Raw genomic sequence first — 144,179 nt, 5'->3', positions numbered from 1 at the left:
GAAGATGGCTTGGATGAGATTTTCTGGCTGATGCGGAACTTGAGCAAAAAATAACAGAAGTGATGTTGGTGAGCAGAGGAAAGTATTTTTAAGGAGTTTGAAGCCACAGGGTTGTTTCCTTTGATTGAAGGTTTGCACCCAGAAATGATCAGTCTGTATACTGTCTCAGTATAGTTGTACTCTTGGATTGCTTGCTGACACTGCACTCTCACATTGCAAAGGCCATGTGTAAGGCTTTCTACAATCTCTGGGTGGCTAGGAGACTCCATCACATCCTGGCAGAAGAAGATCTGACCTCGGTTTTTCATGCCTTTGTCACCTCTTGGATGAACTACAGCAATATGATATACCTTAGCATGAAACCTTCAGCACTTAGGAAACTCCAACTAGTACAAAATACTGCAGTGCATTTCCTCAGTAATACAGGCTACCAGGAGCATATCACACCTGTCCTCTGCTCGCTACACTGGCTTCCCATAGAATTTTGAATCATGTTTAAGGTCTTGATCTTCAAACCACTCTATGGCCTGGGACAGACTACCTAAAAAGACTATTTAATTTTTTTTAAAGACTGTGGTTGACAGCTTCACTCCTCTGGCACAATGGAGCTTTCAATAAAAGGAGTAAAGCTCATCTGTGCAAGAGACAGGGCCTCTCTAAGGTGGTCTGAGACTGTGGAATGAACTCACCCAAGAACTAAGGACCATCACAAACCTCACCACTTTCCACTCCAAGTGCAAAGTACATTTCTTTGACCTTGCCTTGTCTAATATAAACACATAGCAACAGGTATATTTAAGAAGAACAACAACAACTTCCACACCAACCTACCAAAACAAGACACTTAATGTACTTTTCCCTCTTGGGAGAGAGAGAACAAATGTGACAGATGTGTAGCCTAATCTGCTACTGGAAGATGCTCAGATACTACAGTGATGAGTGTGGTATAACAACTTATATAGATTAGAAGAGGAGGTTACTGAGGGAGCCATATCCCATAGCTCAGTGATTAGAGTATTGTCCTGGGAAGTGGGAGACCCTTATTCAAATCCTTTCTCCCCTTCCTCCTGATGGGGGAATTGAACTTGGGGACTCCCACATACCAGATGAGTGTTCTAACCACTGGACTACAAATTATAAGATTACCCCACCATCACCTCCTCCCATTCCTGCCCCAACCCCCAGTTCTGTTCAGAGTGAGGCAGCTGCATAACATATTCTCACTTAGGCACTGACACTGCCTGAATCCAGGAGAGCAGTTCCCATTTGTGGATCACTAGCAAAGACAGGTGCCTATATCTGTAAGAGGGGTGAGGCTCTCAGCATCTTCCATTGGCTAGCTAATGTGGGATGCCATTAGCATGCTTGGCTTTTGTGGATCACATTCCAAAGAATCTCTCTCTCCCCATTCATTGCATAGGGAGCCTCAATGCCTAACTTAGGCTTTGTTGGCTGCACTGTTGTCCCTGTGATTTTTCTAAGGGCTTAAAAGTTAGGTGCTGAGTATTGCAATGCCCAAGTCTGTTGGTGGATCTGGGCCTAAATTTCTAAGTCATTCCTGAAAATGTGACAGGCACTTTTGAAAATTTTACCCAAATATGTATATTCAGACCTGCCCCCTCCATGCCCCTGCCCCTCCTCTTCCCTCCCGAGGGCCTGCCCCCAGCCAAGCCAGAAGCAAGAGTGGGCTGTGAGTGGCAGACCCTTCCTCTGCCCCCCCATTCCAGCACCCTTGTATACAGACATATTCAAAAAGTCACAATAGTGCAATTTTTTTGTACATTACATAATTTTGCAATTTCAGTTATTTGCAAGCTGTACATTGAGAAAATCTAAAACAGGGAATAACAGAGTTCAATTAAAAAAGAAAGTGGGCCCATGCTGCAAAATCCAGATTTGGAATTGAACTTCCTTTCTGTTCAGATCTGAAGCTGGATCTGTATTTCACCAAAGCTTAGGGGTAGGGTTAATTCAAAGGATTTGTTTTTTATTAAAAAACAAACACACTCTAAACACACACTTCTGAAAAGGTTCTGCTTTTAAACAGCCATTTTCTGATGTGCCACAAATGAAAACAAACAATTGAACAGCAAGCCAAACCCAATTCCTGGAATGACTGTAGATGGCACTGTCATCTCAGAAAACCTGTTTCATATTTTTGCCTTCTTGTCTTCGTGGAGTGCATCAAGATTCAGAAGTCAAGGCTGTTACCAGCTTTCATTTGAGGTTAATTTTCTTTCCATTTTTTTCCTCATCATCCTGTGGATTGGTCTGCAGATGTTACATTCGGGGGTGACCTTGATTGTCTGCTGTTATAACATACAATTCGTTAGAAAGTCAACAACAAAGAAAAAAATATTTTAAAACTGGTTAGGTCTATAAGCAGAGTTCTGAATACAGAGGTGGGGTGTGGGGTGTTATTCAACTTTAAATCTAGTGAATTGTTTAACAAATGAGCTAAAAGTGATTTCAGGTGTTACACCTATCCCGGAGTTTCTCTCACAGTTGTATGGTTTTTTTATTTCCCTAGTTTTTAAAAACATTTCTCTCCCCTGTTACTGAGTGAAAGAGCTATACAGAGGAAACTGACTAGATAGGAAACAATGAAATACGTTATACACCAAGTGCTGTCAAATATACAAAGTAAACAAAATTAAAATAAAGAATATAGAGAGAACTATTTCCTTCTAATATCTTGCAAATGTAACCTTTCCAGAAAGAATTATGATTGAGAGGAAAAAAAGTCTCAGACTTTCAAATCTTACCCCAATCTTAACATTTAGGAGTCGTTTATCTTTGAAAATTCTCAGCATTTCCCTTCATCCTTCTTTGCTTCCTTCCCTGCCCAAGATCTACATAGTGCTTCACCAGCAAAAGCTCTTACATTGTAAGACCAACATTTTCAAAATTAGATGTGTGGTGCCTAACGGGTCTGATTTTGGCTCCTGAATATGCAATTTTGATATTCTTTTACTTAGAAGCTAAAGCAGTGGTCCCCAACGCGGTGCCCGCGGGTGCCATGGTGCCCACTAGGGCATTTATGTGCCCCCGCCTACTGACAAGGACAACCAGCCACCAAAATGCCACCGAGAAGCAGCAACGCCAAGAAGCGCTGCTGAAATGCCGCTGCTTCTTGGCAGCATTTTGGCAGCGACGCTTCTCAATGACGCCGGTTCTTGGCAGCATTTTGGCGGCTGGTCATCCGGCGCCAGCCACACTCTTCTGGGAACATGAATATGCTATTGCAACAGAAAGGTTGGGGACCACTGAGCTAAGGTAATGATACAGTGAAATAGCTCACATTTGAATTGTGTATCCTTACATTAAACTCTAACCAAGGCCTGATTTTAGGCCACTTTATCTATAAAAGAATCCTGAGATGTTTTAAATGGTTTTGTTATCCTTTATTCTACACCCTGAGCTAAAGAGACCTTTCCAGCTCTATGAATGTTCCCTTGTCACCTTCAAGAGAACTATGTTGTTGTAAGGGAAGGAATAAACAGAATCTTTTTAATGTCCTCACACATTCCAGACCTATGGGTATGTCTATACAGCGATTAAACACGCATAGCTGGTCCGTGTCAGCTGACTTGGGCTCCCACTCAGGGAGCTATAAAATTGTGGTATAGACATCTGGGCTCAGGCTGGAGCCCAGGGTCTGGAACCCCACAATGAGGGAGGGTCCCAGAGCCCATGCTCCAGTCCAACGTCTACACTGCAGGTTTAAAGCCCTGCATCTTGAGCCCTATGATCCTGAGTCCGCTGACACAGGCATTTAGTCGTTGTGTATATATGCAATGTAAGCCCAGGGTTAATGGGACTCAAGTCAGCTGACCCTGGGTTAGAGAACCCAGGGCTTGAGCATCTATATTGATTGTTAATCTTATGTTAAGAATTTTCCAACTCAGGCTTGAATCCAGGGCTTGGGCCTCTAACACTGCAGCACACAGACCTGAGTCAAACCAACCATATACCAGGCTCCCTAGCACCCCGCTAAAAAGTGGTGGCAGAGGTTTCTGAGGCAATCAAGTACTGGTTTACTCCGAGGATGGTATGCATACAATATATTCATGCAGTAATTGCTGACTTGGAGAGAATGGGGTTTTCAGACTGTACCAGGACCATTGATGGGACTCATGTGCCTCTAGTTTGCCCTCTTCAAGGAGCACATGGGCACATAAACTGCAAAGGGCAATAATCCATTGTTAAACAGGCCCTTGTGAACCACACAGGTCAATATATAAATGTCAACATGGGCTGTACTGGGAAAATTCATGATGCCAGTGCTTTGTGCTGAGTGAGAGTCTACATTCCTGGACAGGCTGGAACACTATTCCTATCAAATGACATTATTCTGGGGACCCCATGTAGCCCCTTTGCCTTTGGTTTATGAAACCATACCCTGATTTAGGAGGCCCTGGAAAAGACTGCTTAATTACACTATCAGCAGGTGCAGAATGGTTGATGAATGTGCTATTGGCAGCAGGGCCGGCCCACAACATTTTGGCACTTGAGGCAGGGAGCTCAAATGATGCCCCCATTCCCCCTCGCTTGGGCCAAAACTTTGAAAGGTCTCAATTCTGCCTTCTTCCTGTTCTGCTTCTCTCATGGTACTGCTCTGCTACCTACCCCAATAAAGGAGAACTAACAACTTAAAATGCCTTGTTCAAAAAATTTAAGTAGCACTTAACTTTCAAATGCCTGAACAGCAAATGTAACTTTTCTTGTCTGCATAGTAAACACTGGCATTTTGATCTGTTTGAATAATCAAAGTGGTGCTTTCTCTGCCTTCGTGGTTGCAAAGATCTGAACGGCTTCCGGAAGGTCCAGAGTCTGGGCCAGCTCATGTTCTGTTGAGATGGTTGCAAGGCCGACCAGCCTCTCCAGTGTCATTGTGGAACGTAGATGTGTTTTTATTAACTTCAGCTTGGAGAAGCTGCTTTGTCCACTGGCAACTGTTACAGGAAGTGTTAGAAGTATGCACAGAGCAACAAAAGCATTTGGAAAGAGTGTGGTCTTCTTATTTGTGCACGTATATTCCAGAACAGCCATTGGAGTTGATCCTGCTGAAATGTATCTTGAAAGGGCTTTAAGTTCATCACCTAAATCACTCGCATCAATATTGCACATGTCATCATGTGTCAACACCGTCTCTAGTAAACTGCATTACTGGTGTAGGTCTTCTTCAGGTATAGTGTGGAGTTTTGGAATATCATACAATATCCCAAATATACTGCTGTGTTCTTTGAGCTGCTGGAAACGTTCTTCAACTGACTGTATTGCACAATCTAGTGCCTGGTTAAAGAATTCAACTTTGAATTGTTGTTTGGGGTCTTTTATGGGATTATCCAGTGCCTTGTAATCAAAATGTCGACTTCTTTGGTGATTCTTGTATTCTTGAATGGGTGGGAAAATAGCTTCAGTGTGAAGTTCCTCTGCCTACTTCTGTGCATTCTTCAGAACATTTTGAAATCCCTCATTTGACCAGTAAGACTGTAGGTCTGACTTTGCTTTGTTCAGTTGTTCCATTGCACCAGATATATCAAGGTCAACACCTTGGAGTCTCTTGCTTACAACATTTATTTCAAACAGTATGTCATGCCACAACACTAAGCCACACAGAAATTTGAAGTTATGTATGTTTCTTGTGATTCCATTTCCCTCTGCCACTGTTCTCCCACAAACAGTTCCTGTCATAGCATTATCCTCCATAATGACAACTATGGCATCATCTTGTGATCATCATCAATTTGGTGTTTGATAGACTTTATCACCTCCACCCGACTTTCCCATCGTGTGGCACTCAGTGGTTTCAGTGTCAGAGAGGATGTTCCCAGATGTTGCTTCAAAATTTGCCATCGATGAGTTGATGCAGAGAAAAATACATAGATGCTTTGAATTACATTAAAAAATTCAGCAGCCTCACTAGAAGCTGATGCTGCATTACTGACCACCAAGTTCAGTGAGAACTGCATGAGACAAAAAAAGCTCGAGAGTTTAACTCTCGGATCCGTGTCTGGACTCCTCTGTTCTTTCCTCTCATGTAGGCAGCATTATCGTAGCCCTGATCTCTCATGTCAGGTATTGCAATGCCTGTATCTTCCAGCTTTTTAAGAAGCACATTTGTCATATCAGCTCCTGTGGTATCATCAATGTCAATACATTCTAGAATAGGGGTAGGCAACCTATGGCACGCATGCCGAAGGCGGCATGCGAGCTGATTTTCAGTGGTGCTCATGCTGCCCGGGTCCTGGCTACCGGTGCGGGGGTCTCTGCATTTTAATTTAATTTTAAATGAAGCTTCTTAAACATTTTTAAAACCTTATTTACTTTACATATACCAATAGTTTAGTTATATATTATAGACTTATAGAAAGAGACCTTCTAAAAATGTTAAAATGTATTACTGGCACGCAAAACCTTAAATTAGAGTGAATAAGTGAAGACCTGGCACACCACTTCTGAAAGGTTGCCGACCCCTGTTCTAGAAAATGCTCTCTGACAGTCACCATTGCAGGGACATTTTCACTAGGTTCTCTTGTTGTTACAAAATGCACCATTAAAGTCATTTGTTCCGTAGGCTGATGTCAGGTGTGCAGTCCAGAATAACTGAGTAATATCTTGCTGACTTCAGATCTGCCACAATCTTCTATTTGACTTTTGTTGCCAGTAACTATATGATCTCATTTTGAATTGTTTTTCCAAGATAGTGGTGTGTGCACATTTCTTGGGTGGTGACTTTTCTTAGATGCTCCTTTGAGTACAGCATCAAACTCAGCCATCAGCTCCACAGTTTTAAGGACGTTTCCATTGTTCGGCACATACAGCTGATCTGAAGTGCCACGCAGTGCTAGGTTTTGGGCAGCAAGCATTCTCACAATAGTAATGAGCCTTTTCAGAACATTTTACCAGTAAAGAGACTCTGATGCAATCTTCTCTTGATGCTGATCATCTATGGTGGCCTTTAACCTTAATCTCATCTTAAGCTCTTTCCACCTATGGAATGCTCTCTGGTGATTTGCTGCCTTCTCATGGCATGCCAGATTTCTAGCCAGATTTTTCCAGTCCTTTGTTCCTGCAGAACCCAATGTGGCTGGAACATTAGACTGGAAGAGTCTGCAACAAAAACAGTAGGCAGGATTCTGGATTTTTGAGTACATAAGCCATGGCCTCTCCACAGGGCCATCCTTAACCGTATGCAAAGTATGCAGCTGCGTAGGGCACCAGGAAATTTGGGGCACCACATTTCCTGATCCCCTGCGCAGCTGCGTGCAGCTCCAGCCCCAGCTCTGGCTCTTCCCCAGGGCCCTGCCCCTGCTCTGCCCTGCCTCTTCCCTGCCCCAGCCCCACCCCCACTCCCCTGTGTACTCCAGAAGCTGTGGGGCCTGCACTTACTGGTAAGTAGAGTGACCCGGCTCCAGCCTGCTCTGCTCCCCTAGCTCCCAGCTGCACTGCTGGCGAGTCCTGGGGGGCGGTTCCCCCCTCCCTCCAAGCCTGGGAGCCAGGGGAGCAGAGCAGGCTGGGGCCGGGTCACTCCACTTCCTGCAGAAGTGGCCAGTCCCCCTTCCCTCCTGTCCCCCACAGAGGCCTGGGACTGCCCCCCCAGGTTCTCCCCACAGAGGCCTGGGGCAGTGCCCCCCACAGTTCCCCACAGAGGCCTGGGGCCCCACATAGCCCCCCCGGGTGCTGCATAAGGCACCAAAATAGCTAGGAATGGCCCTGCCTCTCCACTTTGTCACCATTGGGGATTTCACGCCAGTAATGTGTTGGATAGAAAGTTCTATTTTCATTGTCTTTGGGGAACATGAAGTGTTTCACTTGCTGTGGCCCATGCAGTGCAAGAAAGATCCTCAGGCTGCAGCTCAAGTGGGTCCACGGTCCTGGATCATCTAGACTTAAGGAACTAAACTCAGCAGCAGCTGTTTCTTGTGCCTCCACCACACTCTTCTCTGATCTACACTTTTCTTCAGGAATGTGCATGGTTACATCCATTTGAGATGGAGATAGGGATGCTGCAGTAGCTGCCAGGTCACCTGCACTCTGACTCACTGGAAGATCTGGCATCTCCTCACCTCTCACATCCTCACTGGGGCCCGAAGGCTCATCGTGAACATTTGTGTCTATGTATCTCAGGAGTTAGAAAAGCTTCCTTTGTTTTCTTTCTTTTTTTGAATGCTGCCCCAGAGGGGCTTTTCTTCTTTCACTCATGACTGCTGTTCTGTGCCAGATATAGTGGCTCTCAATTGAAGGGGACAAATAAGCAAGCCAGTAGCAGGGCCTGAATGAGGGAAGATATCAGCCTCTTAAGGGCCTGGCTCCTACTGCTTCAGTTGACTGCCTGTTCTCCTCAAGTGGGTTCAGGGAAGTAGCAGGAAATAGGAAGCTCCCTGAGAAGCTGGCTAGAGAGGTACATAAGAGGCTCCTCCTCCTCTCTCTCCCTGCAGCTCCTGCTCCTTTCTGTTATTCCCTCTCACCTTTTCTCCTGCCTGTCTGTTATGTCTCTTGTGCCCTCCTTCCTCCAGCACAGCACTCGACCATTTCTGTGTATCTACAGCAGAGAGAATACATATGCACCAGCAGCAGACACAATTTTCTACACTCTGGGTCCTAGTGGCACCGCCCGCCTCACCAGTCTGGCACCTGAGACGGCCGCCTCAGTTCGCCTCATGCTGAGGCCAGCTCTGATTGGCAGACTGGAATACTACTGGAGATGTCTATAGACCCATTTGGATGCCAGAGTCATTAGTGCTGTTTGCGTTACTGTGGCTTGCTGTGCTCTTCACAATCATTGTGAAGGCAGAGGTGAGCCATTTCCCCCTGAATGGACATATGACAGCAAGGAGCCACTGAATCAATACATTCAGCCAGAAAGTGCCCCTATCACAGCTGGAGCTGGATGCACCCAGGCAGCAGAACACAGGGAGGCTTTGTGCTTCTACTTTATGACTTGCATGCTCCCCCCCAAAAAAGGGTGATTGATACCTTTATCAGTGTGCTTGTTGGTTTCATTGATTATGGTGGTTTTCAGTGCCATGCAATGTTCTCATGAATGACATGATCACTTATCAATTGGTGGGTTGGGTTGATTCACATTATGGATCGATGTAGCTACCTGTGCTGAGGTACAGTGTTTGGATACTGATTTCTAATGGTACTGGATCATGTGTTCACCTTTATTATTTTAAATACACATTGTATGATGTGATGCAGTGATACCAATGAACTTGATAAAATAAAAAGCTTTATTTGTAAACATATATTAGAGAAGTACAAGATTAACCCATTGCCAGGCAGGCCACACCAGTAACAACAGAACCATAAATGAAAATAAAGCGCACTTTCACCTGTTCTCCTTTACACTTTGCCACACATTTGGTGCAGGTGGAGGGATGTGGAGGCATCCATAGGGAAGGGGTCAATCTGGAGGGCTGCATGGGGCAAAGTTGCCCTGCCCAGCCTCTCCTGGGGCCCAATTGCATGGGCTATCCAGCCATGGAGTTTTCAAAGCTATTTCTGGACTGAATTCCAGGGTACTGCACAGGCAGGGTGACCAGATGTCCCGATTTTATAGGGACAGTCCTGATATTTGGGGCTTTTTCTTATATAGGTGCCTATTACCCCACCACCCCCTGTCCCGATTTTTCACCCTTGCTATCTGGTCACCCTATGCACAGGGGACTCAGGCCATTGTGTGGGTGATGCAGCAGGAACTGGTACTCTGGCAGCCATTAGTGATATAAGCCACTCAAACAGTTCTTTCTGCTGAGCTCTATCCTCCTCCCTTAGCCACTATTCCTGTTCCAGGAACTGTGAATCAAATGCCTGATCTGGTGCTGAAACCCTGTCCTCAAGCTGTGCAGCCAGGCTTAGCCTTTCCTCTTGCCTCTCCCCAGGCCTTTCCTCTAGCTGTAAGTCCCTCTGCACTTGGTAATGGACCTGCTTGTTGACCCTATCCAGAACTTCAACCACAAGTTCATCATGGAAACGCTTCCTTTAAGAACAGTCCACAAAGGTACATTGGTCAAGGCTTCTGCTGCAGTGTGGGTGAGCTGTAGAAGTACTGCAGGCTGCAGAGGTCGAGGGACCTGGAATAGGACAAAACACAGAGGGTGGTTATTTCAAATAGTTTAGTGCTGGAGCACAGAAAAAAATCCTTGTGGAATTTTGAGGACATAAAATGTTACATTTCCATACTGAACTTCAGTATATTGTGAGAGGGATGCTTCAGACCACAGAAGCTCCTTGGATACCACCTGGTTAATTGCAGGGAAAGAGTTGCAGAGATGGTGGTAAATTAAAATTTCAAAACTCTTTTTTTTACTCTAAAAATTGCAGAACTACGTGGGATTGGAGCATGAGTGGCCATGATACAAAAGCTTTTTCTATCATTTCAGGCCTTCTAGATTTTGGAAGACATAACAGTTGCTCCATAAATCCAAACCACAGTTCTGAATCTTTGAATTAAAATTTCAGATTAACAAACTTAACTTCTAGAGATACTATTTAAGATATCCTGAGTCCAAATAAATCCCAAGAAATATTATACTAGACGTAGGAAAGAAATAGAACCTTTAAATAACCAAAGATTGGTTCTCCTAAAAACCATAACCGGACTAAATTCTAGGATTGCAACAAACTGCAACAAACTGATTCGGTGCTGATTTAAATATCATGTTTTCAAACTGTAACTGTCAGAATTATTGTTCATATCTTGTGTGAGCTCACTTCACTTGGCTTACCAAATTATGTGGCTCACTGTTTAAAACAGTGTTGAGCAACCTGCGACCTGCAGGCCGCACGCAGCCTGTCAGAGTAATCTGCTGGCGGGCTGCAAGACAGTGTTTATACTGACCGTCTGCAGGCACAGCCACTCGCAGCTCCCAGTGTCCACAGTTCGCCATTCTTGGCCAATGGGAGCTGCGGGAAGCAACGGCCAGTACGTCCCTGCAGCCCGCGCCACTTCCTGCAGCTCCCATTGTCTGGGAATGGTGACCCACGGCCACTGGGATCTGTGGGTAGCCGTGCCTGTGGACAGTCAATGTAACCACTGTCTTGCGGCCCGCCAGTGGATTACCCTAATAGTCTATGTGCGGCCCACAGGCCGCAGGTTACCCACCACTGTCTAAAAGAACTAACCTTAAAATCTTTGGTTTCAGTATATGACTAAATGTATGTCTACACTGCACAGTCCTTTTGGCAGCATGTAGAGTACATACACTGCACAACCCAACACAGGTAGAAATAGAGTGTAGCTAGTGAGGCACACCTTAGGCAAGCAGAGTAAAAACATGCCAGAACCTTATTGTATATACCCTATGTTGTCTTTCCTTGACCAATCAGTGCCTCCCCCACATCTATAATGCTATTTTTAGCTGAGGCAGCAAAAGGTTCCAGCAACTTGCTTCAGCGGAAAAAGGCTCCAGCAGTGAGAAGCTGTGCTGGAGCCTTTCACCATCACAGTGCAAGACCCCAGCAGGAGGGAAAGGCAGTGCTAGCAGAGAAAGGAGTAACTGCACACCACATTGTGGCTGCAACCTGCTTTTTCACTGTGCCCTGTAACTACACCTACTGTACACACTGGTGCAAGTAGCGTGCAGTGTAGATGTAGTCTTAAACTCATCTGGATTTATTGTGTTATCTTTGTGAAAATTCATTGTTTGATGCCTAACTTTGTAATCTTGTTTCAGCTCAGGCCTTGGCTACACTTGCGACTTACAGTGCAATAAAGCCGCCTACAGCGCTGTACCTCACTCCCCGTCCACACTTGCAAGGCACGTATAGCGCTGTATCTCTGCGGCCTCAGCACTGCTGGTACTCCACCTCCCCGAGAGGAATAAAGTTTATTGTGCCACCGCTGCTGTGCTGCGGTGCCAGTGTGGCCGCCCAATGCGCTCTGATTGGCTTCCAGAAGTACTTGGCAGTATCCCACAATGCCTGTTCTAGCCACTCTGGTCATCAGTTTGAACTCTACTGCCCTGGCCTCAGGTGACCAACCATCAGACCCGCCCTTTATATTCCCCAGGAATTTTAAAAATCCCCTTCCTGTTTGCTCAGCCAGGAGTGGAGTGCAATCAGTGAATCTTTCCAGGTGACCATGTCTCCATGCACCAAGCGATCCCCAGTATGGAGCAATGGCGAGTTGCTGGACCTCATCAGTGTTTGGGGGGAGGAAGCTGTCCAGTCCCAGCTGTGCTCCAGACATAGGAATTATGATACCTTCAGGCAGATATCAAGGGACATGATGGAAAGGGGCCATGACCGGGACACATTGCAGTGCAGGATTAAAGTGAAGGAGCTGCGGAATGCCTACCGCAAAGCCCGTGAGGCAAACTGCTGCTCTGGTGCTGCCCCTGTGACCTGCCGATTCTACAAAGAGCTGGATGCAATACTTGGGGGTGACCTCACCTTCACTCCGAGCACCACCATGGACATTTCAGAGCAGGGGGAGGAGGAGGAGGAAGAGGAAAGCGGGAGTCAGGGTGCTCGGGCAGGGGGAGACACCCTGGAATCCCTGGAAGCATGCAGCCAGGAGCTCTTATCGAGCCAGGAGGAAGGTAGCCAGTTGCAGCAGACGGTACTTGGTGGAGGACAAACAGAAGAGCAGGTTCCTGGTAAGCGGCTCTTTTTTGGGAAAGAATTTTTTCGGTGCGGGCTCTTTGGGAGAGGAGGGCTAGGGCTGCATGCATGCCTAGATGTGGAATAGCACATTGATGTGGTCTATCACATCACGGTAATCGGCCTCGGTGATCTCTTCGAAAGTCTCATCCAGAATGTTGGCAATGCGCTTGCGCAGGTTTCTTGGGAGAGCCACCGTGGTCCTTGTCCCAGTCAGGCTAATGTGTCTGCGCCACTGTGCCACGAGAGGTGTGGGGACCATTGCTGCACACAAGCAAGCTGCATATAGGCCAGGGCGGAAGCCGCCTTGCAGTAGAAGACCCTTCCTTGCTTCCCAGGTCACCCTCAGCAGCGAGATATCTTCCCGGACAAACTCCTGAGGAAAATGTTGGGACAGTGTTCAGAGCAGGTGTCCCCTGCATCTGTTGGCTCTCCCCAAGGCACAGAAACCCAGAGGACAGTACAGCCATGAAACAATCAGTCCCCATCGACCCTGTGCTTACTCACCATTTCTGGGGCTCCCACGGGTTATGTACGCTCGCTTTGGGACAGGAAAATTATGCTATTGTGTAGCAGCCCTTGTCCCAAAACTCTTTCCATTGTGCCCCCATGTCACCTCCAACCCACTTTCCCCAACATCCGGGTTCTTACTGCCACCAGCTGCCTCCAACACCTGTATCTTCATCACCCAGCCCTGAATACTACGACCCTTACCCTCTACACTCAACCGCCATAACCATGCAGTATAGCCATCCTGAAGTGCAGCACTCATTGCACAGCACTCCAGACAGGACATATGCAAATCTGTGATTGTACCGTTCGCCACCCCACCCCTTTGCCCTTTCTGATTCCCAAGCAGTTGTGTTTCATTTCAATCAATGGATTTTTTGGCTTTGAAAACATTCTTTATTATTGAATAAAGTAAAAGATACCTTAGCCCAGGAAAGAAACAGCCACTGAAAGTCAGCTTAGCAAATACAGATTCCTACTAACATTGGAACCACTGCACTTCACTCCCGTGCAGGGCATCAGACATTACTGCTGGTTTTCAGCCTCAAATTGCTCCCTCAAGGCATCCCTAATTCTTGCAGCCCTGTGCTGGGCCCCTCTAATAGCCCTGCTCTCTGGCTGTGCAAATTCAGTCTCCAGGTGTTGAACCTCAGAGGTCCATGCCTGAGTGAAGCTTTCACCCTTCCCTTTACAAATATTATGGAGGGTACAGCACATGGATATAACCGTGGGGATGCTGTGTTCGGCCAAGTCCAGCTTCCCATACAGAAATCTCCAGCAGCCCTTTAAATGGCCAAAAGCACACTCCACAGTTATTTGGCACTGGCTCAGCTTGTAGTTGAACCGTTCTTTGCTGTTGTCAAGGCTTCCTGTGTAGGGTTTCATGAGCCATGGCATTAATGAGTAAGCGGGGCTTCCAAGGATCACAAAGGGCATTTCGACTTCCCCTACAGTGATCTTCCACTCTGGGAAAAAAGTCCCGGCCTGCAGATTCCTGAACAGGGCAGTGTTCCAAAAGATTCGTGCATCATGCATCTTTCCAGGCCAGCCTGTGTTAATGTCAATGAAACGCCCACGGTGATCCACAAGGGCCTGGAGAACCATAGATAAATAGCCCTTCTGATTAACGTACTCAGATGCTAGGTGGGGTAGTGCCAGAATAGGAATATGCGTCCCATCTATTGCTCCTCCACAGTTAGGGAAACCCATTTGTGCAAAGCCAGCCACAATGTCATGCACGTTACCCAGAGTCATGGTTCTTCTCAGCAGGATACGATTAATGGCCTTGCAAACTTGCATTAACACGATTCCAACGGTCGATTTTCCCACTCCAAACTGGTTTGCGACTGATCGGTAGCTGTCTGGAGTTGCCAGCTTCCAGATTGCAGTAGCCACCCACTTCTCCACCGGCCGGGCAGCTCTCAATCTCGTGGCCTTGCGACGCAGGGTGGGAGCGAGCTCCTCACACACTCCATGAAAGTGGCTTTTCTCACCCAAAAGTTCTATAGCCACTGCTTGTCATCCCAGACTTGCATGACGATGTGATCCCACCACTCAGTGCTTGTTTCCCGAGCCCAAAAGTGGTGTTTCATGGTGCTGAGCATGTCCATGAATGCCACAAGTAATCTCGTGGCGTATGTGTTATACGAGTCGACATAATCGTTGGAGTCCTCACTGTCAGTTTGGATCTTAAGGAATAGCTCGACTGCCAAACGTGACGTGCTGGCAAAACTTGTCAGCATACTCCTCAGCAGTTCGGGCTCCATTTCCCGCAGACTGAAACGGAACACAGATTGCGCTGCACAGAAACCATTGAAAAATGGTGCAAAATGTGGATGGAAACACAGGGATTGCTGGGATGCGAAGTGATGCATCACAGGGTGTTGGGACAGGACCCAGAATGCCCCGCACACACGCCCACAACCCACAGCTCCAGAATGGGAAGAGGTGCTCTGTGGGATAGCTGTGGGATAGCTGCCCATAATGCACCGCTCCCAATGCCACTGCAAGTGCCGCAAATGTGGCCACGACAGTGCGCTGTCAGCTGTCCGTGTGGACAGACTGCAGCACTTTCCCTACTCAACTGTACGAAGGCAGGTTTAACTCACAGCGCTGTACAGCTGCAAGTGTAGCCATACCCTCAGTTCCTGAGAACTACCGTAGTTACTAAGAACTACCAGCTTCCTTATATCACTGTTCTGCTTTGCCCTGTATCTTACACATATACCCCCTGCTGCTGTGCTGTCTTTGACAGTGAGAAGTACCTGCTGGTGAGATAAGCATCCTCAGCTCTCTCTCCCTTGTAACATTATAGTCAGTGTGAGAGGCGAAAAGCTATCTTCTAATTTCAAAACCTCACCTCAATCTATATTGGTGTATGTTATGAACTTTAGAATACTTTTATACTGGCTTTAATTGCATTGCATGTTTCTAACTGCATAGTTACCTTTCTGTGTTAACACGTTACACTTCCCAAACCTATCCTCATTAACAGTCACTCCTTTTCTTTGTCTGTTTTAAATACCAAAAGCAGTGAACTTTGTTACATTTCTCTTTCTGTATTTGAACATTAGAACGTTTACCCATTGCTGTATGGCAGTGGTTCTCAACCTGTGGTCCACAGACCCCTGGGAGTCAGCAGACTATATTTAAGATTTCCAAAGGAGTCCACATTGACATTTGAAATTTTGTAGGCGTTCACAAATGAAAAAAAAGTTTGAAAACCATTGGTGTATGGTGACAGGTTTCAGAGTGGTAGCCATGTTAGTCTGTATCAGCGGAAAAAAAATGAGGACTCCTTGTGGCACCTACTGTTACTCATACCTTCTTGTCAACTGTTTGAAATGGGCAATCCTGATTATCACTACAAAAGTTTTTTTTCTCCTGATGATAATAGCCCACCTTAATTGATTAGTCTCGTTAGAGCCCAATTTTTTCATGTTCTTTCTCTCTATATATGTATCTTCCTACTGTATTTTCCACTGCATGCATCTGATGAAGTGGGTTTTAGCCCACAAAAGCTTATTCCAAAATAAATTTGTTAGTCTTGAAGATGCCACAAGTACTCTTTTTTTGGTGTATGGTATTACCTTTAATCATCTGAGAGCTGTCTCTTTAACTCACACACTAGTATCTCTCTGTCTGCCTATTAGCTCTCTAAGAACCACTCTCACAACCTGCTTGATTTAATTTCAACACCTTGATTAACCAAACTGCTTTTTGAACTTTCACAGTTATAAAATTGCCTGTTGACTCCACCTTCAGTCTGCATTGCTATTGTAAGAGTCGTAGTGTATGTGGTTATTGTATCTTTGCTTTCCATGTTATCACAACACCTCCCTTTGGCTAGGCACAGGGGCAGCTCTAGACATTTCGCCGCCCCAAGCAGGGTGGCATGCCGTGGGAGGCGCTCTGCCGGTTGCCGGTCCCGTGGCTCCGGTGGACCTCCTGCAGGCATGCCTGCGGAGGGTCTGCTGGTCCCACGGCTCCACTGAAGCCGCGCAGGACCAGCGGACCCTCCGCAGGCACGCCTGCGGGAGGTCCACTGGAGCCGCCTGCCGCCCTCCTGGCGACCAGCAAAGCGCCCCCCGCGGCGTGCCGCCCCAAGCATGCGCTTGGCGTGCTGGGGTCTGGAGCCGCCCCTGGCTAGGCATCTGTATCTAAACACTGCTTAACTGTGACCTGTAGTGATAGTATGACTGTGGATTTGCCTTAAGAATCATGCTTAGCCCTCAGAATCTATTTTCTTAAAACAGAAGTAAAAGTAATAGTAATGGTTTTGCTAGCTTTTAAGTATTTTTGTCAAAGGATTAGAAAGATGCTTTACAGTGGTAGACTCAAAGAGCTCAATCTATCTAGGTTAGCAAAAAGACGATTAAGAGGTGACATGGTCACAGTCTATAAATATCTACACAGGGAACAAATATTTAATAATGGGCTGTTCAATCTAGCAGAGAAAGGTGTAACAAGATCCAATGGTTTGAAGTTGAAGCTAAACAAATTCAGAGTGGATATAAAGGTGTAAATTTTTAATACTAACAGTGTTTAGCCATCAGAACAACTTACCAAGGGTTGTGGTGGATTTTCCATCACTGGAAATTTTAAAATCAAGATTGTATTTTTTTGTAAAAGATATGCTCTAGGAATTATTGTGGGGAATTTCTGTTACGTTGTTATACAGAGGGTCAGACTGATCACTTCTGGCCTTGGAATCTATGAATCTGTGCAGTTGCCACTACTTTCAATAATACTGTTCTATCTAGTTTCATTCCAAATCATTGTTTAGTTCAAAAGTTGATATCAAGTTGAATTATAGTTGTAATCTCGTGGTTTCATTAAATTTATACTCGGTTATATGATATTATTTCCATAAGTTTAGCTGTGAAATTTTGTTAATAAAAACTAATAATGGTTAGCTATTAGTTAATTTTTAATTATGGTGAACAACCTGTTAATGCAGTTAATATCCCAAATAATGAAATAAATACTTTTGTGGTTGATGCTCATAGCTTTCTGAATTTTATACTCAGTTTTATAATAGTTCATTCAATATAGTTAACCAACTTTGTTTTATTTATTTTAGAATTTCATGTCTAGTTAAGAGGTTGTTTTCAAATGTTGTTATATTGTATCATGCATTTTGCTCATCTTTCTAGATGGTGTATCTTATTTGCATAATGCTTGTTGATTTAATTGTTTATTGGTTTCATTTAAAACATGCATGTTTTCTTTATTGCAAAGTCAAGTTCAATTGTTTATTTTGGGGTATCCCTTAGGGTAGAATTCACAAAGGGACTTAGGCACCACAATGCTGAACCTCACGGTGCCTAATTTATATACATCTAGAAAGTCAGAAGAACACCACCATGACCCACAAAGCCTGAGTTAGGTGCCTAGGCTCCCTATGTAATGCATGGGGAGAGAGCAGCACTTTACACTGCAATCCAGAAAAGCTAGCCCGTTAGCCAAAGCTAGCCACTGGAAGATCCCAACAAGAGTGGTGTCTGCTACCACTTGCCCCACTCTTATCATGAAAACAGGCACCTGAGTCCAGGCTTCAGGGAGGTGTCTATCTTTGTGCTCCACAAATGGGAACCTGGCTCCTGGAGTCAGGTGGTTTAGGTGCCTAAGGTGTTTCTTGTGGGAAGGAGTCAGGCAGATTAGTGTTGCCAGGTGTCTGGTTTTCGACTGGAACAACCAGTCAGAAAAAGTTGGCTTTGGAACCAGGCCGTTAAAAGTCTGGTTGGTGGCACAGTGGAGCTAAGGCAGGCTCCCTGACTGTCATGGTGCCGCGTGACTCCCAGAAGCACTGGCATTTCCCCCCTTCGGCTCCTACGCATGGGGCATCCAGGGGGCTCTGTACGCTGCCCCTGCCCCAAATGCTGGCTCTGCAGTGTCCCATTGGCTGGGAACCATGACCAATGAGAGCTGCAGGGGTGGCACCTGCAGACAGGAAAGCACGCAGAGCCAGCTGGCCGCACCTCCACGTAGGAGCTGGAGGGGGGACATGCTGCTGCTTCTGGGAGTTGCCTGAGGTAAGTGCTGCTTGGAGCTTGCACCCCTGAACCCCTCCTGTGCCCCAACCCTCTGCCCCAGCCCTGATCCCCCTCCTGCCCTCCAAACCCCTTGGTCCCAACCTGGAGCACCCTCCTGCATCCCGAGCCCCTCATCCCTAGCCCCACCCCAGAGCCCACACCCCAGCCAGAGCCTGCACCCCCCTCAGCCCCAACCCTCTGCCCCAGACCTGGTCCCCCTCCCACCCTCTGAAACCCTTGTCCCAGCCTGCGGCACCCTTCTACAGCCTAAACCACTCATCCCCAGGCCCACCCCAGAGTCTGCACCCACAGCCAGAGCTCTCACAACTCCCCCCACCCCTATCCTCTGCCTGAGCCCAGAGCCCTCTCCCATACTCCACACCTCTTGGCTTCCCCAGCCCAGGGCCCCCTCCTGTACCCCAAACCGCTCATCCTTGGCCCCAACCTAGCCCACATCCCCACTGGAGGCCTCACCCCATCCTGCATGCCAACCCCCTGCCTTAGCCCGGCGATCCCTCCTGCACCCTGAACTCCTCATTTCTGGCCCCACCCCGGAGCCTGCACCCCCAGCCAGAGCCATCACCCTTTCCCACACCCCAACCCCCTGAACCAGCCTGGTGAAAATGAGCAAGTGAGGAAGGGTGGGGAGAACGAACGACAGGGGGAGTGGGGATGGAGTGAGCAGGGGCAGGGCCTTGGAGAAGGGGTGGGGCAGGGCCTCAGAGGATGGGCGGGGCAGGGGGCAGGGCAAGGGTGTTTGGTTTTGTGCAAGTAGAAAGTTGGCAATCCTAAGGAAGGTGCCTCCTTGCACATATGAAAGCAGGAGCTGTTGGTGCTGCCCACATTATAGCTTTTAGCTGAGTAGCTAGGGCTCTCAGCTGGGATATGGGAGACCTAGGCTCAATCCTCCACTCTTCCAGAGGGGGAGAAATGATTTGAACAGGGGGACTCCCACCTGAGGAAAGTGCTCTAATCACTCCGTTATGGGATATTTTGATGTGGGGCTTTGAAAATTATCTGGTGTGCAACCTCTTTCTACAGCAGCAGTGCCTAATGTAGCCTAAACTAACTTGGGATTTAGGCACCTAAATTCTTTTTTAAACTTTGTAATTTGAGTATGAAATCTGTGTTACTGTAAGTTTAGCTTATATAAAACACTGCTAAATAGGGTAATGTTCTTGCTGTGTATGAACAAATCCAACCCCACCTCTGAGGGGAAAGCCCTGATGAAGTGGAACTGATGCAATTCTGATGTGAAAGATAGGACAGGCAGTGGCTGAGAAGCAGCTGTCAGGAGGAGTCCTGGGTGAGGATGGCAGGATTCTCACAGCCCATATCCCATCCCTTCCTGTCACCTCTGTGAAAGGTGGCTATGAAAGGTTGCACACAGGGGTGGGGTTCTGCTCTGCACCCCACTGTGCCTGTGAAGCAGCACAAAAGGGGTAGAGGATGTGACAACTTCCCCTCCCCCACAGCTCCTTCCCCCTATGTAAACATTGGGCGGAAGTAGCCTCTGGAGAGCGGCTCTGCAGTTGTTACATGGGGTAGTAAGATTCTGCTTTCCCCTGCTCTTGCATGCCCATCTGCCCAGAACCTGACCTGGATACTCAAGATCTGAATATTAGCCAGGTAGTACTGCTTCATAATTACAGAACAAACAACTTGTAGTGTGTGTTCCTTACTAGGCTAAAAATACAGAAGAGAAACAGAACAAAGTTAATAGGGGGGAGGAGGAAAGAGGAAATGGCCTTTAAAATGTAAGTGCCAGACCCTCAGATGGAGCTACACCAATTTACACCAGCCGAGGAGGTAAATTCCAAATGTCTTCCCTCCCACAATAAGTTCTCCTCAATGCTCAGGCCAATATTACCACATCCTGCATGACACTTCCTGTTTGCATCCCTCCGCATTACCTTTAGATAGGCATCTGCTTTTTCTTTTCACATTGTTTGAAATGATCTTCACTGTGTTTGCCAGGCCTGGCCTGGAACAGTGCCAGCCCATTTAAAAAGCTTTATATAAATATTACTTACTGTACTTTCCTTTCTGAGACGAAGGCTGATTCTTGCTGAAAAACCTAATGGCTCCATACCTAAGGCTGCATTTAGATGTGTATTAAAGCAGGGCTGAAAATCCCTCTGTTTCATTCGTTAGTATTTGTATTTAGTTTTAAATGTAATACTGTAATTCTTCATGTCATCAAGAGCCAACAGAATTGTCCATAATAGTTTTAGACTAATATTTGCTAACTTAGCTGAATCTACAACACTGGACTGGAAATTTTATAAGAATTTTCTTATGCTGCTAGTACTTCTGGGTAAAGTTTTAAAAGTGTTTAAGGGCTTGTCTACACTTAGAAGTTTTGCCACTTTCACTATACTACTATAGTAAGTATAAATGGCTTTTTCCATTTATGAATATCCGATTACAGCCTCAGAACAGGTTAGAAGTATACTAAGTAGTTAAATCTGGAAGCCAACCCTCCCCCCACCAAATCCTTAAATATACACTGAACTTAAATTTCCCAGGGAACTACAATGAGAATTAAAGAATAGAGAGACATTATTTCTTCTTCTCTCTCTTTCAAGTGGTAGGTCAGTTTCCACACACCTTTTCTACCCACTACACACACTCTCAAGACCATATGACCCCCTTTTGTTTGTAAAGTCACATTAGGATGTAATTGTGGTCCCCAAAATGCTTTTTAATAGCAGAGTGCAAAATACACTGTAGTGTTTTCTACTTGGGGATCTGACATTTTGTTGTTGTTGGGTTGTCTTTAAAAAGAGATCCTATATTTATAGCAAGTAAAAACATGATCGAAACAAAGGTACTCGGCCCCCAAAACACTACCATAACCAAACAACATTCCCACTCCTGATTGCTACATTCTCATATGCAGAGTTGGAAAGGAGCACTTTATTACTCTCTTCTGCAGTTCTAAATTACTCACTCATTCCTTCCTTGAAGGAACATATATGGTGCAACAGGTTTGGCATTATATTTTTGGAAAGTCATATCCATTTTTGTAAAAGAATGCACAAGAAGAGAGTATAGGGTGACCAGACAGCAAGTGTGAAAAATCAGGACAGGGGGTGGGGGGGTAATAGGAGCCCATATTTTAAAAAGTCCCAAATATCAGGGCTGTCCCTATAAAATTGGGACATCTGGTCACCCTAAGAGAGTAATTCACATGAATTGGTTTTTACCTCTTTCAATCTTAAGAACAGCGCAGCAGCACAGATGTTTTTTAGTCTTACATCCAAACCAGCAGAAAAGAGGGTAACTTGCTAACTGTCTTTCTAATACATGACATACTTCTGACAGTCGATAGAGGCTGCTGCTGCTCTGTTCCTCCAGCCCTAGGAGGACACTATCTGTGGTGTTTAGATTTTGCTTGAAATTATTAGAACTGGGAGCACTGGCTGTTGGGAGTCTGAAAGGACAGGAAACAGGAAGGAGGGGGGAGGAGTTGAGGAGGCAGAGGGAGAGTTTCAGAGGGTGCAGCAGCAGCTTGGTAAAGAGGTATCCACTTTAAAAATAAAGTCCTGTTGAAGTTTGTTAGTACCTTGCCTGGTTGATACAACACTATCATACCCTCATCTCTTTCAAGATATTTTTTTCTTCATCATAAGACCTAGTCTATAGAAAGCAGTTCCTCTACCAACCATAGGACTCAGAGCCCATAAACTTTTCTCCTTTTTTCAGTGCTGAATGGAGAACAAACTCTTCCTTTCACTCCCTGTGCATTATGACCTACCACGGAATCCTATATCCCTCTGCAGTATCTTCTCAAGTGCTCCAAGTACTGGCTTTTATAATCACATATTCTTTTCCCAGCTCGGTCCCACTGGCCACAGTTCGCTGCTCCAGGCCAATGGGGGCTCTGGAAGTGGCAGCCAGTACATCCCTCAGCCTGCGCTGCTTCCAGCATCTCCCATTGGCCTGGAGCAGCGAACCGCAGCCAGCGAGAGCCGTGATCGGCCGGACCTGTGGATGGGGCAGGTAAACAAACTGGCCCAGCCCGCCAGGGGCTTTCCCTGCCCAAGCGGCATCCCAAGTTTGGGAAATACTCCTTTACTGCATTCAGACTCTCAGCTGTACCATAGCTGAGGGTATGGTTATTTGAGCACATTGCTCACAAAGCTTTTATAGGGATTCAGCTTCACTAGTGATGGGACAAGCACATCTAATTCCATTCATTTAAGCACCTAAAAGACTGGATGTTTATCTAAAATTAAGCAGCCTTGTGCAGGAGTGGACCTTATATTCATTTTTATACATTTTTGCTGCATGGCAGCAGTCTAGATTTTCACTCATTTTGTCCATTTTTTTTAATGAACATTTGTTTTCCTGACATGTAAATGTTTCTAATCCCTAGGTGTTACCTGCTTTTAAATATGTCTTGATGAACTCCTCCCGTAGCAACACAATCTGCTGGAGGAAGTGGAGAAAGTACTTGAAGTTTCTAGCAAAGTAAAAGGGGAACAGAAAACAGAGAGTCTGTGTGTCTAGGCAAGGTCAGTACCAAGGAAATTGGACAATGGCAGTGACTAGTGGAGACCAAACTCACTTCAAAATATTTTGATGCTGGAGAGCTGTGTAAAAGTACATTAGAGAGGTTTTGCAAATGTTACAACCACCATATGCCCTATTGTCTTGTGTATTTGTGAACTCACCTTGCCTATGACGCTGAACTCAGTTACATATAGAAACTGAGCCGGGGTTCCCAATGCCATATGGAACTCATCCTGCAAATTGTACACGTACACAGTCACTCTTATATTACACAGCCAACTGTCCTTTTCAAGCCTATGTAGCAGCTGGTCTTTAGTTGAGGAGCATGTCTCTGCAATGTGTACCCTGGCCATTCCATATACACCTGGCCAGAAATAATAAGTGACCTCCGTTTCACCACATCTGTTCCAAGTAAATGGATGATGAGCTGCCTGGCAAGGCATATGCTGTGTGCAGTCAACTGCATGTGCTGCCTAAGGGTCTTCTTCAACAGTCATTAGCTCTATTCTTTTGGTTTTGGCTATGAGACAACACGAACACACCCCTGGCTGCATGAATGTTTTGTAAAGGCTACTTTCCCCCCCTTTTTACAGCTTTCCAATCCCGGGACTGTCCAAGAGGTGATTCAGCCCATCATGCAACTTGGTGAAGCCCTAGGGCTGTTCTGCACTGCATCCAGCTCCAAGGGGCCATTCGTTTCAGCAGATGGGGAATAACAGAGCACAGTCATGCTCCAGCTATGCCTCAATATGCCATCAACACCAAAGAGTGGGGGAGCCCCTTATGCGAAGTTTGTGGCTTGTGTGTCTGATGCAGAGCTTGTTGGCTAATAGAAGCACATGTGATAGTATTGCCAACTCTCAGGGTTAATGTGATTTTTGGCTCATGATGCAGGTAGTCTCACACTAAATTATGTCTCATCACCTGATTTCAAGGAAGCAAAGTTAGAGTAAGTTTTATTCAAATGCAATGTCTTCTAGTCTAGTGGAAGATGCAGTAAACTGTAAGCCCTGGGACCATGAGTTCAAAGCCTAGCACCTTCTACCAACTGCTCTTAATTATGTGTCCTTCACAACCCTTATTATTGCTACTATGTGGAACTGTTATTGGGGATTGGAGAGGGACTCACCACTGGTGCACTCCCTTGAGCCAGGGTTCTTTCACTCTGACAACTCCTATTTTTTGGCATTCTGGCTCTATAGTGGTCTAAAGCTTGCATGACTCAGCCCTTCAGGCTAGGCAACTTTCAAGCTCAGTCCCCTTGAAGGGTAACAGAAGTCCAACCAAAACTTTTAAACAAGAGATTCTTCTATGCTGCTTGGACTACTCTTCAAACCCTCTTCTAGGATATCTTTAAGGTCTTCCCTGCTGTTACAGAGCATTGTCCCAAGCTACATTCACTAGAGTCCCACTCAAAGTCCCCCCAACCTCACCTCATTAGCATTCCCTGATCTTCACCCCACCTCCCAGTCCCTCCCTACAGAGTTCTCCCCTGCTCTTTTAGCTGAGCATTGCTTCCCAAGTCTTTCTTCCTAGAGACCCTTTTCCTTAGCCAATTAACAACTACCCTTATCCTCCCTGCTTCCTACACACCTTGTCTCCCCAGGAGCCTAAACTACTTCTTGCAGCTCCCCACTCTGAGTCCTCTCAGCCCTTTTAATAAAGCTCAGGGATCCTCTGGCTAACACCTGATCCCATTAGTTCCATCCTCTCAGGCTGGGAGGCAGCTAATCATGGCACAGATGTGACTGGAAAGCATTTGCATTAGATTATAAACGCTTCTGGGGAAGGACTATCTCTTACTATGTGTTTGTACAGTGAATAACGGGGGCCGTGATCTCAGTGGGATCCTCCAGCAAGAACTTCTACTGTGGGGGGCCGAAGTCAACTTTCTATACATTTGTGAGAGCTGGCAAGACTAATGATCTCTCATACAGGGCATAGGCAGGGGAGTTAAAAAATGAAGAATGACCAGAACCATGATTTTAAATTTAAAAATGTCACAATTTTGGGGTGAATCAAGATTGTTGAATCTGACTCCTGATTTTTGAACTTTGGGGGTTAATGATATTGTGCATATCTTAAAAAATCAACATTGTGAGTTCACTGGGCTTTGTTTATGTGGGTTCACATTATTTGTTAGTATTTAGATGGCCACCTGTTTATTTGTGAAATTTTTTATGAATTCTGAATGTTTCACAAACTTTAGTACAGATGCCAGAAGATTAATACTGAAAGTGTATTTATCTATTATTTGCCACTCTTCGTTCTCTTGCTGTAAAGAGTTTTCAGCTGTGCCCACAATATGGGGCCTATTCTGGCACTATTCTCCTAGAGTAGATGTAGTGTACTCCAATGGAAGATTGTAGAGAGAAGCACTCTCCCCCACCGCATAACTATGTCTACACTGGGATTTTGTCATCATAACGATGTTGGTCACAGGTGTGGTTTTTCACACCCCTGACAGACATACTATGTTGATGTAAGTTTTAAGTTTAGACCAAGCCTCTGTCATCCTATAGTACTTTTATGAATAAAAGCACTAAGTTAGATTTGCTATTATATGTAGCATCATATTATTCATGAGTATTCCGGCATCCACTGGGTGTTCATGAACATATTCCCAAATTTAAAAATTTTCATCAATTTTAGCATGCATCATTTTTTCAAAAAAATCATACAGGAAGTGAACTATTTATTATTCACTACTCATTTTATACTTTAAAAGTCAGTTGTACAATTGAAGAATAGAACCAATATTATATGACCTAGATGACTAATCACACCACAATAATGAATAATAAATAGCAAACAGAAGTTTAGAGAAAAGACAGAAAATTGTTCCTCTTAATCAATCAGTGAATCCTTGTGAATACATTCCAATAAATTAGGATAGGTTTGGGAATAATTTTTAGAGGGTGAAAAAGGGTTAATTTAGATCTAGTAATTCAGACATCTCTAAATATTTATCCTGAAGGCTTTGGCATGATAGGACTGAAAATGGGATTTTCAGACGTGCCATTCCTATTCAAATCAGCCTGATAGCAACAAATGAGGAAACGTGAGCACAAAAGCAAGAGGATAAAACTTCTCATGTGAGGAAGCCAGTGAGATTCACTAGGGCCTCAGTTCAGCAAAGCATTGTGCTTTAACTTCACTGGGGCTTAAGCACTTGCTTACATGCTCTGCTGAGCAAAGATGGATTTAAGCATGTGCTTAAATTCTTTCCTGAACTGGGGCCTCAGGATAAAAGCCAAGAGACACTGAAGCCAAGAGTCCTCTGTGTATTTTTAAAAATAGCCTAGGCATTTTTTTCTACTAAATAGAAAATTATATAGGGAATAAATGGAAATAAATTCAAAAGAAAAGTTACAGCACTCTCTGGGAGGAAAGGGGATTTTGTTGTTGCTGTTTCTTGAGACACTAACAACCCTCATCCCCCTTCTCTACTTGCCTTTTAAATCTTTGTGATGGCGTCATTGCTTGTGTTTTTTTTTTTAAGAGGCTAATTCAAGATCTGTGAGCTGGATTTCTTTGTATAAGGGAGAGTGCCCTTCTGGACTTCTGTTCTAACTATAAATATATACCATATACTGTAATTATGGGGAAGCTTCCTTCCTGGCAAGGGCATCGGTAGTTAAAAGGGGAGCTTTCAGGCTTGAATCTTCCAGCTGAACTGAAGTGTACTTAAGCATGCAGAACATTCTAGCTGAAAAGATTTTTAAGGGAAGGCAGAGAATGTAACTGGACTGTGCCCAAATCTCTAGCAAACAAACAATCAGATGTGGCCATTACATGAGATATTTGTTTGTTTTCTTTCTTATTTACATCAGAAGGTGATTCAGACTGTCATCAATGAATACCCCCATTTTCAGTATGTGCCCTTGAGTTTGAGCACCTTCTTTTAGTGGCTTTCAGTAGATGTTCTCATTTACTTTCAACACATTTTTTAAAAAAAAAATATCGTTTTTGATTTTCAAACAGAAAGGAATGCCAGATAAAGAGACTCATTCTCCACTGCCTTGCATCTGGTGTGACCACCTCCACCTATGCAAAGGAAGTGTAGAGTGTATGTAAACACTACTAAATCACAATTCTCCATAGTCTTGACACCCACTCTGTGCTCACTTTTCAAGGTACAAGGCAGTGGAGAATCAGGCTTGCTGTATTTAGCATCACACTAATGGTCAGATGCTAACCCCATGGAATAGTTGCAGAGTCTGAGAAATGACATGTTTCTGATAATACTACATAGCTGGCTTCTGGCTGGGGTGCCAATTTGATTGCACTTTTCCCTCTGGGGAGGAAGTTTACATCCTACTAACTGTTTATAGCATGACAGATTAGAAATGCCAGACACTGGAAATTGGACCAAATGTGCCATTCATGGAGTTACAAATGGGAATCATTTAAAGCTCAGAACACAGCTTGCTTTCCTCACCCCCTTCCCTCTAAAGGTCAAGCTATTTGTAGAAACATTAAGCCAGATGCAGAAGGGTTGCAAGACCATTAAAAAAAGTCTACACTGTGATGTGATTTTATATCCCACCCTAATAGGCAATGTCAGTCATAATTATCAGTATACATGCATTCCTAGCTGGGATGCAAGCTTCACATGATATGGGGCTAAATTGTGTAGAGTACTGCTCTTGTGATTCTGTGGTTTCAATTAACAGCTTCAAGGATGAAAACCCACAGTGAGATGATGGCTGAGGTCAAAGAGGTTATCCTTTTATAGCAGCTGGCATCCTAAGGGAGAAAATAAAAATGAGGGACATCTGAATGACCTGACCCAGGACATTGCTTCCACGAATATCAGGTCAGCAGTGCTGAAATCTGCCATAGGGACTCAGAAGAAAAAGTGTGGTCAGACCAATATATCTCCAGTTCATGACCTTAATCTTTGCTTCACACTTCCTAGTCCTGTATGGGTACACTAAGTTAGACCCAGCAGTAGCCTGACTCTGTTGTGTTCATGAAGTGTGTGAGCATGCGTTATTGCTGGGCTGGCTAACCTTCCTTTCTGTTAACAGATGCTCATTATTTGAAGCAAAGCACAGTGATGTCCACACTTGAAACAAATGTTGCATATTCTGAACCACAAACAGCAATTTACCATAAAGATTCAAGTAAATTACCCTTGTTGGTTTTCTTTTTAACATCTTCCAAACTCAACACTAGAAAAGCTATTCAAAAGGCTCTTATTCTTAATAATAACCTGCATATATTTTTCTTCCCAATCATGACTGCATTTTATCCTTTTAAAAATTAAACCTATTATAAATTCTTCCTAAGGGAAAACACCTATGGAGAGTGCTGAAGACTGACTGGAATGCCCTTATTTAGAAATGATCAAGATTTTATTTTTTTCTTTGTTGCATTTTTGTTTTTCCAGTTCTCATGGCTAACTATATACCTGATCCTGCACACTAATCCACACAGTTAGACCCTTAAGCCCATATGGAAAGCCAGTGGGCCTTCACTGAAGTCAACAGGATCCCTACAGGCACAGGAGTCTGCCCACAGAACAACTTGCAGGATTGGATATGCTAATATGATTTGCTGGAGGGACCAAGAAACCCTGCCATGCCCCACTCCAGTGGTTCCCTGAAGAGGAGGTGCTGCTATACCAGACAATATCCTGTGGTTTCAGGCTTAATATCCATCACAGGGTTCAGAGCCTGCTAGGAGATAATTAGGTGCAGCTGAGATATTTAAGCTCAACACTTAAAGGTAGGAGTGGTTCTTTTAGAAGAGGGAAAAGCTGAAGAGAGGCTGTCCTAGCTAGAAATCAGGGCAGGGAGTGCTGAGGAAACAGTGGTGCTACCTTATATGGTCTGTACTTTTTATGTTTGAGTTTACTGCTTGTAGAACTGCCTGGAAGGAAATGTAGCTAGATATTTTTATTAACTTGGTGTCAATCTGAATTAAACCAGAATCTATACAATAACACTCTACTTAGAGTATTTGAATCTGAGCCATTAGTGAACTTTCTTTCTCATCCTTATTTTCCTGACCTGCTGTAGTCAAGCCCAGCAATGGGTAGCATTAATCCCCTGAATTTGCAAACACTCAGGCATGTGTATAACTTTACTCTGGGATTTCTCTCCTGTAGTAATGAGTAGTAACAGCAGCAGCAGCTAGAAGTACTCTGCTGAGTAAAGTTACATGCATGAGTGTCTGCAGCATTGGGGACTAAAACTGCTATTGGTATCATTGTAAACATCAAAGCTAAGCAAATAATTGCTAACAAAAATTAGCTTAGTCTCTCTGCTCATGGAATAGCTGCAAGCAGACTGCAATTTTTAATTCTCTTGGACAATACACCTGGTTTGATCAGAAATAGTTCAGTGAGGGTCTGCTAGTCATACTGTGTGGTGAGTTGTAACTGGTTAGGTAAGTTCCATTGTATTGTTTCTGCTTCTTGTTAGAATGAACATGGAAATGCTTTGTGTGCATTTGGAAGCACTTAAATTGTAAATTTATATATACTTTTTTTGTCATGCTACTCAGGCATTCAAGTGTTCATGAAAAATGAACATAAAAGGGATGCAGACAGTAGGAGTAAATACATCTGTTCAAAAATGTTGTAATCATTACTACTCACTCACTACTACTACTACTACTACTACTACTATTACTTGCATGGATGCATCAAACCTCTAAGGTAGCAGTGGTCTGCCCGCGTACCACAACTTAGAGGCAAACATTGAAGGTGCTTCAGATGCTAGGTTACTAGCTGTAGTGTGTTGTGATAATAATTTGGCTGTGTGGCTAAATGGAGGAATATTTTACCAGGGCTTGTCCACCAGTACAGTGGTTTAAACAGCTGCAATTTAAGGTGAAATAACTGTTCCTATTGTAGGATGAGTGAGGGGTCTGCTACAGTGTTAGGGCTCCTAGGGTTGGGGTGCCTCTCCAGATCAGCCCAGTCTCTGGGGCCTGCAATCTCCTCTAATCAGTTAGGGGTGTGTCTTGTTAGGTCCCCTCTGTACTGACTCCTTTCCCAGTCTATGCTGCTCTCCCATATTTTCTGCATGGACCTAACCCTAGTTGCTATGGCTGCCAGCCATAGTCTGTTCACACACAGTTCACTGCTTCCCTGGTATTTTCCCCTGCATTCAGCTTCCCTGTTGCTCTTCCAGAATGAGCGCACTCCTTGGGTCACGGTCTTTCTCCAAGAGTTTCTGCTTCCTCCTCCTACTGAGCAGAAGATGTATGTGTCTGTGCCTCTATCCTGGAGGGTCATAGGTTTGTGAGGAGGGAATTGATGGTTATGCCCTATTCTAGAAATCACTGCTGCTTTGTAGACCAAATGTTAAAAATTAACAGCCAAAAGGAAAACAGAGCTACCCAAATCCCTGGACCTCCCTAAATACTACCAGCACGTTAACCAAACACTAAACTCAATAAATTACCCTTACCGTCTTCCCATACCATTGACTCAGGAGAGTTTTACCCTTGGAGATTTCAGCAGGAAATTTCTAGCTGATTAAACTGCACAGGGAGAGGCCTTTTAGCTCAGATCTCATACTATTCAGATCTTTAATATTTCATTCAGTTTCACCCACAAGTAACTAGGAATCTCATGCGATGATTTGGATTCTTAGTGTTACGTACTCATAGCACAATTCTAGAGTGTAGTATGGCTCTCTGAGCTAAGAGGTGAAAACATTATCTAATAGTTGGAGCTTCCAGGGTTTGCCTTAAGTGGAATGTGTGATGTAATTTAGCTTTTGTGACCAAGGTGTAGATTGCCTGCACTAGGCTTCCCTCTGACCATATAAACATATAGCATATAAACACTCCATGGGCTGCAGACAAGAGTCATAACTACTAGAGAAAACATGAATGCACCCCTATAGTGGCCAGGCCTTGAAACCTGGTCTTTTCACTCCGAAAGTAGACCTCTAGCTCTTGATCTCCTTGATCTAGTGTGAATGTACAGGGTCTCCAGACGAAAGCCCTGTGGAATAGCAAGATTTGCATTGAGCCTTTCCACAAACTCTGCTCCCCTGATGAGATGATGGAGGAGGAGAGAGCTCTCTGAGTGGGTCCCTGAGGAGATTTGCTCCCCAGAGTCCCTCCCTGTGGGCTTTAACATTAGAGGGGGTGATCTGGCCCACTAAAAACATGAATTACCTTCCTGAGTGGAAGGTAGGACATAATAAAACTCGCCAAAAATAAATGGGGTAATATTGACTATTTTAATGAAACCAATCTTAAACAGATCTGAAATATTTTTGGAAAGCTAAAAATAAATGACTTTTCTGGTACATTTGCAAAAGAATTGAGTCAAATATTTCCAAGCAGACAACATAATGACCTATTCAAGAAACACGATGTCAGTTGTAGGTGGCTGGGAGATGGTGATGTCGCTATACATTTTTGCAAATGGAAAGGATGGGATTTCACTGAAATGTTTCAGAGCTGAGCAGAGACATCAGCAGTGTTAGAGAGGAATTCCTCACAATGATCTCCCTTCATGCTTTATTCAAATCCAGAGCTGACCATTTGTGTTTATGATATTATTAAACGGAGTAGATAGAAAACCCAGCATGATGACCTGTGAGTGTATAAATATTTTGGATCATTTTATATCTGTAATCATAAAATATTTTTACTGACCCCTTTGAAAAAATATGTTTTCTGTGAAAACTGTTTCCCGGTTTATAGGTGATAGAGTGGACAGGAGAGGAGTATTTGTATGATTGTAATGACTGCACCATACACACTCAACCAATTAGAGGGACAGGAGATAAAAACTGATAGTGAAGTTACTTTGAAAAATGTGTCAGCTGAACATACCCAGCATTAAGCTTTCTGAGCCAGCAAAGCATTTAAAGCATATACTTTAGGCATGTGTGTTTAGTGGGATGAGTCATCTGCTACTAGTTAAGCATGTGCTGTGGTAGATAGAGGCCTAAAATGGGAAACATAAAGAGGGATCACACCCAATCATGGGTCTGTAAGAATGTAAATTTAACACATATTCAGTTTTAGTGATTTAGAATGATTTGAAAGACTTAAAAAAAAAAAGAGAGAGCTAAGACATGGGGGCAAGTTCCTCTATATCCTCCTATTCCCACTTCTTGTTATAAAATTCTTTGATAACCCCCAAGTTTCATTTCTTGTCAGGAAATTCTTATCATTTGCCTTATTTTAAATTATTATTTATTACATCAAAGAGAAATTTACCCAATATGCAAAATATTGAATAAATAGCAAACACTTGCAGACATCCTCATAAAGCAGTAGAAACAATAGGAATGGCAAATATCTGGAAAACTATCAACAGATTATAGAGAAAAGAGAACTCAAATTGTGATTCACAGACACTATGAGTTAGCTAAGGAGATTAAAGTGTAATTCCTATCAACATAATCCCTAAATATCAATGAAACCACTGTTTTAAGTAACACTGACACCCAGTTCACATGCCTTACCCCTCACACATCATAATATGCAATGCACTCAGAGCCCCATTGTGTGGACAGAAAATCCCCTTACTTCCAGCATAGTCACCAACAATGCACACAATCCAGTCCTCTAAATCAGAGGCACTACCTTCACTCCAGCTCTTGAAATATTAATATCCTGTTGGTAAACTTTTATCTCAAACATATGTAGCCCACTACTACACTTAGCAATGTTGGGCCAGAGCCCCAAATGTGTGGGTGCGCAAGACCTGGGTAGGGGGAAAAATTAGCTTTAAGCTACTTTTCTGTTACCCTAGTCCCCCAAATCTTGGAGCCAGCCATGAGGCAAAAGGGCCCACAGTATAATTCAGAACAACTAAAGAGCTGCTCTAAGTTATGCCACATACAGCAGTCCCTTAGAGATCTCTTTGCTGGCCAATCATCATGGGAGAGCTTTATGATCCGACTCTGTGCTGCCATGTCCCTTATATCCAGGTTGTAGAGAACTCACTATGATGGCTTTATTCCACCACCAGTGGAATCACCAACTACCTTTTTTAAGGTAGCTCTCTGTGTAGGCAAGGACTACAGGTCTTGGGGGCCAGGATCTGGCCCATTAATTGGCTTTGAAACAAATGTTTTTTGAATGAATATTTTAAGTCAGGTATTGGATTGAAATAATAATCTTGTGTGACTATCACAGGCCCCAGAACACAACCTTTAAGTCTATATTTTGTGATGATATGTTTGCCCATTATATATGCCCGTATAGGTATATTTACAAAAATGAATGAGAAACTTTTCAAAATAACTGTGTATTAGTTTCTGGCATATGACAAAATGTTTTTTGACAGTTTTTTATTTTGTGTTCTGGTGCTATTCAAAAAAATCACAGGCAGTTTGACAAAACTGTACAAGATGATCAGCAAGGTGCAAACTTCCACACACAGCAGCAGATGGCAAAACAACTAACAACATCAGCAGAAATTAAACTTTTGGCGTCAGTGGCCCAGTTTCCTAACAGTGATGAAAACCTCTGCATGTCAGTGCCTTCCAGTAGTCTGCTGTGGTTGACACTGGATTAAAAAGTGGAAGGGGAAAGGAATCTCATATTGACAGTGCTATGGCTGAGCTTGTAAAACAACTAGGTTAGTGTGCAGTTAAATCCTACAGCAAGGTGTCTCGAAGTGGTGAGATAAAAGGGAATGCCCAGAAGACTGATGGAAATCAAGCCCTATGTTCTTACATAAAAAAGGAGACCTAGGATGCAAAACACAAATCTCCTAATTAATCTGACCTACGGATAAGAGATAGTACACCTCACCATTGTAAAGAATATTTAGCATCAGACTCAGAAGTTGTCTACAAAGCAGAATTTAGGCTGAGGAGAACATGGTGGTATTTAGTGGAAATTGATGGAGAAAGCAATTATTTCACATGTACTTCATTATCAGCTTATTTTCATCTCTGAATACTCTATGCAGGTATGGATGGTAATATTTGATATGGGTTTTCCAGGTCATTTAATACGAAACTTCTAATGTTAAATAGAACTTCTATCACAACTAATATTTCCTACTCTGAAATACTCCCAGAACTCTTACAAAAGATGACTGATAGGACTATGTATTTTATTTGTGATGGGTTCAACTGTTAACCATTCACCATGAAACTTGGGGTTTAAATGCTTCAGAATTATCCCCTCCCCATCTGACCCTGGCCTTACAGTTTTGCATCAGAGCTCCAAAACCAGAATGATTCAGTTTTCTGGATACAGCTTGAATGTATCACAAGTGGGTAGACTTGTAGTGAGAACAGATGATCTGGTAAGCATTGAAGTTGAAGAAAATATTGTGGACTAAACTGATTTTGTGAGATTATGTGGCCAAAGCTAATTTGAAGCAATTTTGAATTCAACCTTGAATGTGAACTCCTAAAGTGAATCTTGATCTGAACTTTGTAGTGATGTGAATAATGCAGCACAGTTCTAAGGTCACAGACAAATATTTGCAGATGTGGGTGTCTTAAAGTTAGGCACCTACTTCTATATTTAATCACTTAGATAAAAGTGACCTGGTTTCCAGAGATGGAGACCACCAGATAAAGTTGATCTGGGTGCTTAGCACGTCTGAAAATCAAGTGCCTAACTAATGTTTGTAAATTGTAGACATCGTGCAGGTCAATAACAATGAAGCTAATGATATAATTTTATTTAGTTAGGCACCCTTTCTAGCACTTCTATAACAATGAACTATCTCCATATGATCTAGATGTCCCAGCATAAGGTAAAAATACAACTGCAGCAATTTCAGATAACCTACCACACATCTGCTTCCCACTTAAACAGTTCTCCACCCCTACAATTAAAATCCTTCCTCCCACCCTAACTTTCAAATGTAAATGGTAAGGAGGATTAAGTTTTCAGTGAACCCTGAAGATCATGAGGTTTGGGCAATATCTGTTAGCCCAAATTGTGAGGAGTACCATCTATTTATAAGTCTGATGGAATGTTCTGAACACCAAGGTCATGGCTGATTGATGAAAGAGAACCATTATATCCTTCTGAGTGACATCTGAAATTGGTTACCTTGGTCATTTAGGCTCAGTGACAAAGAAATGTGATAGCTGTCAGGTACTCTTTAGGAGGCTGGCAATACCTCAGTTAACGATGACATTGACATTTGAAGATTAGCTGGAGCATTTTCATTATTAGGGAGCCTGAACTTTCTTGATTTTGATTGGTAAATAGCCCATTTGCCTTTGGAAGAAATGAGGTAAGGTAGTTTATAAGATTGGGATGGTTTAAAATTTGGGTATTCTGTTAAATATTATGCTGGGCCAACCCAGAGAAGGGGTCATCTGAATGGTGGACGATTGCTATATACCAACTGACTTACCCCTCAGCGGTGCTCTTAGAGTAAAATTGATAAATGTTTGTAAAATGCTTTGAGATCTTCAGATGAAAGGGACTATCTGAAATACATAGCATTATTGTGTTAGTGCCTACCAGAGGCAGGAAAATGAGAATTTCAAGGGCTAGTGAGGGCTACAATTCCTGCTGAAAGACAAGAGTGCATTTTAATCAAAGACAAAACTTGGCACAATCTACAGTTCGCTATTAGAGAGAGTGCCGCAGCAAAACTAGTAGAACAGATGAGCCTGTCTCGTAAACTGGTTATAATTAAATAACAGTTTAAGAAAGCCAGGTAAGTCAAGCACCCTTGTTTAATATTCATGGACAAAATGTAAATATTTGCCTAACTTGTGTGGTGTTTGCACGTTATACCCCTAATTCCTTTCCTGGCTACGTTAATGCCAGAAAGGCACAGCCAACTTCATAGCTCTGAGCTGAACCATGAACTTCTCTGGCTGTGGTTTTGTTTTTTTAATAAAACATCTCAAGGGTAATCAGGTGTCTACATTTTGATCATAAAGGTAACCACCTAAGCAAGGTGGTTTTGCGATCTGTTGATTCACAGCATTTGCTTTCCATTATCATCAAACATTGTTATAAAGGGTAAAAGTGTAAAATTCTTACAAGCATAAGCATCAGAGCCTGCAGATTACAATGTTTTCCTTCAGATTATTAGCTTTTCCAAGTATTTTTAAATGATCTTTTTTTATTTGGTTAGACAAAGTTAATAACAGTGCACTCTTGTATTTCTTATTGTTACTTCCAAGTTAACAAATCATTAATTTAAAATATGAACAATACTTGATTTTTTCTTATTATTCCTGTCATATTTTCCCCCAGTTCTACTTTCTGTATTTTTTTTTAAATAATACTCTCATAACTTATGGAATCATTATTTATAGTACACCCTCTGGAAACTAGAAATTTAACTGCTTCCATACTGATTTTTCTCTCCCTCTTCTCTCCACCCCCAATATGTGCACTAGTTTCTATCCTACCATTGCTCATGTGTGCTAGGTGGCAGATGTTTGTTTAGTTTGCAGAGGAAGTAAAAGCATTGTTTGGTTGAAAAATATATTAAAAACATTCATTACACACATATGGAGTCAAAGTAGGTCAAATCTGGGGTCCTGATATGCTTGACCATATCCCTTGCAAAATGTAAGGGAATTAAATGCTCTTGTGCATTATAGATATTTTTCTCTGTTGTGCATGGTAGCTATATCGAACTGTCTCCTCACTGCATGCAAGGACTATTCAAAAACAGGAGCAGATTTTTTTACTATGAAGCTTCTCTACAATCCAGCTGTGGTGGCCTTTTTGCTAGATTGTTGTCCCATACATTTCCCTGTTCATAACAAAGCTGATTTATTCGTCGTCATCATCATGATGAAGCTCAAACATATCCCCTTTCATTTCAAGGGGGCTGAAAGTCAATTGTAAGAGAAAATCAAAGATGTGTCCTTACAGGCACAAGAAACAGAGGTTAGCTGGTTTCATATTCAGTAGTCTCCAAGGGGTGTCATACCAGATGTCTGATTTTTCATTTCCAATACTATGAACTTTTGTTATGGATCTGTGACACTAAACGGTGCCTATGGCAGTTGTAGATCTTTCTCTGCATGCTCATGCATTAAGTTTTATGTATTGTTAGAGGAGAAATGGTGTCATTAAGTTTCAGCGCTCTTCCCTTCCGGTGTATCAGACATGCACCATTCTGGAAAACAAGAAAGGAAAGTGAGCATTTGAAAAAAGATACAGAATTTGGGCTGTGCTTACAAAACCTGAACTGAGCATTAAAATGAATTAAAAAAAACAAACCTCTCTTTAGTCTGGCTAAGGCTTGAGAAGAGTTCTTTTGTTTGCATTGCGTTCTTTACTTTGTAACGTAGATCTCATGTAAATTACACAATTCAGACTGATTAATCTGTAAATACGGAATGCAAACTGTCAGTTAGCTGTGGTTTTTGGAGAAGGCAGGCATACAGAGTCACCAGGTGGATCACCAGAGTTATTACTACACTCTTGAGATCTGGTCCCCTGCTTTATCAAAGCTTCATCTATGTTGCAGATGGGTACTCTTTAATTTAAAGAGGAAGGGTGGGGTGGGGACAACATAACAGACAAAATAGCTCAGTGGCTTCTGGAAGCAAACAGATTTTTATAAATCTCATAAACTGCTCAGTTCCCAGCATAAAGTCTTACGGAAAGGGTTATTCTATTCCTGGTTTCAGACATCTGTTCACATTTCCTGCTGGGAATTCTGGGATTTAGACAGCCATCTGCTGCTTCTTACTGTAGCAGCTCAACAACAAAGGGAATTTTCTCAACTAACAAACAAAGCCTTTGACTAATAAAAAAGGTATTGCTATGAGCATATGCTATTTTTTCCTTTTAATTTTAGTCAGTATATTTTTAAGTCTATTTGGATTATATTAACTTTACAAAACAAAAAAAATGAAATAAGGCAAGTTGCTGAAAAATACTTGTGTATGAGTTTTCTTAATGAAATTCAAACTAAATAAACAAGCAGGTGTTGCCATTGTACATTTCTAGGTGAGTACATTGCAGCAGGTTGGTGCGGAGTAAAGAAAAACATCTTCAGTTGGTTGGACTACAGCTGTATTTGTTTATGTAAAACAAAACAATATTGCTTTCAGCTTTATGTGCCTTTAGTGATCTGATTACCGGTGATAGGGGATTTATTATCTAAATAAACTAATGCACTACAGGGAAAGGACCTGCAGTGTTAAGGGATGGACAAGATGACCAACTAATATAGTAGGCCTTCTGTCTCATTTATTTGAATCCGCTCTGTACAGTATATATCCTTTACTAGATAATATTCTCCTCCACTTCTCTGCTTTTGCCTTGAGGGAGAAATCTTTGTGCCTCTGTTTGAAAATTCAGATACTAATTGCAAAGGAACTCTCCCTTTAAAATCCTCCATTCCATCCTGTTGCTCAAGATGATCCCTGTAAACATCTTTGGCCTATAATACTGCTGTGACTGGGGTGAGGAAATACATCTGTATCCAACTGTGAGCTTCATTTTGGTTTTTAACTTTAATTTTTACACCCTGTCTTCCATTTTGTGAGCTAACTGCCCTTTTGTGTTCTCCGTTGAAAAGCCAGCCTGACCTTGAAAAGGCCAATCTATTCCAGACACTACTCTGCCAGGGAGGAGCGGGGCACTTTAGAGAGGGATATAACTGAGAAACCCATCAAAGCCCATCAACTTTGAATGACTGTCAGTGACTATCCCATCTCAGGAGATCATGGTTCATCACCACATGCCAGAAGATTGGGAAGGAGAGAAAAGGAAGGCAGGAGGGACCATACTTTGCCAGAAATGGTGACCAAACCTCTGATTTGCAGGAATGAGATCACACTTTGGGGTGGGGTGGGGTGTGGTGTGTATGTTCCATCTCAGGTCTGTTATTTTGCAAAGATTTGTAACACTCTAGTGCTTTCTTAAGAGTAAAAGTGATTGTGGTCTGTGATGTGGGCACCTAGGCATTATGGGTAATGCAAATAATAAATTTTCACTTGCCTGTCATGGTTTCCCTGAAGGGGTTAATCAAGAAACCATCTATTGAGACACTGCAGTTCTGTCTGTTTTTCTGGCACTGTGTATGGAACTGGAAGCATTTCAGAGAATGCTACCATTAAGGTCCTGGACTTTAATCTCTTACTTAGCAGCCTAGATTTGGCTTCCAAGATCTCTCCCTGCACTTTTTCCTATGGCATTGGTACCTTCATGTATCACACCACCAGCTCCTCCATAGCACTGCAAATACATCTGTCTAGATGTCTCGTGAGATTGTCAGGAGTAAGGCTCTCAGCTGCGCCTGCTCAGTACTTCTGATGCCCTAGTGAGCCAGCTAGGCTGCCTGATGGACCTAGCAGCAGCAGTGGCACACTGGCTGCTCAACACACATGCCCATGGACTTTCTGCCTCCCTGTGCATGTCTCTCCAAGCGCTGCTCCTTGCTCTGCTCCTCCATAGTTCCAGCCCAGATCCTACCTTGCATCCAGCCCTGTTCCCATCCTGTTCCAGCCTGGCTCCTGTCTCAGAACCATCCCTGCTCCTGCCTTCCCTGACTCCTAGTAATCTGGTTCGGACCCTTGGCTCTGACTCCGACTCCGCTTCAACCCTTAGTTTCAGTGTTTGGACTGTGACCTCGGTTCTGACTCCTGACTCTGTCTCTGTCTTGACCTTTGTCTCTGGCATTCGGACTCTGACTACTAGACCTGACCACCTACGACCCAGTCCGCTGACAGAGATCTGCAAACTTTGCACCTTGTGGGCAATTTACCATGAGGGTCTTCCAGTGGTTAAGGGGCTGGGTATTACAGGGGGATGCTTGGAGGACTCGGAGATTGGAGTGCACCTATTGCTAGCCTGCTTATGGGCAGTGGAGCCCACATTGACTGAGAGGAGATTGCTAAGTGGTGGCTGTGGCTGAGAGAGTGTGAGGGACTGACCCCTGGCAGTTACAGACAAGGCACCCTAATGCTAAGGGCAAGTGGTAGCAAACTGCTCACAATCCTGGGTCCCTTTGGAAAGGGTCCCACAAATTTCCCAAGGGTTTGAATTCCAAAGGTGGGAGCCCTCACCGGAGAGAGCTCTGCCACCAATTATTCCTGCACATGCTTCCCTTAACCCAGACCACCAAGCATCCCTTCCAGTTTCTCTCTAGTATTTTCTCTTGCTGCTCAGATACAGCAGCCCCTGAAAATGACACAGATGCATACACTATTCTTCAGGTAGGCAGAATGGCCAAGACTTTAAAAAGTAGGGGGGAGGGATAGCTCAGTGGTTTGAGCATTGGCCTGCTAAACCCAGGGTTGTGAGTTTAATCCTTGAGGGGGCCACTTAGGGATCTGGGGCAAAATCAGTACCTGGTCCTGCTAGTGAAGGCAGGGGGCTGGACTCAATGACCTTTCAGGGTCCCTTCCAGTTCTATGATATATATATATATATATATGGGGAGATATACCTAAGTAGCTAGTAATCCTTGGATGCTTCAGGTTTTTGGGTGCCCAGCTTTAGACATTCAAGAGACCTGGAGTTCAGCACATTCTGAAAATCAGTCCCCTTCAAGGTGTCTTGAGTTGGGCACTCAAAAGTCACTAGTCACTCTGGAAAATCTTGGCCAATGGTGTCTCTAATGAACCTTTTCCCTTGGGGGAAGGTGTTCTCTCTAACTCCATTAGTCTTTAAGCATTGAATTGTGATTACCCTCTCTGACTGAGGAGGACTGGAGACCATTTCCTCCAGAGTCAGTCAACACCAGTCAATACATTGGCCAGTGGTCCTGTAAACTGTGTGTGTGTGTGTGTGTGTGTGTGTGTGTGTGTGTGTGTGTTCCTTTTCCACTGAACAAGTGTTTGCTGAGTCCCAAGTTTAATGTGTGCAAAGTGACCTGTTTGCTGTATATGCAACAAAATATGCACAGATATTTAGTGTGGTAATAGTAATGACTATTTTATAAATAGTCACTCACCATTTCACCATATTGTGGAACCCTGCTGTGGAATCACCAAAAGAATAAGCAAATCCTCATATCACGTAGCATAAATTATGCTGATAGCTTTTAGAAATGAATCTATAGTAGAGAAGAGGGTGTGTGAGATAAATTATTTTCAGTAGTATTGAGTAATGGTGACTGTGGGAGTGCCCAATAACCCATGCATTTACTGGAGTGAATATGCTTTTGTGTGACAGAATAATTACACAATAGCTTGAGTTAAGAATAAAGCTAAGAACAGAGTAAGCTAGTCTGCCTTCACTCTGGTAGTCCTGATTGTAGGTTTGATTCAACATATGTTAGAGTAATGGTAATGGTTTATATGTGTGGTTACTTTAATTCCTCTATACCTTCTGAATTTTACTAAATAACATTTTACACCTCTACCCTGATATAATGCTGTCCTCGGGAGCCAAAAAATCTTACCGCCTTATAGGTGGAACTGCATTATATCAAACTTGCTTTGATCCGCCAGAGTGCACAGTTCCCCCTCCCCCCGAGCGCTGCTTTACCGCGTTATGTCCAAATTCGTGTTATATTGGGTCGTGTTATATCGAGGTAGAGGTGTATTTGTAAAGTGAAAAATTTTGTGCATCACTTTCTATTTAAAAAAAACAAAACAAAATTAAAGCAAGAGAAAAAGAGGAAGAAAATCCATAAGTAGAATAAGCTAATGGGCCCACTGTACATCAACACAAATACTGGCATAGGATTCAGCGCGTTTATTTCAGAGCCACTAAATTTGCCTGTGGAAATTCATATTTACTATATAGTGATCCATCTTAAACCCACAGCAAGATAATGTTGATATGCCTAATCCAAAGGAGACAGACAGGGTGGATTTTTACAGGGACGCATTTTTATTGATTTCATAGGGAGTTTGCCCAAGAAAGGATTGAGAAGCACTCTAGCATCTAGCCCAAAGTAAGCAAACAATAAGCAGATAAGGGTTAAAATCTTTTTCAAAGCCCAAATTAATTGTGGTAAGTGGTTCTTCTTAATCCACTATTTCGTCGAAATGGTCTATTGATCCTGATGGAGAGCCCACTGAAATGAATGGGGGTCTTTCCCTGGCCTGTTCAGATCATGCCTTTACAGAGGAATGCTTTTCTTTTACAAAGGCTCTGTTGTTCTGTCCGTATCATGTCATCGTGTTCATCGAGGTGTCTCATTAAAATTTAATTATTGCTTTTACCAACTCATTTTGTATCAAAATAAGGTTCACTGGTCTCTGATTCTAACGATTACTCCAAACACTTTTTTCCAAGTAGGTGCAACATTAGTATCTTCAAGCCCTCCAATGTAGCAGCTGATTTCAATGTGCGGTTGTACATTTTTCATGGTAGCTTAGCCACTCCGTAATTAGATTCTTTCAGAGTCTAGGATGTGTACTCTGGTTCTAGTGGCCTGCTCTTTTAAATTTATCATTTTGTCGAATATCTCTTGTTTTTACACCTCTGTCCCTGACAGGGACTCATTTTACCTACTCCAGATATATTCTTTTCAAGCAATTATCTCTCTCAAATCCTTGCAATTCCTTTTGCCTACATGAGTACTTCCATTTTAGGAAAGAATCTAGTCCTTAATTTTGCAAAACTGCAGAAAAAGAAATTTATTCAAAATTATGGCCTAATGGATGGCAAAATATATCTGTTATAGAAGCATGAAACATGTCCCTGTTAAGAAAAATATTTCACTTGCAACAATTTAAAGCATTGGCACTAAATTTAAATGACTTTTAATCCAACAGTTTCCTTTAAATTTAAAACAAGAAAACAAATTGTTCAGAATTTTCATGTCCTCTTCTGTTTCCACTAAAGTCAATGACAAGACTCCCATTGACTTCAGGAGAAGCAGAACTGGACCCTTAGTTAGCAAGACTAATGTGGTCCATTAGACTGAACTTTTATTGATCCTATTAACAAATACATGAATATTTATGCCAGCAAGAAAGTTACACACTTAGTTGACTCTCCTGGCTTTCAAGTTATATTAAACTAGATTTAGTTTAGTGATTTGCAGGCAGCAATATGGCATATTTTTAAAACCATATATTTACTCTAAATAAGTCTCCAGATAAATACACTGTGGTATGTTTTTGCATCTTTCCAGTTCTATCCTCAGATGAGTAGGTTGCATTAAATTGGACTCGTTGAGGCCTTTGCTTCAGTCAAATTCCACCTTGTTTACTGAAAAATCCTTGCTCATTTACAGTTGTCTCTTCTGGGAATCTCTAAGGATTGGAAATGAATTGCAGCATTTTTAGGCCTGCAGCAAATTTTACTGTTGTCATAGATTACTCTCTTAATCCCCATGTCTGTTTATCAAGGATTATCTCATCTGAAATCTGATTATAACATCCAAATTGGGGACTATATCCTCAGAAACATCCAAGGAGCAGGCATTGCAGTTGACAAAGGGCAAGGGGTGCAAAAGTGGCTTTGCACTTTCCTGATCCTGGGAGTACTCTGGATTAGACTGTAAACCATTTTGAATAGAAGCCATGACTTTCTATAAAGTTGTACAGCCTGGCATAATGGGGCTCCACTCCAGATTAAGGTCTTGAGGTGCTATTCTAGTATAAATAAATAATTTTATTTGCACATAATTTAAAATTAAAAATACTATTTACCTTTTCTGATATACATGAACTGTTGACAGGGCCTGTACAGTGTGTCGGAAAGTTTCTAAGGTATATTATATGTGCTATTTCCAATAGTGAAAATAGTATGCTACAAATAAAATACCTGTGAAAACAGCTCCCAACAATAATGGCCTTTATGTTGTTAGCTACTCTGCTAGCTATTCTTTGCCTGTCTACACAAAGACCTCTACAATTATCAAATGTTGCTGTAGTGCACTATGCCTGCTGGATTTCTGTCACATGTGTTGCCGAGTTACCTTCTTAGAAGTTTTGCTTTGGGGTTTTTTGATTTTGCACTGTAGGGAATTTGGGTTTTTACTACTAGGGCTGAGTTGAAGGGATTAAATCTCTGCAAAATTAAAAGGAAGGAGTTGCTGGGAATGTAATCCTTAGAAGCTAGCCTGCTACTGTGGTGGTTTCATAGCAGACTGTGTAAATGAATATCTGACTCTACAAACACTCCTTTGAGCTCTGTTTTCCATTGAGTTGCAACAGTGATCCCATGTAGCTTTGCTTCTGAATTTTTATTTTAAAGACCACTTATTAGAAAATGAAAATGAAACATGGATTGTCCCTTTTTACTTCCTTTAATCTTTTTATGAGAGAAACACTGGCTTTTTCAAAATCCTTGTGATTTCTCTCACCATGTGATTGATTGGTACACAGTTTTGCTCAATAGTCTACAGTCTCACAAAGGTGCAGATGATAAAGATGAGATGAAGAGCCTGAAATCTCAGGAAGGAGCAAGATATTGGGTGCTGCTCTGTTGATTGCTTCATAGCAGGGTTGCTAAACTCTGCCATTCTCTTTGTCTGTTACAGTTGATGGTCCAAATTTTTCTCAGGTTTAATTGCACTGATCTTCATAGAATTAAAGCTGAGATTAATCTGGCTGTCTGTTTTCTATGATCCTTCTTTCTTTGTGTTAAAAAACAGTAATAGAAAATGTTTGTATAAAATTCCAGATGCAATCCAGGGATGAGAGCTGCAGATTTTTACACTTGTAAAACACCAGATGGGTGAACAGAAAGTAGGGATTTGCCTTAACACCTTCATGGGTGTACAAACCTGACTTGGGTGGGATGGCATGTGCCAAATTCATGTTCCAGCACACCCTTTTCCCTCATATTGGGCTCTTCTTGGTCCTGGACATGAACCCAGCAGTTATCACCACCAGTTACTGTGCACCAAATTTGAAGATTTACATCTCTTCCATTTTTTAAATACTTACTATTAAAATTCTGGATATTCTTTTTATCCCTATAAAAGCCGAGTCCTTTTTTTCAAACCCTGCTATTCTTTGACCTCTCTAGTATCTCATGGTACTGAATTCCCCATTCTAATTATTCATTGTGAGGGAAACTTTTTTTTTTTTCAGGTTTGAATCTGCCACCTTTCAATTTCATTGAATGTCCCCTTATCCTTGTTTTGAGAGAGATTGAATGTAAGATCCCTATTTCTCTTCTCTACACCATTCACTATTTTTATTACTTTTATCAAGTCCCCTCTTATTTGTCTCCTTTCTATTGAAAATACTTCCAATCTTTCTTCATATGAGAATTTTTCCAGGCCACTAATCATTCCCATTGCCCATCGCTGAACCTTCTCTGTTTCTGACAAAGTCTTCATTTGTTATGGTAATAGTCTAACTTTTGCCATGTTTCTCACACAATAATTAACTATTCTGCTCCCTTCTTTAGATCAATCTAAGGACTTCATGGTCATGGACTGAAGAATTTGTTAATTTTAAAACAGTTCTTATTTTTTGTTTTTTTGTGTTAAAAGATTTGAAAAGACATTGGGTTTGAATCTCGAAGCCAGCATGCTTGTTGTGATGTTGCACTCAATATGATTTTATGAAAATATGCTAATGGGTTTGCATATAATGTAACTGAAATATGCTTCATGCAAAAGGTCTCTTGTAAGGTATCATTATAAATCTTATAATCTACTGAGTGTGGTCGTCCTATTTGTATAAAGGTATCACTCTTGTATCTGAAACTAGAAATATGAAATATAACTCTGAAGGCCTATTGAAATTATGCAAAGTGTGGGCCATTAATGGTGGTTTGGAATGTTGATGACTCCCATTAACCAGGACAACTGACTGCAGATGGCTCTGTTTTACCTGTAAGTCTTCCTGTATATGCGTGTGCTGGCAAGTGGGTAATGAAGTGATCATGTCAGTTCCATGAAGTGATCCAGTTCAGGTGATCATGTCACCTGAACTGGAATCCATCTTTAATCTGGTGCTTTTCCATTGAGAAGGAGGGGGTGGGAACCCAGAGAGGATAAAGATTCCCGCCTTCTGGAAAAGATATATAAGTGTATGGAACAGAACAAAGAGGGAGCCATCATGAGAAATCCTCTACCTACTGCATGAGCTGGAACAAGGGCTGGACCAGGGGAAAGGATTGTGCCCAGACTAGGAAGGTGTCCAGTCTGTGAAAGGAACTTATTGAAACAGCTCTCAGGGTGAGATTTTATCTGTACTCAATTGTATTACTGTATTAGGCTTAGATTTGCGTGTTTTATTTTATTTCACTTGGTAATTCACTTTGTTCTGTCTGTTACTACTTGGAACCACTTAAATCCTACTTTCTGTATTTAATAAAATCAATTTTTACTTAATGCATACTCTGGGTTAATTAATAATATCTGGGGGACGAGGGGGAAAAAGCTGTGCATAGCTCTCTATCAGTGTTATAGAGGATGAACAATTTATGAGTTTACCCTCTATAAGCTTTATACAGGGCAAAATGGATTTATTTGGGGTTTGGACCCCATTGGGAGTGGGCATCTGAGTGTTAAAGACAGGAACACTTCTGTAAGTTGCTTTCAGTTAAGTCTGCAGCTTTGGGGCATGTGGTTCAGACCCTAGGTCTGTGTTGGAGCAGACTGGCGTGTCTGGCTCAACAAGACAGGGTGCTGGAGTCCCAAGCTGCCAGGGCAGGAAAGCAGGGGCAGAAGTAGTCTTGGCACATCAGGTGGCAGTTCCCAAGGGGGTTTCTGTGATCCAACCTGTCACATTTGTATTATGTTGATGTATTTCTAATGACTTCAGCTGAGCAATGGAGTTATGCCAGCATAAAACTGTTAGAACAGAGTGGAGAATCAGGCCAATCGTATTTTAGGCTAATGATCACACAACAATTCACAGGAGATACACTTATAGTCTTTACAGGTTTCAGCGTCCTCTCAAAGAAGCAAAATAACCTAAAAATGGAACTAAACTAAAGTTTCACAAGAGCTCCACCTAACAACTTATCAATGAAGTTAAGAGGTGTGGACGAGAGATAACATTTTGTATTATGTTTTTAAATTTGTCTACAGAAAATGTAGACCAATAAGTAGCAGTAATTACATGTAATCATTGTATTGTTTTTCATCGAAGGGATCTTATGCAACATGTAATGTTCACACAAAAGCCAGAAGTACAGATATAATTCTTAATTATTAGCATTCCAGGAGGTCTAGTCTGGTACAGACTGCCCATCTCAAAGGGACTCCATTTCCAATACCACAGTGGTTGCAAATTAAAATAATCATTTATTGTGTCACAACAGATGATACCCCATGTCCTGTCCTGAATATAGAACAATACGGCAGTGCCTTAGACACCACTGGGCTCTCAAATCAAGAGGTGTAGGGAAAAGACCCCTTCTAGGCCATAGGGAACCTAGCATAGAGAAGTAACCATACACAGGGCAACAAAAATTGCAATGTTCCTCCCTGTAAAGAGGAATAACTTGATGGAATCCAATGCTATGCTTTCACATTTATTGGGGGAGAGGATGTGACAAGTATAGTCATCCCTTCCCTTTTTAATCATCATCAATGTATCTTTACCTATTTTACAATATGTATTTATAATATATGAATTGTGATTTTTTTTTTCTGGTCTGTGGGGAACTTTCAAACGGAGCCATTTCTTCTCAGGAGATTTGGAACTGCTTATCATTCGCAAAAGACAGCTTATTGAATGTTAATGCAAAAGTGACTTCTCTCAGTGAGAAGGGGAAGTATTAAGTAACTGTGTAAAGTCACTGTTTTAATCATTCAGCTGTTGCTGGATAATTTGAAGGCGCTTTGCTCCTAATTGGAATAGTATGATGATCCCAAGGTATGATGGATTATTCCTCACTCCTCTCCTAACAGGGAAACACTGACAGAGACTCCATGGGAATGGGGTGAGAAACAGCTGGAAAGGGAGCAGACAACCTATCTCGAAGGCCTACTATAAGAATATCTCTACTTGCTAGAGTCAGACTTTTTTCATAGGAACAAGTGATACAGTAAATGAACAAAGGCCATTTTTCAGAGTTGAATCTATGATGATATAGATAGATCTTGATCATGCCCCTCTTCTTTTGTTTTAATTCCAATCTGCTCTTGTGCTATTTTGAGAGTTTATTTTCTTAGGAATCACTGAAGCTACATAATTCCTAAAAGCCTAAAGGAAAACCTGTGGTGGTGAAGTTTTTGGATCCAGATATGTGGTGTGAGAAAAATCAGATTGTAGGGAGGGAGAGAAGGGTTTAGGACTAAGTGGCTTTCTTGAAAAGTTGCTTGCAGGGATTCTTAAATTAGATGTACAAAATGGTCCCATTTATGTGAAATGTGGCTTCTGTGTAGATTTGAGGCTAGCCAACCTGTCCCTGAGCTCCCTGAGCAATACTGGTCACACTATTTGATCTTATAAGCATCTGGAAAAATGTGCCAGTTGGAACATAAAGGTTGACTAGATTTTAGTTATTCCTGAACTGGGAAATGCAATAAGGCGGCAGAGAAGAGCATTTCATCTTACAAAGGAGTGTCATAGGTTTCTCCCCCACTTGGAGCTTTTGGGTTCACAAGATGGGGACCTGCATGGACTCCCCTAAACTAAAATCCTAGTTTAGATCTGGTAAAAGCTGCCACCACCCAATAATGTACGTGTATTGGGACACAGTCCTTCCCCAAAATCCTTGGGGATCCCAAGAGCCCCAAATCCATGGAGTTCTTACACCTAGGAGAAGTAAACCATTCTCCCCTGCTTCCTCCCCCCTCCCTTCTCCTAGGAGAGATACTGGGATTCAACTACAGAGGGATGCCGTCCTCCTCCCTCCTCCCCTTTCCCTGAGAATTCACCCAAGGAAAGATCAACCAAGTCCTTAACAGAAAAGATTTATTAAAGAATAAAAAGAAAGTAAACTGTCTCTGTAATACCAAGATGGAACAATACACAGGGTCTAAACTTATCAATCTCTGGAGAGAATCCCCCCTCCTTTCTTTCTCAGTAAAAGCAATAACAGTACAGAATTAAAGAAATTCTATAGCAAAACACACAATTGCAAATACAGAAATAACAATATAAAAATACTAGTTCCCTTTCTAATACTCACTAGCTTGAATAGAAGAAATTATTGCAGAACTCTGAGAGGACTTGATTAAGACGTCTGGACTCCTTTAATTCCAACTAGTGAGTCACTCAAACAAAGGACACAGGAAAAAAAAACTTCCCTCCACAGGGATTTTAAATTATCTTGTCCCTGATTGGTCCTCTGGTCAGGTGTTCACAGGTAGAAAAAAAAATCCTTACCCTGAACTAACTTTATGACACGCCCCCCAAATCGCCAACAGTGGGAATTACTGGTGGTGATTTCCTCCTAGAACTGTAAAATAAACAGATTACTAAAACACATGCAGTATTACATATACTACTAAGCACGTAAACATGTCAAGAACACTTTTAACCACTTGATTCTGGGAAACTTTCACGAGAGAGTGCATCAGCAACTTTGTTGGAAGCTCCTGAAATGTGTTGAATTTCAAAATCAAAGTCTTGGAGAGCTAAACTCCATCGGAGAAGTTTCTTGTTGTTTCCCTTGTTAGTATGAAGCCACTTTAGTGCAGCATGGTCGGTTTGTAGCTGGAACCGCCATCCCCAAATGTATGGGCGTAGCTTTTCCAGGGCATACACAATGGCGTAACATTCTTTTTCACTGATGGACCAGTGGCTTTCCCTCTCAGACAGTTTCTTGCTGAGAAACACGACAGGATGGAAGTTGTGATCCGATCCTTCCTGCATGAGAACTGCTCCTACCCCATGTTCAGATGCATCTGTGGTCACTAGGAAGGGTTTGTCAAAGTCCGGGGCCCTTAACACAGGGTCTAAACTTATCAATCTCTGGAGAGAATCCCCCCTCCTTTCTTTCTCAGTAAAAGCAATAACAGTACAGAATTAAAGAAATTATATAGCAAAACACACAATTGCAAATACAGAAATAACAATATAAAAATACTAGTTCCCTTTCTAATACTCACTAGCTTGAATAGAAGAAATTATTGCAGAACTCTGAGAGGACTTGATTAAGACATCTGGACTCCTTTAATTCCAACTAGCGAGTCACTCAAACAAAGGACACAGGAAAAAAAAACTTCCCTCCACAGGGATTTTAAATTATCTTGTCCCTGATTGGTCCTCTGGTCAGGTGTTCACAGGTAGAAAAAAAAAATCTTAACCCTGAACTAACTGTTTATGACAAGGAGAGACTTAGCATTGCACTTGGAATTCCTTTTTCTGGCAAAACTAAACTTTGCACTTCCAAAAAATTAATGTTTTACAGTTACTGGGCAAGATTCATCCAGTCTTATACTAGTGTAACTCAATTGATTTCAATGGACTTCGTCTATTGTAAAACTGGAATAGCACAGTAGTGACCAGACCCATTATTATATTACATTTTAAAAACTATATTAACACAATGTTACGGTTTCAAAGTCAAGCACGCAAAAGTTATGAAATACCAAAATATCAAATTAAGATTGCCTGTCTGACCTTAATTTGTCCCGGTTGTACATATTCATTATGAACATAAGAATGGTCATACTGGGTCAACCTTTAATACTGGTACAGCCTTTAATTACGTGCTCACATTCTATTTTTTCCATAGGATACCTGCCTCATTTAGTGGACTGGATGGAAATTGCTTACTCAATGGGTAGCTTTTCAGTGTTTCTTTTGTGAGGCATATAGGCCTATATGAAAATCGACCCCCAAAACAGTGATGTGAGGAGGAAAGGACTTTTGTTCTGATTTTAGGTGTCAAAAACGCAGTTCAAAGTTGAATGGCTGAGTAACAAAATATAAAAGGAGATGTTATAAGCATCTGTCTGTAGAATAGGAATAGCTAAAAGATAAGGAACCTGTGTCAGGTTATTCACCCCACACTAGCCTAGGAAGAGTTAATGAGGCTGAGAAGAGGCCAGCTAAGCAGATAGGTTATTCTGAGGGGAATTAGGCAGCCTAAATTACCTCAGAGTGATGATGGAGCCCAGCTGAGAAGGAAAAGGTCGGGCTAGTATACAGCCAGGAAGTTGGTAGCAGAAAAGGGCTGCAGTGAGGACGCTTGCAACCATTCCCTGGATGTGAGAGAAGGAAGGAAACCTAAGGGGAGAGTAGAAATTCCAGGGATCCAGGCCCTGAAGGAAGGGTTTACCCAGAAGAATGGTGGAGTGAAAAGCTGAGTAGAAAAAGGCTCAGAGAAATGTCAACAAGACGAGACAATGCAGGCCTTGGCTGCTGATTAGAGGGTTCCTGAACTGGAACCTGAAGTAGAGGGCTGGCTCAGGGTCTGTGTGGAAGGGCTCGGCTGAGGCTCGTCCCTCCTCAGGGCTGTGGGGGATCCCACCACCACGCAATAGTTCACTAGGGGCCCCGGCCTGGGGTCAGGGTGGGGCAGCAAACAAACAATCTGGGGCTCAGGCTTCTGAGCGACTGGTGCGAGGGGGAGACTGCCACGCTTGAGTGGGGTGGCAGGGAGGATGCAGGCCCACCCACTCCACTGCGTCCCAGCCCGGGGCCCTAGCAGCGGCAGGAGACTCGCTGCTGTGTCAGTGGGGATCCTGACCGCAACACATCTAGCACAAGGTGCTTATTTTTAAAGTCTTGTTTAACCCAATCTGCTTTCCAAGCCTCCTTCTGATCATAGCCTGATTGTATGAGGCTAAACAAATGTTCCCAGAAAGGCTTGCAGGACTTATGATGTTGCGGGGGTGTGTTTTCAAGATCTTGGTGAATAGGAAGATATTTGTGTTCCTGGATTTGCTGAGCTTCATGAAATGTTGCAACAGTTCAGCATATCAGCAGAGTGATGTTAGACAGAACAGGTAGCCATGTGTTCTTAGGGAACCAGGGTGCAGTATCCTGTATTCAATTTCTGTGTCAATGCTGGCTGTTTGGGAGAGGTGACTGCCAAGGTATGGAAATTGGTTCACATTTTCCAGGGGTTCTCCACTGACGGTGATTTGTGGAGTATGAAAAGTAGTTTGTGCAGGTGAGGGCTGGTAGAGTACCTTGGTTTTCCCAATGTTGAGAGAGAGACCCAGGCTATGATAGGCATCTGCAAAAAGATTTAGGGTACTTTTCAGGTCGGCCTCTGCGTGTGTGAGAATGACAGTCATATGCATACTGAAGATCAGTGATGCCAATTCTCATGATATTAGATTTTGTTTGGAGACGTCGGAGATTGAGGACAGGTTTCAGAGTGGTAGCTGTGTTAGTCTGTATCAGCAAAAAGAATGAGGAGTTCTTGTGGCACCTTAGAGACTAACAAATTTATTTGGGCATAAGGTTTCGTGGGCTCAAACCCACTTCATCAGATGCATCACGAGTTTTTTTTTTTCCCATGAAGTTGATGGATTTCCACTTCATACAGCTAAATTCAGTGCCTTGAATGGTGACAGGTTTCAGAGTGGTAGCCATGTTAATCTGTATCAGTAAAAAGAACTAGGGGTACTTGTGGTACCTTAAAGACTAACAAATTTATTTGGACATAAGCTTTTGTGGGCCAAAACCCACTTCATCAGAAAGATCTGATGAAGTGGGTTTTAGCCCACAGGAGATTGAAGAGTTGACCATCCATACGATAGTCAGTCCCAATTCCATCAGGAAGGTGGTCACGGATGAGAATCAGGATTATGGCAAGGTAAATGGAAAAGAGTGTTGGAGCAATGACACAGCCCTGCTTGACACCAGTGTGAATGACACCAGTGCACTAAATGCTCCAATAATAACTATGTGGGTGAAACCAGACTATGCTCTTGAACTCCCACAGGAAAATGATAAACGATAAAAACACCCTGTCACCCATGGGTGAACACTTTTCACAAAACAATCACTTTATATCTGGTATCAGAGGGGTAGCCATGTTAGTCTGGATCTGTAAAAGCAGCAAAGAGTCTTGTGACACCTTATAGACTAACAGATGTTTTGGAGCATGAGCTTTCGTGGGTGAATACCCATTTCGTCGGATGTATGTAGTGGAAATTTCCAGGGGCAGGTATATATAAGCAAGCAAGAAGCAGGCTAGAGATAACGAGGTTAGTTCAATCAGGGAAGATGAGGCCCTGTTCTACAGCTGAGGTGTGAAAACCAAGAGAGGAGAAACTGGTTTTGTAGTTGGCAAGCCATTCACAGTCTTTGTTTAATCCTGAGCTGATGGTGTCAAATTTGCAGATGAACTGAAGCTCAGCAGTTTCTCTTTGAAGTCTGGTCCTGAAGTTTTTTTGCTGTAGGATGGCCACCTTAAGATCTGCTATTGTGTGGCCAGGGAGGTTGAAGTATATAAATGATCTGACCTCTCAGTCCTCATCCTCAAAGGGAACCTGCACAGCACCTTCAAAAGACAAGCCTGGGAGCTTAAATTCATAACTTTGTTAGACACTAAAAGTCCTGGACTGAATAGAGACACTGGATTTATAGCTTATTTCAAGGGTCTATAATCCACTTACAACCCCCCTCTAGCTACCTTCCCCCCTTCCTTTCCCTGCTATGAGGGGAGGGGTGCTTAATGGGCCACTTCACCATGAATGGTCCCTTGAAATATGTGCTACCTACTTATGCCGCCTTGTATTTAGCTGTGACATGTTGAATATGTTTCTCAGACCTGAAGAAGAGCTCTGTAGAAGAATAAAAGCTTGTTTCTTTCACTAAAAGAAGTTGAACCAATAAAAGGTATTATCTCACCCATCTTGTCTGTCAGGGTACGTCCAGACTACCCGCCGGATCGGCGGGTAGCAATCGATCTGTCGGGGATCGATATATCGCGTCTCATCTAGATGCGATATATCGATCCCCAAATGCACTACCGTCGACTCCGGAACTGCACCAGGGCGAGTAGCAGAAGAGGAGTCGACGTGAGGACGGGAGGTAAGTCAACTTCAGCTATGCTATTCCCATATCTTACATCGACCCCCCCCTCCCCCAGTGTAGACCAGGCCTCATTTAGCCCTGCCTGACAATCACTAGAATACTGGTGTAATGCAGTGAGAGGGGGCTTGACCATGACTGACTGTATATATTGTCTTTGCAAGATGAAAATCTACTGGATAGAAGTGAGCTAATGGGGGCTGGGGAATCATCATTCTTTGATACTACTAACATTATATCTATAACTAGTTCTAGATCGATAGGATCTACGTCTAACCAGGATTTTAGCTTTGCTCTCAGGAAGACACAAGCTGTTCTTTCCTCAGAAAGCTTACACTTTCACCCAAATTATTACCAGGGATAATTAAACTAAATGATGGATTACACCTTAATGGCAACCATATATCTGTCATGAAGAACTCCCTTCAGACATCTTAGATATGTTGCATGCTTTTTAATACCCTCATTCTGTTCTTCTTTTTTTAACAATTTATTACACACTTCACAGCACAACAATCTCATTATAGAGTCTAGTCATTATTGTGTAATTTGTGCAATTAATGGGGGTAATACAATTAATGGGTAATTGTTGATTCACTAGTTTGTTAATATAAAGCCTGGATAATGTGTGTTTTTCTTTAGGAGTAGCAGGTTTTCTAATAGCTATCTTACAATGTGCTGGTTCTGATTATATGTGGATGTTATTGGCAATGAGGCTTGGTAAGGAAGCCAGCAATTTTTTTTTCCCTCTTCTGCAGTCTTCAGAAGGTATCTGTTTCATTGTACATCACCAATAACTATAACTGCCAATGTAATCTTCACTGTTTTAATAATATTTTTCAGGGTGGCAGTGTTGTCTAGAGGATAGAACACTGGACAGGAACTCAGATCTAGATTAATTTATTACCTCTGCAACTGACCTACTGGGTGACCTTGAACAAGTCACATTGCCTCCTTGTGCCTCAGTTTCCTCATCTTTAAAATAGGAACAAGGACATTGACCTTTCTGTAAAGCATTTTGAAATCTCCAGATGAAAAGCACCATAGAAGAGCTAGGTGGTATTATTTTATATATCAATTAACCATTTTCCTTTCCTCAATGATGTCTGCTATATTTTAGTGGAACATACATGATACCTCATGTCCTGCTCAACAATGGGTTAGCTAATTTTAAAACAGAGTGGACAGTCTATTCCAGTAAATAGGATGACCTTTATTATGTGTGTTGAGATGTTCTGCTTTTGAGTGTAAATTATCTTTGGCTAATCCAAACCTGAAGGGAACTAATAATGTCCTGTTATAGGATTTCATTCTTTCAAATTGATGCATAATTACATTTCTGGTTATAGTCACCAACTTTATTTGGGACCTTCTGGTGTGAAAATGGCTGTTTCATGATGCATATTAATGTAAAATGCTGCAGAATGTCCATACTCCTTAGACTGGCTTGATCTTTTCTGCTACAGTCATTTTGTTTCTGTATTACTATGAAGTGCTGAACAATGTCACAAAAATATGCACGTTACAAAAGGGGTAAAAAGAGCCTTTTTAAAATATTTGTTTATTAGGAACATTTAAAAATTAATCTCTAACAACTAGACAAATTATCCAAAAATTTAATCTACTTGCAGACATCAGCAGTCTTTGGACATCTTAATTAAAATTATATATTCCGTTACCGACAAATGTGTCATACGGAAATCATGCATCTCTGCTCATGTGATTCAAAGCCCTTTGAAATCAATGGGAGTCTTTTCACTGACGTTAATGGGCTTTGGATCAGATATACAGTAACTTGTGTGCTCCAAAGATTTCAAGGTTACATTTGAGACTCTCAGCCCCAAACAAATATAAGTCACGATAAAATTACACATTTGATCTCAGAAGGAGAATTTTCAACCAGCCACTTACAGTTCTTTGCTCTAAGCAGGCCGATCCAAGTATGATTATTGTTGAATCTGTGTGTACATATGGCATGCTGGCTTATAGCAAAGAAAATGTGACAAATCAAGGTACCTGTACAATACTTCACTCTATGGATTAAGCTGTTAGTGCTGTTGTCTTAGGAATCAAAATTCAAAGTTCATCTCTCAATACTGAATATACATTGTTGGCTGGTGACCAGGGGCGGCTCTAGACACCAGCGCGCCAAGCAGGCGCTTGGGGCGGGCGGGGCGGGGCGCATTTGGCTGGAGCTCCCGCCCGCATGCATGCCACCGGACGACGAGCCGCGGGGAGCGCCGCAGGCAGCGCTGGCGCGGTCTGCGCGTCCGTCCCCGCGCGGCGGTTGAGCTTGAGCTCCGGGCGGCGGCAGGGTCCCCTTCCCCCCTCTCTGCGGCAGGCATGCCGGCGCGAGCTCAAGCTCAAGCCGAGAAAGAGGAGACCCCCGGCGGGACGGGAGGAGGCGGCGCGCAGCGCTCCGCGCTGCTTGGGGCAGCCCGATTTCTAGAGCCGCCCCTGCTGGTGACATGAACATGCATATGCGTACAGCTTTAAAACAGAGCTGGTCAAGGAATGTTTGTCACAAACATCTGTGAATGACTGGGACAGGAAACAAGCTCTAAAAGCAAGGTTTTACTATGAAACTGTAAAAATGGCATCAGAGGCTTCCATGTTTGTTGCATTTCTATGCTTGATTTACAAATAAAATGATAGAAAATATGTATCTATCTGCCCCAAAAACTTTCCCAGGAACTGAAAGTCAAGCTGAATCTTTCCTTCTCATACATCCTCACGAACCCCCTACAACTCTGTTATCTAAAAATTAAACTTTCAGCTGTGCAGAATGTGTAGATTGTATTTATTATTACTTGTATTTAGTGTACTGTACCTTCACATTTCTAGAAACTTGATGTCGTTAGCTTCAGGCAGTCATTGTGAGGCAGAGGTCAGTGAATGATGTCAGAGGAGACATGCTGTGTTCTCACATAGAGACTTTACTTTCTGTTTTTATCTTGTTTTGTCTATAACAGTGAAGAGGTAGAAAGGAGTTTCCATAGGTGGATGGCTTTCTGGATGAGTTCCTGCTGAACTGATTACTTGAATGCTGGGATTTCATTATATTTATTGCATTGTTCATGATTTATTATTTGTAAAGTTAATGGAAGGGATGTTATCACTTATCTAGTTCCTTTTTGAACCCTGTTATAGTCTTGGCCTTCACAACATCCTCTGGCAAAGAGTTCCACAGGTTGACTGTGGGATGATCACTTGATGTTGACAGGGGATGGAACACTTGATGATTACCTGTTCTGTTCATTCCTTCTGGCATTGGCCACTGTTGGAAGACAGGATACTGGGCTAGATGGATCATTGGTCTGACCCAGTATGACTGTTCTTATATTGTTAAGGTCTAGGAGCCCTAGACATGGACCAGGACCCCATTGTGCTGGGTGCTGTACATGCACAGAGCTACAAAGAGCTTACAATCTAAGTATAATTTCTTAGAACACTAGAGCCCTGGATATGTCTTTTCATTATTTTACATCTAAATAAATAAATACTGCTTTCAGTCTAAGATAAATCATCCAGGCTGCATTTGTTTGCTCTTTATGTATGGAGAAAAAATAGAAGGTAGAACTATGCCTTTCTATTTTGAAAGTATGTTCTGTTTGTTACCCAGAAATCACTCAGTGCCAAGTGGCAAGGAAGGTGAAAAGAATACCCTGATCTTGGTATGCAGATTTTGCTTCACCAAAGAATGGTATGTGAGATCTTAAATGGAAAGCCAGGGTCTTACTGGTCATTAATACCACTGTGAAATGTATGCACAGATACTGTGCAAGGAGTTATGTATGTATCCTGAGAATGTGTGTTAAAGCTTTTTTCAAGACAGGGTTGACAAACCGGTTTTCTGTCAAACAAAAGAGGTTTACTCCCCTGTCTCTCTGTCGACATGTCAATCAAGCACTGTAAGCCAACACAGTGGCTGCACCATCTATGTGTGAAGTCAGCAGAGGGAGGTGAAATCAACAGGAAAAAAGCAGGACAGGAAAAAAGCAATGGGGCCATTTACTGTCTCTGCATACAGACAATGAACTTTGGGGATATAAGTAGAAGGCAAAATGATACCCCCATATCCTGCCCCAAGGAAGTAAATGGACAGCGTCTTTAATGAAAATGGGCTCTCTGCCTACCTTGATGTAAGATGTTGCAAAAGACTTTGGGTGAGATAAAACATATTTAGACAGTGGTGGATTAATGATTTTGCTGCCCCTAGGCCCTGAAATAATTGCCCCCCCCGGCCCCGTATGAACTACTTTTAGTTTTTTTTACAAATTCGTTTGAACTAAAATGAATCAAATATCACTAAAATAATTGAACATTTACAAGTTTTATTATAAATAAAATTACAAGTATAACGGACCCTTGCTTGAACGCACGTCTGTATAGCCCAATTTCGCTTATAGCGCGGGACCGCGCATGGATCCAAAACTGAGAACCACTTAATTTCTTCCTTCTGGTCACATTATTAACATTTAGGATTCTCGCGAGTATATTTACTAAACAGTGTTGCGCCGTCATTGATGGTTTCAATATGCGCTATGATTGGTAGAATTGCAGCATCACTGATGCTGCGATTACAAAAATGCTGCTATTATAAATTTGCTGCACCTGCAAATTTGCCGCCCTAGGCCTAAGCCTTGTTGGCTTAGGCAATAAGACGCCGCTGTGTTTAGACAGGAGCGTAGCCTGTTAAGTTTAGTCTCTCTAGAAAGCCTGTTTTAATTCTGTTTGTTATGTAACCATTTTGTTTTCATTATCCTCATTCACTGTCTCTTGAATCTTTGAAAATATATTTATAGAGTAAACAGAAATAAGTTTATCTCAGTGCTGTGGTATTGGACAAGGTGCTGATCCTGAGACAAATCATACAAGCTTGTATGTTCACTGTCCCTTTTGGGACAGCAGACCTGGTATTTCTGTGAGTGTTCAGTGGAGGAGGGGCTGGACTTGGCGACTAAGATATATTGATTGTTAACCTTCATGGCAAAGTCAGGCCTGGCATAACCCAGAGGAGATTGTTTGAGTAGCTAACAGGCTGATGATGTCAGGGAGCTGACACCCAGTTAAACACAAACAATCCATCCCCTCATTGGAGGTGGCAGTAGGGGGTGGGTAACTCATAGTCTTGGATACCTCAAGAACCATCACACTGTTATACCTGTGCAACCCCATTATGGGCGAAGAGGTTGCACAGATGTATCTAATTGTCTTGCATTGTGTTGCACAGTTATTACAGAGGGCATAATTTGGCTCTGAAGTAGGAATTGAAGCAACACATTTATTGATGTATCTGAGTATGAAAGTCCAGTTTCCTTGCCCATATCTGTGTTGGCTTTGCAGTGCTAACAGGAGTTAAATGGAGAGTTAAACTTCAGTGAGTCAAGTCAGCAGAGATGATGCTGAATATTCTCTGGGAATTGATCTTTGGAGTAAGAAGATGCCAGTTTAGTTTAGTGCAATCACTTTTCAGAGCAGAATAGCACTTTAACTTGAAAGCATATCTGATCCATCCTCTAATGGTAATGTGGTAGGACAGCTCATGTGTGTAACAATCTTATTGAACTGCTGTTCTAGCTCACTAGGCAGAGTGAATTAGCTTTCTGAGCAGTTTCTAAATGTGAATTGAGCTACTGGAAGCATGTAGTTTGTTGGTGAGTATTTGTAGAGGCTTACCAGTGGGGACTCATAATTTTACACTGGTGTAACTCCATTAGCTATAATGGAGTTACTCCCAATTTACACCAGTGGAAGGCCTTGATCCAGGAAAACACTTGGGTATGTATTTAACATGAAGCATAGAAGTTCTCGCTTTGACTTCAGTGGTCAACTAATCACATGTTTAAAGTTAGGCATAGGCTTAAATGCTTTGTTCAGAATGAGGGCCCTATGGCCAGAAGCTCTCTTAGAGCCTCCTTAAGAGGAGGCTGATTGCCTGAATTCTTAGTTGAAGGAAGGTGCATAATGTATTTTCATATGCAAGAGAATAAAGATGAGATAAGTGGAAGTAAAATTTGTGGCTCAAAATTAAGGACCAAGTAAGGGTATGTCTATAGCGCATCCAGAACTGAGATAATCCTGTCTTTAAGTGGTCAGTTGCATGGGTCATGGTCCTTAGGGGTTTCTCAATTCACTTCCACATATGGAAGGGACATATCAGTAATTATTGTATTAAGAAGCATTTTTAAGAAGAATAATCACTATTTATATATCCTATCATGATTTTCAGGACTACTACCTGCCTTGTAGATTTCAGACTGACAGGCATTCACCTTTTGACACTTTGAATGAATGCTCTGATCACTTCCCATAATATATTAGAAACAAGCTGGCAATATCAGTATTTATGTTTCAGTCTCATTTATGTGCCTATCTGGGAACTATACACTAATAATATATCTACAAAAATGTCCTAGCTGCTTTAAAGTTAAACAATACACTTTAATGCCTTTGTCTTCCAAAGTAGCCTCTAAATCTGCACATCCAAATTTCTGAGTGAACCACTGCCATTTGTGTACCGTATTTTCCGGCGTATAAGGCGACTGGGCGTATAAGGCGACCCCCTAATTTTACAGTTAAAACATAGGTTTTGGCCTATACTCGCCGTATAAGACTACCCCCCCTTCCGAGGGGGGGAGCCCAGAGCCTTTTAAATCCCAGCCGCGGCGGGGAGTCAGAGGGCTCTGGGCTGCCCGCTGCGGCGGGGAGCCCAGAGCCTTTTAAATCCCAGCCGCGGCTGGGAATCAGAGGGCTCTGGGCTGCCCGCTGTTTATACCCGGCGTATAAGACGACCCCCGATTTTTGGGGGTTGTTTTTTAGTATAAAAAGTCATCTTATACGCCGGAAAATACGGTACATAAATGAAATAGACAGACATCTATGAAAGCCATGACCACTGTTTGCACCTGCAAATCTAAACTTTTCTGAGCTGTAGTATATTGTTTGAATACTTCACACAAACAAGCTTCAATCCTTGGAGTGCTTGTGAACTGTTCTTTGTGAGTATACATTTGTGGTTTACTTGTGCATTATGGTTCCAATCTACTTCCAGTTCACATTAGTGGAAGTCTTTTTTGACTTGGATGGGAGTTGGATCAAGTCCTATTAGAATAGTGTGGTTAGTAACCAAACTTGCATGATGTTGGTTTCTCACTGCCTGGATGAACATATAGTATGTGGTATGAATATGTACTCTTGCAGAGCTCTCATATCTGTATCTGGACATGCATATTTCTGTGTGAATAAATGTATTAAAAATTAACAAGTATATGCTTAGGTAAACAAGCATATTAGTTTTCCCCCTTCCCCCAAAAACATTTGTGTGATCAAAACCTCGCCTGTCCAAAATTCAAATAATAGAGCCTTGCAAATGCTCTCAAATCAAATTCATTGGTGTTATTTGCATGAATATTTCTGAATGCTTTTTTGCTGTAGCTACCCTCACCTTGTTCAGTGTTCAAATAAAATTCTGTTAGCACATTTCCTCTTGAAGATGTTTCTGTTTCCCCATGGGAATCTTGACTCCCTAGTCTTCTCCCAATCCAGCCTGGGCTGGCACACACACAGACAAACCCTCTTCAGCTATGCCTCCTTTGAAGAAGAAGAAATATATACAAGCAGACTACATTAAAGTGCAATTCTACTCTGAGAGGTGGGTTTGTCGAGTTCCATGCCTATTGGGTCTGAATGACTTCCATATCAGATCTTCTACCACAGTCTTCCTGTGGGACACTGGGCAAGTTACTTATAGTGGGATTTTCAAAAGTACCTAAGAAGATTAGGTACCTAGTTCCTAGTGAAATCAATGGGACTTAGACATTTACCCGCTTAGGAGCCTTTGAAAATCCCAATGTTAGTGTCTCTCTGTACTTCAGTTCTCTATCTGTGAAATGGGGTGAAGAGCACTTCCCAGGCTCACATGAGTGGGGTAAGGACAAAGGCCTAAGTCCTGCCCCTCTCTGGGACTTAGGCACCTACCTTTGCCTGGGACCCACAGCCGTGAACCCTGTGCTGCAGTTGGGCAGCTAAGCCAATTTTTTTGGCAAGAAATGCTGGAGGAGGAAGCAGAGGTACCTCCCTCATAACTTTAGCCCTATGGTTAGGATATTCACTCAGAATGTGCAGGTTTGATTCCCCCCTCTGCCTCCTGGGAGAAATGCCAGAGCATATCTACTAGATTGGGCCCCACACAGGGTCAAATTTACACCTTATGTGCGCCTACACACAGCATCTTCAGGCACCCCTCCCCCCTGCCTACAGCTGACATTTGTATTTTCCATAAAAATGAAACTTTTAACCCACTTTTAACTTTTAGGCCCCCCTAGAAAGCTAGCACCCTTAGGCACGTGCCTACTGTGCCTAATTGGAAATCTGGCCCTGGCCCTGCAAGCAAGGTAGGCAGGGGAACACCAATCTTCCCCTGGCTTGAAGCTCTTGCTGGGGCTCAGGTATGAGCAAGGTGTCTGGATGCCTAGAGTGAGGCACTGTGTACATGCCCAGCTGCAGAAATCCAGGAACCTGGGAGACTTTTAGGGTGGAAATTTACAGAGTTAGGTGGCAGACAAGCAGGAATTTTGAGATGCTCAGTGGGACCTGAATTTCGCACTAGTTTATTAGTAACATATTGAGAATGGACCAAACTTTTTGTGTGCTGATACATGTTTATAGTGACAACAGTCAAACACATAGGACTAAAAAACTTGAGCTTTGTTTCTGATCCCATTCAAATGACCTGTGTCATGGTTACAAACATAGCTATCTTCTAACACATGGTGGTCAGTCAAAATCCATTGCTTTCAGTGGCTGCTGTCAGATTTATCATCATCTTCTACTTATATAGCTCTTTGACCTTGTCATAGTAGCATAGTGGACTTCTTTTCAATTTAAATAAAGGTTAGCTCAAGCTACAAAATTCAGATCTGGATCAAAATTTTGAACACCTCAAATTTGGAGGTTTGGCTTGGAGTCTTTTAAAGATAGAGAGTTTAACAGGTCAGCCTAAGGGTACGTCTATACTTACCGTCCGGGTCGGCGGCTAGCGTTCGACTTCTCGGAGTTCGATATATCACATCTAATCTAGACGCGATATATCGAACTCCGAACGTGCTCCCATTGACTCCGGAACTCCACCACCGCGAACGGCGGTGGTGGAGTTGACGGGGGAGCCGCGGACTTCGATCCTGCGGCGTCTGGACGGGTGAGTACTTCGAACTAAGGTAGTTCGAGTTCAGCTACGCTATTCGCATTCTACTTTAAATGCTTCTTTAATACACCTTCAAGCTCCTCAGCATGCAAGTTACACTAGTTTAACCTTGTGAGTAAGGCTGTTGGTCTGAGTGAAAGGGACTATAAAGTAGCGTAAGGGAGTCTATCGTGTTATCTGAATTTAGTTGAGTGATGACAGATGTTTTTGTCAAACCCTCCCTACCAAAGTACAGTGTTTGGTCCTAGGACTGTGGAATGGATCCCTGCCAACCTTTAACTTACCAAGTCAGCATGGGCGGCAGCTATAAGAGGCCAGGCCTCCCCAAACAGGACGTAGCACACACCCTTTGGCGGAGCACCGTTGCCAAAAGGGCACCTGAGCCACGGCCCCACCCACACGCCACACCAAGTTCCCTCTCCTGCTCCTCCTCTTCCCCTGCAGCGCTGCCCATGCTACTCCTCTTCCCACCCCTGCTCTGCCTTTCCCCTGCGGCCCTGCCCTTGTTCCGCCTCTTCCATTCCCACTCTGCCTCTTCCCCAGAGGCCCCCCTCTGCCTGCTGCTCGCACCTCTCTGCACCCTCCCCTGAGGCCCGCCCCAACTGCTGGGGGCAGAGAAGAGTGAGCAGCGGGTGGGCAGGGGGCTCTCACAGTGGGGGGAGTGGAGAGGTGTGAGTGATGGGTGGGGGAGCCCTGGCGGAGAAGGTGGAGAGGTGCAGGCAGGCAGTTCTTTGAGGAAGGGTTCTCAGAAGGAGCAGGCCTCAGGGTGGAGTAGAGGGTGAGGCCACAGTCTGGACACTAGTGCACCCCCTATTTCTAGGGAGCTTCTGGCACTCGTGCCCAGTCTCCCAAAATGCAGGAGTCATGTGCCACCCGTGTAAGCAAGTCTGAAAGAGTTTAAGCCTTGCTTTTACAAGTGTGTGTATTTGCGAATAGAAAGTGATATAAATAGGAGTGAATTGTTAGGAATATGTAGAGAGCAGAAGTAATTTTCTAAAACAAATGTAAAACTAGCTGAGGGATCTGTGACCAGATCTTTAGGTAGAGATCTGTTATCTAATTTAAGCATGTGCAGCCATTGCCCAGTATAAAAGAAAACTATTGAAAGTAATTCATAAACAGATCTAGTATGTGGAAGAGAATGAATGTATCATCATAGTGCCTTCAGTAGGCACAGATAAATACCCCTTTCAGAGTATCTTTTGGATGCACAGAGAGAATGATTGAATAGCATTGATTTTTCAACCAATGTAGATTATGAATATTGATAGAAATAAGCATGTGGACGATTGTCCTCCATGTTGGAAACCATCTTAACTATACTACTGTAATTATGCAAATAATACTAAACAGTCTTTTGAATGCAGCTGCAATGTATCATTGTTCCCTAGACCCAAACTCATTTGCAAACCACCAAAACAGCCCAAGGCTAACCTTTAAAGAGTTCTCCTTCCCTCTAACTCCCACCTCCTACTTTTCCTTTACTAGAGGAGTTGATTATCAGAGCTTGGAACACTAAGGCCTTGGCTACACTTCAGAGTTACAGCGCTGTTAGTGGCTTTATAGCGCTGTAACTCACTCCCCGTCCACACTGGCAAGGCACATACAGCGCTGTAGCTCCCTGGCTACAGCGCCGCTTGTACTCCACCTCCACAAGAGGAATAAAGAGTATAGAGCTGCTGCTGCAGCACTGGGGTGCCAGTGTAAACAGTGAATAATCTTAGTACGCTGTAACTGACCTCCGGAAGCTTCCCATAATCCTTTTATGTAAAGATTACTCTCTTTGTTTTGTTGTGATGCCTCTCTTTATTTTGTTGTGAACTCCGGTCTCCCGAAGCTGCTTATCAAAAAACCAAACACAGCTACTGTTTGCTGTGAATGAGCAGAGGCAGGCTGGAGGCTCCCTTTGGAAGGCCCACAGCTAGTGTTTGCTTGAAGAGAGGGGGAAGGAGGGGGCTTGAGGAGAGAAGGGGCACGGCGCGGGAGGGAGGGAGCGGGGGTCCATTTCGGGGAGGCTGCTTATCAGCTGCTGTTTGCTTTCAGTGAGTGAGAGAGGGGTGGGGAAGGGGGTCGGAACTTTCAAGGCAGCTGCTAACAGTGTCGGCTCCAAAAATCCACACACTCTCTCTCTCTCCCCCACGCTCCCTGCCACACTCCACCCCATCCCCCTCTTTTGAAAAGCACATTGCAGCCACTTGAATGCTGGGATAGCTGCCCATAATGCACCACTCCCAATGCTGCTACAGATGCTGCAAATGTGGCCACGACAGTGCACTGCCAGTGTGGACAGACTGCAGCGCTTTCCCTACTCAGCTGGACGAAGACAGGTTTAACTCCCAGCGCTGTACAGCTGCAAGTGTAGCCATACCCTAGGAGCTTGTCTACACTGGCAAGTAACAGCGCTGCAACTTTCTCCCTCGGGTGTGAAAAAAATACCCACCTGAGCGCAGCAAGATGCAGCGCTGTAAAGCGCCAGTGTAAACAGTGCCCCAGCGCTGGGAGCTACGCCCTTCACTGAGGTGTTTTTTTTTTTTTTTTAAGAGCGCTGGGAGAGCTCTCTCCTAGTGCTATGCCACGACCACACAAGGCACGTTAGCATTGCCAGTATGGACTAGCCTGAACTGGCTAGGAAAGTTTGATTTAACATTTAAATGAGTTATTGCAAGAAATATATGCAGCGTAAAAAGAGCCAAACTGTGTTTGTCAGAATGTTACCTGTTTGAACAGATAAGTTATGCTATTGGTCAGTATATACGACCCTTGACTTGGGATTGGCGGAGAATAAGTGAGTTATAAAGGGAAGGGATCTCAATTTAAACCAGAAATGACTAAAATACATCTTTGACTGGATCTATGAATAAATCTATGACTGGGTTTGGACAGTACTTGCTTTTTAGGCAAAACAATGAATGATGCAATCTGAAGCTGGTTTTGCGTCATACGTGATATGAATTGCATCATGTTATTCCTCTGCTGAACAAATTGCCTATATCAGCTCTAGAAAAATACAGAGACGTGCTCTCTTATTTGTCAGTGTTTGATTTCTATGTTTGTGGTGTTGACTTTGCATCACAAAAAACATATATAACCACTATGGTTAAAAAGCCTATCACCCTCTTTTTGGCTGCAAAATTGAGGATCAGGAAGAGGTGGGCCCCACACATATGCTGCAACACTTGTCCAACAAATCTGCCGGTGGTTGAACAGAAAAAAGAAAAAATCTATTTTTGCAGTGCCAATGATTTGGAGAGAGCTAACAGATCATACCAGCAATGTGGACTGTGCATTATCCAAACAATCCATCAGCTATCGCGCAGTACCCCCCACGAGAAGGGACTGCGGTTCCTGATGCACCAGAATCATTCTCACTTGAGTCAGATGAGGAAGAGGAAGAGGATGAAACTTCTGGTCCTGAACCATCAATGTCACAGGACCCACATTTTCTCCCATCCTCCTCCTCTGAACCACACCTCATAACAAAAGGTGAACTGAATGACCTGGCAGAGCTGTTGGGCTCCAGACTACAGCAGTGGAATCTCCTGGCAGGTGATGTTAGGGTTTCCATGTTCCGTGACCTTCTTCATGGAAGGTGATCTTGTAGCCTGCAACAACATCGATGGTGGGATGGCAGCCCTCAATATCGTTCATGATCCAGATGAGTGGAGACTTGATTCATCGAAGATGAGTCTTAAAGCTGTTTTACTGCATAATGGCAATGTTTTGCCATCAATTCCAGTTGGTCATGCAGTCCATATGAAGAAAACCTATGACAACATGAAACAACTTTGCTTGGTCTGCAGACTGGATACACAAAGTACTGCTGTTTACTACATCAAGAAAGATTGGCCACTCCGACAGTCATTGGAGCCTGGGAGGAAAAGTGTTCAGCATCCACCACTTGTTGAAGATCTTGTTGAAGATTTTGTTACCACCCTTACACATCAAGCTGGGTCTGATGAAGAACTTTGTCAAGGCCATTGACAAAACACAAGCAGCTTTCAAGTACCTCCGTGGAAAATTTCCAAGGTTAAGTGAAGCTAAGATAAAGGAAGGTGTCTTTGTTGGTCCTCAGATTTGTGAACTTCTTCGAGATGATGCATTTGACCATGCACTGCGTGGCAAGGAAAAGACGGCATGGAAAGCCTTCTAGTTAGTGCAACATGTCACTAAAGATACATTTTATCAATGCTTGCAGACTATTGCTGGACAGTGACAAGAGATGCTCCATTTAATGAATACAAGAGACAAGCCAAGAAGCGCCAAGCAGACAGTGAATAGGACTAAACTATGTACATAATCGTTTTTTGCCTTTTGTTTCATAATAAATTTTATTTATATAACCCTTTTGCTGATTTTAAAGTGTTACATAAACAGGACAGGTGAAATATTATCATGTAAAGCAACCATAAACACATGAAAAGACCTAGTTTACAATTTATGATTAAAACTCTAGTATCTACACAATATACATAGACATAAAATATAAAAACTTAAATACCTTAGTGTAACAGGGTGTACTCCTCTCCCCCTCCGCCTGCTGCTGGTGGTCGGTCCCAGGTCCCTCTCGTCCGGCCCTCGAGCGCCTCGGGCTGCTGTGACGCCTGTTCTCCTCCCCCCGTCCGCCCTCCCTGACCCGGTGCCCGCTATCTATAATTGGTCCCCCTCCCGTAGTGGCTACTGTCAGTCATTATCCCCCCCCCACCCCTGGGGCAGACTGCCACATCACCCACATCATCAGGCAAGGGGGGTTTGACCCCTGCTGCTTGTCCTACCCCTAGGTTGCCCCTGCCCCCCCCTCACCCTGTTGGGCCCTGCTCTGGGCCGCAGCCTGGGGCTTTCTAGGCTGGAGCTCCCCGGCTCCTCAGCCTATTCCCCAGCACTGCTTCACTCAGGTATCTAGTCTCAGCCTCCAAGCAGCCAGGCCCATCTCTCTCTGAAGGCAGAGAATAAGGCCCTGCTCCTCAGTTTGGGGCGTGGCCCCCAGCTGCAGCCACTTCCCCAATCAGCCTAGCCTGAAGGCTGTCTTCTCAAGCCCTGCCAGGCCACTTTTTAAACCCCTTCGGGCAGGAGCAGGATCCACCCTGCTACACTTAGAAACAGTAGCCAATCAGTTGTTTTAATTGTCATATTTGAATTCAGCACATCAAAATACATAATAAATAGCACATTTTATCTCTGAAGCAGACGACTTCTCAAAAATTGTCGACCAGTGTAATATAAAAAACATCTTACACAGTTGTACCTGTTGCTTTTGAAAGAAAGGTGGTATAGTATGAAGTGAAGCCAATACACAAAACACAGCTGGTTTTATTGTCATATTCATGGAATGCTTGTAGCTGTAACTAATGTTCTTGTTCCATTAACATTATGTCTTAAGTATTTCTTAACTGAAATTGTTTTGTTTGAAAGAGATAGCAGTTTAGTTATTTATCAGAGGTAAATAGGACTCTCATGAAGTTTACTTGGAAGAGGGGGGGAAAAACATACAGGCTTTAGTGGCAAGCTATCGGGTAATCCATATTCTGCTCTACTCAGCACTGGTGAGGCCTCAGCTGGAGTCCAGTGTCCAGTTCTGAGCACCACACTTTAGGAAAGACGTGGACAAACTGGAGTCAGTCCAGAGGAGAGCGACAAAAATGATAAAAGATTTAGGAAATCTGACTTATGAGGAAAGGTTAAAAAAAACTAGGGCATGTTTAATCTTGAAAAAAGAAGATGGAGGGCTCTGATAATGGTCTTCAGACATGTTAAGGGCTATTACAAAAAGAACAGGGATCCGTTGTTCTCCCTGTGCAGTGAAGGTAGGAGAAGAAGAATCAGCTTAATTGGCATCCAGAGAAACTTAGGTTAGATATTAGGATAAATTTTCTAACTATAAGGATAGTTAAATACTGGAATAGGTTTCCAAGGGAGGCTGTGAAATTCCTCCCCTTGCCACAGCGCAGCCTGCACCCAAACTCCCTCTCAGAGCCCTCACCTGCTCCCACAGCCCAGCCCAAACCCTCTGCCCCACCCCAGAGCCCGCACCCACACCCAAACTTCCTCCCAGACCCCACACCCCCTCCTGCACCCCAACCCCTTGACCCAGCCTGGTGAAAGTGAGTGACGGTTGGGGAGAGGGAGCAATGGAGGGAGGGGAGATGGAGTGAGTGGGAGTGAGGCCTTTGAGAGGGGGCAGATTGGCGCATTGCCCTGAGTAAGGGGCAGGGCAAGGGCTGAGTGCAGGGGATTGGGGTTCCCCAAACATTTTAAAATAAAAATGGCGGTCCTCGGGTTGCTAAATTTTGAGAACCGCTGGGCTAGAGGACCTCTCAAAGTCACTGCCAGCCTTACATTTCTATGATTCTGTAATATTGCAAAAGGGTGCTTACATCTACATGAAGCACATACTGCTTAAACTGCTTCTCTGTGCTGCCTACTGCTCAGTAGTGTGCAAGTTAAAACAGCTTGGGGGCAACTTTAATTTTGAGTCCTCACCAATTTATAATTTCCTTTGCTCCACGGGGAAACCAAGACACATGGATTAGAGGTTAAGGTTCAAGTTTCCAAAGTTGGGTGCCTAAAGTTAAACCTTCAAATAAGTTTCTTTGCATTCATAGGTACCAAACGTGCACTTCCATTGGTTTCACTGGTAGTTTGGACTGAGTAAAGACTTCAGGATCCGGTCCTGTCAGCACTTAGGCATATGCTTAATTTCATGCTTGTGAAGACCAGTATTGCCAACCTGAAGTGTTAAAAAAAACTCATGAGTCACATTCCCCTCAAGATCAAGAAACAAACTTTAAAATGATAAGCTTTTAAAAATAGTAAATGTGGGGGGTTTATTTGCCTTCTGGGTTTTGAGCCTTTAGGGTTCAAACTTTCAAGCTTTTCTCCACATCCATAATAATACCTTGCTCTTATATATTGCTTTTCATCAGTAGACGCTGTGCAGAGGATGTCAGTATAATTACCCCCATTTTACAGATGCGGAAATGGAGGCAAAGAGTGGTTAAATGACTTGCCCAGGTCATCCAGCAGGCCAGTAGCAGAGCTGGGAATATAATGTGGTGCTCTATCCACTAGGTCGATGTAGCAATGCGAGACTCACCCCTGCGGAGCCTTCTGCTGGTCTCTCAGGGAATTAGCTTCCAGCCTCCGGAGTGCTCTCTGTCAGCCAGTGTCTCACTATCGCTGGGCCCCCCCTGTCCCTCCCGGACCTTGGTGCCCCTTTCCACTGGGGTGCTGCCTCCTGGCAGTAACCCCACAGTCTCTGGGTCTCCCCCTTCCAGGGGAACCCCCACCCCCTATCCCCAGCTCGCCTCAGTATATGGCTACTGCCCAGTCCCCATCTAGCCCCCGTTCACTGGGGCAGACTGCAGTATATCAGCCATTCATCATTGGCAAGGAGGGTTTGGACCTGCTGCCTCTGCCTATCCTTGGCTGCCCCTTTGCAACCTCAGTACCTATTCGGCCTTATACTAGGCCTGCAGCCTGGGGGGTTTCCAGGCCGGAGCTCCCCAGCTCCTCTGGCCTTACCCCAGCCCTGCTCCACCTCTATGATTCTATGCAGTCAGGTACACTCCCCAGCAGCAGGCCCCTCCCTCTCAAAGGCAAGAGAGAGAGTATCTGTCTGCTCCTAGCCCACTGCTCTCTTATAAGGGCCAACTGGGCCATGATTGGGGCTTGGCCACAGCTGAGACTGGGCTGCTTGCCTCCAGCCACAGCCCTCTCCTGGGCTGTTTTAAGCCCTTTATGACAGGAGCGGGTGACCACCCCGCTACAGTCAGAAATGTATTTTAAATTAAAGTTGAGACTGTCAGATTACAGTATGGCTCCAGAAGCTGGAGCCAAATCATCAAGTGTCAGAAGACTTGGGATAAAATCACAAGAGTTGGCAGCACTGGGAATGTTGTCCCTTGCTGTCAGTGGGTTTATTCATATGCATAGGGGGCTCAATCCTGTTCTCACTGAAGTCAACAGCAAAACTTTGACTTCAATTTGGTAAATTGGAATTACACATTGGTAAGTGGATGTGAATAGCAGTGTGCACCAAAGTACTGCACTGTAACTCCCCCATGTGGATACTTTGGGCATGAAATAAAAGGTTCCTCGTTTGTTCCTAGTTCACATTAATGCACTCTTCTTCAAACAGGATTATATTAATGTGAATTAGGAGTCTTTTAGTTCATGCCTGCAGTGTCCAAATAGGGGTTACAGCTCAGTATTTTGGTGAGCACTGCTCTTCACGCTGCCGTAGTCCAAATTGAGGGGCAGTATAGACATAGCATCTATTGATGCACCTTAAAACTTGAGGAGGCTGGAAGAAGGTATAGGTTACACTAGCTTAGACTCCTCAGCCAGATGAACTAGATTCACTTAAGAATTTAGCTCCCAAAAGTAGTTTAAAAATTCAGTCAGTACATGTAGAGCACTATTTTATGTGGGTATGATCTTGTTGCATACTAAAGTTTCCCAACTTTGGCAGGAAGGTCGTGAGTACATTATAAGGATTACCTAAGGAATTGAGACCAGTTAGCATCAAAGTCCCCAGTCCTGCAGTGAACTTTGTGCAGGTGAAGCCCTGCACCCATGTGGAGGCTTGTTGACTTTTCTACCGTCTTTAGAAGGGCTCTGTTTGGACACCGGAGTCTGTCTGTGCAGAGCTTATTCTCAGATTGGGACCTAAAATATGAAGGGCCTAGTTCTGCCTTCAGTTAGATTCTTTAGTTAATTTTTAACAAAAACAGAACTTAGAAGCTATGTTCATGTTTATTTTAGAGATACATTTATAGCAACAGAGAGTCTAGAATGGTGAATCCACTCTGAGCTAATGTCCTCTATCTAGTGGCATGATGTAATGCAACTGTCCAATTCATTAACCAAAAGGAAAGCATTTCAAGCACCCTGCTGTATAGTCTCATCTTGCAGCCAACCACTTAATCTTTCTGACTAATAGATTACAACTTGCTTTGGTAATTATCACATCTTTTGACACAAAAGTCTTGCAGGTCACCTTTAAGGTTCCAAATCATTAAATGAATGTGTCTGAAAACCTAAACATTAGAAATAAGGATAAAATATGGAGCAACATTTCCAGGGAGATTTTGGGTGAATAGGGGAAAGGGGTTTAAGGGGTTTGTCTACATGGACCCAGGGCTGTTCTGGAAGCAGTGGGCACTGAATGCATAGGCCCTCCCATGGATCCTATGGGTTCTGGCAGCATGGGGTCTTATCCCATGGCATTTTCTGCAGGGAAAGGAAATTCTGCCTTCCCAGTGGGATGATATGGCAAGGAGAGATGATATGGCAAAGGGTCCTCAGGGATTTGCTCCTCCCAGTGTCTATTCTACAGGCTTTACTGTGGGAAGGGAAGATCTTGGCTTCTGTGCTCTAAGATGCTGTATAGGTCACTTTGCAGCTTCTGGGTGACTACAAATGCCATGGAATAAGTTCTATCCTGTTGGTAGAAATTAATTTGTTAAAAGTACCTTGTGCAGTATTTGACCCAGCTGGCATGAGGAACCACTCAGGTACCTATGCCAGTCCAACACCTAACTGCTAATGTGCTAGTCTTTGATCTGAAGTCCTTATGAAAGAGCTAGCACAGTTAGATGAAGCATCTATAGCTTATTATCAACCATATTATCAATCAGTCATATCTTTGGCACAGTCATCAACATATTGTGTGAGGGCTACCACTGGCTATCATTGATTTGTACCTGTTTACTAACCCTATCAGGGTCACTCTGTATATTGGCACCTGTTCTGCAGCTGAGTACAGTAACTCCTCACTTAAGGTTGTAGTTATGTTCCTGAAAAATGCAACTTTAAGTGAAACAATGTTAAATGAATCCAATTGTCTCATAAGATTTAATGTAAATGTTGGGGGTTAAGTTCCAAAGACATTTTTTGGGGGCAGACAAAAGGCATTATGCTGTATACTGTACAGTACTGTACTGTGGCTGGGAAGTGCCCCTGGCTTACCCCACACAGGCACAGCCCGCTGCAGGCAAGGACGCTAGAAAGCACCTTTGCAGCAACAGCAGCAGCTTCCCCAGAGAACAGGTTCGGATTTTGCCAGGAATGCTCCAGGCCTGCCTCTTCCTGTCCCCACTCCACTCCAGGTCCACCTCTTCCCACCCCCACTCCACCTCCTCTCTGGAGCATGCCACATCCTCCCCGCTCCCCAAGTGCTAAGCACTGCCAAACAGCTGTTTGGCAGCATTTAGGATTTTCTGGGAGGGAGGGGGAGGAGTGGAGACATGTTGCTTCCCCGTTTCTGCTCTTCCCTCCCAGAAAGTCCTAAATGCCGCCAAACAGCTGTTTGGCGGTGAGGGAAGAGCTGGGAGGGAGGGGGAGGAGACAGAGAAGCGGAACTTGTGCAATGCTCCCTTGTAAAGTCACTGCTTTTCCACAGAATCTTACAAGCAGGCAGCCAAACAAAGTTATAAGGGAGCATTGCACAACTTTAAACAAGTATGTTACCTAATTGAGCAGGGACGTAATTGAAACAACGTTAAGTAGGACAACGTTAAATGAGGAGTTACTGTACCACAGAATACTGATTATTCTTCCCTATGTATGTTGCCTGCCATGTAGGTGGATTAGCTGAGAGTCAATGCCATAGGTGTTTGTGCTCACTGTTTCAGTGTGGCATATATATTTTCAAGATGATACACGTGGGAATTTGCCTTGTATTACTGTGATCAGAACCACTGATTTATGCATCAGTTTAATGGCTCTTGGATAGCCCTGTGTTCCTTTATAATTTTCCTATTGGATGAAAAGTGTGGTCCACACCCAATTACCAAGCTTAACCTACTTTAAAGATTTACTAAGAAATTGTTTAGTACAATATATCACCACCTTAATCAAGCATAAAGCATAAGTAAAACAGATAGAGCAGGATAGGATAGTGCTCCATTATCCAGTCCTGGGGCATAGGTAAGCTCTTTCTGTTGTTCTCAAGTCCATACCACATTGACTGTGTTGCTCTGTTTGAGGTCAGTAATTAACAGTCTTTTATACCCTTACATGCTCACATAACCTGTATATTGTGCACAAGCTGTCCTTGCTTTTACATGTATTATGTGACTGGACATTCATTGCCCTGGTGCACATTCAGTATATTTCATGCTATCTACACTCTACATTTCCAAAATCACATGCTACACTCTTTTCTTCTGACTGGTTTATATTTTCTTTGCAGAGTCTAATAACACATCTCTCCGCTCAGATCTTTAGTCTAAGTGTTTTCCTGTTTTTCTTAGTTTTAACGTTTCTTGTGGCCCCATTTTTATCCTCATCAGTTTTGGGCATAGTGTAATGATCCTTCCTGTTTTTTCGCTGTAGACCAGGGATGAGTCCATCTAAAGAGGTTACATTTGGTTTGGCAGATAAGTAAAGAAGATACTGATTTTCAAAAAAATTATTTCAAAGTGTCCTGACTGTAAAATGACCGCATATTTTGGTATTTATGTCTTCAGAAATTCTCTTAGCAATTTGGGGTCTTATGAAGTTTTTAGAGATTTGCAATTCATTAAAGAAATAATCTGTTTAATGTGTATAGGGTGCTTTATAGAATGCTTTTGTATGGTAAAGTAAATGGACTGTCCACATAAGGGCACTAGTATCCTGAGAGGCCAGTGTTGTACAGCACAGCAGTAATGAATTCTGTTTAAGTGCCTCCTTGTTGACTCTTTTGTGTTTGCTGAGTTCAATAGTGCACTTTTTTAGGTCTTAACTTTTCAAAGTTAATGGCTTTGGACTGCAGTGATTAGCACTGACCTTGGTGAGTAGTAAGGTTAAAATTACATAAAATGTTTTGGAACACAAACTTTGTCACAATCCTCATTATGTGAAATACCACTGTGTAAGTCAACCAAGGACACCTTGATTAGTCTGTAATGTCCTTCTATTAACAGTTTTTCCGATGATAGATATTTATTAACACTAAGTATCTAATGAAGATTTATTCCTTCTAGTGTTCTATCTACGTGCTCTTGTAATTTTGATTATATTGCAAGTTTTGAACCAATGGTAAAAGACTAATGATTTAATCAGGGAAACTGTGCAGAGACACAAAACTTTGCCAATTCTGAAAGCAGCATATCCTGTTTCATGCCTATCATGGTGCTTTAAATATAGATTCTGTGAGATGATTAGTTTTTATATATCTATCTATCTATCTATTTGGTGTGTCGGTCACAAGCTAGTAGATTGTACATTTTAAAATAGAGATAAAGTGTTGTTATGAGTAATGAAATCACTGACATTTATTGTTTGTCTCACTTTACTTCCTCATTTTATAACAGTCTGTTTCTGCCCCGCTTTCATTTTAAAAGCTTGACGTGTTTTGGAAGAAAACTTAAACGCATGTTTATTCCTAAGGGTATAATCTGCTATTCCTGTGCAACCAAAACTAACTTTGATTTTAAGAGAAGTTTTGGGTGCACAGAGAATTCAGAATAGGGTAAGGCATTATATTTCCTTTCCATCTATTATTATTCTTGGCAATGAATATGCTTACCATGAAGAATAACCAAGGTAACAAAAATATCACACTTCATAATTTTTCTCAAATGAAGTATTAGAGATGACATTTTCCAGAAGTTTACCTGAATGTTCTCATGCTCCTCATTCAGAGGGAATATGAAAATGGGATACTATCCATATTCACATCATAGGTGGTCAACACTTTATTGGTCATCATATGAGATAAGTCCGTCAATGGCTATTAGCCAAGATGTTCAGGGATGCAATCTCATGCTCCGGGAGTCCATAAACCTCTGACTACCAGATGCTGGAACCGATGGACAGGGGATGGATGACTCGATAATTGCCCTGTTCTGTTCATTCCCTCTGAAGCACATGCCATTGGCCACTGTCAAAAGACAGTATACTGGGGTAGATGGACCACTGGTCTGACCCAGTATGACCACTTTTATGTTTCTTAATCACTGACCATGTATTAAAATGCATGAACCAAAAAGGAAGATCATCACACTACCCTCTAGGGATCAAAACGTAACATCTTGATTCTGGCTAATGTCTTACATCAGATTTTTTCTTGCCTCATCTCTGTAACGAAAGTTTGTGTATACCCTCTTGGGGTCTCTTTCTTTTTGGAGCCTCACTTCTCTATGACCTTCCTGTATGTCTTTATCTGGCTCTGTGACAGTACAGACAATTCCTTCTGGGTAGCTATAAACTCTTAGGGAGTGTTGTACTTCTATCAAACCTTTCCTGTTGTTACCCAAACTTGGATGTGTGGTGTACCTGTTTCCATTTCTACACAATAGTCCCCCCTTACCCCCTGCCACAGAGATCAACTGACCCAGCTCTGTATATAGGAACTCATCAGTGTTGTTTTACTTTCTATGCTTACTATCAAGTGGCTATTGAAGGGATGAAGCTGCTGCAGCTGAACATCAGATAGGACCTCCAAGGCAGACCACACCAATTTCATCAATACAGGTGCCCTTCCTACTCCTATGTCCTCCCTGAGGCCAGCCTACAGGGGGGAAATATCTTGCTTCATTTTAAAATGAGTCAAACAGGTTCAGACACTTCCTAAAATAGAGGAGAAGCTGTGTATGTAGCTTATGTGTATGTACCACCAAAATGAGAAGTATGCCACTTCTGCCTTTCATATTGTCATTCTTGGAAGTCATGTCATTCCCACATGCACTGCTTAGCACTGCTGTGTTAAGGCAGGAATGACCTCACATGAAAAGATGGCTACCCCTACCAGTCTGGAACTCGTATGCCTGAATGAGACATTTGGAGGATATGTATGAGCATCCAGATGAGTCGGATGTCTCTATTTTGGGTCCATTTCTATCTTAACTTTGGTATATCCACTGACTGGTTTCAACCTTTAAAAGCTGTCGTTTCATAATCACCTTTCGTGAAATTTGAATGTCTTAAAATAGATTCATGTCAAATTTTAGTTGCAAAGAAAGAAAATTGATACATTATTTATCAGATGGGCCCTGCCTGCAATAGCTCAGTAAGGTTGCAACTCTATTAGGAAAGGATTCCTTGTCTACTGGGCCACTCCAATTCCCAATCCCTAATAATTTTCTGCACTTTCACATGTTTTGTTCCACCTTGCTGCAGCTACTGAAACTGCTAAATAAAAGAGATGCTGAGAAATAGCCTTATCTACTCCAAATCCTGAGACAGTATTTTCCTAGCTCTACTGCATTAAATATTTATACCTAATAGAGAAAATATTGAAAAATATTCAGAGAAAGTTTCAGTTGCTGATATCTCTAGGGAACCTGTAATGTAGTAATGAGTAACTTATTTAGTAATAAAGGGGGATTGCCAGAGCGATCTTATTCCCAAACAAACTCATCTACATGCATTTAATCCCCAGTTCGAATAAAATAACAGTGGCAACAACACATCTGTTGTAAACAATGTCTTCAATAACTTGAAAAACAGATTAAAGCTGAAAATGGAATGATTGGTTAATCCCCCTTGTCCAGCTGTAGCTCCTGAACACCCCTACTGGAGTTCAATGAACACAGGTGCCTGAATGTCACTGCGGAGGATCATGAGCAGTATTCACTTTTTTGTTGTATAAGCAACAACAACCACTAATATGTTAACTGCTGGGATGGTCTCCTGTAATGGTTTTCATAAGAAATAATAAACTTTGGGCCCTCCATGTGGCTCATATGATACACTCTCTCTCCAATCTAAAAGGATTTATCATAATATCGCAAGTCCTGTTTTCATCCTAGGTGTAATATCCCCAACCACGGAAACTCTGCTCCAAAGTCCTCCATCACCTCCTAAAATCTCTTTTTCTCTCCCCTTGCTTTTGACTTCATCACAACAAATTAGTGTACTGTGTACTTGTGTATGTGCTGGAGTAGCGGGGACGCAGCCCAGGTAGAGTTAAATAGACTTCCTTTGCCTTGTGTTGATCAGGAGTCACAGTTTTGCTTCTCTGACTGCAATAATTCTCTTCTGTTGCTCTTATTCTGCTCCTAGGACCACAAGAGGAAACCTCAGTGGTAACATAGCAAAACTAGAAATAAGACCAGTGCTCCCTAAATTTTAGCAAAACTGCATAGAAAAACGTGCAGGATATCAGCTTGATGGATAGGCTTGAGGAGGCAGCTGTTTGTGGCTTTGAACTGAACCCCATTCTGCTTTGAGATCTTGAATACACCAATGACATTGTCTTGCGACTCAATTTGGTGAATTGCTGCAAAGGATGGATGTGCAAAGGATCTGGTCAGGCAAGAAGCACCATATGTTGGTCTGGTTATTAATCTGGATAAAACTAAATCCTTGGCCACAACAGTCAAGCAGTCTCCAGCTCCAGATGACATTCAGCTCAGTATTAATCTGTCTGGATGGGATGTCGAGCAAGTGGCAACTGTAAAATACTTGGATATTATCATAGACAGCACTGGAGGATGTTCCAAAGACGTGAACATTTATATAACACCAACTGCTGCCCTGTTTCTGGCCCATCAGTGAATTCAGTGTTGACGTTGTGACATCAAGCTTTCTGTGAAGCTACAGATCTATAGAACCACAGCTAATCGAACTCTATTGTAGAGAGTTCAACATGGGCACTGAGGAAGTCTGAAGAACACCAGACTGACATTTTGAGTCTCATTCTCTTAATCAGAGGCTTCATATCAAGTAGCAGGACAAGATTAGAAATATTTGAAGCTGATTCCAGCAACTGCCTCTATCAGCGCTGGTTCAGCTTTGGCGGCTTTGTTTTTCTAGACATGTTATTAGAATGGAAGGCCAACTAATTCTGAAGTGTGAGTGCCAAAAAGTTTGGTTGTGTGATAAGATTACCAGTGATAGACATAAATTGCATACCCAGTCAAACCACCTCAAGGACCTAGCCAGAGATTGACCTGGGTGGTGCCTGATATGCCAGGATTTCCCATGATGATGGTAGAACGGTGTGTGTATGAGTAACACGTTGGTTATATCTTCATTGCAAAACATAGGTGTTTTCTTGATGTAAAATGGAGACAAGCACTGGTGGGTTTTTAACCTCAATGTAGGTAGCCACAGTGAACCCTATGTCTCACACCCAGGGTTGACCTTGACTTACTGGATCAAGACAGTGCCATGTCTCCACTAGTATTTTATATTGAGAACATTTCTTTTTCCAGTGACAACATAGACTAAGATACTTGGGTTCTCCCTTCCTAAGAAAATGCTTTTCCAGCAGCTGAGTGGCTTTAAGCAAGATTGCTACCCCAAATTCTCTACATTGTACTATATTTTTCCACATGACAACAGGAGATGGTTGACTTGATGATTACCTGTTCTGATCATTCCCTCTGGGGCATCTGGCACTGGCCACTGTTGGAAGACAGGATACTGGGCTAGATGGACCATTGGTCTGACCCAGTATGGCTGTTCTTACATTTTTTGCTACTGCTGCCAATCCTCTGTATTTTAATAATAATTTCAATGTACGTTTTCTACTTGATGGAGTTTTACATTTTGTTCATAAAAGCAAATTTAAAGCCTCACTGGCATAGGCCAACTCCAGTTAAATGGTGTTGGAGAGAAGAAAAATATTTTTGATTGTGATGGTTCATAAATGTTGTATAGTTAATGAATTCTGCAGCATACAAGTGCCCCCTTATGCGACGTTTCCTGCTGTGGCTGGAGCAGAATCCTGAGGACATCTCAGGTGCAGTGCTGAGGGATAATTTATTAGATGTTTCAGGTCTGAGTTTTATAGGCTACAGCAAAGGAGGGATGCAGCAAAATACTCCTCTGAGTATAATCACAAAGAAAGATTTTGCTGAAAATTTCGCTATTCAGAATGCCCGGTAATGCTGCTTGCTCTGGTAGGGAAACAGCCCTTCGATGTTTAGTTTCATTTCAAGTAAGAAAACTTAATGGAGTGAAATTTACATTCATTTGTATATATAAATGACACTGAGTCTGTAGAACTTGCCTTCCATTTCACAAATCATATTTTAATGCAAGCTCAAACTACCATAAGTGCTGTGGCTTGCAAATAATCTTGGCTTCCGTGTCTTTGAAGAGATTTTATCCCTGGACTGAACACATACATTGCTGTAGCTTCACTAAGATCAAAATTCTGAACAAACTTTAGGCACTTTTTTTGTTTGTTTGTTTGCTTTTGCACCAGAACAGATTAATTTGAAAGCCGTACAACCCGATTCCATTTATGAATACTTGCATTTATAATGCTAATTGGAGTGGGAGCTGTAGCAACTGCTATAGTTAAACTGGCATAATGGTTTTTATTCTAACCATCTGTTTTTCAGTTTCTCATTACTTTCCAAAATGTTCCTTTCCAAGCTGAAATTTCCCAAGCTTGGTCTCTGCTTGAAGGTGAAATATTTTCCAAAGTTTGAACAAAAAGGATTGTACCATTTTTGAGAATGAGGAGCATGGGAAAAAATTACTTTCCTCAATTAAAAATAAATCTTGACTTTTATTTTATTTTTTTGGACAAAAGGGTAAAATTTTCAAAAGTGCCTAAATCACTACACACTAAGCCACACAGAGTTTCAATGAGACTTAAGTTCCTAAGTGACTTAAGGAGTTTTGAAAATAGACATAGGCTTCTAAGTCACTTAGTTCCAGCCAATAGGAATTAGGTGCCTAAATACTTTTGAAGACCCGAGCCTTAGTCATTTTTGAAAATTTTACCTGAAATGAGTGTAGGCAGAAAACTTACATTTTCTGGATGAGGAGAAACACCTGTGAATGTTCAAGTGAAAATTGGCAGCAAGGCAAAAGCATTCTGGAAATGGAGATGCATTTTCTATTGCGTAGATCCTAGGGAGATTACTTCAGCAGCAGATATACCGCGCCGCTTCATTCTTCGGCGGCAATTCGGCAGTGGGTCCTTCCCTCCAAGAGGGACCGAGGGACCCGCCTCCGAATTGCCACTGAAGACCCAGACGTGCCACCCCTTTCCATTGGCCGCCCCAAGCACCTGCTTCCTGTGCCGGTGCCTAGAGCCGGCCCTGCTTGCTGAACTGGCTGTGACATACTATACCTTGGAGAAGCATTTTGTAACCCCCATATTACTCACTTTCATATAATTGTGATCTTACATATAAAGCAGGCCTTGTAAGGTATCGGGGAAAGGTTATGATCTGCTGAAAATCATTTCTCTAGCCATCTATGTATATCTGTAATGCATATGAAGTTATGAGAATTCTGTGGTGTGGTTGTCACTAAAACATGCTGTAAGTTGGGGAATCAGCCAGATGTTAGCTCCCCAGAGGCAACAGCAAGGAAAGTAAGCAACACCCTGATGGGGTTTCAAACAGCCCATCAACAACAACTGTCCAGCAAGGGAGCTACAATTCAGTGACTCACCTGCATGAGGCCACATCACGCGAATTGCTCAACCTTGCCTAGAGACTCAGCAATGCCCCCAGACATGCCTGGACTTGCGCTACCCAAGCACATGGGACTGAGGTTATAAAACAGAACATAGTGGCCATATGTAAGGCCTTTCTCCTTAACTCACCTATGCTGCAAGCAACAAGGACACGCCGAAGACTCCAACTGAGGGGACTAGCCCAGATTTCAGGGGTAAAATCTGTGTACTATGAACTGCAGTATCCAGTGAGATGAGAAAAACTGCTTAGTCTAGTTGTTGCCCAGTCTAATAGGATTGAGAGTTTAGACTGTGATTATATTTTATTTCTTTTGGTAACTAACTGACTTTTTGCCTATCACTTAATATCACGTAACATCTATCTTTTGTAGTCAATAAATTTGTTTTACTGTTTATCTTTACCAGTGAGTTTGTATGAAATGTGTGACAAATCTGCTCAGGTTTTGCAAAGGCTGGTGTATGTCCACATTCCATTGATGAAGTGGTGAGCCAATTAATAAATTTGCACTGCCCATCTTGAGTAGTGTAAGACGGTATATTCCTGAGGTACAGTGCTGAGAGCTAGGGGGATTCGGCTGGTGCCTTTCTCTGTGTGATTCATGAGTGGCTCTCGGAGCATTCATGCAATCTAGCTGGGTGTGTGGAGCTTCGCATGCTTTGTGCTGAGTGATAATAGCACTTGGAGGGGTTTGCTGTTGGTCACTAGCAAGGCATTGTGAGAGACAGCCCAGGTTGGAGAGAGTTCAGGGGGCACAGCAGTCCCGCAGTCCCAGGCTGCACCCTGGGGATCTCATCACACTAGCTTTTACGGAATTGTTGTGCAGCAGACACTCCACAGTCTCTCCCACCTACCCCACACATTTGCCCAAGGGCCATTCATGCTAAAAAAGCTGATATCAGAATTTGAATCTTGTTGATTAAATGCTAACCACTCTCCTCTGACTAGAGTTGGGCAAATAACTGTGGGTTGTGTTTTTTTTTTTTTGGTTGTCTGGAAGTTCTGAAAAAAATCGTTGAGGTTGAATTGAATCTGAAAATTGTGAAGAATTTTGGCCAAATGGAAGAATCAGTTTTGGTTTGAAGGACTGTTTTGTTTGGGGGCAGTTTTAAAGTGCCACAATCACAAAGCAGCCTGAAAAAGTGGTTGAGTAGTAGCTCCTTTATAATGTTTAGCTCAGTGGCTAAAATACTCAGATGAGATGGGATATTTAGGTTCAATTTCCTCCTCCGCATGATGCAGCAGAAAGACTTGCTTCACCAACATGTGAGGTGAACGTTTGAACAACCAGGCTATGGAATCCTTCTCAGTTCCTGGCCCAATATCTATTCTTTTTCATTCAGTCAGGAAACAAGCATGAGAAGGACTCTATAGCTTGGTGGTTAAGGTAATTGCTTTGGTGATAGGAGAGCCTAGCTGAAATTCTTGCTCCAATGACTATTTAATCAGCTATACAAAGTGGAACAACTTCAACAGGAGAGCTTGAACAAGGCATACCTATAGGCCAGTGGTTATGCCACTGTCCTGAGTGGGGGAAACCTGAATTCAACTCCCTTTTTCACATCACACAGAGGGAGGAAATTGAACCCAGGTATCTCACATCCCCGGTTAGTTGTCTACTCAGCAGGCTAAAGCTTATAAGGGAGGCATCCACCTCTAACTGTTTTGTGAATGACATCTAAGTCCCCAAACCCTTTTTGGCCTAAACTGTTAGGTAAATTTATGTCAAATTTATGAATAGTTTAGGATTGACCAAAATTACAGTTTTCAGCAAATAAACTATTCATTTAAAAAAAATTGCCTAGCTCTATCTCGGACAGAGTCCCTGCCATTAAACTAGTTTATTGGAATACTTGAGGAAAGCAAACAGGAAAAAAAAAAGAAAAAAAAAAGATGTGAACACTGTCAAAGTGAATTTGTTTCAAAATGTCATTGCATTTTTTTGTAGTATTCACCCAGTTCTAGCGGGGCAGCTTGCACTGAAGTTGCCTGGTGTGTGCCCTTGTTTCTTGGAGAAATAGAGGACTTCTGTCTCCATGGCTGCCAGCATAGCATCTTTCACAAAAACTATACTCAAGTACAAAAACAGTAAATGTAGTCACTGGAATTTATTTACATCTCAATATGTAGGCATTTATAGGAGCAATTCCTATTATCAGTAAGGGGAAGAACTGGGGGCCAGGCTATCCCGTTCCAAGAGTCCCATGAAGACAGAGACCTAGGAAAGGGCTGCTGAGAGCAAGTGATCCTAGGGTAATGCTCTGTGGACAGGAAAACCCCCAGGGCGTTACTGTTCAGATTAGCAGCCAGAGAGTCTTGTAGTGTAGGGTGAGGCCAGACTCTCCTCTCTCTCTGCCAATCAGGGTGAATTCTGGGAAGGAGGGCAGTATATAAGCAGCTTTTTCCTCTCATAATAGGGAGTGATGTTAGTAGGAGAGGAGTGCTTTGTTTGCTTAGCTAGTAAGTGTGCAAGCTGTTTGTATTGTCCCTTCAGGCTATGAGAAGTGTTAGAGGAACATCCGATTCTTCCCCTCTCCAAACCTTTCACCCTTTCTGCCAGCAGTGATGCCTGGGGAGGCAGGGGCATCTTGTGAAGATTTAATTCCAGTTTTATTGATTTCTGAGGCTTTGTTGCCTGTCCTGGGGGAAGGTAATTTAAAGAACCTTTTGGGTGTGGCTGGTCCAGGATTGCAGCCTACCACAAGATCCTATGTACATAAAATCCCCTGAATAAGGAGAGAATAGACCTCTACACACTTTTAAAATTACCCTTACTTTACAAACTTTATACAGTGATTATTTTATAGCATGTTATAGTTATCCTGATGGGATTATAAGCCACCAATGTGCTAGGCCCAGATCCAACAATGACTGAAGCATGAAGGTAACTTTAGGTGTGCGAGTAGTTCCTGTGAGACTACTCATATGCTTAAAATATCATATGTGCTTCAGTGCTTTGCTGGATTGGGTTTACTAAAGATGGGCTTGGAGAAAGTTAGTGAACTCCCCTGGATATGCATTAGAACTCTGAAGCTCTGGTACATCACTAACAGTTGCTTAGTACCCACTGATTGTCTGTCTTTGAAGTTTTTGAAGTTTGATTTTTCTCCATTTGGTGTGTATTTTGCAGACATAACACTGAAGAATAATATGTACTGTCTGTCACCATACTTTAAACATCCACCTCTTTATGAAGTATAATAGCCAGCCAAGACAAAATGTTACAAACCAGACACGAGGTTATCTGAAGTTTCATTCTGTGCCTGAAAGGAAAAGAAGAAACGCTAATGCACTATACAAGGTTACAGCTAATTTGCCATCAACTGGGTCTTTTTTTTAGGATTAAAAGGATGACTGGCATGTTGCTTATTTAGGTATGAAAAGACTCTGATCTTTGTTCTCCATTTATTGCATCATCCAGCTGTTTCATGTTGGCTTTTTGCATTTTGAAAGGTTACAACAGAAATAAAATGACAGAATCTTCTTACAGGAACCCTGGGCAAAGAATTTACTAGTTAAAAGCATATATTGGTGCTGTGCTATTAAAAGGAAAAGTACAAAGCACTACTGACAACATTATGAAAATGAGAGAAGCACATTTTTCTTAAATCGATGGCTTATATATATTTTCCATTTGGAGCAAAACTGTTGTAATATAAAAAATAAAATACAAACAATTTGGGGGGAAGTAGTTGTAGGAGGGTATAAATCTTAGTTTTGGTAAGAGGTTAGAGTACATAGTCTTTCTGTCTCTTGTGTATGCATAAAGGTGCTGGAAAATGCCTTCCCCTTCTAAGGCAGCGAGATAACTCTACTTTCAACATGCTGCTTGCTTTGAGTGGGATTCTGAATGCTCCATGCATTTCTTTATTTTGGGCTTATGTGTTTCCCTATCAAATCAATTGATTTTTTTTGTTCACAGCAGTCATGGTGGTTATATTCTCCATGTAAAGCCAGAAGGGCAGAGAGTCTACTCCAAAATAGCACTTTCAATTTACACAAGCTGCTCTTGAAGTGAGGAAAGGATCCATGTTGAAGCCTCCAGACAAAGGACTATTGACAGCACTACCCAACTACCCAAAGAGTGAAGATCCCAATGGTTGCTAAATCTGGGCCTCCTACTGATGGTAAGTACATTATGCTATCTACCAGTCCATTGCTTGATATGTCTAGTTCCATTAAGTTCTTTGTGTATGTGGTTAAATGATATGTCTTTCTTCCAGAACATTCCTCTGTCACTTTATGATGTTATAGTTCAGTGCATGAGACAGTGTTCTCAAGAATATTTTGTTCCTATCATTACACTTACAATGGACCTAAATGGGGAAACATTCTGCCCAGTTTAAATCAGTGAAAATATTCCCATTGACTCCAGTGGGGCCAGGATTCACCCATGGTTTAGGATTCCAGCACATGCATCTAAATAATGGGGACAAAATGTTCCCCAGGAGCTGAAATGCTTGAAGATATGGCCAGTAAAAGGTTGGCTATAAGAACATAAGAACGGCCGTACTGGGTCAGACCAAAGGTCCATCTAGCCCAGTATCCTGTCTACCGACAGTGGCCAATGCCAGGTGCCCCAGAGGGAGTGAACCTAACATCCATCTCCACCCTCTGACAAACAGAGTCAAGGGATTTCAGGAATAGATCATCAATGTTAGAGGTTGTGCATGCAAAACAAATAAAAACAGGTCTACCTTTAAATGTAAAGCTGGCAAATGTGAATCATGCTATTGAAAGACCAAAATCAATAATGAGAGCCACAAAAAATGGTGGAATCAAAGTTGGGGGGAAATCAAACCCTGGGATGGGCAGGATTCCAAAACCCAGGATTGGCTATCATGATGTCAAGGGCTATTGTTTCCGTTCCTTGCTTGGAGTAGAATAACTCTTAGGATCAGATTCCCAGCAGGGATATTTGTATTTGAGTTCAAGATTTGCTTTCTGTGAATTTTCTTTATTACTTTTGTACAACTAGATGTTTCCAGTAACATTCCTGCCATTAAACTTGTTCACTAGAATATTTGCATAAAATGAAAGCACAGGAGCATGAAAACAGTCATCATGGACACATTTTATTCATGCACATATTAATGTTGTGAAGAATTCATGCAGCTCTACCTTGCTTCTTTCAAGGTACTAATAAAAATATGGAATAGGCACATTTTTCTAAACTCAGTGAGAATTCTGCAAACCCTGTATATCCTCTCCTAGATCAAGGCCAGATCCTCAACTAGTGCATATATCACTGTATCTCAACTGACTTCAAGCAAGAGACCCTGATTTGCAGTAGCTGAGGATATAGCCCAGGGTCCACTATCTGTTTTTATTAGCTTCCTTCCATTAGGGCAAAGTATATGGAGGTACATTTTATTTCATAGGCTATTTGTATAAGTCTTAGTACAATATGCTAATGTCTAAATAGTTGATATTGCCACTCGTATTACTTAAACGAATCCCTGATGAGCACAAGCAAAATATTGACACCATGTTTTTACTACAGAGCTCAAGTTTGTGATGCACAAATGGCTAAGGCCCAGATTTTCAAAGGTTGCAGTGCTCTAGGGTGATCAGATGTCCTGATTTTATAGGGACAGTCCTGATTTTTGGGTCCTTTTTTTTATATAGGCTCCTATTACCCCCCACCCCATCTTGATTTTTCACACTTGCTGTCTGGTCACCCTACTTTGAGTGCTCAGTGTTCCAATGCCTGTGCCAGTCAATGGGATTTAGATTCCCAAGTGCCTAAATCCCTTTTGAAAATAGGCTCTTAAATCAGTTCAGTGTTGGAACACTGACATACCTAAATACCTTTAAAAATCTGGGTCTAAGGCTCCACTGCACCCATGAGATGCATCTAATCTATAACAACAAGGTTTTTGTTTTGCTTTTTGTTTTGGTGTATGTGTTTCGGGAGAGAGACTTCCAATGTCAAATTCACAATTTATTGGGTATGCTCTGTGATAGCAAGTATCTCACAGCTGAACTTATTTACCCCAATAGTTCTCAAAGAGTAGTCTGTGGACAAGTGGTGTTATATGAAGCACTGCCAGCTAGTCTGCTCCTCTCTCAAAGGGTACGTCTACACTACGGGATTATTCCAATTTTACATAAACCGGTTTAGCAAAACAGATTGTATAAAATCGAGTGTGCGTGGCCACACTAAACACATTAAATCAGTGGTGTGCGTCCACGGTCCGAGGCTAGCGTCCATTTCTGGAGCGTTGCACTGTGGGTAGCTATCCCGTAGCTATCCCATAGTTCCCGCAGCCTCCCCCGCCCCTTGGAATTTCCGGGTTGAGATCCCAGTGCCTGATGGGGCAAAAATCATTGTCGCGGGTGGTTCTGGGTAAATGTCGTCAGTCACTCCTTCCTCTGGGAAAGCAACGGCAGACAAGCATTTCGCGCCTTTTTTCCCTGGATTGCCCTGGCAGATGCCATAGCATGGCAATCATGGAGCCTGTTTTGCCTTTTGTGACTGTCACCGTATGTGTACTAGATGCCGCTGACAGAGGCGATTCAGCAGTGCTACACAGCAGCATGCTTTTGCTTTTGCATTTGCATGACAGCAGAGATGGTTACCAGCCATACTGTACCATCTACCATACCATAAATTGATAATAAGATGATCATGGTTATCATGATCAGCCAGGGGCGCAAAAGCCAAAATTGGGAATGACTCCCTGAGTCAATCCCTCCTTTTTGGTATCTAAAAATAGAATCAGTCCTGCCTAGAATATGGGCAAGTGTACTAGAGAACCACTGTATCATAGAACCAGAGAGCACAGCTGCTCTGTGTCAGATCCTGCAGAAATTATGAGCTATATGCTATTCACCGGGGGTGCTCCTGCAACCCCCCCACCTGGTGAGTCCGGTCTTCCCTCAGCCGTCCTGGGCTTCCGTAGCATTGTCCCCCCACTTGTGTGATGAAGTAATAAAGAATGCAGGAATAAGACACAGTGACTTGTTAGTGAGAAATGAGTGGAAGGCAGCCTCCAGCTGCTATGATAGTCCAGACAGGACATTAAGCAGTGTGGAGAAGAGGAGCCCAGCATCCCACTGCTAGTCCAGGGGCAATTGAATCTTTTCTTTACACATGAAGGGTGGGGGCTGATGGAGCTCAGCCCCCTGTTGCTATGATGAAGACGGTTACCAGCCATACTGCACCATCTACCAGGAAAAATTCGGAGCAGGCGCCCTTGATCGACCTAACTGATGCTAGTCGGCGTGGTTACCAGTCCTTTTGCACTGCCCCATGTGCCAATAGGCTGATGATGATGATGGATATCAGTCATATTGCACCATCAGCCACCCATGGCAAGGGGGGAGCAAGGATGTTGGTGTTGAGTGTTGCAGCATCCCGTCTATCTGCAGCATTCCGTAAAGATAGGGTGACATGTTAAAGAGTCAAGAGAGGATTGTTTTCCCTTTCACTTCTGGAGGTGGGTGGGAGGGTGCGTAAATTGCTGAGCTATGCCCTGACCCACCGCGGACACTATGTTTGACCCATGAAGCATTTGGAGCTCAGCCAAGAATGCAAATGCTTTTCGGAGACTGCAGGAACTGTGGGATAGCTTGAGTCCTCCAGGCCATGAGCGTCCATTTGATTCTTTGGCTTTCCGTTACGCTTGTCATGCAGCAGTGCGCTGAGTCCCTGCTATGCCGTCTGTGTGGAGATTTTTTAAAAATGATTTTGACTTTCGTCTTCTGTAACGGAGTGCTGATAGAACAGATTTGCCTGCCCTTACAGCAATCACATCCGCATGGTCCATGCTGGAGCTCTTTCTTTATTTTGATTTTTAACTGCATCGCCACACATGCTGATCGGAGCTCCACGCTGGGCAAACAGGAAATATTCAAAAGTTCGCGGGGCTTTTCCTGTCTACCTGGCCACTGCATCCGAGTTCAGATTGCTGTCCAGAGCGGTCAGTGGTGCACTGTGGGATACCACCCGGAGGTCAATACCGTCGATCTGCGGCCACACTAACCCTAATCCGATATGGTAATACCGATATTAGCACTACTCCTCTCGTTAGGGAGGAGTACAGAAATCAATTTAAAGATCCCTATATATCGATATAAAGGGCCTCTCAGTGTGGACGGGTGTGGCGTTAAATCGGTTTTACGCTCCTAAAACCGGTTTAAATGCTTAGTGTAGACCAGGCCTCAGTGATGAAACATGTGTCAGGTTACAAACAGTATCACTCCTGCTAGCTGTGAGCTACCTCCAGGACCCCTTTAGGGCTTCCAGAGGGTTTTTTGACCAGCTAAAAGGGGCTTATGGGTGTGTATGTAGGGAAGGTGACATTAAAATGAGAAGCATGTGTCTTGAAGGGGAGTATGCATGGTGTTATCAGTGGCTCTAGGGCAGTGGCTCTCAACCTTCCAAGACTACTATATCCCTTTCAGAAGTCTGATTTGTCTTGTGTACCCCCAAGTTTCAGCTCACTTAAAAACTACTTGCTTACAAAATCAGACATAAAATACAAAAGGGCTACAGCACACTATTACTGAAAAATTGCTTATTTTCTTATTTTTACTATATAATTATAAAAAATCAATTGGAATATAAATATTGTACTTATATTTCAGTGGAGAATATAGAGTGGTATAAACACATCATTGTCTGTATGAAATTTTAGTTTGTACTGACTTCGCTAGTGCTTTTTAAGTGGCCTGTTGTAAAATTAGGCAAATATCTTGATGAGTTGATGTACCCCTTGGAAGACCTCTGCATACCCTCAGGGGTACACATACCTCGGGTTGAGAACCACTGCCCTAGGGCATGAAAATGAAAGAGTCGAACATGCCTGAGTCTGGCTTAGCGAGAGGGGCCAGAGATGTGGTGGGCTGATGCACACAAAGGGGGTTGGTGATCCCCGGATTCAGAATCTACAGGAAAGAGAGGCTAGCTCACAGAGAGTTGTACTACACATGATTTAACAGCAGTATCCTGGAGCTAGCATATTGGTTGCAGGCTGTTTATGTGTTAGAGGCAGAAAGCCAGAGAAGCAGTTGTCAGCGTGACCCAGAGAGGCAGCACAGAACTCGTTGCAGTGGCAGTCTTGATGATTTCTGAGCAATAACTGCCTGCTAGTGTTGTTTCCCTGAACACAGTAGAAAAAAGGACTTTGTGTACATTTTTGTAAACAACAAGGTTACGCTCAGAATATACCTAATTCATATAACTGATTTCTCATCCTAATGGGAACAAACCTGTAAGGCCCTGAATGTAGCTAACAATTCAAACCAGAGGGGCAAGAGTTGCGTTCAGAGTAGGGTGACCAGATGTCCCGATTTTATAGGGGCAGTCCCGATATTTGGGGCTTTGTCTTATATAGGTGTCTCTTACTCCCCACCCCCTCTCCTGATTTTTCACACTTCCTGTCTGGTCACCCTAATTCAGAGGGACAGCTCCATATCTGGGGTGGTTAATCAATGAGGTTCTGGATGGGCTGGGTGAGACTTCTGAGCTGCTCTTTGCAAGGTGAACCTTCCCAGTGAGAAAGTAAGATTACATGTGAAATGCTATGCTGAGCTGTAGAATATTAAGCTCCTCTGGTTTTTATTTTCATGGCTATAAGTTCAACTCGTATCTAGATGTCTCCAAATCTCTGATTTTATTAAATTGACACTTTCATTTCCCTTACTCACAAGAAGCTGATGTCCCCCTTTAAAAGTCTAATCCTCATGCACTATAGTGTTCAGGATGGTTGCTTAGATTCAGTTTATTATCTATGGGATTCTCTGATGCCAAAAGCCAGTCACTTTGGAAAGTCTAGTTAAGATCTGATAAATGGTGCAGTGCTCCCCTCTTTGAAGACTCAGACCTGTGTCCTCCTGCATTTGCATTTGCCTCATAAACTGGACAATGCCAATATTCTAATGGAACATATTTCACTTTTGACTTACACATATTCAAATATAGTTTAAATTAAGTGACTGAATTTGTGTCTCAGTATTGTCCGTAGTGATAGTTTATTCCCCTCATAAATCTACAAAACAATCTGAGACAACACAACTCAGTTTTAATCTACACTTGGGAAGGCATGCTACTTGATTTGCAGAAACTGCAGGTCTGGTGGATATGCCTCAAAGGAACTCTGAAGAATAGGTTGCATTGCATTTCCCTTCATTTTGGTTGGGCCTAGCAGATGTGCAGAGAGCAAACTGGAAATCCCAATATTGCGCTCACTTGAGGAAAATAACATATATTGTAAGAAATATTAGTCTACTTGCTATCAAAAGGCAACTTTCTGCAAGCGTTTCCTCTGTAAAGAACAACAGTCAAGATCATTTTGTACATGATCATGAAGTCCTAATGCACAGGAGCCTTGCCTGCAAAAAGTCTGCAGGATTGGGCAGCTCATGAATAACGGACTCTTCAAGGTAGCGAGCACTTAACGCAATAGGATTTGCAGAACTGGGTCCCAATCTGATGCTTCCTAACGTGTACATTTTATATATTCTTGTGACTGTGGAAATGCTCCCCTTGATTCTTTAGCAGTCTTGCTAGTTTGAAGAGGCAGATGGGATTTTATTAGAGCTATAAAATCAGAATTTAAACTTTAAATGTCCCAGGATGATCTTGCTTCATCATAAATAATGGTTCATGATTATATCTGAAAATGGCATGCAAAAGATGTAAACAAGTCTTTGAACTTGTTGGTATGGCAAAAGGAAGCCATTTTTCTTTGGGATGGAAGCTAAGTTTTGAGATCTACATTTATAATCTAGAACTTTTAAAAACATTCTGTTTCATCCAACAAAAGTGTTAGCATGGGGAGAAAAGAATCCTTCTTTGATGGCAAATGACTTTAAAATGTAGTGAAATGTGTATCTCTAATGAAATTGTTAATACTTAACACAGAAGTGTAAAAAAAAAACCCCAACCACATACCCAATTCTGAACCTCACAGCTCTACATGTCTGGGTGCTTTTTGCATACTAGACTCCTCTGTAGTATTCTGTGTCTGTATCTCTCTTCCAGTGCCCCTGCTATTTATTTTATGTAGTGGGATAGCATCATGACATCCATATCTCATTTTTGTGAGGGCCCTGAGGGATAGCATTAAAGCAATCTTAAAGCAGCATACTGCAGTTTAACAGAAAACAATGTAGTGCAGGGTACTTGGCCCAGACTAGCAGGCTACAGTGAGTTATCACAATTCATACTTTCTTTATATTCATATAACTTGAAGTTTTTCTTAAAACCAGACAATGTTAGTGCTAATTTTAATAAAATAACTACTAATAATCCATTTCATTAGGCATCACTCTTTCATCTGGCTGTCTCAAAGTGCTTTTCAAATATTACTGAGTTAAGCCCCACAACACTCTTGTGAGACAGAGAGAGATGTGTTATCACCACAGGAAAGTTGAGAGAGAAGTTAAGGTTAATGTTTTCAACTTGGATGCCTGAAGTTAGGCATCAGTATCTACAGTTAATTCTACAACTAGCACCTTTGCAAATCAGGCCACATATATTTAGGACCCTAAATATGGATACAGGTCCCTAGCTTAAGGCATCCAAGTTGAAAAATGTTGTACCAAATGAAATGCTGGGGTTACCCAGATCTTCCAGTCCAATGCTTTAACAACTAGACATTTCCACTTATTTCATCTCACTTACCTCTTCCCCTCAGTATTGTGCAGAGTGCTTTGTAATGGCTGGTCTTCTAACTACTGTCTTTCTACCCCAGGTCTGTCTTCATTTCTATGGGGATGTCTCTATATAGGAGCCAAGTCTGACGTCTTCTAGATGGGCAAAACTCCCATTAAGGTCTATGGGACTGCTAGATGGGTCACAAAGGGCTAGATTATGGCCGATTCTTTGTGCTGGGGTTAGACATCTTGTTACCCCCTCATACCATACTGTTTTCAATGCATGGGGAGTACAAGGCTTCACTGGCACTGCATTCCCTCATCCCTACCCTTTGTGAAAGTTGATGGGAAGCCTCCCCCTTCCTAACATGCCCAGTGTAGCTTGGTCAAACTATAAACTAAATGAAGCTCCACTCTTCATAGAATTCTGGGGAGATCTCATTGGTGTTGATCTTGGTACATTGAAGCATCTGTACATTTTGATATAATATCAGTAGCTTTTCATCAGTGACAGAAACCTCTGGCTTTCAAAACCAGTACTGTAGCAGTCAGTGTGTTATGTAATATCTCTATATGTCCACACCCCCACCTGGCATTTCAGACCCAAAATTCACACAGGCAACTGAAAAAAGGAGATGATGGAGTCTATCACCAGACAGAGGTAGCGCTCTGTAAAAACACTGACAAAAACACCTGCTGCTATTTCAATATTAAACTAATTCTCTTCCTATCATCACGGTTTGACCTCTGTCAGTCCAACTCCATAAAGCACTACGTCTGGTGAGTAGTCAGGTGTGACATGAAACTTTAATAGAATTCAGAGGTGCAGAGGACCACAAAGTTACCACCCATCTGCAAGTGTTTCTGAAAGTCGATAGGGCACCGGGGTGGGTTTTTTTAAATTGTATTAAAATGGACTTAGAATAAAGAACTACAGTAGGACCTCAGATTTATGAACACCGGAATATTGCACTGACTGGTCAACCACACACCTCATTTGGAACCGGAAGTACAAAATCAGCCAGTAGCAGAGACAAAACAAAAACAAATACTGTGTTAAATGTAAACTACTAAAACAATAACAGGAAAGTTTGAAAAAAGATTTGACAAGATAAGGAAACTGTTTTTATATTTGTTTCATTTAAATTAAGATGGTTAAAAGCAGCATTTTTCTTCTGCATAGTAAAGTTTCAAAGCTGTATTAAGTCAATGTTCAGTTGTAAACTTTTGAAAGAACAACCGTAACATTCTGTTCAGAGTTACGAACAATTCAGAGTTACGAACACCCTCCATTCCTGAGGTGTTCATAACTCTGAAATTCTACTGCATTTTCTGTAGTAACTGAACAAAAATTGATATTGAGAAAAAATGTGGCAATGTAGAAATCATCACATTCTACCATATGGGCACCTGGTGCTCTGAGAGCCATTAAAACTGGGTTAATCTTCCTCATCTTCCATACGTGGAGGCTCTCTTTGTTTAAATCTTGCTAGCTTCACAGTACAGTGCCAACAAACAGGTCTCTGAACAGCTTTGACTGCCTTTCTGGGTATCCCTACACAGTGAGTGGCAGCCTGCGGCAGTAAATCTCAGACCCTGGGTCAACAGGATTAGGCTCGCAGGACTCATGCTACGGCATTAAAAATAGCTGCATAGATATTTCGTCTTGGGGTCTGAAGCCCACCCCCTGCTCTGGGCTTCAAAGTCTGAGCTCCAGCCTGAACCACAACATCTACACAGCTACTGTCTGCCTGTGAGCCTGAGTCTGTCAGCCTGGGCTCTGAGACACGCTACCGCAGGCTGCCATTCACTATGCAGGGATACCCAGAAAGGCTGCTGTAGATGTACCCTTTAGATGACAGCTCCCCAATCTGTGGGGCATGCCCTCAGTGTGGGGATGGAAGAATATTCATGGAGGCATGGCTGGGCCTGGACCAGCCCCCACAGGGAGAGGGGAGGGAGCACCACCCAGCTCCGCTCCTGGTCTCGGCTCCAGCTGGCAGCCCCACTCGTCGAGCTCTGCTCCCGGCTGTGGCTGCCAGCCCTACAGCCAGGGTCCCGGATGCTGGCCCTGCTCCCAGGGCTCAGCTGCTAGCCACCACTGCCAGCCCTGCACCCAGAGCCCTGACTGCTGGCCTCGGCCCCTGGCTGAGGCTCTGCTCCCACCCCCAACTATGGCCCCAGCCTCAGCCCCCTTATCCCTGTCCACATCCCTCCCTCCCAGAGCTGTGGCCCTGCTCCTGGCCCAGGCTCTGGGGGCGGGGTGGGCGGACTGGGGTAAGCGGGGGCATGAGATAAAAAGTTCGGGGACCACTGCTCTAGATCCCCAGTATTTTACCTCTGCTCAGGAGGCAAGAGGCTCCACTAGACTTATCCTCTCTCTGTCTACAGGAATGAGCTATTTACATTGTTTTCTAATTTTGTTTCCACTCCCTTTACTCAGTGCCCCCTTAGTAAGAAGAGGATGCTTAAGAACAGGAATCTGTAGAGAAGCAGTATTTGAGAAGAAAACTGAGCAGCGTAGTATGACCATCTAAGATTAGAGGGACTCTTGCTCATGGCTCAACTGTGCAATGGTGCACTGCCACTCAACAGTAGTGAAGAAGGCAAGCCTTAAGCTGCTTGGGGTGCAAATTCAGCAGCAGGACCTGATATTTTGGAAGCAACAATCCAGGGTCTTTGGTTGTTTGATTTTAGTGTTTTCTTTTCCGACTGGTGTGAAATATGATTTTCAGAAATGTCTTCAAGAGACTGGTGAGTCAGAGGGGCAGGAATACCCCACAGTGCAGGACCCCCTACTCCTTTCAGACTGCCACAGTAACTGGGCATTTTTGCTCTACTTGTTCCAGCATGGCCCTTAGCTAGTCCTGCCTGTGGTCTGTATCTTATTGACCCAGATTCAACCTTTAGAGACATATTAGTAGATAATGATTGTGGTTTTTGTGTGTTTACATATTTATTGTTAGAGGTTGACAGTGTAACCAAACGGTTCCTGTCTGTTACTGTATTCTTTTAATTCAGAGATCAAAAGGAGATGTTAACATTTAGATGAACTGCGAATGTAGTAATATCCTTGTCTTCATTTCTCTTTGAAGTATATAATAAACTACCTGTAAATGGTGGGAGATGGGCAGTTGCCTTATGCTAGTCCGTGTTGCTAATTACTAGTGATGCTTAGGAAATAGGAGGTCTACTTCAAAGCCACAATGCTTCACCTATTATTCACCTACTGTCAAGAGGCTGCCAGAGAACTATAAAAATAACTCTTGGTCCCAGATCCTGTTATCTCAGATCTGCTTAAACTTCATTAGGGGAATTTTGAGCCACGAGACCCAGCTCCAGTCTGGGTCATGCGGATATTGGACATTGGACTATAACCTGTGGAACTTATTCTAAAAGAACTTTTTGCAGCTCTGAAGCTCACCATCTCTACTATGAACTGACCTAAGAATTTTATTCATGTCTCTATCTAGAATGATCTTTTAACCAATACTCTCTCTCTCTTTTCTTTTTTAATAAATCTTAGTTTAGTTAATAAGAATTGGCTGTCAGTGGATATTTGGGTAAGATCTAAAATATCAATTATCCTGGGAGGTAATGTGTCTGAGCCTTTGGGATTGATAGAATTTTTTATATGAAGAACAAGATTTTGAATAATCCTCCTCATATTTAACTTGGCTGTCTGGGTGGGTGCCTAAGGCTGGATTGTTTAATGGACCTGTGTTTTTGGCTTCTGGGTAACCAGTAAGATATTGGAGTAGCTGCTTTGCTACTGTCTTGGTGAATTTAAGTATTAGAAATAACCACTAGTTTTTGGGATTGTCTGCCCCATTCTCTGTAATTCGTCCTGATTGAGCAATCTCAGCATGACCTCCTGGAGCTCCAGTCACAATGGGAAAATACCCCAACTACAATTACTCAAACGGTTGGATCCTCTGTATTTGGTATCAATACCATTACATCAGGGCAACCTGAGGATTCTCTGAGGAGCTGGTCCAATAAGGTTTTCTTGTTTCTGTGGACTCTTTCAGTGAAAAAATCTTTTTGTTTTAATTGAATCCTGGTTATAATCCAGTTGTCCAATGAAATATTTCACAATTTCTTCTGGGAAATATTAAGTATTAATGCTCCAGGGACTCCAAATACTTGTGTGACAGTGGCCAGCTGCAGAAACTGTTCCATAGTGGAGATGCACTTCTGTACTCTACAAGCCTTCCTTATTTATGGAATTTCCAGAATGAGGAACCAGGTGATCTGAACCACTGAGGGAGTTTAGATAGGTCGCAAACTGTTGTCCCAGGAAGTCAGAGCAACTTCCTAGAGTTGCAAGCAGTTAAGAATGTGGTTCTTTCTTTCCCCCCTTAAGATTCTCTCTGGATTTGTTGCCATTCACATGAAAAGCAATCAAGAACTCCATGACATGCAGGAACAAGAAAGTACATGCTAAAAACCCTGAATGAAGCAGGGAAAGTTTTCTTGCTCCTGGAGCAGGAAGTTTATATAATAAATTGTATTTGTTTACTGTAGTGTCTACCTTCCAAGCCCTCATTATGTCTAGTCTCTGCTGCAAGGAGCTCTCAGCATAAGACATTTAATTTAAAATTTGAGTGAAAGAGCAGTGTATAGGACACCTGTCTAAGCAAAAGCCAATTGGATGCAGGAGAACTCAATCATAACCAGATCATCCAATCTGACCTCCTGTATATCACAGACTATTAACAACATCAGCACACTAAACTCAACAACCAAAATTAGACAAATGTATTACAGCTCACAAAAGATTAAACTATTATGTGCCACAGGCAGAGAATAGGAGGGACTCAGGGGCTCCAATTCCCAAGGCTCCTGAAATGACAGGGAATTCATTATGTGACATAAACTCAGGGGTGAGCTGCAGCCGGTTCGCACGGGTTCGCGCAAACCCGTTGTTAAATTTAGCAGCCATTTTAGAACCGGTTGTTAAGGGCTGCTAAATTTAACAAAAGTTCCGGCCCAAACTCACTTCCTGCTCCGCCCCCTTCTCCGCCCCCTCCCCTGCTTCCCGCGAATCAGATGTTCGCGGGAAGCCTGAACAAGCAGCATGGAGGCAGGTAAGCTGGGGCGCGGAGGGGGAGGGGAGGTGCGGCTGGCTCAGCAGCTCCCGGTCCCAGACCGCGGCTCCCTCCAGCCCAGCGCCGGCTCGGGGAGTCGGGCCCCGTGGCTGCCGCCGAGCGGCTCGGCCCCGGTGATGGCCCGGGGAGTCGGGCCCCGCGGCTGCCGCTGAGCGGCTCGGCCCCGGTGCCGGCCCGGGGAGTCGGGCCGAGCGGCTGCCGCCGAGCAGTGCCTGCTCTGGTCCGGCCGGGCTCGGGGAGTTGGGCCCCGCGGCGCCGGTCGTGGTCCTGGCAGAGTGGACCCGGTCCCCAGGCAGTGTGGTAAGGGGGCAGGGAGGGGGGTTGTGGGGGTGGATAGGGGTCAGGGCAGTCAGAGGGTAGGGAACAGGGGATTGAATGGGGCAAGGGTCCCGGGGAGCCGTCAGGAAAGAGCAGGGTTGGCTGAGGTGGTGGGGGCACTCAGGGACAGAGTGACGGGGTAGTTGTCTGGGGTAGTGGGTCTGGGGGGCCAGTGAGACTGAGCGGAGGGGGTGGGTGGCGGCAAGGGGCAGTCAGGGGACAGGGAAGGGGGGGATGGGTCAGGGTGTGAGTCAAGGAACATGAGGGGGTGGATGGGGGGAAGGAGGGAACGCGTTGTTAAAATTTTGGAGGGAGGAGGGAACCGGTTGTTAAAAATTTGGCAGCTCATCACTGCATAAACTCATACAATCCCAGCAAGTGACTTGCACCCCATGCTGCAGAGGAAAGCAAAAAACCTCCAACATCATTGTCAATCTGACCTGCGGGAAGATGCCTTCCTGCCTGCACATTTGGCATTCAGTTAGATCCTGAGCATGTGAGCAAGAACAAGCCAGCTAAGCACATAAAAGAGAGAAAGTTCAGTGCCACCTCAGAGCTCTGGCCCACCCTGTCCAGTGTCCCATCTCTACCTGAGGCCATGTCTGTTGCTTCAGAGGAAGGAGACAAGACCCTTTCCCTTCCCTTTCCTCCTGCACCACCCCCCTCCACACCCAGGAACACATTGGAAAAAAAACAAATCCTGAAGCCCTGAAATATGAGCTTTCAGGAACCTAAGATATAAACTGGAATGGATTTTAGGGCTCCCAAGACCTGCCCCCATGATCACAAACAACCCTGTCATGAAATCACATTCATAAAATTGTCCATCTCCCTCTTAAAACTAACTAAGTTGTTTGTCCCCATAACTCCAATTCAGAGGTGGTTCCAGAAGCTCACTCCTTTTGTGGTTAAAAGCTGCCTAATTTGTTCATCACCAATTTATACCTATTTATTCTTATGCCTACATTGTTCTTTAGTTTAAGTAACTCTTCACCCTCTCTGGTGTATTTATACAGAGCAATCATATCTCCCCTAAGCCTTTGTTTTACTAGGCTAAACAAGCCAAGCTCTTCCAGTCACCTCTTATCAGACAGGCCCTCCATTCCCCTGATCATCCTAGTAGCTCTTCTCTGCACCTGTTCAAGAAAGATGAATTCAAACTAGAACATGTATGACCAAAATTTTGCACAGTATTCCAGCTGAGGTCTTACCAGTGCTTTGCACAATGGCATCAATACTTTATCTCTACTAGAAATCCCTTGCCTGATACATACTAGAATCACATTTGCTCTTTTCATAGTTGCATCACATTGGTGGCTCATAGTCATCCTATGACTGATCCACACAACCAGGTCTTTCTCCTCCTCTGATGCTTCCAACTGATGAACCCCTAGTTTGTATCAGAAATTTTTATTATGCCCTAAGGATATGACCTTGCTCTTTATACTATGGAATTTCACCCACGAAAGCTTATGCTCCAATATTTCTGTTAGTCTATAAGATGCCACAGGACTCTTTGTTGTTTTTTACACATCCTTTTTCTGTTACTCTAGTTTTCTGGGTCATCTAGATCTTCCTATATAATCCTATCATCCTTTGTATTGAGGATGTCACCCAACTTCGCATCATTAGCAAATGTCATTAGTGCACTCCTGCGTTTTCTGCCAAAGTGTGATGAAGTGGGAATTTTTCTTAATATTTTGAACGACTACTGTGTGTGCCTCAGTTTCCTCTATGTGCTGCATGGTTAACTATGTGGTGGGGAAATGTGGGTTATTCTTTGTAGCAGTGCAGATGTGATTGATGCCTGGCTGTTTGGGGCCCTATGCCCATTACGAACTCATAAAATAATTGCCTGAACATTTTGTGCCTAGCAATGAATGATCTGGGACTGCTGACTCCCTCTTCTCAGGAAGGCAGCCAGTTTTGGCCATCAGGAAAACAATGAGCTAGGGAGGACGACCAGGTGACCTGTTTTGCCTGAGAATCAGAATGAAGGATGGAGGAGGGGCCCTTGGGTATAGTGTGGATTGCTGGAAGCAGGTCACTCACTTCTGGACAAGGGAGAAAGAGGAGGCTCTGGGCTCAGGATTGCCCCAGGTGGACTATGCTGTAACTTTATACGGAAAAAGTACCATATAATCTTCATCCTTGTAACTTTTCAAATAATGTTCAGTTCAAGTTATTCAGGTGAAAGCAGTTTCAAAATTAAAGCATTGTCATCTGACATTACTTTGCAATGTGGATGTTTCACTTGCTGGTTGGTCCCTGGCTGAAAAAAGTGACACCGTGGTACTTTACATTTGTTTGGATAATAAAATATAAAATGCATTGCAGGTCTCCAGGGTTCCTGAAGCAATTAATTCAATTGACACTTGACACCTTGTCATGCGAGAACTGAAAATTGATTGTATTCCTAAACTGTAAAAGTATTTCTTGAAATGTGGGTATTGATTTACAAAATCAGTACTGATTTCTGTCTAATATGGTACAACTTGGTTAATATGGGGGATCTCTTTTCATAAGTTACTTTGGAAAGACTGCAGACCTCTGGGATTCCTGAAGACATTCAGATCCCAGACAGTGTGTTTTTAGATTTAAAGGGACAAAAACTATGCAAGAAATAGCTACTTTGCTCCTAGTCATTATGAAAGCCCCCGCCTTTCATCATTAGCTTAACATATAGGTCCTCTCAGGGAAGCTGGAGTTTGTTGGGAAAATGTCAAGCTAAGCAGAGAGAATCAATGCTGTGAACATTAATTATTATTGCTGTTTAAACAAGCAACTTTCTTGATGACGTAAGGCAATGTAGGCATGGTCCAGTGAGGTGGTTACAATGTCTTCAGAAGGCCCTTCACTTCCACAGACATTACTGGAAGTGGAGGGTGCTCCGTGCTTCCCAAGAATCTCTTTACACCTTGTAGGATCAAGGCTGATGATGATAGCTTCTTATAAGAAAGGGAAAATAAGAAGCAAGAGGGAATACAGTAGTTTAGTGTTTAAAAGGTAGAGGCACATTCGATGTGTACTGTATAGCATGCCTGGATGATAGTATGGCTTGGCAATTCAACATGGATATGTATAAGATTTAAGTAGAATCCTACCCTTCCCTAGCTGCTTGCATCCCCCCAAGCCTTTCATGTAGGCTCTGAACTTGCAAAAACTCTGTGGAGTCGTTTATCAGAGGGGTAGCCATGCTAGTCTGGATCTGTAAAAGCGGCAAAGAGTCCTGTAGCACCTTATAGACTAACCAGACGTATTGGAGCATGAGCTTTCGTGGGTGAATACCCACTTCGTCGGATGCATCCGATGAAGTGTGTATTCACCCACGAAAGCTCATGCTCCAATACGTCTGTAAGTCTATAAGGTGCCACAGGATTCTTTGCTGCTTTTGGAGTCATTGTAGCTCTAGGAAGATATTGGTGTGCTGCAAGCACTAGCATTTACAAAAAAATCAAATAAGATGCTAAAGTGCATTTAAAATAAAGGATAGTACTTATAGTGACCTATCATGGTGTCATTTGGCACATTTTATCAAATGTTGGTTATACTCACTTTGATGACTATAACCAATATTGAAAAGGCCTAGAGAAGAGTAACAAAGATGCTTAGCAATAGCAGGGTTTCCATGTAAGAAAAAATTACAAATGTCAGGTGCCTTAGCCTGGAGTAGAGTCAGAAGGGACTTGAGTTAGGTATTTACGAATATGAAGGCTTTAGTAAAATTTGTTTTTTTCCTCCTCAATCTTATGTTGTTCTATATTTATATGGTACTTGAACAAGACAATTGGTCACATTGATAGAACTTACATTTATCAGAAATAAAAGGAAATGCTTCACAAATGGTATATGTAATCTTTATGGAAAAGTTTATGAACTTAATATTGAATGTAACCTATCCTGGAGAAATCTTAAACTGACCTAACATATCCTACCACAGGAAAACCATTCTCTGTTTAAATTCTATAGGTTAAGTTTTTAGAGTCACTTCTATCAAATGCTATTGGTTTCCTTCTCTTTAAACTCTCTCTAGGACACTTTCATGTGGAAGCCTTTGTAATGCACTGCTGGAAGATGTGTATTTAACTCTGACTAGATGGATTTTAAAAGAGCTGGATAACTTTGAGAACACTTGCAGTCATGCAAGCTAAACGTAATAAATTATTGTGCTTCAGGGGGTAAAATCACTAATCCGGGTAGAAACCTGCTATCCCAAAACTTTCCCCTTTCCACAATAAGCACCTCTGTATAATTGACTATCGGGCTTAAACCTTCCATCATTCTTCACTCTCCAAGTGACACACAGGTACAGATCATCGCTGGTGTAAATTGTCATATTTCAGTTGACTTCAATAAAGCTATAACAGCTTTCACCAGTTGAGGATCTGCTCCATAGTGTACTCTGTGTGTGCACATTGTAGCAATGTTGAAGAGCAGAATCAGGGACTTCATCATGAAGATAAGAGGTGGCGGGATGTGTCCTATATTGCACTCTGGAGACTCTGAAGGGAAAACTATTAATATTTCCCATCAAGAACTGTCATTTAGCTGTCCTGGGTTTGAATCCAAGGCTGTTTCACCTGCAGCTTTTGTGGGCTGTCAATTGTGGAGGCTGACTACTAGTGAAAGGACAACAGTTGCCTTACTGATGATGCACAAGGACAGTATTCTTCTATGGAGACAAATCCTATATAACATGGATGAAACTGGTCAGATTCTTAGAAATGACTCATAAAAGCTGCAGACTATCATTCCCTATCAAACTTTTCAATAGGTTTTTTGAACTATCCTACAGAATTCTGTAACAGGGATATAGTTTTTTTTTTTTTTTAAATTAAATTCTGTGGGATGCTTAAAAATATAGAAAGGTAATTTTCTATTAAGTTCTATAGTATTTTTCTAAACATGTAGGTTATTTCTGAAGATGTTTTCTGTAGACTGAATATAGATAATGAAGACACATTTTTGGCAGTGAAGCTACCGAATCACTGACTATCATCGTTAAAGTTGTGTGTGAAATGTTTGCAATGGTGGTGCTACATTCTGCTTTTCCTGGTGGCAGGACTAAGAACAATAGTTCAAATGAGTAACTATGAAACATCTCCAAATATTTGACAAATATGGTCATGTACCTATAGGTAATAATCTGCCTATCTATAAATCTTATATCTGTTATGATAATATGGAATTTGTCCATAGCATTTGATCACTGTTTCTGACATACCCATTCTGTAGCTTATGAAGGAGATGGCAAAGGGGTGACTTGATTAGTCTAATTATCTGCATGGGGGACAGAAATTTGATACTAGAGGGCTCTTCAATCTTGCAGGCAAAAGGTATAAAAAATCAGTGGCTGGAAATTGTTGCTAGACAAATTTAGACTCGAAACAAGATGCAAATTTTTAACAGTAAGGGTAATTAAATATTGGAACGATTCACCAAGCATGGTGGTGGACTCTTCATTTTAAATCATAATTGGCTATCTTTCTGAAAGATATGCTTTAGTTCAAAGAAGAATTCATTCAGAGAAATTCTGTGGCCTGTGTTATGCAGGAGGTCAGAATAGATGATCATAGGGGTCCCTTATGGGTTTATACAGTATAATCTATGAATCTGTAAGCACTTTGATTAGAGAGAAAGTCTGTTCATGTGGCTGAGACTAGGATTCAGAAGATCCATAGCTCTACCAACAGAGAGCAGGAGGAGAAGAAAGCATGAAGGAGGCGAGAAAACATGGCATGACATTCTTCATAATGGATCACCAGAGGCTACTACTTTTTATCCTTACCAGTTCACAGGTGAGAGGACGGATGCTAATTTAGAGATGAGGCGCCCCATCTGGCTCCCATTTATACCACTGTCTTTCTTCAGTGATTGATGTTTGCTATTGTCACTTGGTAAAGAATGCTCGCTATGGTTCATGGAACTTTAGTAAATCTTGTTGCCAGAATGGGAGCTGCTCAGCTGTTTTGGCTAGAACTCCAGAGAATGTTTAAAACAACATTTACTTGCTGCTCTATTAACAGTTCTCTGAAGAACAGCATGATATAAAATAATTTATTTTATATAAATTGTTTGTTTTTTCACCATTTTTAATCCACAAAAAATATAAAGAAATCTTGTATACGCAAAATGCGGACATAATAATGCCACATCTCTTTTGGATTCAGAAACAGTAGTTCTGTTATACATGTGCTGCAGAAAGTTTTTCCACTGGACCTAGTGCTAAGAATTGAGATGGAAAAGCTGAAGTCTTTACTAGTGTTATATCCTTGGGGCAGCCGGTGTAGGAAGCAATCACTTGAGGCCAGAGAGCAGGCAGCTAACCAAAACCTCCATTTTATTTACATATATACAGAGAGCTCCTCAACCGGTTGAAACCGGTTGAGCTAACCCATAATAATCTAACTCAGTTGCCATAGCAACAAAACCATGACAACCAAATACACAACATATTCCTCCCCCCCTAATAAGAACATCCCCTAAATAAAACACACACTAGACTAGAGAAGGAGGGTAGACTGCCTCCATTCCCGGCTAAACCCTGGGGATTATTTTGCCCCATAACCGTGGGTTCGCCCTAGCTAAAGATCCAGCCAATGAGGAGGTCTTCTGTCTCTAGGTGGATTACGGCGAACTACTGGTGTTGTTGCACTGAAAGCACTAGGGGCTCAGGGTCCGCAGCACGAACTGGTGAGGAGGGGGTATCAGCTCGTGCTGGGCAAAGGGGTATCTCAGCCGCCGGCAGTAATGGAGGAGAACAGTCAGAAACAGGTGACTCGTGATTCGATCCCTCACCAGAAGAGGTGAAGTCAGACCCTCAACTGCAGATGGGTCCTGAGGACTGGCATGACCTGGCAACAGCTGATCTACATGTCGCCAGGTAAGATTCTCTGCAGTCCGGACTGTGTAGGAAACAGGTCCTGTTTGAGTGATGACTGTGGCCGGAACCCATTTAGCTCTGGAAGTATAATTCCGAGCCAAAACTGGCTGTCCCGGGCTAAAGGTTCGGTCTTTTGCTCTGGGTGCCCGTCTGATGACTTGATATTGCTGCTGATGTTGCACAATTTGTCAGGGTTCAGAAGGTTTCAGCAGATCAAAGCAAGTGCGCAGCTGTCGTCCCATCATTAGAAAGGCCGGAGATGCGTGGGTCGTAGCATGAGGTGTGTTTCTGTAGGAAAGTAAAAGGTATCCAGACGCTTTTGAATGGAGTGATGTCCCCTTGCTGATTTCAAAGAGTTTTCATTGTCTGCACAAATCTTTCAGCTAATCCGTTGGTGGACGGATGATATGGTGCTGACGTGATGTGGTGTATCCCATTTGCTTTCATAAAATTTTGAAACTCCTGAGAAACGAACTGCGGTCCGTTGTCGCTCACAAGTTGTTCTGGCAGACCAAAACGACTAAAGAGTCCTCGTAGTTTTTGGATAGTACTCTCTGCAGAAGTGGACTGCATTATAGAGACTTCTTGCCATTTAGAATGGGCATCTATTGCCACCAAGAACATGCTTCCTTCAAGGGGGCCAGCAAAGTCAACGTGAATACGTTGCCACGGGTTTTCAGGCCAGTCCCATGGGTGTAGGGGTGCCCACTGGGGTGCATTCCTCACACCCTGACATGACATACAAGCTTTTGCCTTCTCTTCAATAGCGCTGTCCAGTCCAGGCCACCAAAAATAGCTTCGTGCAATTTCCTTCATGCGCACTATTCCACAGTGACCGGAATGTAGCTGTTCTAGCATCTGTGATCTCAGTGGTGGTGGAATAATGACACGTCTCCCCCACAACAAACAACCAGATTGGACCGATAACTCCGTCCGCTTGGACATGTAGGGAACAAGGTCGGATGAGACCGGAGAGGTTTGTCGAGATGTTCCATGCATCACCAGGTCCATAACGTGGGACAATACTGGGTCAACGCGAGTTGCCTTCTTTATCTGAGTAGCAGTGATGGGTGTATTCTCTACCTGTTCAAAGTAGAAGATTTCCTTGTGGGCACTATCGTGGTGTTTGACCGGCAAAGGCAACCTTGAGAGGCCATCTGCATTGCCGTGTAGAATGGATTTCCGATATTTGATTTCATATGTGTGTGCTGAAAGTAACAATGCCCAACGTTGCATACGACTAGCAGCTAATGGGGGAATGCCTGTGTAAGGTCCAAAAATTGATGTCAGAGGTCGATGGTCTGTGAGAAGAGTAAATTTTCGCCCAAACAAGTACTGATGAAACTTCCCCAAAAACAATTCCTAATGCCTCACGTTCGATTTGGGCATAGTTAGTTTCTGCTTTGCTTAGAGTGCGTGAAGCAAAAGCAATAGGTCTCTCTTCTCCTGAAGGCATAATATGTGACACGACTGCTCCCACTCCATAAGGAGGCATCGCAGGCCAATTGCAGTGGTAAGGATGGATCAAAGTGCGTTAGAACTTCAGAATTTAGCAATGCATCCTTAGCTTTGTTAAACGCAACATCACAGGCTTCAGTCCACTTCCAGGCCTTGTTCTGCCCAAGGAGCTCATGAAGTGGTTTTAGCAGTGTGGCTAACTGTGAGATGAACTTTCCATAATAGTTCAGGAGTCCTAGAAACGAGCGCAGCTGGCTTACATTTCGAGGTGGGGGAGCCTCCACAATAGCTTTAACTTTTGCAGGGGCCTTATGAAGACCTGCAGAATCAATGATGTGTCCCAAATATTCAACAGAGGGCTTGAAGAATTCACACTTGTCTTTGCGAACTCGTAGGCCATACTCTTCCAGTCTTTGTAGGGTAGCCTCTAAATTCTTTAAGTGATCCTCTTCATTTCTTCCAGTGACCAGGATATCATCCAGATAGCACTGAACTCCTGACAAGCCACACAAGATCTGGTCCATAGCCCTCTGGAACTGGGCGGAGCAGATGTTATTCGAAGGGTAGACGACAGTATCGATAAAGCCCCTTATGAGTCACAATAGTCAACAGCTCTTGGGACTTTTCATCGACGTGCATCTGTAAATATGCTTGACTCAGATCAATCTTACTGAACTTTTGTCCCCCAGCCAGGCCTGCGAAGAGGTCATCGATGCGGGGAAGTGGGTATTGCTCTGCACACAACACTGGGTTGACCGTGACTTTAAAATCACCACAAATCCAGAGAGAGCCATCTTTCTTCACGATTGGAACGATAGGAGTGGCCCATGAGCTATGGGTAACTGGTATTAGGACTCCATTGGTGACCAGGCGCTCCAGGTCTGCTTCAACTTTTGGCCTGATGGCATATGGCATAGTTCGGGCTTTCAGATATTTTGGTGGACTGCCAGGTTTAATGTTCAATGTCACAGTGATTCCCTTCATACTTCCCAAATCATCTCCAAAAACAGCAGCATGTTTCCTTAGTATAGGGGTTAGACTGGTTTCTTCTTTAGTCATCCGGTGCACTTCTGCCCAGTTCAGTTGAATCTTCCCAAGCCAAGACCTACCCATTAAGGCTGGGTAGTTACCTCTCACCACAAACAGTGGCAATTTAGCCACCTGTCCATTGAGCTCCACCTTAACATCAATAGTGCCCAGCATAGGCACAGCTTCTCCCGTATACGTCTTCAGAACATAGATTGTTGCCTTAAGCGGACGATGAAGTAGCATTTCTTTATACACAGTCTCGGAGATCAGTGAGACGGCTGCACCGTGTCCAGTTCCATGCGTATACGTTTGCCATCCAATAACGGGTTACCCAGTATTCATGTGAGCCCATTGCCAAAGACAAAACATGCAGTGGCACTTCCTCTTGCGATGAGGTGTCACCTTGATCATCCTGGGTCTGCTCTAGGGTATGCAGGGTTCCTCTTTTGTCGGCCAGACCACAGGCCTCTTTTTCTTTTGTTTACAGGCACACTCAATGTGTCCCTTTTTGCCACAGTGTCGACACACCAGGTCCTTACACCCGCATTCTGATGCCTGGTGACCCGGCTTACCACAGCGGTAACATTCTTGACTCTGCACAGTTTTGTGGGTCGGTTCTTGTGACACTTTTTGCACCCTAGGGGGTGCACCGATGTATTGTGCCTCCCTTGTAGCCAGTTCCATGGAGACAGCAATATCAACAGCCTTCTGTAAGGTAAGCTGAGCCTCTGTCAGTAGGCGCTTCGTATAGCTTCACTGTACAGGCCACACACTAACCTGTCACGCAGGGCATCATGTAACATTTCTTTAAATTCACAGTGTTCTGCTAGCTTTTTTAAAATGGCTACAAATTGTACAACTGTTTCATCTTCCTTTTGGTCTCTTTTGTGGAACCTATATCTTTCAGCAATTACCAGTGGTTTTGGGGAGAAATGAGACCCCAGGATTTCCACAATGTCACTGTAAGATTTAGTCTCAGGCTTAACAGGGTGTAGTAAGCTGCGTAGCAGAGAGTAGGTTTTAGCCCCTACAACAGTTAAGAATATTGGCACCTTCTTCGCTTCTGTCATGTCATTTGCAATACCAAAAAGCTCAAAACGCTCAGTATACACATGCCACTGCTCTGTATTCTCATCAAAAGGCTCCAGGGGCCTGGTCAGAGTAGCCATGATTTTTAGTTTCACTTTCACAGTCAGTGCAAAGAAGCAGCTTTTTTCCTTTGTTTGGTCTTTACCTTGACTTCTACTTCCTTCTGTTACTGGAGCAGCACCGGAGTCTCACCCTCGTCGCCAGTGTTATATCCTTGGGGCAGCCGGTGTAGGAAGCAATCACTTGAGGCCAGAGAGCAGGCAGCTAACCAAAACCTCCATTTTATTTACATATATACAGAGAGCTCCTCAACCGGTTGAAACCGGTTGAGCTAACCCATAATAATCTAACTCAGTTGCCATAGCAACAAAACCATGACAACCAAATACACAACAACTAGACCCTATCATTTGTATTTCTTTAATATGCCTGTCACCTGACACCTCTATCATTACTCAGTATACCTCACTGCTTGGCTGGGTTATGTGGCCTCACAGTCACCAACACTAGGTGACACGTGTATTTATTCTTTCCTTACAAAGTATAACAGTGTACTGCAGGCTTCTAGCAAGTAGAGGCTTCCATGCAGCCTTCACTTTTCCACCCAGGCTCCCGCTCTGGGCTCCCTCTGAGCATTCTATTCCTTCCCCTTATATCCTCCAAGTTACTGAGCCAATTGCCCTGTTAGCCCAGCAATCGCCACCCAAATGTCAGTAATCCCCAAGAGAAATTGATTAATTGGCTTCAATTAAGCCTGCTCTCTTCCCAGTGCAGCAGCAGCCTCAGTGCTACTAATCATGCCCTGTCACCATAGTACATTCAATCTCAAATCTAGTTGTAAATTTGTAATGTATTAGTGACAACTATGTGAACCTACATTTTATTTTATAGGGTAGATGTCTAATTTCCTAGTCTTTAAACTATGGCTTGGCGCTTAAATATTTTCTGGTGCCTGTTGTGTTGTGATATGAATGTAAGACTGCTCCTGATAGTTTAGGTAAATGTGAAGAAAAATGTTAGCAGCTTGGGCCTGATTTTCAGTTATTGATATTAAAGTAACACCTAGAAACCACAATCAAGTTTGGGGCCCTCTAGTGTTAGGTTGTGTAAGACAACCAACCAAACCCCAACCAAGCAAACCACAGTAAGAGACATTCTCCACCCTGACTATTTTACAGTCTAACAAGACAAGAGAAACAAAGGATGGGAGGGGAAGTAGAGGTACAGAGGTGAATTGACTAGTCCATGGTCACACAGCAGGTCAGTGGCAACTGAAGCAGGCCTGAGGCTTCCATGGGCAGCCAAGAATAGTGGGAGTGCAGAGAGCTCTGGCTATGCCCTCTGTGTCAAGAGTGGCAAGAGGGCTGGTGTTGAGCTAGTCTGACAGTTCAACACCAGCCAGGGAACCTGCCCTTACAGGGGAGTATTTCCTGGGATTGTTTCTACCCCGTTAAGGTCCCTTTGGCGCCAGAGTGGCATGAGAAGCTGCAACGCTATAGAGAATTAGGCCCTGGGACTTAGAACTAGGAAAATGTGTTCAAGTGTACATTTTTCCTTCTTTAAATCCCAACAATTTACATGTAGTTGAGAACTTTGTAAGACTGCTTGCAAAACCTCATTGGCTCGATCCTGCTAGTATCATTCTGATTTGCCATTTCCTAAGTTAGCAAACACTAGCATAAAAAATTCCTCATTCGCTGGGGCTTCATAATATTTGCTGACCCCCTAGGAATGAACAGAACAGAAGTCTTTTGGAAGGGGAGAGACATCTTTCCAAGTCGTCCGATCCAGTCTTTGGTAGCACATCTCCTATTTAAAGGCACTCCTTCGCAAACTGGGACTATAGTCTAAGGTGGTCAGTATTTCCAGTAAACATGAGTTCTTTGTTTTTGGAGGTTTACAGTGGATTGAAATCCTCATATGTTAGGCATAAAACAACTGTCTGCCTCTCCAAATATTGAAGCTAAGATAATATTGGAGCTAAGTTGTCTGCCCTTAGGAGAGAGTCCTGAGGAGAGGAGCAAAAATGATGAAAGGTTTAAAAAATCTGATCCATGAGGAAAGGTTAAAAAAACTGGGCATATTTAGTCTGGAAAAAAGAAGAACAAGGGGGCACCAGATAGTAGTCTCCAAATAAGTTAAGAGCTATTATAAAGAGTACAGTGATGAATTCTTCTCCATGTTCACTGGAGGCAGGACAAGAAGTAATTGGCTTAATCTGCAGCAAGGGAAATTTAGGTTAGATCTTAGGAAAAACTTCCTAACTATAAGGATAACTAAGTACTGGCGTTGGTTACCAAGGTGGATTTTGAAATCCCCATCACTGGAGGTTTTTAAGAATTGTTGGAATGAACTCCTGCCAGGGCTAGTCTAGATATACTTGGTCCTGCCTCAAAGCAGGGTGGGGGCCTGGACTGGATGACCTCCTGAGGTCCCTTCCAGCCCCACATTGCTAAGTTTCTTATGGTTCTGTAATTTTCTCTAACTCTTTGATAGGATGTGAAATGGACAATGACAGTTTCCTGGTAGAGGGCTTCTGATGTGCAGATTACCTGTGCTCTTGAGTCAATAAGCCATGGCAATGGTCTTGAGCCCATAGTTGGCAAGGGTGTGTGTGACAGACTGTACCCTGTGTTCACACTGTACATGATTGTAATAACGTTTGTACAAGGCATGTCTTGTGAGATAGCATTTAAAAACTCTTAACTTGCTGATCAAAATACACGTAGCAGTGAAGTTGCGAACATAAGCTGAGATCATGACTAAAAGTATGTTTTTCAGAGAAGTCTTGGGAGTGGAAAAAACCGTTCCTCAGCAACAAAGGACAAGCTGATGCCTCAGCCAGGTGTACACAAAGATGACGGGCCATTACCTGCTAAGTGGCCATTCTTTGGCAAGAAAGGGGGTAGGGGCAAAGAATCTACATCTTAGCAAAGAAACAGCATGGCATTCCCTTCTACACAGTCTGCTGTCACCTTGCTCCCAGCTGGAAATGCTTCTCTAAGGAGGGGACAGGACTATAAAAAGATGGGAAGACACCCCAAGGGAACCCTCCCTCTCTCCCTTTGCCCATTGATTCACTGCATCTGAAGGGACAAAGGAAGCAGATGTTGGATTGGGGGAGGGGTATTGATCCAAAGAGTTTGGTTAGTAAGACTGCTGAAAGCATGTGGTGAGAGAACTTTGCTTGAAGCTAAGATAGTTTCTTAAGCATCTTATCTTTTATTTTTCTTATAACCATTTCTGACTTTTATGCCTCATTACTTGCACTTAAAATCTATCTCTTTCTAGTTAATAAACTTGTTTTCTTTAATCCAGTGTGTTTAAATTGAAGTGTCAGGGAAACTCCATTCAGGGTGACAAGTTGTGTGCATATTATTTCTATTAAAGAAATAACAGACTTAATATAACTTGTATTGTCCAGGAGAGGGCTGGGCAGCACAGGACATACCATTCTGGGGGAATATGCAAGACTGTGGCATGTACTGGAGTCACACTGCAGTATAACCAAGGCTGATGAGAACAGAGTGTAACCCAAGTGTGGCTGGCAGGCTGTGGTTACACACAGACACTCAGGATGTGGCTTGTATGCTGGCAGGCTGTTTGTGAGCACCCGAGGTGGGAGCTACTGCAGCAAGGCATTGTAAGCTACCCAAGGTTGCAGGGAAGCGGTGACAGAGCTGCTCTTTAGTCTGAATAGTACTCTGGTAAGCCACAGTGTGTCATCTCACTCACTAGTTTGGCTGCTAGAAAACAGTTATTGAAAACAATGAGCCCATCCCAGAATAACCCCAGCCACATAGTGAAATGAACAGCATTTCTTACCTGTCTGGTAGTCCACCTTCTGAATATCTCTCAGTAAACGTGGCAGTTTATACTTATACTTTGTAAGCAAAACAGTCTTAAATAAGCAGGGTCATCACTTTTTCAGAGGCCATTACCAGTGGACCAAATTCAGTGATGAGTCCTGGTCACGTGCCACCTTCTTGCACATATGCTAAGAAGAACAGAGTCTTCAGGCAACACAGCACAGGACTGAAACATGAATTAACCTATACATGTATTCACCTTATGAAAAGTCCTGTCTTCCTTCTCCTGTATGAGATCTCCCCATTAGGCAGCACTAAAAGTGCACTTATACTCAATGTGTACTTGGTACCAAGAGACCACGCAATAATTCAGTGCCTTAAAAGTGGGCCAAACTCTGTGATCCTTTTTTACGTAACCCTTACTATAAAAAGCGCTTAATGATTGCCATAGCAATTTTGTCTGAATAGAGACAGTGAAAATTAAGGAAGGCGTTTTCAATGTGGCCTTATAACTCTGAACGGTATATGTGCTAGAAACACATCTGCATTAACATTTAACATTATTACTGCCCCACATATCAATTTCATGGTCAGCGCAATTTGCCATATGTTGTCTGCTGACATTTTCATAGGAAACAGTATTGCATGATTGTGGGAACTCTGTAATGGCATTGTATTATCTCCTTATGATAGCACCATTACCTATGTCACTGTGTAAGTTCATTTATAGTCTGGACACATTTCCTTAGTGGGTAAAGTGATAATCAGTTAAAGACAAATTGAGATCTAAAAAGGGACTTGGTGTTTTGCTTTTGTGCTGGAATATAGAGAGTGATCTCAGATATATTTGTCTTGGTGGAAGTGTACCCGATACCTTTGGTAATTCCCAAATGAAGATACCAGAAATGAAATGTTATTCCCGAGGAACTTGGGTGCCTAACCTAACATCCTTAGGAAGTCCCACCTTTCTCTATCTGGCATGAAAACCAATTATTCAAAATGCTTTTGTGGATCAATTGCTAGTTAGGAAATGGCTGTTAACTATGCAGCATAATCAGAAGAAAATGGTCAAACTGAAGAGATATTTGCTTATATAGCAGTGGTGGTGATTGTCCCTGTGCTATACGGATATTGAAGTGGCAGTCTCAAACACAAGCTGATTAAATTAACAAATGTTCACAGACTAACCAAATCATAAATGGCATAAAAGCAGTGTGTCTCAGCTAGGTTGTAGTTGAATCTCAATAATTGGGTTTCTAATAACCAGTTTGGCTTTATTAATACAATATATTGATCTGTAATACAGGCTATTGAAACCTTAATATGAGATGTTAGGCCTTCCTGCATTTAGAATAAATATTTTGGGGAGTTTGATGATTAACAGAGATTCAACCAGGGAAAGTTAATAACATTAGTTTGACGTGCGCCCTCCTGCGTACATCCTATGTGCTCAGCACCAAAAGACTGAAAGCTACTCAGGGTTTTTCAGGGCTGAAATGGAAGATTGACTCCAAGTGACAGCTTTGGGGCAGACTGTAAGCCACTGAGTGACTTGCAAAGGGAAGGATGCATCTTTTTTGGTGTGAGAGAGCAGGAGTATCCTCCTCATGGAGAAGGTTTTGAAAATACATACCATTTTGGTGCATTCCAAGGGCAGGTAGTCTCTGCTAGCAGGTTTGGTAGCAGTCGCCAGAGAAGAGGATGAGCTCTTTATGTTAGAATATGCATGCATACATATACAAATGAGTCTCTCTATACCGTGCTTAACAAGGTGGTATCTGATAACACAACAGTACTTCCTGGAAAGCTGCAAACATGGCTTGCTTGCTCCTTATTCTGAGACTAGTTAGGCTGGACCGCAGCTTCACCCATTCTGATTCTTATTGGAATGAATACAGGGAGGGGATAGAACTGAGATCAGGCTAGCATATAACCCCATAGAGTCCCCTTCTTCCACAAAGAAGAGGAGGGGATGCTGGCCTCTCTGTCCTCAGTATAGCTGGCAGCCAGTTCCTCATGTTTACAGATCTCGGACAACACAGTTGGCTGTAGTTCTGCAAAACCCAAGTAAATTCTCCTACTTATTTAATATTTGCCTGTATGACTGTCAGCTCGTCTCCCCACCACTAAATGCTTCAAACACTGAAATCCTCCTTCTGTAACTTTCTAACTTGTGTAATAAAACTTTGGAAGGTTTAGCCTGGAAATGTCACTTTTCTGCTTGACAAACCTTCTTTAGGAAAACCCTACTCCAGTGCATAACAGAAGGATTTATGCCTGATGACAGAGGTGACTACTGAGGCATGGAAAAGCACCTTTACATGGAAATACTGATGAATTTTTAAGTAAAGAAAAGAAATATTGGGAGGAAATGGAGTGAACACTTTTTATGAATCAGGTGTGATTTAAAGAATTGAATTTCTGACTCAGCAGCTTGAATCACTGAAAGTGTTTCTATATTAAGTGAATGTCATGTATGTCCTTGTAGAGATTAAGTCTTAACTCAGTTTTTGTACCGATATGACTATGCTATTTAGGGGTATGGGGAAGATATTTTTTTTTAACCAAAACAGGTATACTGGTATAGCACCTAGTCTGGACACAATTATTCTAGTATAAAGATTCCTTATACCAGTATTACTTATTCCTCTTTCCACATGGGAATAACTGTACTGCTATGAAGAACCTTTATAGTGATTTATCTGTGCCCACACTGGTATAAGCAGGGTGTGACTGAATGCTTCCCTGACAGCTAGCTGGGAGGGGAAGAGATTATGGGTATGTTTATGTAAATACAGTTTGCTCCTGCTCTGTTTACATAGTCATCATTTACAGCTGTGTCAAATGATCAACTTTGGCTCGTATTGGATACAAATGACCTTAGTACTAAATGCTGGGGTAGTGAAATATGGTTACCAATTGTAACCTCCAAAAAAATAAAAATAAATAAATCATGAGACTGACTACCAGTTGTAATTATTGTAGCAACACAGGAAAGCAGGCCTGGGCTTAACCTGTCCCAAATTAGCGGTGGGGCACTCTCAGTTGAAAGAACATCATTAAGCAGGGGATGGAATGTCAGACTCCTGTGAACGTAAGAGGGGTGGGGACAGGAATCCTGATGGAGTCCAGGTCAGGAGGCTGCACCCCCCTGCCCCGTATTCTCTCTAGATTGGCTTAACCTGTTGTTTCTCACTGTTCTAAGAATAGAGCTAAGTAGGTTTCATTAGGTTGCAGTAGGACTGTGCAGGGGCTGCTCTAGGTATTTTACTGCCCCAAGCATGGCGGGCAGGCTGCCTTCGGTAGCAGCCTGCGGGAGGTCCGCCAAAGCCGCGGGACCAGCAGACCCTCTGCAGGCAAGCCGCCGAAGGCAACCTGCCTACTGCCCTCATGGCGACCGGCAGAGTGCCCCCCGTGGCTTGCCGCCCCAAGCACGCGCTTGGCGTGCTGCTGCCTGGAGCCGCCCCTGGGACTGTGTTTCTGCCCTGCCTGCTAAGAGCTGAAATCATTTGTGATGGGGCAGTGTTTCTGCTCAGCCTGCAAAAGAGCTAAAAATCACTGAGAGACTGATGTGCAGAGATCACAGCAGAGAGGCAGAAGGTGACTGACAGCCAGCAGGGTGATGGCAATGAGGTGTGATGAGCGGCCAGCAGGGTGGCTGGTGGAGGGGCGTGGCAAGAGCAGTGAGCAGGTGGCTGGTGAGTGGCCAGCAGAGCGAATAAGTTGCCTCTTTACCCCCCGTACCCTCATGCAGTGGGAGGAGGTGAACTCTGCAGTTGCACCTCTGAACTCTAGGTCTGCACTGACAAAGGACAGCAATTGTGAGTGGGGTGCAGAGAAGGGTCATGCATGTGAAAGGGACTTTTGGGTTGCTGGATTTAAGAACCTGAGGGGAAAAGGGTACTGCCTAACCTACTTGACGGTGGGTCTTCTACTCATGGTTTATGTTTATGAACCATGTTTGCAGTATTTTCCCAAATTAACTCTGAGTTACTTCCCTTCTTTTATTAAAAGTTTCCTTTCTACATGGACTCTGTGCTTGCGAGAGGGGGAAGTATTGCCTCTCAGAGGTGCCCCGGGGTGGTGTGTAATTTTCCCAGGTCACTGGGTGGGGGCTTGAGCCGGTTCTGTCTTGTATCAATGGAAAGGAACCCCTAGATATTGAACCTGGCCCTGGTTGCTCCTGGCTCCACCCGAAAGAAGGATTACACTAGGCTTTGTACCACTTTAACAGTACTGATATATTTAAAGCAGAACAACATTGTGTGGAGACAAAAACAAAAAAGCATCTTATTGATGCATGTGGGTCATAAGATGTTTGCAATGCATATCATTACCTGCCCGCAGGAGTAATGCCATCTCCCTTGCTGCCATTTCAGAAGGCAGTACCTTCTATTTCATAGGGTAGTACCAACATTGCCAACTTCAAGTTAAAACATCATGAGTTTGTCTCCACCTCCAAAATAAATAAATAAATAATGAGACTGACTTAAAAATTAAGATTAAAAACCAATCCCCAACTAATTATGGTTTATTTATTTGCCTTCTGATTTATGAACATTACTTACACTCATGGGGAAGAATAAGGCCAAAGAAGTGGCTGAGTGGGCACAGTTAACATTGCAGCATACAACAGCAGAAGAAAGCCTGGGCCCAGCCACCAAATAGAATCTAAAAGAGGAAACAAAACTAAGGAACACTGTGCTAGAGAAATGAATCTAAGACTGGGCTCTATGATGAGTCGAACACCTTGTGCCAGATGCCACGTTCTCTGTATGCATTTATGGCCTCTTACATGCTCTGTCTTTGTCTTCCACCAATGTCTGTCAAGATGTATCCAGCACCTTGTAGGATAAGGGACTTAATGAAGTGAAAAAGGGAAAAACAAACCAAAATAAGTTGGGGGGTGGGAGGGACTGTGAATGATGACTAGATAGTCCTCCTCCCAGAAATAGCTCCTTTACTCTACTCCCACCATGGGTACGCTAACCCTCCTGAAAATAAGTGCAGCCTTCACCCACACTTCTCCCTGCTTTCCCCCTCATGTCTGAAACAAACCCTGGGCCTCCACCTGATCAGCGGCCTATCTTACTTGCCTCCTTACCAGATGCCCCCCTGCTTCCTCTATCATCCCTCTTCAGTAGGTCACAGGCTTCACCTTTCCACTGCTCCTTACTGGGTCATAGGCTCTCTCTGCTCCTGAGTACTCTAGTGAGTTACAGGCACCTACGTCCTGCCTTCTTGCAAGCACAGGCTGGGCAGCTCCTCTCTCCCTCTCCTCAGCTTCTCCCTGCTTGGGTACCTGAAGATGTTGTAGTGGGGTTCAGGAGTATCCTCCTCCCCACAGAAGTCACATTACAATGCTTGCCATTTGGTGCACTGTCCATTCAAAATGCAAAAATCACTTTGTGACACAGGGCCAAAAAGGGTTAAGCATCTTGCTGGCTAGTTGACCCAGATTCAACCTTTAGAGACATGTTAGAAAAGTATGCAAATAGTAATTAGGGCCATTCCATGTTAGATAGCCTAGAGCATTGAAATATAAACTTGTATTGTTAAGGAATTGGAAGAAGATAGTGATTGTAGTAGTCTATATTTACCTATATCTTTTTAGAGGTTAACAATGTAACCAAACGGTTCCTGTCTAGGGCTGTATTCTGTTAATTCAGAGATCAAAAGGAAATATCAACATTTTATATCAAACTTGGGTGAAATAATGTCATAGAATCATAGAAGATTAAGCTTGGAAGAGACCTCAGGAGGTCATCTAGTCTAACCCCCTGCTCAAGGCAGGACCAACACCAACTAAATCATCCCAGCCAGGGCTTTGTCAAGCCAGGCCTTAAAAACCTCTAAGGGTGGAGATTTCACCACCTCCCTAGGTAACCCATCCCAGTGCTTTGGTGGAGCCACAGGACCAGCGGACCCTCCTCAGGCACGCCTGCGGGAGGTCCACCGGAGCCACGGGACCAGCAACTGGCAGAGCGCCCCCCACGGCATGCCGCCGTGCTTGGGGCAGTGAAATGTCTAGAGCTACCCCTGCCTCTTTGGAACTCCACTTCAGGTACTTGAAAACTGCTATCAAATCCCCCCTCACTCTTCTGCAGACTAAACAAACCCAGTTCCCTCAGCCGCCCCTTTTAAGTCTGATCATTTTCGTTGCCCTCAGTTGGACTCTCTCCAATTTGTCCACATCCTTTCTGTAGTAGGGGGCCCAAAACTGGATGAAATACTCCAGATGTGGCCTCACCAGTGCCGTATAGAGGGAATAGTCACTTCCCTCTAGTGCTTCTACAAATGCAGCCCAATATGCTGTTATATTGCCTTCTTGGCAACAAGGGCACACTGCTGACTAATATCCAGCTTCTCATCCACTGTAATCCCCAGGTCATTTTCTGCAGAACTGCTGCTTAGCTAGTGAGTCCTCGGCCTGTCTAGGTCATTGTCTATATGTCTCTTTAAAGTTTGTGGTAAACTGTCTATGAATTGCTTAATGGATAACTACCTTATTTTAACCCGTGTAGTTAATTACCAGTGATGTTTAGGAAATAGAAGGTTACGTCAAAAGCCTATTTTTCACCCAAGGGCTGTGTGCTATTGAGAGATTGCAAAAACCTCTATAAAAACTCTTGGGACCTGATCCTTTCATCTCAGATCTCCTTAAGCATTATTCAAGGGAAATTTGACTTGTAAGACTGAGCTCTCCAGTTCCACCCGGACCGCCTTCACATTGAACATTTGGACATTGGACTATAACCTGATGAGCTGAGTCTGAAAAGGATTTTTTGCAAGTTTAAAGCACCATTTTTACTATGAAACTGATCTAAGGACTATATGCATGTCTGTATATATAATGGTCTTTTAACCAGTACACTCTCTTCTTTTTGTTAAAATAAATTTTAGTGTCATTAATAAGAATTGGCTGTAAGCGTGTATTTGGGTAAGATCTGAAATATTCATTAACCTGGGAGGTAATGTGTCCGATCCTTTGGCATTGGTAGACCTTTTTATATGATGAACAAGATTTTCAATAATTTTCATCATATTTCACTTGGCTGTCTGGGTGAAAGCCAAAGGCTGGGTTGCTTTAAGGAAACTGTGGTTTTTTTTGGCTTCTGGTTAACCAGTAAGGTATTATAGAAGCTGTTTTGTTGCTAGCTTGGTGGATCTAAGGCCTGGGCTACACTACGTGTTTATCCCGAATTTAGCAGCGTTAAACCGAATTAACCCTACACCCGTCCACACAATGAAGCCCTTTATATTGATATAAAGGGCTCTTAATACCGATATTTGTAATCCTCCCTGACGAGGGGAGTAGTGCTGAAATTGGTATTGCCATGTCGGATTAGGGTTAGTATGGCTGCAATTCGACGGTATTGGCCTCCGGGCATTATCCCACAGTGCACCATTCTGACCGCTCTGGACAGCAATCTGAACTTGGATGTACTGGCCAGGTAGACAGGAAAAGCCCTGTGAACTTTTGAATTTCATTTCCTGTTTGCCCAGCGTGGAGCGCTGATCAGCATGGGTGACCATGCAGTCCCAAATCCAAAAAGAGCTCCAGCATGGACCGTATGGGAGATGCTGGATCTGATCGCTGTATGGGGAGACAAATCTGTTCTATCAGAGCTCTGTTCCAGAAGACGAAATGCCAAAGCATTTGAAAAAATCTCCAGGCTATGATAGACAGATGCCACAGCAGGGACTCAACACAGTGCTGCGTGACAAGTGTAACGGAAAGCCAAAGAATCAAATGGACGCTCTTGGAGGGAGGGAGGGGGGACTGAGGACTCAAGCTATCCCACAGTTTCCGCAGTCTCCGAAAAGCATTTTCATTCTTGGCTGAGCTCCCAATGCCTGAAGGTTCAAAAACATTGTCGCGGGTGGTTCAGGGTATATGTTGTCAATTTACCCCCCTCTCCCCACCTGTGAAAGAAAAGGGAAAAAAATTGTTTCTCGCCTCTTTTCAATGTCACCGTATGTGTACTAGATGCTGCTGGTAGACGGGGTGCTGCAGCGCTAAACAGCAGCATCCCCTCCCCTCCTCTCCCTGATGGCAGATGGTGCAATAGGACTGATAACTGTCGTCATCATCCCGTGAGTGCTCCTGGCTGGCCTCGGTGAGGTCAGCCGGGGGCGCCTGGGCAAAAATGGGAATGACTCCTGGTCATTTCCTTCTTTAAGCTTTGTCTCCTGGAGATTCAGTCCTGGCTGGAATACCATAGCAGCTGGAGGCTGCCTCCCCATCATTTTATCTCACTAAAAAGTCAGTGTTTCTTATTCATGCATTCTTTATTACTTCATCACACAAATGGGGAGATAACTGCCATGGTAGCCCAGAAGGGGTGTGGGAGGAGGGAAGCAACGGGTGGGGTTGTTGCAGGGGCACCCCCTAGAATGGCATGCAGCTCATCATTTCTGCTGGATGTCTGGGGCTCTGACCCGGAGCGGCTGTGCTCTCTGGTTCTTTAGTAGGCTTGCCCCATATTCTAGGCAGGACGGACTCTATTTTTAGACAAAACATAAAGAAGGGAATGACCTGGGGAGTCATTCCCATTTTTGTCCATGAGCCCCCAGCCGACCTCAGCGAGGCCAGCCAGGAGCACTCATGACAGCAGCAGACAGTACAATAGGACTGGTAACCGTCTCTGCTACCTTGCAAAGGCAAATGAATGCTGCTGTGTAGCACTGCAGTACCGCGTCTGTCAGCAACATCCAGTACACATACGGTGAGAGTGAAAAAAGGCTAAACGGGCTCCATGGTTGCCATGCTATGGCATCTGCCAGGGCAATCCAGGGAAAAAGGGCACAAAATGATTGTCTGCCGTTGCTCTCACGGAGGAAGGATTGAGTGATGACATTTACCCAGAATCACCCGTGACACTGTTTTTGCCCCATCATGCACTGGGATCTCAACCCAGAATTCCAATGGGCGGGGGATACTACGGGAACTATGGGATAGCTATGGGATAGCTACCCACAGTGCAACGCTCCGGAAATTGACGCTAGCCTAGGTACATGAACGCACACCGCCGAATTAATGTGCTTAGTGTGGCCGCGTGCACTCAATTTTATATAAGCTGTTTCTAAATACTGGTTTCTGTAAAATCGGAATAATCCTGTAGTGTAGACATACCCTAAATATTAGAATAATCACCATCTTTGGGGATTGTCTCCCCCATTCTTTGCAGTTTGCCCTAATTGAGCAACCTCAGCGTCTGCCACCACTCCACCCCCCGGACCCTAGTCACACACCTGCTTTTCCCAAAGCATTGTATGCATTAGAGATCTTTAGCAGTGGCCAGAGAGGGGGTGAATTCATCAGAGACAGGGATTGGTTCAACCTTCCTTTCAAATATGGAGGACAAACTATAACAAGAGGCTCCTGGGAAGCCCTTCCAGCATGTCAGTGGAGTAAATTCAGGACTGAACATCAGATTTTTTTTTTTAAACACAAAGTGCTTTAACAATCAGAGTTAGATTTTCATTACTGATATCACTGGTCCACAATTTTTGAGAAGTCGTCTGCTTCAGAGATAAAATGTGCTATTTATTATGTATTTTGATGTGCTGAATTCAAATATGACAATTAAAACAACTGATTGGCTACTGTTTCTAAGGTATTTAAGTTTTTACATTTTATGTCTATGTATATTGTGTAGATAGTAGAGTTTTAATCATAAATTGTAAACCTAGGTCTTTTCATGTGTTTATGGTTGCTTTACATGATAATATTTCACCTGTCCTGTTTATGTAACACTTTAAAAATCAGCAAAAGGGTTATATAACTAAAATGTATTATGAAACAAAAGGCAAAAAACTATTATGTACATAGTTTAGTCCTATTCAGTGTCTACTCAGCGCTTCTTGGCTTGTCTCTTGTATTCATTAAATGGAGCATCTCTTGTCACTGTCCAGCAATAGTCTGCAAGCATTGATGGGCTCCATTTGCCCTGATAGCGTTTCTCCATTGTTGCAATGTCCTGGTGAAATCGCCATTGCTCGTCGCTCACTGCTCTGCAGTTCGGTGGAAAAAAATCTAGATGAGAGTGCAAAAAATGTATCTTTAGTGACATGTTGCAACCAAGGCTTTTGTATGCCTTGAGGAGGTTTTCCACCAACAACCTGTAGTTGTCTGCCTTGTTGTTTCCGACTCAATTGATTGCCACTAACTGGAAGGCTTTTCATGCCGTCTTTTCCTTGCCACGCAGTGCATGGTCAAATGCATCATCTCAAAGAAGTTCACGAATCTGAGGACCAACAAAGACACCTTCCTTTATCTTAGCTTCACTTAACCTTGGAAATTTTCCACGGAGGTACTTGAAAGCTGCTTGTGTTTTGTCAATGGCCTTGACAAAGTTCTTCATCAGACCCAGCTTGATGTGTAAGGGTGGTAACAAAATCTTCCTTGATTCAACAAGTGGTGGATGCTGAACACTTTTCCTCCCAGGCTCCAATGACTGTTGGAATGGCCAATCTTTCTTGATGTAGTGGGAATCTCTTGCACGACTATCCCATTCGCAGAGAAAACAGCAGTACTTTGTGTATCCAGTCTGCAGACCAAGCAAGAGAGCAACAACCTTCAAATCACCACAAAGCTGCCACTGATGTTGGTCATAGTTTATGCACCTCAAAAGTTTTCATGTTGTCATAGGTTTTCTTCATATGGACTGCATGACCAACTGGAATTGATGGCAAAACATTGCCATTATGCAGTAAAACAGCTTTAAGACTCGTCTTCGATGAATCAATGAACAGTCTCCACTCCTCTGGATCGTGAACGATGTTGAGGGCTGCCATCACACCATCGATGTTGTTGCAGGCTACAAGATCACCTTCCATGAAGAAGAATGGGACAAGATCCTTTTGACGGTCAGGGAACATGGAAACCCTAACATCACCTGCCAGGAGATTCCACTGCTGTAGTCTGGAGCCCAACAGCTCTGCCTTACTCTTGGGTAGTTCCAAATCCCTGACAAGGTCATTCAGTTCACCTTGTGTTATGAGGTGTGGTTCAGAGGAGGAGGATGGGAGAAAATGTGGGTCCTGTGACATTGATGGTTCAGGACCAGAAGTTTCATCCTCTTCCTCTTCCTCATCTGACTCAAGTGAGAATGATTCTGGTGCATCAGGAACTGGCAGTCCTTCTCCGTGGGGTACTGGGCGTATAGCTGATGGAATGTTTGGATAATGCACAGTCCACTTTTTCTTCTTTGACACACCTTTCCCAACTGGAGGCACCATGCAGAAGTAACAATTGCTGGTATGATCTGTTAGCTCTCTCCAAATCATTGGCACTGCAAAAGGCATAGATTTCCTTTTCCTGTTCAACCACTGGCGAAGATTTGTTGCACAAGTGTTGCAGAATATGTGTGGGGCCCACCTCTTGTCCTGATCTCCAATTTTGCAGCCAAAATAAAGGTGATAGGCTTTCTTAACCATAGTGGTTATACTGCGCTTTTGTGATGCAAAAGTCACTTCACCACAAACATAGCAGAAGTTATCTGCACGGTTCACACAAGTACGAGGCATCTCTGCTCACTTTGAATAAACAGAAATGTGTCCCTTTGCAAAATCAAACACTGACAAATAAGAGAGCATGACACTGTATGATTTCTAGAGCTGATATAGGGCAATTTGTTCAGCAGAGTGATGTAAGCTTCGTTATGATTGCATCATCCATGACTTCTAGGAATAACATGATGCAATTCATATCATGTATGACGCAATACCAGCTTCAGATTGCATCATTCATTGTTTTGCCTAAAAAGCAAGTACTGTCCAAACCCAGTCATAGATTTATTCATAGATCCAGTCAAAGATGTATTTTAGTCATTTCTGGTTTAAATTGAGATCCCTTCCCTTTATAACTCACTTATCCTCCGCCATTCCCAAGTCAAGGGTCGTATATACTGACCCAATAGCATAACTTGAAAACTAGAGCCAATCAACAATTTTAAGCTTCATTTTCGTTCTCAGTGACCCAGAATTACTAAAGTTTGACTACATTTATTTCAGAAGCATTTTGGCTGTAGAGCAGTGTATTCTGTTTACCTATTGCATTTCACTTAGCTTGAGTAGTGAAACAGAACGGTCTGTCCAGTAACTTTTATATTGTATTTCTCTTCCAATAGCACAGTGATGGTGTGTGTGTGTGTGTGTGTGTAAGGGGAGGGGAGGTACTTTGGATTTTCAACAAGGCAGGAAATGTTTTCACTGACCTATTAAAATAATCCTGAATATATTTATATTCATATTGGCTTTTCCTTTTTAAACAAAACTTGCAATTTGATAATTTACCTAAAGAATAAAGGGCCAAATTCACCCCTCGTGTAACTCCATGAATTACAGGGGACTTATAACCACAGAGAAGTTTAGCCTTTAAGCCTTTTGGTTCTTCTCGGATATCAGTTATTTTTATCTGAGTACAAAATGGTCTGTGAATCATAGATTTGTGTAAAAATTGCTGAGTAGTTCCTGAACCTTAACAGTCTTATCCATACTTGATTTTTATTATATGCTACTATTCAGGCATGTGGGGGATAGAGCTCTGTCTCTTTTCCAGGACTCATATAAACTCCAGGTCCACTGCATTATCACAGCAATTTCATTCCGGCCAGTTAGTACACTTCCGGAACCCTAAATACCATAACTGGAATCAATAGCTGCCATTCTGCCATACTCAGAAAGGATTTGAACAAATCGGTTCACAGTAGATGTATTTCTGGGGTAACTAATTTGCTTGGCACTTGTATTGGGGAGGAGGGGATGTGAGGAGGGAAAAGAGGAAAATTTCCATGGGGGATAAAAAGGGGAAGACCTTCATTTCTGCAAAGTGTGAAACAAAACACCTTTTGGCCCGAAGCAGCAAATAGCTTTATTTCTAAATATAAGAAAATGGATGCTTGATAACCTCTACTCTCACCTAATAGAATGTTAGGCAATCAGAATGTAATACTGCTTGGTATCAGGATACACAGGTATAGTTAGCCCAGCCAGCAGAACCCACATGAATACTGATGGGGGAAAAATGATTTCTTTCAATCAGTATATTCTAAATCCTTTGGGTTCCCCCTGCCAAAAAATGCAGTGTTATTTTTCAAATAATTTGAACTGCTGTGTGGAATCAATAACTCATTGCTCTTATGTTCTTGGTGCACTCACCCTTCTGTTCCTGGGAGATCAATATCCAAGGTAAGAATGCAAAATCCAAATGGAAATTATGATTCCTGAATTTTCCAGATGTCAGGTTGGTGGAGAGGATTTTGATAATAAGAGCAGTCATTTCCAAGTGAGAGGAGAAACCTTGTCTGAGCCTTCCCCAAATTATGTGAACTGAACGAATAATACAGATTCCTGCATTTGATAGCCAAGCAGGAGAAGCATACTGCTGTTTTACTCTCTCCTTGCCCAGCAGATTATGACATATATTGATTGTGCTGATGAAAAGCTAAAGAAAAACTTGGTTAGAAATATATAGTTTAACCTTGATCTTTGGTAGTTAAAAAGTTAAGACAAAGTTTTCTTCCATAACAGTACTATTATAAGCTGGTAGTCCCATTAGTTATAAACTGCGCTATGCTAATTTTACAGGCAAGACAATATTTAAACACAATATTTAAAAAGGTAAATTTCAGAAAGTGTACAGAAAAACCTTAGAAGAACATAAGTGAGTTCAGGGGAAAAGGAGTCACTATAACCCCTTCCGAAAACTATTTTTTTATGGTTTCTGCTTTACTGTGTATGTATAGAGAATAGCCTGAGTCACACAGTTTGGACATCCTGACATTCAGGATGACTTAGGCTGTGAGTTTTATTCTTCAAAAATATTATTTCCCTTCTCTCATCAACATCAAGAAGCAGCTTCTTCTACAGGGCCAACTTTCTTTGTAGCTAGCCAATCCTCCCTACTCTGTACTGCCTATTTATATTTTGGGGGCTGGCCCTTTAAATCTGAAACAGCCTCAGTCCGGGTGGTGTTAAGACATAAGCACTATGACTGAGTCCAAAGGATTAAGGCACCTACCACCCATTCAGATCATTGGGAGTTGGGTGCCTGGATGCCTTTGAGGATCTGGTCTAGGGCCCTGACTTCTGGTGTGTCTGTAACTGAATCTGAGTTTACTGCTGTGTGTTGTTTTTTTTAAATGAAAGTTTCTAGCCTAATGGTTGGGAAGGAAAGTTTGAAAACATGGCCTTGGTAAATTAATGTAGCAAAATCTGTCTGAATCTGCAGCCAGTTTTCAATACAGGGGTTAGATACACCCAAACTGATATTAACTCATTCTGAGAGTAAAAATTAAATGAAAACATTTTTTAGCAGCAGATGTCTTTATTATTTAAAGGCTGGTCTTTGCTCAAAGTTTCCATAAACATCAGTGGGGCTGCAGGATTTGAGTCAGAATGGTAGATTTAGGACATTTCTGTATTAGAAAACTTGCCCCACTGTAACTAAATTCAGTTACTTATGCTGATCCAAACCCTAACGTAGATTCACTTAAACCAGTTTAAATGGTGCTTATGATGTTTTCATTTAGTCTGGTAAATTACTGAATTAAGTTAAATCAGTTTAAGCACAATCATGATGGCAAACCCCAAGCATTCAAAAATCATGAGTCATGCCTCAAAATATCATGAGATAAATTAAAAAAGGTGGGAGGGGGATTCCTTCTGGTGACTGAGGCCTTAGAGAGTACACTTGGGTCAGGTATTCAATCTTCTGTCTGCAACCATGAAGGCTAGAAAGTTTTATTTTTAAGTGAAATCTAAGATTCTCATATAACCACTTGGCTGTATCACCTTGGGCGTTAAGAAAAAAAACAAATATTTAGAGCAGCACTGTGCAATTTTACTTTGGTTTAAGCACCTCCATGTTAGAGGTGTGAATCAGCATAATTAAACTGATTGCTACCCTGATAGAAGAAAGCCATATGTAGACTGACCAAACTTTAGAAAAACAAAACATCCCACCCCCAAGAAGTATAGAGACTGGTGTGGGTGTATATTTTCAATAAAGTGAGATCTTGAGAGGAGTTTGGTAGCTACCCACCTCCTTGCAACTTGCCACTGGGGGACATGATGGTGGGTTTAGACCAATGGTTCTCAAAGTCGGTCTCCGCTTGTTTGGGGAAAGCCCTTGGTGGGCCGGGCCAGTTTATTTACCTGCCGTGTCAGCAGGTTCGGCCGATCGCGGCTCCCACTGGGTGCGGTTCACCACTCCAGGCCAATGGGAGCTGAGGGAAGGGAGGCAGCACATCCTTCAGCCCGCGCTGCTTTCTGCAGCCCCCATTGGCCTGGAGCAGCGAACCGCAGTCAGTGGGAACTGCGATTGGCTGAACCTGCGGACGCGGCAGGTAAACAAACCAGCCAGACCCGCCAGGGGCTGTCTCTGAACAAGCGGCGGACTGGCTTTGAGAACCACTGGTTTAGACTATGATTGGTATTACCCAAAGATTCTCCTGGTGCTCTTGCTGCTTTTGTCATGAAGCCAGGCCACAGGAAAAACTATAGAGCTGGACAAATAATTTATAATGAATAACTTATTGGGTGAATTTTGCCTTTCCTTGTTTACAAATTAATTGAAATATAGCTGTTTGTACTGTTCTTGTAGCTGTGGTGGTTTCAGGATATGAGAGACACAAGGTGGGTGAAGTAATATTTTTTTTGGGACCAGTCTTTGTTGGTGGAAATGCCAAGTTTTTGAGCTTCACATAGCTCTTCTCCACATCTGGAAAAGGTAGCCAGAATGTCACAGCTAAATACAAGGTGACACAGATTATCACACATTAGATATTAACACATGTTGCAAGAAACCACTTAAAATGAAGTGGGCAATTAACAACTCTGTAGTCATATGACAAAGGAGGGTTAGCAGGCTACAAATTGTGGTAATGAGCCGTATAACCAGCATCGCTGTTGAAACCATGATTTTTAGTGTCCAGCAGAGTTATGAATTTAAGTTCCCAGGCTTGTCTTTTCAAGGTATTGTATAGGTTTCCTTTGAGAACCAGGACTGAGAGGTCAGATATAAAGCAATTGCTTTTTGAAAAGTGTTTGTCCACGGGTGATATGATATTTTTGTCTTTTATCATTTTTCTGTGTGAGTTCACGCAAAAGCATAGTGATTGATTGGTTTCACTCATATAGTTGTTGGGGCATTTGATGCACTGGATGAGGTACATGACATGTGACAGACGTGTAGAACCCATGGATTTTGAATGGTGAGTTGTGAGAAGTTGGCATAAACAGATAGTTAAGGGTTAATGCCTCTTTTACCTGTAAAGGGTTAAGAAGTTCACCTAGCCTAGCTGCCACCTGACCAGAGGAACCAATGTGGGGACAGGATGTTTCAAAAGGAAGGAGGGAAGTTCCCTTTGTCGTGGTCAGTTTTAGTTTCAGCCAGAGTGAAAAAGATCAAGGAACCAGCCTCTTATCAGAGTAGTAAGTTTTAAAAAAGAATAAATAGGTTTATGTTTATTTTCTTTTTGTAACTTGTCTTGGCATTAAGGGAATAATGAAATTTGGGTATTCGTGTGTGTACTAAGGTTTTTGCCCAGGGGAACATCCTGTGTTTTAAATTTCTTGTCTGTGAGATCAGCTTGTATGCTATCTCCCAGAGGTTTTTTTCTTTTACCTTTGTTTTCTTTAATTAAAAGCCTTCTTTTTAAGAACTGGATTGATTTTTTTCTGTGTTTTTTAGATCCAAGGGGATTGGATCTGGACTCACCAGGGATTGGTGGGGGGGGGAAAGAGAGGGGGAATGAGTAATTCTTCCTTGTTTTAAGATCCAAGGGGTTTGGATCAGTGTTCACCAGGGAATTGGTGAAGAAGTCTCTCAAGACTACCTAGGGAAGGGAGTTAGTATTTGGGAGTGGTGGTTGCTCTATGGTAGGGCATGTTGCTCTATGGACTTATGTGAGGAGGAGGCAGGCCAGGATCAGTAAGACCCAGTGCAAAGAATGGATTTGCATGAGTTCCCTAACCTCTTCTGTAGCTCAGTGGGTCAGGACTGTGCTACTCCTCTCTCATGCTGGACTATCCATTCTCAGAATCAGGCAGGCCAGCTTAGAGTTCTGCCCCACTGAATTAGGGTGTCTGGGTGTAGTTTTTAAGATTTGTCCCAAAATAAGAGTAATCTCGGTGTGTGTGTGTGTATTGTGAGGATTAATAACTGGCTTGAAGCTTCAAATCTTTTCAGGTATACAGTAATCTGCATGAAATGCATAGCACCTCAATTTGTTACTACCTATTTCCCTGTACAACTAAGACAAGGCAATATTTACGTGACTTTTATATCTCTCAATGCTTTTGAGTGCATTTTGAAGATAGAAGTATTCCTCAGATATGGTTCTGTCTCCATCTACGCCTTTTATTTCAGTTTTTATACATAAGTATAGTCACTAGATTAGTGCCTGCTTTTCATCGGTTAAACTAGATGGTAGTTATATTCCTTTTTTCTCTGTTACAGAGTAGATTAATGCCTTCTATGTAGTGCTAGTTGAATAATTCATAATGAACACTATTCGTTTTGAATTTAGTCCTTTTCTAGTCACAAAGGAATCCTGATTTCAATATCTATTTGTTATTAGTAGGTGTTCATGAAATAACTTAGGTGGAAAATTATTCATCAATTTGCTGTTTGCAAACAGGGCTCTTTTAATATTCTGCAAGCTGTTAATATTATTGCTCTTCTTTAAAAATAGGATGATAATGTACGGTTGGTGTGAATTTGAGAATGAATACGCATTCATTCTAAAATTTGTGACACTTTGGGGTTAGCAAGCATTTTTATGAATATCTTGTTATACTTCTCCTGAATAATAAATATAAATGACCTCATGAATCACTGCAAATAAGTGCTGCATTCTGTTTGTCACAATGTCCCTGAATCAGACTTTTTTTTACTACTGCTACTGCTGTTATATATTGTGCTTTTCCTCAGTAGATCTCAAAGCGCTTTACAACAGAGGTCAGTATCATTATCCCCAGCTTATGGATGGGGAAAATGAGTCACAGAGAGGTGAAATTACTTGCAGAAGGTCATTCGGCAGGTCAGTGACAGGAATCAAAACCAGGTCTTTGGAGTCCTAGTCCAGTGCTCTAGCCACAAGGCAATACTACTATAGACCTTGTGCTAGCTCTCTACATCTGCCAGACATCATAATCTAGGTAGTAGTAGCTACTGGTGTGCTCTGTGTGTGACTGATTTTTGGCAGAGGTAGCACCACTTAATACCTTCATGTTGATGTGACCCATCAGTGCTATTGAAAAAAATTGGAGTCACATCATGGGCACATTTAACTTACACAATTTTAACTATACGCACTCGGCAAAACAAAACAAAAAGAGAAAAATAACAATTTAAATACTGTACCTGTAGTGTGGGCAATTCTGCCCGCCATTCCACTCAATGAGCATTTGACTATACGCGATTTTCACCTTACGTGCTGACTTCAGAACCTAACCCCTGCGTAAGATGCGACTCCCCTTGTAATTTATGTTAATAGTACATAGATCTTTTCAGAAAGTATTAAGATTTTATTTTGGGTCCAGAACCTGAATACTTTTGATTAGCCTTCCCCATCCCTCACCCATTGTACAATTGTGAAGAACGTGAACTAGATGGCTGTTGTGAATGAAAACAAATACTTCATACCAGCTTTAAGAATTTCAGTGATAACTAACCACACTAATGCAAGCAAATCTGGATCATATTTTAAAACCGTAAATTGGTCATCTTGACTTCAGGGCCCAAGGTTCAGTGTGTGACCTCTCTGGCCCGGCTTACACCAAATTGAAATGCTATTTGAGCTGAGGGAAGAGGGTCATTTCTACAGTGCTGGGGAGAATAAGAGAGAAGACCAGAACTGGCAGGTATATTTGTACAGGGCATGAGGGGGAAATAGTTGATGGCAATTTCCCATTAAAGAGGAGGGGAAAACTTGTGATATGCCCCAGCCATGGCTGAGATAAGAGGGAGACATCTTGATTCTCCTGAGGGCTCAGGTGGTCACTGCAGAGCTGCATGTAGTCCACCCCATCCTGCATTAAACAATCTAGCATTTCAACATGTCTTTGGTAGGGTAGGATCCCCATGAGTCAGGCGCCACCTGAGGCTTGGCAGCATTCTCTGAACTGGCCCTGCTTCATCTGTGGCATAGGCAGAAATGCGGCACCCATGTTTTATGGTGACAATTAAAATGTCACTATTGTTGTGGAAGGCTTTACAGATATGAGAAATTTCATCTTCATTATAGGCATTGACAGTGCCTTTGCTACAAACCCTGAGCAAGGTGCAGCCTGTAGCTCTGCTGCCCCAGTAGCAGACCAGGAACCAAATTGTGACTCACAATTTGGTCCTTGGTTCCCTCTTGCTCCACAAGCTCAAGGTGAAGTGGGGATGAAAGGAAGTAAGTAGTCCCAGCCTATACCTGTTACAGCTAAAGCAGGCCCACACAGAGAGTGAGAATGCTTCTCTATCCTAGCCAGTACAGCACTCACCCTGAAGGGGGCCACTGGGGTTCCCATCCCTGCTCCAATGAATATTTAATTATTTTATAGAAACTGGAACCACTATAGCAGATGAGATTGAGAGACCTGCCCCTGCATAGGCTGCTGGTTAGGGCCCTTTTCAGGGATGTGGCAAACATGAGTTCAAGTCCTTGCTCTGGAGTGGACATGGGAGCCTGAGTCTCCCACATCCCAGGTGAGTGTTAGTGGCCTGTGGAGTAACCAGGGGGCGGCTCCTCCTCCTGTGCTTTGTGACTCCTGCGCTTCATTTCCAAGTATCTTTTGCTTTTATTTTAAAAAATGGTTAAAAATGCCTGAAACAAAACCAAGATGTTTTGCTTGAAAAGTTTTCCAACTTCTTTTTTTCTTTTTGGTAGTTGCTGAAAATTCTGAAAAATATCAATGGAACCCAAAATGATTTTGTTTTTCAAAATTGCCAAGCAACTGAAAAAAACAGTGATTTGTAAAGCTGAAGTCACAGATTACTTAGCCAGCTGTGCCAGCCAGCCCTTTTGGGATCCTCCCACTGCCTGCCTAAAAGTACAGGAAGAGGAGTAGTGAGTGGTGACACAACAGAGGCTGCTCTCCTGCAATGCTACTACCCAGAAGACAGACAGTAGTTAGCACAGGGGAGTGAAGGGGTGTCCTTAGACCACTTCACAGTCATGTAGAAGGTCACAATCTGGCCTGTGTGGCAAATTGGCAGCACTATTATGATGGGTCTCGCTCTTTCTCTTCTTTGGTGAGGGTTCAGGGCACCATTTCTTGCCCCTCAATTGGAATATTAATTGCCCCACTAGTGTCGTTGAGGAGAGGAGTGGAGAGGGAGGGACCTGGGCCCGCCCTCTACTCCAGGTCCCAGCCCAGGGGCCCTGAGGATAGTGGTGAACCACTTGAACTGACAGTTCCTTCCCCTGGGCTACTTCCCTCTCCTGCCCTTCAGCTTGTGGGGGGCTTCCTGCCCTCCCTCTGCACAAGCCAGGTGTCCCTTACCTGGCTTCTTAGCCCACCGCAGCACTTCTCCAAACTTTCTTCTGCTTCTCTTCAAACTGTTCTCTGCTCCAATACCAATCCTTTCTGCTCCAACTCCCACACTGTCTGATTGAAGCAGGGGTTTTTTATCATGTGACTGACTGCAGGTGCTCTAATTGGCTTCAAGTGCTCTAGTTAATCTATAGTAAACTTTCTTCCCCTTACAGGGAATAAGGCCTCCCTTCTAACCCTCTTCTGCTGCCCTCTGGCCATGCTGTATCACACCTGTAATGGAGAATACTGGTAGAACAGGTAAAAACTTTCAATCTGCTAGAATCTTTGAAAGCATGATCTGTGTAGCTCTCTCTATGCATGCTATACTTCAAACCACTCTGCACATTTTAAATAGATCAAACTTTGGAAAAGTATGAAAGGGTTGTGTAGCAAACAAGTTCTGAACAGAGTCCACCATAGCTTTTTCTTTCGAAGACTGCCATGCTGCAGGGCTGCATGCTCTCTCTGACTTTAAGGAATGGACATTGCACCAGATTCCTTTTGTTCTTTTGGCAACAAAAAAAACACCCCTTCTTATTAATTGTTGATTCTTTATTCCTGAACTACTTCTGTGGTCGAACAGATTACCAGTTGAAACTGGATGGTGTATTCTTAGGAGCTTATCATCATGTGGTTATGATACTGACTACAGTTCTTTCACTAGTTTTATAAAGTTAACTATCCCGAGTCTGCTTGAATTACCTGTGCAGCAATACTCTGCAGTATCCAATGTGATCTTGTAAATAAATATGACTATTTCCAATTTATTTATCCTGAGAAATTGCATAAGTGAATGTTCCACTAGTTTTGCCCAGTGGCTCTGTCCCATATTATTTTGTTTTTTAGACAGCTAGTGTTTGGAAAGCAGTTCATATATTACAGATTACTTATGTACAGAACAGGAGACAATCCAGAATGCTTTTACATTTAGAGGCAGGTTTTATATACATTAGATAAATAACATACAGAGATAGGAAGATGAATGAAGAAATCAGAAAAATTAATGGACAAGGCCCCCTCTCAATGTCTGTTACAGCTTTCCCCCTATTCCATTTTGTTTCTTACAGCTGTCCCCTTATTCCATTTTGTTTTTGTTCTCCTCCTGTGGCCGCCCCTCCCTGGCTGTTAAGTTGTTTACCAGGGCCACTGCCCTTCTCAAAGGGAGGGCCCCTTAAGTCGTTTACCAAGAGCCATTGCCCTTCTCAAAGGGATGGCCACTTGTGCTGTGTGCTAAGTGGGACCACTGCCCTGTTCAAAGGGTTGGTCCTGTTATCATCTTGTTAAACCTGGGCTTTGTGTAGGGTAGGCAATGTCCAGAGCTGCAAGACCTAATGTGTTTTTGAGATCCTGGGCATGAGTCATAGGCCTCATGTGCTTTTGAGTCCTGAGGTGTGAACTCACACCTATTGTCCAGGACTCTGCTCAGGCACGTCTCTGTGCTCACCTGCAGTTTTTCCCTGTGTCTCCTCCCCTGTGACAGAAGGAGCCTATCAGGATTACTGGCGGGAAACTGCCTGAGTTTGTCTTTAAAAAACAGGCATTTTGAAAAAAACATCAGAAAGGTTCCTGCATTGCTGCCTGGTCTGATCAGCCAGGGGTTCTGGGGGGTCCTTTCTCTGCTCTCGTTTTATTTTTGAGCATGCCCCCGTTTTTAACCCCCCCTCCCACGAAGAACGAATTGCTGCCTGAGAGACCTCCTGATTATCGAGACCGTACCGAGCCCTCCTTGCTTCTTCTGATGTTGTTGCTGCTTCTGCCTTTGCTGCTGCCTTGGGGACTGGTAAGAATCCCTCTGTGAAACTTTCTATACTTTTATTTTATTATTTTAGCTGCTGCCTCTGTTTCCCCAGCACACAGACTCAAGCTAAACCTTGGTCTGTGTCTTAAAACCTCTCTTAAACTCCACGGCGCTTTGCCGCTAAAAATAAGTTTGTGCCACTGCTAAGCTCTGCTCCAGTGGGCTTTGCTACGGGGCTCACTGCTTTCAGCCATATCCACTGCTGCAGCCACCATCCCTTGGCTTCCTTGGGGGCTGCCTTGGGAGCTGTATCCTGGGCACATACCACTCTGCCCTCTGTAACTTCCCCATAGCATAAGGTGCACCATAGGTTTTGTTTTTTAGTCTAATAAGTCATAGTTTGCTAAGATTGTAGCGCTTGTAAGTTTCACCTGCCTTGCTATAGTTTGCTGTTTTGTTGCTCCGTATAGTTGCTTGTTATAGTTTTGCTTAGAATTGTGATATTTGTTGTTTTGCCTAGTCGTTGGTTAAGATAGATTTAAATCCATTGCCTGGTTGTATTCTGTATCTGTTTTGTTACTTTGTATAAACTGCTAGTCATTTTATATAAGCTTAATTAAGTTAGACGATAGATAAGATTTTTTGCTGTTTGAATTCGTCTTCCCGCTGTCCCGATCTCTCCCTGAACTTTCCCGTGTCTGTTTTTCCCCCGCTCCAATCTCCCCCTCTATGTACTTCTCCGTGTCTCCCTGTTGTAACCCTTTGCTGCTTTTTCCCCCGCGTCTGCATCACCCTCCGAACTTTCCAAACCCCTTGCTGCTTCTCCCTCTGTGTAACTTCCCAAACCCTTTGCCGCTTCTTTCCTTTTTGGGGGGGGTGTCCGCTTGTTGCTTAAACCTCCCTCTAGCCCTTCTTTACACTTCTCTGCTGACTCTCCCTGTATCCCCTGTGTTCGTGCTCCCGCTTCTCCGCTGCCCCTCCCCTACCGAAGATCACCATCACACTGCTCCGTTTGTCTTTACCCCGCTGCTCCACAGCTTCCCTGAAGTGCTCTCCACTGCTGCAACCTGCTTCTTCTCTCAGCTGTCTCCCCCATTCTCCACGTGCCTTCCCATCGCTTGCACGTTCAGCACCCTCCCCTCTTGCTGCTCCCAGTCTCCCCTTAAGTGCGATCCAGCTGCTCTTGTCTCCCATACGTCCACCCCGCAGGCTCCTGAAGACTGCTCTGGGCTTCACCCCGCAGGGCTTCAGAGTCTCTCGCTGCTTGCAGCTGCACTCTCCTCTCATCAGTTGCCACTGATCAATTCACCCCCCTCCCCACTCCTGTTTCTCGACCCAGCCTTTAGGTACACTCTTGCAGATTATCTGCTATCACAGCCTCACAGATTAAGTCATTAATTTTCTTTTATACTGTTACATTGCATAACTTCACTTATCACCCATATTGTATCATTGCACCGTGATTCACATTTTACTTGTGGTTATAACACCCCATTGGTTGCCTCCACTTTTCTGATATACTTTGTATTGCATTGAAGCTACCATTTTACTTTGCATTTCTTTTGGGTACATTTTGCATTCCACACTGTATCTAAAGTCGTTCCTATATAAAGTTGAGTTGCTTATTGACTGTACTGTATCCCATTGTGCTGAACCCCACTTACTGTACCCCACTGTTAGAACTCCCTACACTGTTCAATAAGAAGAACCCCCCCATCATTGTCTATTGTAAACACCCTATACACCCCATCCCATCGTATTTCATTGTTAAATTCCCACCACTTCCTTTTTCCTTTAATAAAGAAATTAATTGGCACCCCACCTGTGTGGTAATTGCTCCCCAAGATCCCATATACTCGCGGGCAGGGACACTGAAAAATAATCTACAGAAGATATCAGTGCCTGGGACATGTGCTGAGAATGAAAAAAAAATGCTTACCAAATACTGTCCTTGAATGGAAGCCAGAAAATGCAAGAAGAAAGAGAGGAAGCCCATGAATAACACGGAAATGAACAAGTCTGAATGACATCAAGCACATCAACATGAAATGGGAAGATTTGGAGAGAAGGGCAGTTGACACTCATGGATGGCAAATATGGGTAGCCCAATGTACTGCAAAACACAGGATGGACTATTTGACTAAGTTTATATACATTTCATAGCAGACCCAGTCAATAACTCAGTTTGCATATTTCCATTCAAAAAATTGTTTTACAGGAGAACCCCAATTTTATGTAAACGAGTCTTACAAATAACCTGTTATATGAACCATTTTTCGCAACAGGGAAAAAAAAATCACATAACGAAAGTGATGTCAATGAAGAAAATGTCAACATCCCTTCATATTCCAAAGCCTTCAGTGCATTGGAAGTTTTTATGTGGTGGTTTGATGGGTAAGAAGGTGGTGCTACAATGCAGCGCAGAGCAATTTATGCACTCTACCTATGGTAATTGTGAGAGATTCAGTCCCCATTAGTTAATAAAACAGGGGTTCTTCTGTATTTTTCTCAAATCAGCATGGTGTACAAATCAACATTTTAAAGAGACATTTTTGAGATTAAAAAATCATAACAGTGGCTACCCAAATATTTCTATTTAAACATGCTGTGTGCCTAATACATCCTATTTAGGCAGATGGGGGTAGAGGGAAGAAGACAAGATATATGTTGTACTATGCACTTGCATATATCAGCTATGATATTACTCATGATATTCAACTCAACTGGTCTTTGAGACTCATTTCCTTTACGCTTGCAAAATTAGAAAGCGTTGTTGGTGACACAATTTGCCTCTAACTGAATCTTATTTTGGTTTGATAAAAAGAATGGCAGTGTAGTGGGGCGGACTGCCCCACTCCCTGTGAGAATGGGCTGCAGCAGGCCAGGGTGCCTGCGCAGACAGGGCTTATTGTGAGCCCATCAGCAAGGGGCTTATTGTGAGCCAATTAGGGCCCAGTTTAGAGACAGCCAATCAGGGCCAGCCTCAGACATATATAAAGGCTGCCCAGAGCAGGAGCAGTCAGTCTGTCCCAGGCCTTTGACAGGGGAAGGTCAGTCTCCAAGGGAGGAGACTAGCACCACAGACAGAGCAGTGCTGGCCAGGCTTGGGGAGGCTAGGGAGCTTGAACCCATAGCCTGCCAGGCTGCAGGCCCTGAAGGGAAGGGCCTAGCGGGTGCAAGGGGCCGTAGGGGAAGCGGCCCAGGGAAACAGACAGCGGAAGGGGAGAGAAGGACAGCGAGGCTGATGCCAGAGGGTCCCTGGGCCGGGATGCAGAGTAGAGGGCGGGCCTGGGTCCCCCCCTTCACTCCTTGCAGTGCACCCAGCCATTGGCCATAGGGAGCGGCCATATTTCTATGCCAGATCCCTGACAAGAGGGATTGGACTCAAGGGTGGTTGGACATAGTGACTGAGGTGTGGGACTGCTGATCACCGACCCCCGGAAGGGGGCGCAGATGGACTAAGGGGCACTGCCAGAGGGCAGTGGCCTCGAAGAGGATGCCGCTGAGCACGCAGCAACGCGGGTCCAGAAACAACAACAGAGGACAGAACAACGGACAGGACTCCACCAGGAGCAGGCGCTCCACTGGAAAGAGCTAATTCCCAGAGTCACCAGCAGGAGGCGCCGCTGGGGCGAGTCCTGAACCCGTTACATGCAGGGTTTAACTGTTTGATGATAATTGTAATGAAACACAGTGTGGAACAACAATTACACAATCATCATCAACCTGGTGATAAGAAAAGGTCTTGTAATGCTAATAATGGCCTGCACAGCACCTTTACTAAGTCAAGTTAACTTGGAATACACATCTGAATTTCATTAAAAGGGTTAAGGGTAATGCTGTAACTGAGAGTCCACTTGCAATATTAGCTGAACCAAAGACAGGCAGCATCACATTTGTGAGATCGGGTGAAAAAAGCCCAAACATAAGAGAGAACCGAAGCCCCTAAAAATGTGTTTGGCAGCTTTACAGGGAGAATTTTGGTGACTATACGTCAGTGAATTTTCCATCCCTAAGGCCATCTGCAATTGTAACGAAGTTCAGATTTCAGCTGTTCAGTCACACATGTAATATAAAGGGAGAATTCAGAGTGTTAAATAGCACTGCTCTTGGTCCCTCTTCTATGTGCTCTGGGCTGCCAATGGGCCAGCCACAATTGCTGTTACTCTGCGCATGGAAGTGCAGGGATTGTTACTTCTGTGTGCTCCTGGGGTGGCTACATTGTGCCAGGGAGAGGCAGGAAAGAGACTAGTTTATGGCCCCTTTCCACTGGCTGGCTGAGTGGGTCAGATGCACTGTAGCCTCTGTACACCAGGGCATTCTGAACTCCCGCTTGGACTGATGATGCAGCTGCTCTCCGCTCCCTAACAAAGGGATCTGCCCAGGCATGATCCAGACTCTCTGTGTGTTTCCTGGTCATAACCCAAACTTTATATCCTCTCCCCTCTTGTTTTCCAGTCCTTTGATCTAAAATGACCAGAGTTGGTTACTTCACCCATCTTGAGTTGAAAATATTTTGGTTATCAGAGACTGCTGAACTTACTGGGGAGATGTGCTGAACACATCCATGTGATGATGCTGTCAAGATGTTGCTGGCGAAGCAGCTGCTCTCCCACACTAAATCTGCAGCAGGAAACCTGGAATTTGACTCCCACTGCCTCTGTGTTGTAATAGGATGATGTCTCTTCCATGACCAGTTGCTCTGACTCAGGTTCTGCTGCCAGCAGACTGTCAATATGCCACTTTCTGGAGGGAGTTTATGAACAGAAATTTATGGGCCCCACACATAATTTAACATTGTGTTCTGCATTTATCTTGTAAATTATAAGTCGCACATTGGCAGGGGTATTGGCGACGGGATTGACTTATCTATGTTTAGGTATATAAAAGCTTAAAAATAAACAGTGGCACTTATAAATGCAAACAAGGACAAGACTCTCCAATTCATAAGGTGAAAACCTTCCTCCCTCATGCCACTGTCTCAAATCATCACAGGGAAAATAGACTGAATTTGCAATGCAGTTCTAAGACATCCAGCCCTCCAGAATGTTTTCCTCATATCCCTGGGACTGAAAGGAAGGCCTCCTCCATGTCCTGGCCTATTTTGCTCCAGACCCTACAGCACCAAGAAATTACACAAAAGTGGGAAGGCTGAATTGACAGCTAAATTCCAGGTTGGTGTAACCCTCCTCAAACCCTTCTCCAGGCAGGTGCCTGTGAATGTTGGATGAGGAGTTAGGCAGCCAATAAGGCTTGGATTTGGAAAGTCATACTGGCATGATTGTCCTTCATATGAGCACAAATGATACGGCTAGATTCTCACTGGAATGTCTCAAGGGAGGCTATGCCCGGCTGGGAAAGATGCTTGAGGAAATCGAGGTTCAGGTGACCTTCAGTGGGAGTCTGCCTGTTCCTAGAGAAGGGCAACAAAGGTGTGACAAGATTATGATGATAAACAGATGGCTCAGGCAGTGGTGCTATAAAGAGGGCTTTGGGATGTATGGCCACTGGGAGGCATTCATGGACAGAGGACTGTTCTCTCAGGATGGACTTCATCTGAGTAGGAAGGGATATAGACTTCTAGGATGGAGGCTGGCACAGCAGATTGTCAGCTTTAAACTAGGAATTTGGGGGAGATGGTTGGGAGATATCCAGGTAATCTTCACACCAGATTTTAACATTGAGAGGGAAGAAAATGAAGTAAGAAAGGATACAGCCGTGGGTAGGAGAATGGACATACGTAGGAAGGGTACTGTAGATACCAGTCTAATAGGTGATACTGGCGGTAGAATGTCTGTGCCTAATTGGGTAAAGAATGCGAGCGAAGTCAGACAGCAAAAATTAAGGTGTTTGTACACCAATGTGAGGAGCCTAGGTAACAAAATGGAGGAACTAGACTTACTGGTGCAGGAAGTGAAACCAGATATTATAGGGATAACAGAAACATGGTGGAATAGTAGTCACGACTGGAGTACAGGTATTGAAAGGTATGTGCTGTTTAGAAAAGACAGAAATAAAGGCAAAGATGGTGAAGTAGCATTGTATATCAATGATGAGGTTAACTGTAAAGAAATAAGTGATGGAATGGATAAGACAGAGTTTGTCTGGGCAAAAATCACATTGGGGAAGAAAGTTACTAGAGCCTCTCCTGGGATAATGCTTGGGGTGTGCTACAGACCACCGGGATCTGATTTGGATATGGGTAGAGACCTCTTTAGTATTTTTAATGAAGTAAATACTAATGGGAAATGTGTGATCATGAGAGACTTTAACTTTCCAGATATAGACTGGAGAACAAATGCTAGTAATAATAGGGCTCAGATTTTCTTGGATGCGATAGCTGATGGATTCCTTCACCAAGTACTTGCTGAACCAACTAGAGGGGATGCCATTTTAGATTTGACTTTGGTGAGTAGTGAGAACCTCATAGAAAAAATGGTTGTAGGGGACAACCTTGGTTCGAGTGATCATGAGCTAATTCAGTTCAAACTAAATGGAAGGATAAACAAAAATAGATCTGGGACTAGGGTTTTTTATTTCAAAAGGTCTAACTTCAAAAAATTAAGGAAATTAGTTAGGGAAGTGGATTGGACTGAAGAACTTGTGGAATTAAAGTAGAGGAGGCCTGGAATTACTTAAAGTCAAAGTTGCAGAAACTATCAGAAGCCTGCATCCCAAGAAAGGGGGAAAAAATCATAGGCAGGAGTTGTAGACCAAGCTGGATGAGCAAGCATCTCAGAGAGGTGATTAAGAAAAAGCAGAAAGCCTACAAGGAGTGGGAGATGGGAGGGATCAGCAAGGAAAGCTACCTTACTGAGGTCAGAACATGTAGGGATAAAGTGAGAAAAGCCAAAAGCCATGTAGAGTTGGACCTTGCAAAGGGAATTAAAACCAATAGTAAAAGTAAGTAAAATAGTAAGAAGAAAAGAAAGAAGAAGTGGGTCCACTAAACACTTGAGGATGGAGTGGAGGTTAAGGATAATCTAGGCATGGCCCAATATCTAAATAAATACTTTGCCTCAGTCTTCAATGAGGCTGAGGATCTTAGGGATAATGGCAGGATGACAAATGGGAATGAGGATATGGAGGTAGATATTACCACATCCGAGGTAGAAGCCAAACTCGAACAGTTTAATGGGACTAAATTGGGGGGACCAGATAATCTTCATCCAAGAATATTAAAGGAACTGGCACATGAAATTGCAAGCCCATTAGCAAGAATTTTTAATGAATCTGTAAACTCAGGGGTTGTACCGTATGGCTGGAGAATTGCTTACATAGTTCCTATTTTTAAGAAAGGGGAAACAAGGTGATCCAGATAACTACAGGCCTGTTAGTTTGACATCTGTAGTATGCAAGGTCTTTGGAAAAATTTTAAAGAGAAAGTAGTTAAGGACATTGAGGTCGATGGTAATTGGGACAAAATACAACATGGTTTTACAAAAGGTAGATCATGCCAAACCAACCTGATCTCCTTCTTTGAGAAGGTAACCGATCTTTTAGACAAAGGAAACACAGTGGATCTAATTTACCTCTATTTCTGTAAGGCATTTGATACAGTTCCACATGGGGAATTATTAGTTAAATTGGAAAAGATGGGGATCAATATGAAAATTGAAAGGTGGATAAGGAACTGGTTAAAGGGAAGATGACAACGGGTCATACTGAAAGGTGAACTGTCAGGCTGGAGGGAGGTTACTAGTGGAGTTCCTCAGGGATTGGTTTTGGGACCAATCTTATTTAATCTTTTTATTACTGACCTTCCCACAAAAAGTGGGAATGTGCTAATAAAGTTTGCGGATGACACAAAGCTGGGAGATATTGCCAATACAGAGAAGGACAGGGATATCCTACAGGAAGATCTGGATGACCTTGTAAACTGGAGTAATAGTAATAGGATGAAATTTAATAGTGGTTATAAACTATAAGAAGGATAAGAACAAACAGCTTCAGCATAGCAGCTGTGCACCCACCATCTCAACTCTTCTGTATATACTTCCAGCTGATCAAGAATCTCAGACTCTCCAGCTTGCTCTGGTATTTTTGTAAAAAGGACTTTCCTCTGTCACATGTAAATCCAGCATTCCAAATTACTGAAGGGTCAGTGCATGACCCCGGGGCAAGTGAGACAGTTATCTTGAAAGTAGATGTATCGACTTGAAGCTTCCTCTCCCCATTCCCTTTAATACAGGGTTTCTCAAACAGGGGTCACCGCTTCTGTAGGGAAAGCCCCTGGCGAGCCGGGCCAGTTTGTTTACCTGCACCGTCCACAGGTTTGGACGATCTTGGCTCCCACTGGCCGCAGATCGCTGCTCCAGGCCAATGGGAGCTGCTGGAAGTGCTGGCCAGTACATCCCTCGCCCGTGCCACTTCCAGCAGCTCCCATTGGCCCGGAGCAGTGATCCGCAGCCAGTGGGAGCTGCTATCGGCTGGACCTGTGGACGGGGCAGGTAAACACACCGGCCTGGCCCACCAGGAACTTTCCCTACAGAAGCGGCAACCCCTGTTTGAGAAACCCTGCTTTGATCTGAACATTGATACATTTATGGGAGGGATGGTATGATGAGACCACCTACAATGGCATATACCGGATCTGCTACTGCTAGTAGCAAATATCTCCAACAGCTGGTGATGGGCTACTAGATGGGGAGGGCTCTGAATTACTAGAAAATTCTTTACCATGTGTCTGGTTGCTGGCTTTTGCCCATATCTCAGAGTCTAACTGATGACCATATTGGGGGTCAGGATGGAATTTTCCCCCAGGTCAGATTGGCAGAGACCATGGGTTTTTTTCCCCCACCTTCCTCTGCAACATGGGGCATGGGTCATTTGCAGATTTAAACTAATGGAAATGGTGGATTCTCTGTAACTTTAAGTATTTAAATAATGATTTGAGAACTTCAATAACTCAGCCAGTGGTTAGGGGTCTGTTATAGGAGTGGGTGCAGGAGATCAGACTGGTTGACCATGATAGTCCTTTTTGGCCTTAGTCTGTCTATATATAAAGAAGACTGCATAGAATAGGGATTAAATTCATAATACACTTCTAGTAGGTAGCTTGTGAGTAAGATCTTGTTTTGGCCAACCAAGTTTCAGGAGGTGAAAAAAAAAACCTGTGGTAACCATCTGCCAGCTAATGGTTTCTCTTTGAAGA

The 144,179-nt window shown here is 43.1% G+C and overlaps 1 long non-coding RNA gene across 1 annotated transcript; it reads left to right on the top strand.

The window, feature by feature from the left end:
* The first annotated feature begins 28,945 nt into the window (after window positions 1-28,945).
* Window positions 28,946-140,149, top strand: LOC120398427. Its single transcript, XR_005594400.1, has 6 exons — window positions 28,946-29,012; window positions 85,374-85,578; window positions 132,313-132,457; window positions 133,461-133,545; window positions 134,960-135,067; window positions 139,484-140,149. It is a non-coding gene; the product is annotated as an uncharacterized LOC120398427 (long non-coding RNA).
* The last annotated feature ends 4,030 nt before the right edge of the window (window positions 140,150-144,179 follow it).

Source organism: Mauremys reevesii, linkage group 2, assembly GCF_016161935.1.
Source record: "Mauremys reevesii isolate NIE-2019 linkage group 2, ASM1616193v1, whole genome shotgun sequence".
Lineage (NCBI taxonomy): Eukaryota > Metazoa > Chordata > Testudines > Geoemydidae > Mauremys > Mauremys reevesii.
Note: the sequence above shows the minus strand (reverse complement) of the source record. Positions and strands in the feature narration are given on the sequence as shown.